We start from the raw sequence: 111,706 nt of genomic DNA, 5'->3' as shown, positions 1-111,706 counted from the left end.
TCATCCCCTTCTTATACACAGCGCTGATGATAGTTTTCCAGTTCAGTCTGTTGTCGAGATGCACTCCGAGGTATTTGTAATCCTCAACCACTGCGACATTCTCCCCCAGAATACACAGTGGTTGTGTGGTCATCCTGTTCCTTCTGAAATCAATTACCATCTCCTTGGTCTTGGCCACGTTAAGCAGCAGATGATTTCTACCAAACCATTCCAGCTGCATCACAAAATAAAGGTAACAGGTGACTGGATTTTAGATGATGCTACATGAAATGACAAATGTATGAGACACTACAACCAGTCTCAGTCAAAAATATTCAGGCAGGTCAAAGGGAAGATGGAAGGACAGCTCTGCAAAGCATAACAACATCAGCACCTTTTGAAATAACAGACAGTGGTCCTGACTAACGCTATGCGATAAAACGATAATGATATGTCTCGCGATAGACACCTAATCAATATCAATAAAAAATATGTTCCATAAAACATTTGATAATGTTTTTCTTCATCGGAAGAAACCAGAAGTTGTGAAGCAAGGTTGGTTGCATGAACAAAGGCACTCGCTCTCAGGTAATGGAGCAACAAAGGGAGTAATCACTGATCAGTGGGAGTGACACGCTAACACACCAATCATGTAACAGTATCAAGTTCGGTTGCGCCATCTCGTTGTCTCATGTTTATTCTTTGTGAGGAGTTAGGTGAGAAATAGAAAGTGAGTGCTGCAGCGAGTGAAGAAATCGATAAAACAGGGAAAGTCAGCTCACCAGTATGGCAGTTTTTTGGATTTTATAAGTCGGACCGTAGTCAGACTAATGTGGTCTGTAAATTATGCAAGACTGTCGTCCCCACCAAGACCGGTAATACCACAATCTTGTTTAACCACCTTAACCGCGTTTGGAGCACAGCCATATTCGCCAACATCCAACAACATCTGCAACCGCAGCATCACCGCACAAGCAGTAGACCACCATGCAGAGGTAATCTGCTTCAGTGCCTTATGACAAATCATCTAAAAGGCACAAAGACATAACGGAGGCAGTGGCATATCATATAGCCAAAGAAATGCTTTCGCTGAGCACTGTGGAGAAGACAGGTTATAAAAATCTCTTACACATGCTTTTTTTTTTTTTTTTTTTTTAAAAACACACTTGCAATAAAAATATAATTGAGTAGTTCATGTATGTTTAGAGTAAGAAGAGTGACTTAAGTTATTCATATGTGTAGGCTGGTTTTATAGTTCAGGCAATCTTACTGTACTGTCAATCATGTTTTTTTTTTTTTGTATGTTACAGATGTCAAGTCTACCTCAGTTTCTGCTATGTTTACAAAACACCTGCACATATCTGAAAACATTTTATTCACCAGAAGGTGAATCAGCTTGTGAACTTTCTGCACTAAACCTGCAGAAAAAAAGTTCTCAGGTTTCTCTCTGTTTAAATTTTTTACACTTTTATTTACATTTATTGTTTAAGTGTTTTCCATGGTTGTGTTGACATTTCCTTTCCTTTCTCCTGGTCCTTATTTTAAATAGGTCATAGAAAATATCAATAATATCTATCGATATCGACCGATATAAAGCACTTATATCGTGATACAGTTTTCAGCCATACCGCACAGCCCTAGTCCTGACCATAGATTATCTGTGTCATCCCAAGTCCAACTCAGCAGCATTTTTAAGAGAACTCTGCCAAGTATGTTTCCTATGCTGGAAGACACACAAAAGCCTAACTGGAAGAACTATTTGAACAAAGAGGTTCATGCATATACTCCACTGTCCATGGTCAACAGGATTTTCCCTTTTTTCCCTACTGATTGGGAGAGAGCCTACTTTGCCCATTGATCTGATGTTTCCCAGAGAACAAACAAGTCTCATGCAGGATATGCTGAGAAATGGCAAGGGTCAATGCAGGACGCTTATAACATTGCACAGGAGAACCTGAGAAAAGTTGGTTAAAGAGGATAAAAAGACTATAATCAGTATGGAGTTCTGTTCTTGAACCTGGAGACCATGAACCAATGTACTGAACATCGCTTATCTGCTTACTGGGAAAAAGAAACTACATGTGGCCAAAGGCAGAAGAGGAACAGACAGCCAAGTGTATGTTGTGAAACCTCTGGATGGAGAAGGTAGAGAGACAATCCTTCGCAAAAATCATCTGTTACCCTTGCCCTTGCCTTGTTGATGGACAGGATGCCAAGCACCAGAAACAAAGAAATGATCGCCATAAGAAAGAAAACTAGAATAGGCAAAAATCAAGAGCAAAGGTCCAAGTTGCCCTTGGCTCTAAGAGGTCAAGGAAGAAGAAGAAGAAAGAAGAAACTGTACTTTATTGATTACATATTACATGCACACTACATGCACACACCACGCTATGTTGAAATTAATTCTCCGCATTTGACCCATCTTGGTCTGTCGTTCCTCCATGACAGACCAGGTGCCAGCCGACAGCGGCCTATCCTTTTTCGGGTTAGGTGGTGATCTTCTTGCATGTTTTTAGTGGGGGTTATTTAAGGAGGAAACCCTGGGTGAACGGGGGGGACATGCAAACTCCACACAGAAAGGCCCCCTTTTTCCTTGAGCAGCAGGCACCGAAGGCATGGTGGAGGACACCGCCCACAGCAGGATTTGAACCGGGGACCTTCTAGCTGAGAGGCGACAGTGTTACCACTTGTGCCACCGCACTACCCAAAGAAGAAGAATATGCTGCGTAGATGCCTGAACACTCACCTCAACCTGCATGGCCCTGTCTTCAAGTCCATAGAAAAACAACATTCCAGAGTAGGAACTCTCTGCCACAAGATGGGAAGGATACTACTCAGGATAGAGGTCAAACCCCTGGTCTTTGAGGATGATGCAGTGCCGTCAGAGGACAACCGTGAATCTGAGAGGGCCAGATGCTTTACAAGGACATGTCAACCAAGATGTATCCTTACATTTGAGGAATTAGGGAAACCTGATGTTACATCCCTAAGTAGAGGTTTTGAGGAGATTGTTTGAGACTGAAATCATTATTATATATTCCTTGATTTTATAAAATCAGTGTGGCCAGATACATTTATTTGCTTTATATGAGTTAAAATCTATTTTTAGGTGTTTTAGCTCATTCACATTTTTATTATTACAAAGTTAAAATACTTACCTGAATGGCTACTTACTGTGAGGAAAGGAAAATTATTGTACTTACCCTTTAGGAAAGAAGTGTTTCCCCTTTAAGAGACCAGCAACAAGGTGCAGTGTGTCCTGAGGGAAAGTTGTGAGCTTGTGTTGAACTGGAGACTTTTTGTTATTAAAATGTTGCAAAAATGGAGATGCATGTGTTTTTGGCAGTTCATTTTTGTGGTGCAATACCAAAACTTAACCAAGTAGTTTTTTTTTTTTAACAAAAGTGAGATCATTTCACAATGTTAACCATGTATATACTATTGTTCTCAGCAAGCTTTATTTTGAAAGTCTAACTAGACATTTTGGAATTTCCCCTCGAGGGACGAATAAAGGAATATTGAATATTGAAATGAATTGCTAACCAGACATATTGACCATGCATATTTTTCGGAATTATTGCTAGGTTGATTCCAGAACCCTGCATGTTGAAAAAATGTTGTGAAAGGGTACTCAGTGCCTTAATCAGGGACACCAAGGGTTCCTCATGAAGCGTCCATACGTAGTGAGTTGGGAGTGAGCATATGTTGCTCCTGTGGAGCAGTAAATAACCTTTCCCCTCCTGCAGAAGTATGTCTGCCTGCTCAGGTAATGACGGTGATGAAGGTGTAGGACGAGGCAAGTAGTCCAGTCGAATGAATGGAAGCTAGCATCCAACTCTGAATCACTGTAATTCTCCATGTTTCATGATGACATGCCCACTTCAACATTCAAATCAAATTCCTCTGAGCACTGCAGTGTGACCAGCCTGCCTATCCTGTTTCACTTGCAAATGCATCACAAAACTCAAGATAGCTCTCAAAATCTTCACCTGGACTGTAAAACTTCCATTTAGTCGATGTCCCCAGGTGTTTACATGATAGAGGAGAATACTGTTGTAACCATTTGTCCCCCAAATGCCCTTCAATTTTGAATTTGCTTTCCAGTCCAGAAAAGCAAGAGTGACCTTACATTATTATAGAACCATTATGGTGCAATTACGCTCTAAATATTTTGGGAACCCATTTCTCTGGGCCCCCTGCAGTCTACTCAATGGTTAGATTGCATTACTTTTACAGTATGATAAGATGATATTCTGTGATGTAATTCCACTGTGCTAACTCAATCCTAACCTTCTTTACAGAAGCAGAGTCCAGAGCTCAGTGGAGTTGGGAAAGATTTTTATTTTACTCACTAATGACAAATAGCTGGTGGCAAAGTGCAGCAGATAAGGGCTTCAGGGTGGCGGGACTTATCTAATAGCAGCACTTCCAGGTAAGACTGGGCAAAGCCATTAAAGAATTAGACCAGCTCGGAAGTGAGATAAGAGTTCAATTTCTATGTTGTGATAATCATAATGACTGTGCATCTGCATATGATTAGTAATAATAGAAAAGGTGATTTAGGTGGTAAATAGGTGAGTAGATGTAGGTAGTCTAAATGTACCTGAAAACTGAAATTGAGCTTGCAGCTCACTGTCAGATAAGCTGACTGATATCAGTTTCATTTGTGCAGCCAAAACAGAAATCTATCCAGGATCTATTGAGCCGAGTTTAGCACAAAGACTCAAAGCAGGGGAAAACCGGCAGCCCAGTTCTATCCAATGTGAAAAAAACACTTTGTCTGCCAAGTCCAAAGCTGTCTTATTTATTGTATATGTTGCATCTTTTTGGCTCTCAAACTAGCCACCAGTCCACCCGAGAGTCACCTGGGTTTTGTTCAATGTTTGAACAGAGGCGACCCCATGTGGACATGATTTTTGCAATACAGTGCAATGAGCTGAGCCCAAAACCACAATGTCTCATTTTGTATTCTTATACATTTTAAAAACACCAACAGGAAACGATGCAACCTCGAATGTCAACATAAGTGCGACATCATGTCAATTAAATACACTGTATTTCATTTAACTTCATTTTGTGTTGAGATGTTTGCATCAGTCTCACCACCATCCAAAATTTCTTTATTGAAGCTCCAAGTATGGACTCTATTTTCTTTTGAGCACTGCAATGTGGGAAAATAGTGTCCATCAAGAACATAATCAAAAATCAAACTCATGCAATATATTTAGATACTTATCTAGTTTGAAGACACTATATCTCGTAGTAGATATTTATGGTCCCCAGAGGATAGACCCTGATGACTTCGATGATCTTTCCTGTAGAGCTACCAAAGTGTTTATTTGTGTGCAAGAAATGGGCTAATTGCCTTCATGCCTTCTACAGGATGAACTTTTTTAATTTGAAGTAGGGCAGACACTGTGTTTTTATCATATGTTGTGTTAACTCACACAACACATGTAAGCCTGCCTTTCTGCATGGCCAGAACCTGAAACTTTTATGCTTACACATTATGGATCAATTGACCAGTCACAATGGGGAGTTCATGCTGGACATAAGCACAAAACCTATTGGTTATATCCAGTGATAATTCTAATCAAGTTTATTCAAACAAGATGGCTGCATCTTCAATATGGGCAAAAAAAGAAAGGCAGCATTGCTTTGTAGACTTCCATTAGGAGCAGAAAGTAGAAGAAAAAAGCATAATATAGAACTGCAGATGTCTGAATGATGCACACAATATGGCTGTTCTGCAGTGAGGTTCAGTTTTATATCACAGCAGTTGGAACATGGAAAATACTGCTCCAATAATACTTAAACAAGCTCACTACAGTTTAGAACTCTGACAGCAGCAATGAGAGAAATCAGGCAGTGGAAGTGCTCAACCTGTAAGGCCAGTCAAAATGTTTGACCTGACAGAAATCCATCAGATTATTAGAAAAGCACATTGTTCAAACGGCATGTCAAATGACAAGCAACCCTAAAGTTTTTTGGGGGGTAATAAATTTGTGGCTAAATGTTAGGCCAGATCCTTCATGTCTGCCCGTCTTTGAGTGGTATGTGACCTTTCCTCTTGCAAAATGCCCAGTAACATGTAAATGACACTTAATGTGATCTATTTTGATAGATAATCAATAACCAAGATAGTGAAAGCACTGAACACACATGTTGCTGAAATACAATCCCAAGGTGTTTATTTTAAATCATATTTACATGTAGCACCCTTCCCTCCCCTCCCTCACATTTCAATCAAAAATTTGAAAAGGCCCAAAGGCAACATTATCCAGTGCTTCCAGCCATGCCGACATAAGTGAGTGATGAAACTAGTCAGTCCACTAGTCATCAGCCAGAACATTCAGTGACTGGGCACCTGGAAACAACCATTGACATGACTGTATGGCTCTTCAATGAATACTACAGGCATTGAGAAAACACCTTGTACAGAGTAAAGCACAAAAACACAAAACCAGGATATCATTCAAAGGTTCTGAAAGTATTTCCAACATCTGGACTAGTGCAGAGATGAAGCAGCTGTGTGAGGCTCAACATTTCTGAGTGAAAAACAGTGACAATTTAAATTCAGGTTGGGACCAATTTTGTTTTTTAAGGACTGACACCAATAATTCAACCCTAAAGCTGACAGCGACCCAGAGATATTATGGGACATCCAGTCCAAAGCCAGAGTATTGAAATTATTGTAAGCTCAGACATAGACCATGCAAACCGAGACTAAGCTGAAATTTATCGACTCCAAATGTAAGTACAGTCATATGTTGGTCTAAACACATTTTAAATCTATTTTTTTTATGTCCTGAGAGACAAGTGAGGAAAAAAAATGTAGTGATCAATTTTCTAATTGTGATCTAGATTCACTGCTCTCCTGTGCTTACGGGTTTTTTTGGCAGGTGATGGGAGAAGCGTGGCTTCTTTCTGGCACAAAGCTTTCTGCTAGAAAGCCTAACATGTAGTTCATCTTGTGAAAGGGTTTATTCAATTCACAAACCATGAACTTTCCTAATTCTAACCAGTTTTGGTGTGTAAACGTAACAAACCTTGACTGAAAATGAATTAAAAAACTGAAAATACTTGGTCAAAACCTTTTTTTCACCTGTTCATGAAACAGGAGACAAAACAATATAGATCAGAGTTTGAAAATGGATGAACAAAATTGTTTTTCCTTAGTTCCCTTAGGGCTTCAAAGAACATGTGAGCAAAAATAATAATAACTCTCTACAGCTAATATCTTACAAAATAAAAATCAGGGTGTCCATATTGTGACATTTGTGATTTTTTTGCTTTCTAGTGTTCACAGAAAACAGTATTTTCTGCCTATTGTATTGGTACTGCTACAACTAAACTGGCACAAGTTAAATGATGAAGTAAGGGCAACATTTTGGTGTAAAATATGAAGCATGTGAGGAAAAGCTACGTTTTCCTGACAAAAAAAGCACATTATTGTACAATCAAGTGGTCTATCATTCAACCACTTGCAAAGTATAAATGTAATGTGGAAGTAACAAAAGAATGTTTTGGTTGTCCAGACCATTTAAATAAAAACAAAACAACAACTTCAAAATGTAAACAAAGACAAGCTGATTTGGATCTAACAGACCTGAACAGAACTTTCCATTTTCGCTAAAAAGCTTGTTCACACGTTGTTTCTCTGCAGACCCACACTCTGATTTTGGCATTTTTCAACTTATATTTAGCTTTAGTCCTCCCTTAGTTCCACTTTCAGGGTATAGAAAAAACATACTGAAGCAGAGGAGACAACAAGTTGGTGAATCTGTATCTAAAGGATAAATCCTGGAGTTTCTGTATGGTGTGACTCACCAACTCCTGATGCTTTGGATTTGGACTAGTCTGAGGTAGGTGAACTGAAAAACATGGCTGCCATCTGGCATCTCATTTGCAGGCAAGAATAACTGTAAGTAATAAAAACAATTTGTCAGACTGAGGTCAACTTATTCAAATGAGATTTGAATAATGAGATTTGAGATATAAGTAGAAATCACATTTACACTAGCTGAAGCTACCACATGCACTGCCTGAAATGAAGTTTTTTATGATGTTGGGATGTCTGGGGCACTTGTACAATTTGTGGGCATATCATATTATATAAAAATCAGAAATAATTTGTACCAGTGATGGCTATGGTTTATATTAGTGATCACTTCTCCTTTGCTGAGATAATCCACCCCACCTCACAGGTGTGCCTTTGGCTGGCCACAATAAAAGGCCACTGAAATGTGCACTTTTATCACACAGCAAGATGCCACAGATGTTGAAAGTATCGAGGGAGCATGCAATTGGCATGCTGACTGGAGGAATGTCCACCGTGAATTGAATGTTCATTTCTCTACCATTAGCCATCTCCAAAGGCATTTCAGACAATTTGGCAGTACATCCAACCAGCCTCACAACCGCAGGCCACGAGTAACCACACCAGCCCAGGACCTCCACATCCAGCATGTTTGCTAATGTCAACGTTGTGGATCGAGTGGCCCATGGTGGCGATGGGGTTATGGTATGGGCAGGCGTATGTTATGGACAACGAACTAGGTGCATTTTATTGATGACATTTTGAATGCACAGAGATACTGTGATTAGGTCCTGAGGCCCATTGTTATGCCATTCATCCACGACCATCACCTCATGTTGCAGCATGATTATGCACGGCCCCATGTTGCAAGGATCTGTAAACAATTCCTGGAAGCTGAAAACATCCCAGTTCTCGCATGGCCAGCATACTCACTGGACATGTCACCCATTGGGCATGTTTGGGATGCTCTGGTTCGGCGTATACGACAGCGTGTTCCAGTTCCTGCCAATATCCAGCAACTTCGCCGAGCCATTGAAGAGGAGTGGACCAACATTCCACAGGCCACAATCAACAACCTGATCAACTCTATGCGAAGGAGATGTGTTGCAAATGGTGGTCACACCAGATACTGACTGGTTTTCTGACCCCCCCCAGACCCCCCAAATAAAGCAAAACTGCACATTCCAGAGTGGCCTTTTATTGTGGCCAGTCTAAGGCACACCTGTGCAATATTCATGCTGTCTAATCAGTATCTTGATATGCCACACCTGTGAGATGGGATGGATTATCTCAGCAAGGGAGAAGTGCTCACTAACACAGATTTAGACAGATTTGTGAACAATATTTAAGAGAAATGGATCTTTTGTGCATATAGAAAATGTTTTAGATCTTTGAGTTCAGCTCATGAAAAATGGGAGCATAAACAAAAGTGTTGCGTTTATATTTTTGTTGTGTACATGTGCTGAGGAAAGCTTTAAAGTGCATCTGAAAGCTAATGAGTGCACTTTGAGATCATTTGTGCAGGGTCAGGAATGAACTTTCACGCTGTACTGTGTAGATTTGGGATAGACTGAGGTAATGGCAGCTAAAATATGGTTATTATATAACAAGTAATAACAAAATTAAAAGTAGACTGGGCTGTTTTTTGTTGTCAGTTAGAGAAAACCAAAACCACATTATCAACTTGTTACAGACTTCTGGACCACAATCTAAACCCAAAGCATCAGTTACCCTTTAACCTTTAGAGTATTAACCTGCTGGCAGCAAACAGACAGTTCTGGACAAATCAACCAAAAACATTAGGCAACAAAAACATAAGACACAAACATGAAAGCACTTGATGTCTCTCTTTAACATGCTGACCAGACCTGACCTGGACAGGATAGCTGTGGACAAAAGAATACTGGCTGAATGAGGTCACATCCTTCCTGTAAACTGCAGCGAGCCAGACAGACAGGACAGGATTACTAGGATGATATACGACACTGTTAAGTGTATTCTGAAAACTTTGGTGACCAGTTCTTTCATCTCTAGCACTGGTTCATCCCTGCTGCCCCTGGCATTTCATATCATCCTATCTGTAGAAAAAGCAGCTGCATCAAAAAAAAAACAAAAAAACAACAACCCTAAAACATGAACATTTTCACACTGTTGCAGGAGTTGTTCAAAAATGCAGGCACAACAATTACAAAAAAGAATGAAATACTCCTTCATCCATCCAATTTCACTTGCCTCAAAATCAGACATAAAAAATTGAAAATGTAGACATTCATTTGGGGCTGCACGGTGGAACAGCAGGTAGTGCGCATGCCTCACAGCAAAAAGGTTGCCAGTTCGATTCCCGGGTCGGGCCTTTCTGTGTGAAGTTTGCATGTTCTTCCCGTGCATGCGTGGGTTTTCTCTGGGCACTCTGGCTTCCTCCCACAGACCAAAAACATGCTCATTAGGTTAAGTGGCGACTGTGAAATTGCCCCTAGGAATGGTTGTGAATGGTTGTGTGTTTGTGCCCTGCGATCGACTGGCGACCAGCCCAGGGTGTACCCTGCCTCTCGCCCGTTGACGGTTGGGATAGGCTCCAGCACCCCCCGCAACCCCCGAAAGGGATACGCGGTATAGAAAATGGATGGATGGATGGATGGATGGATGGATGGATGGATGGATGGATGGATGGATGGACATTCATTTGGACCAGTGACATATTTCTGGGTTTTGCTATAATTACAGCAGAGACAAAAACACAAACAAGCATACAGACATTAGCAGGAGCTAAAAATCAACAATAAAAAGTTCTTCAGTGTTTCAATGTGTGACTGTTTGTGTATGTTCACCCTACGAGCAACAGTAGCAGCAAGTCATAAGTTCTGTCGGGTAGATGCCCACAATGTGTTTGCAGAGAGGAGAAACAAGAAACCCTTATATTTGTGGTCCCAAGCTGCTTAATGCAGGAAGGAAATTGTAGATGCAACTTTGCATTGTTTTGGATTTGAAGCAATGCAGACCAATTATATGCATAATATGCTTCTCATATGCAGATTTTGATATTAAACCTATTTTGTATTATTGTTGAGATATTTCACTGATGGCCCTCTATTGAGGGCTGTACAGTCCCTGTACAACCGGAGCAGGAGCTTGGTCCGCATTGCCGGCAGTAAGTCGGACCTGTTCCCGGTGCATGTTGGACTCCGGCAGGGCTGCCCTTTGTCACCGGTTCTGTTCATCATTTTTATGGACAGAATTTCTAGGCGCAGGGGCCGGAGGGGGTTCAGTTCGGGAGCCGCCAGATTTCGTCTCTGCTTTTTGCAGATGATGTTGACCTTCAGCATGCACTGGGGCGGTTCGCAGCCGAGTGTGAAGCAGCTGGGATGAGAGTCAGCACCTCCAAGTCCGAGGCCATGGTTCTCGACCGGAAAAAGGTGGCTTGCTCCCTTCAGGTTGGGGGAGAGTTCCTGCCTCAAGTGGAGGACTTTAAGTATCTTGGGATCCTGTTCACGAGTGAGGGAAGGATGGAGCGTGAGATTGACAGGCGGATCGGTGCAGTGGCTGCAGTAATGCGGTCGCTGTACTGGTCTGTCGTGGTGAAGAAGGAGCTGAGCCGAAAGGCGAAGCTCTTGATTTACCGGTCAATCTACGTTCCTACCCTCACCTATGGTCATGAACTTTGGGTCATGACCGAAAGAACGAGGTCCCTGATACAAGCGGCTGAAATGAGTTTCCTCCGCAGGGTGGCGGGGCGCTCCTTTAGAGATAGGGTGAGGAGCTCTGTCACCTGGGAGGAGCTCAGAGTAGAGTCGCTGCTCCTCCACATCGAGAGGAGTCAGCTGAGGTGGCTCGGGCATCTTTATTGGATGCCCCCTGGACGCCTCCCTAGGGAGGTGTTCCAGGCATGTCCCACCGGGAGGAGACCCCAGGGAAGACCCAGGACACGCTGGGGTGACTATGTCACTCGGCTGGCCTGGGAACGCCCTGGGAACCCTCCGGAAGAGCTGGGGGAAGTGTCTAGGGAGAGGGAAGTCTGGGCGTCCCTGCTCAGACTGCTCCCCCCGACTTGGCCCCGGATAAGCAGGAGAAAATGGATGGATGGATATTTCACTGATGACTGTATATCATCCAGTATGTTGGGTTACTATTTGTGTTTGGTGCTGGTTCTGAATGCTGGTTTGATGCTGGGGGGGCATTTTTTGTTAGCTTGTTTGTGAAGTAAACTGTGTCATTTCTTACTGTTACTATGGTAACATATCTCCAAATATTCTTTGTAAATTTACGTTATTATTAGATCATATATTATAGTCATCATATCACTATGTTTAGAGGATCTTGCTTTTAGGAACTCAATTATTTAATAGGTTGTTTGCATATGACGTCATGTCACTGTTTTGTTGTGGCATGAACTGCAGATGGAGGGCTGGAAGTGATTTTCTACGCAGGAATCACTATAACACATACTCAAAATGCTGATGTTTTGCGTCATTTATGTTGCTCAGATCAATCAAACCTAGAAACCACAAGGAGCTTTCATTGACTACCAAATGTTATAAGGGTGAAAAAAAGCAAGAAATTGACTGAAAAATGCCCCAAAAAATGTCTTGTTAACTGTCTGTGGTCGGGAGGAGCCGAGTCGAGTTTTCGAGTGGAAATGGTGTAACATTACCTATTGTTTTAAATCTATGGTGATAGATTTAAAGTTACAGCTACAAGCAACATGACACACTTGTTAAATCGGCATCAACAGTTTCACATAAGACAGGTGAACGTAAATAATGGACCATGTCTTATTTAGCAATGATCCACGTCTTTAATGGTTTTTCACCGGAACTTTACGAGTAGTTAAGTTCGCAAACAACCGTAACGTAAACATCAACATTGAGCATTGCCACGCTGAAAGTTTGCTGCTCGTTAATCCACTGGACAATAAAAGCTGCCCACCCTTAAAACAACAAAATGACAGTCATCCCAGAGTACCTTGGTACAGAGGTCGTGGAATGAACCGCGAACATAAAGCTACATACTTTTGTATGCTGTCATTTGTTTTCTAGAGTAGAGCGGTCTGAATGAGCAGGCAGTTGTATTTACTGCAGCAAAACTTTCAGTTGAGTTGAAAAATCTCTCCGCTTCATGACGTAAGGGTCACATCCAACAGATGTTCTGATTTCTGTTTGCACCTCCCTCTCATAATTTCATCTAAACTAGCCTAGTAAGAACTTTCCTTCATCTCATCCATTGCAGTTTTCACTTACGGCCCTCAGTCTGAATTTAACGTCACCTGACTGCAAACAACCTATTACATCCATTGATTGATATGTAATGGATACTTTTCCTGAATTTCATGTTGTAAACACAGTAAATAATTTGATGAGCATATTTTGATGTCTTTCATGTTAGAGCTTGAGCTTCATAGGCTGAGTGTTACCTGATAAAGAGGTAATGTCAAAACCTTGTAGTCATATTCAATTAGTCAAGTTACTCTCGGTATAAAAAGACACCTATCACATAAGACTGTACTGTATGTACACTACTTATACACACATTGATTCTATGGATAATTTACAACTAAAGTCTGTACGTCTCACCAACTGTGGTTTGAAGGATGCGAGTATGAGACGTGTTAGCCACAGATGACGATGGTCCACATAAGGCTTGGTTTCACTGACACAAATACACAACCAGACAGGGCTGCCCTGCTCCACCACTCTTTTCAACATATCCAGACAAAAAAAGAAAAAAAGACCTTCTTTGTTTTTATCATTGAAAAACATGAAAACTGAAACCCCTCTGCTTTCCCACCCCTCCAATTCCTGCAATGCTACAACCTTCCCCGACCGCTGGAACCCACCTTGACTCACGCTGAGACACAGGAGAGCTTTAGTTTCAAGCCATTGAAAGTAAAAAGTCCACAGATTGGCTGAGATCACAGGCCTGACAACAACATAAGTGGGAGCAGAACCAAGGCAGTGAGGAGGTGGAGAGGGTGACAGCACAGTGTGGAGGAGGAATTGTTCTGTACCATCATACCAGTTCCTGTGAGTGGAAGAGAATGACAGTATTTAACAACTCAATTTTACAAGGTATGTCCTGAATGTGACATAAGTCTGATAGTCTGCAATTCATACTGTAAATCACTACACTCTCATGTCCAGTTCTTACATAATTATGGCTAGGTATTGAACACCTGTTTGGTACCTACTGATAAATATCTGCCTTAAAAACTGCCATGTAGCAAAATGAAGCAACAATTGGCCTGAGAGATGGTTAAATAGTTACAGACTTAAATCAAAAGTTTGCCAGTTTTGGACTGTTTGATTTGACCCTGCACATCTGCTTACGTTGGACGTAAAAACACTTAAAAAGAGAAAATGGGGTTCTGAAGGAATCTCAATATTCCTTCTCAATATTTCACAGAGGAATGAAAAAAGCATAATTCGAGCGCAGGTACCAAAACTCAGGTGTCATATAAACACTAGGAAAGAATAAAGTCAAAACATACCCAGCATTATACATGACTGTATTTGAAGTTTTTGGCTCAACTCTCCTGACTGCCCTATTATGTCTGCTGACTTACACTGTTGTTTTGAAGCTACAAGAAAACTCTAGGCTGCAGTCGGTGGACGTGCAAAATGATTTTTGTCCACATGGAAACTGTCCTGTACAGACATTACAATAAGGTCCCTCACAAGTACTGTGGAAGCAGAGGTGCTGGAAAAATGGGAATGCACCAGGGGAACAAAATGTATAGATGATTTGAAAAAAAAACCTCACGTGTTGGATTTACCCTTTTGACCTTTCCTTTATTTAAAAAAGACCTTCAATGTCTGACCATAAAAGCATATGTAACTCTCACAGTTCTGTATCTGATGGAGGTACTGCTGATATATTTGTGATAAGGTGGCCTTGGACATATGAAGAACTATTGGTGTGGGATGCAAACAAATGGCTAGAGTTAACACTTCCTACTCTCGAAAATGTATGCTGTATTTAAATACAGCTAAATTCACAATATTGTGGAATATTGAATTTATCACTTAAAGAAACAGTTTGCAGACAAACATCTGAAGATTAAAGATTCTATTCCAAATGATACTTGTCATCAGCTATTAAGGATAAATGTAATACAATTTAATACAGTTTGTTTGTGTTGGTGCCAAAGTAGAAGCTGTCTGTCTCTGGTAACATATGAAAATATGGGCCATCCTAGCCTGAGAGGAATGGGGTGCTGAAGGGGTAATGGATCATGTGGTTGTGGGTGCTGAAATACAGTAATTTCTGTCAGTGTTTCTGTATTCCCACAAGGATCAGTTCATTAAGCTCTACAAGTTGCTGGAAACAGATTTTCCCATCATCAGTGACAAATTCACTCTTGGTTTATTGCTGTCACTCAGAGAAAGCTTTGGTGTGTGTTAATAGGTGTCTCACCTGAGTCCCGGGACACAATAATCTCATGTGCTGGCCCGTCCCCGCCCTCTCCCCAGGACCGAATCTCCAACACAACATAACCATTGTCTTTTGGCAGTGGCAGGCTCACTGACGACTTTGCCTTGTCCAGAACCTTCAATGCTGTCTGGCCTTCATGTTTGTATAGAACCTGAAACACAGAACGCAGCAGGTCTACAGTCTTGTCCAGCATTAACTCAACATTACAATATAAAAGGCCTCTTTACAACTTGCATCAGATCAAAAAACATCCTTCTCAGAACCCTCAAAAATGTTGCACCGGCATGTTTCTCGAGTAACCCAGAATGGTCAAACCAAACACTAACTCTGAAAAGTCGCCATTTTCCCATTTTTAGTGGCCGGTGCAGGGGAAGGTGAGGTGAGGGATTTTCAATTGGTTGCAATGTGCATCATCCCTGCTAGATCGCCTGAAATCCTGCACACCAGTGGCGGTTCTATGGGCGGGGCCACAGGGGCATTAGCCCCATCTGAAATCTAATTGGCCCCCTGAAGTGCCCTTGTCCTGTCACTCATCTGTCGTTTTGTTAGACAATGACCATCAGATTATAGGTGAATGCAATTCAGAGCAGTATTGTCTGGATCTTGCCTCTGCGTTAAGTTGCTCACGTGGTACTGTGTGTGAGAAAGATGTTCTCAAACTGACAGTGTTGGTGATTTCTCTGATTAAAAAAAAGTAAGAACAGGTTATACTTATATAGATAAAAAGGGCATGTTTTTGAATACTAAATTGTGAAACATGTTTTTGAATACTATTTTATGTCCTTTGAAGTTGCTCACATCCTCAAATGTGAAATTGAAAATGAGTTTTACTGTCTACACTTTTTTAATTAAAATGTTTGAAAAAGGTATGACTGGGTGTGCTTAATCATAAATGTGACTGCATGCATTTTGGACAAATACTTGGGCCCTCTGTGAGAAATGTGGCCCCTTGATGGCCCCTTAATTAGAAAAATCCTAGATCCTCCACTGCTGCACACTGGACCCTGAAGTTGTCCGGATTCAAGTCAAGCCATAAGTCACCATAAGTTGGACATATTAAGTCCAAGTGCAAGTTGTTCAAGTCTCTGAATGCTAGATATTTAAGCTACACAGCATCTGAATAGCTTATCTTCCTGTGTAAATTGGATTTTACCATTTTGCTCCTTGATTTATTATTAGTAGACCTAATAATTAAATTAGCAGTGTGTGCAGTTATGCAAGGCTTTCCTGGCATTAAGGGGACCTGCATTTTGTCCCCATAAGGCAGGTGAGTCCCCACAATGTGACTGTGTAAATAGATTTTTGTCCCCACAACATGATAAATACGTCACACACACACACACACACACACACACACACACACACACACACACACACACACACACACACACACACACACACACACACACACACACACACACACACACACACACACACTGTTAGTCATACAGTACTCACTTTGTAGCCCAGTACAGCTGACTCATTGTGCATAGCCGTCACATGGTCCCACCTCACCGTTACCCATGAGCCATCAGTCCTCCATGACACGTTGCCTGGACGACGATTCGGAGCTGTAATGGAAACACACAAACACGCAAAAAGTGAAGAGGTAAAGTAAAAAGTAAAGTAAAAAAGTCAGATTGTGGGTGTGTGAGAAAAAACAAACAAGAAAAAAAAGTCCCCACTCAGTTGAAAGGGCACTCACATTTTCCCCATCAAGGTCATCTGAGCTTGGTCTTGGGAACTTTTGGAATTAAGAATCAGGCTCCTTGAACTTGGTGCAGTACCAAATGACTGGAGCTGCCTTTTAACATTAAAATCTCTGCTTCATAGGATGATTAGAATAATGTGTACATTATAAGTGATAAGAAAAGCATAAATTATAGAGAGCTTAGAAAACTATTCTAAAAAATATAATTCTGCTACTTTCAAAGCAAATATATAAATGTGTTCACCTATGCTAAGTGTGTGTGTATGTCTACATATATTGAGTTATGTCCTTTTTGCAAGGGTTGAGTGAGCGATTATAAATGGGTATATAACTGTATTATGCTCTAGCAAAGTTTAGAATATATTTTACCATGCAGCAAAGTAGACCATAGGGATGTGTTCTACTCATACATTTAATTTTAAGTAACAACCAATCCCTACACATATTACAATAATTCAGTGCAGACATATGTGGGGAATATTTTGACAGGTCTAAGTGTACATGCTGAGAGTGAATGCTGCTCTGAAGCAGAAATCATGTCTAATCTTGCTGTTGAGTACATTTACAGCCACAGGCCAGGGAAGTGTTAAGTACTACTCTCTTTCCTGAGTACTGAGAAGACCCATTGGCTGCTACAGCTGAGAGGGATAATCCATTTCTGCCAGGAGGAGGGGTGGAGAGGAGACTACATGGGTCATTTAATCTGGTTGTATTACTCAAAGGATCTTAAAGACAGGACATGCCTGAGGAGATGACTCCTGTTTGGGTGTGTTTGTGCATCTGTGTCTGTGGATGTGAAAACTAAATCATGACAAAACAACTGAAAATCAAAGTTTCAAAAAAGAGTAAAATAAAAAAATGAGGCATCCAGATGACCAAATGATCTTAGCTATATATGCCACTTAAACAACAGCCATCTGTAAACAGATTGCAATCCCCAGATGGATTTAACAATAGTTAAGCTTTTGAATTGGAGCTAAAATCACATAACTAACAGTCAGAAATTCTGTGGTTGGTCTGCTTTGCTTTCACTCTTACTGAACTGGACGTAACAGCCAGATACATGCACATCCTGTTGTTTTCGTTAAGTACTATCACGCATTCTCAAATGGTCCAATTCTTGCTCTCATTGTTGCTGAAGGCTGACTTCCAACCTAAAGCTTTAACTTTTTTATGACTCTGACTCTCACAAATTTCAGCTTGACTTTTGGCATACTGAGAAGTTTTGTCCTTACTAAACCTCCACATGTGTGACTGACTGTGTATGCATATTGAGTGCTGTGGACGTACGAGGTTTCCTGGTGGTGACGGTGGTGCGTGGCGAGGGTGGCCCGGTGCCAGCACTGTTGTATGCCAGAACAGCAACATGGTATCGTGTGCTGGGTCGAAGTCCAGACACTCTGGCTGTTGTTTCTAGTCCTGCGGTCCGCACTCGGTCTGCTGCCGCTTCCCGTTCATGCTGTCGCCAGTACCGGATCTGAGGACACACAGCATGTCAGAATTAGACATTTATAAACCTAGCCTGAAAAACTGCATATGAATCTTACGTGCCAGTTTATTAAGATCAAACACCCTGCTTCAGATTCATAAATCCCCTCATATTCACAGCAGCAGATGAACTAAACATGTTAATATTTTTCCATTTGGATTCTGTGCATCTGTGGTTGTAGTGGCTGTTGAATGATGTCATCCATCTTCATCAATAAGCGAAAATGAAACTGATGTATGCAGCTCCTCACCTCATAACCTCTGAGGATACCATTAGCGCTGAGCTGCTGGACAGGCTCCCATGAAACCTGGATCTCAAAGGCGGTCAGGGCCGTGGCATTGATGCTCGATGGTCCCACTGTGGGTTCTGTGAGGAGTCAGTGAGCTCAGGAGGTGAAATATTTCACAAACAGGATAAATCTGACAGCCATATTCATTTCTCTCTGTGAATTCTTAAGGGAGGTGACTGTGGTCAATCTACTGAAAGTTGTGGTTGACCTCTAGTGGTGGCAGCAAATACTACAGTTGCAGACAGTGAACATCTGTTTCAAACATGGCATTACAAATTTTGTATAGTTTACCATACTGCTAGCTGGGTCTTATGGAAACTGTCCATGCGATCAGTCCTTGTCTCTGTAGTTTTAATGGTTCTCATATTACTCTTAAGTAATTTAATGGCTTATGCTTGATATCTCTGTGCAGTCACTCTGGATATATGATCTACTCAACACAGTAAATCTAGAATGTGCAAAAGCAAGAATGAAGGAAGCTCAGTTGTTACAGTCGAGACCTTGCAGGTGAACAATTCAAGCTTCATATTGCAGAGGAACTGAAAAACATGGATATTTTTCCAAAGCGTCAAGGACAATAATGTACTTGTGATCTGCTTTATTTTGGTTTATTTTGACACTCTTAGGGTTAGGGTTAGGGTTCATACTCTTCCTGGAGGCCTCCTGTTGATGAACATCTTTACATGTCATTATATTCATATTGTCTGTTGCCCTTCTGTTTGTCATATGTTTTCTTTCTGATTCATAAAATACTTTTGACAAAAAAGAAACTTGCTGGGCAGTAATAGAGAACATTTAATAGAAATCAATTTGGCAGCCAACCCAAAGAGATGAACAAAGTCTGTTTCTTCCACAGTGACTCACCTTCCTCTGCAGAGTGGACCACAGCGATCTGGCTGAAAGGGCCTTCTCCTCTGCGGTTGTAGGCTCTGATCTTCACCTCAAAGGGACTATACGGTGTGACACTGTCGTTGTAGTAAACATATCGAGATGACTCCACATGAGGAATACGCACCACTGTCCAAGATGATGTGTCTTTCTTCCTGAATGCCAGGATGTAGCCAAAGCCATCTCCATTCTGGTATTCTCTGGCCATAGGCTGGAAGGTACAGCAGAAAATTAAGACATGGACCTCTACAAAGACAAATGGGCCCAACCCCTACTTTCTAAGAGACATCTGACACAACAGTATTGTGTGTGTGTGTGTGTGTGTGTGTGTGTGTGTGTGTGTGTGTGTGTGTGTGTGTGTGTGAGAGAGAGAGAGAGAGAGAGAGAGAGAGAGAGAGAGAGAGAGAGAGAGAGAGAGAGAATGCTCAGGGCAGTTGAGAGCTCTGTGACTGACCTCTTTCAAACTTGTCTTAAACCAATTGTCCGGTGCCCATATGAACACTGAAACAGGTTTTGCTTGCTGCCAACATTCTTTTTGTATTGTACATACTGGGCATTAAAGGGACTCTATTTTAATGTGCTTACAATGTAAGTGACTGGGGACAAAATCCACAGTCCTCATTCTGTGCAAAAATGTAGTTTGAGCTCAAGAGGATATCTTCCAAAGTTGCAGTCTCTTTAGCACAAGTTCCCCCCTTTGTATTTCTGAAAACAGTGGCTGGGGAAACACAAAGAAGGCATTTTGTAATAAAGCATTGTAACTTTGGAAGATATCCACTTGACCAGAGTGATTAGACTGCAGAAGCCACACATTACCTTCAGTTCAACTTCAACACACTTGTTTCCCACCATTTCCATGGAAGGTGCATTAAGCATGAGCAGGAGGAATGATTACAGCAGGGAAACATAATTTTAATAAGCAAACAATATAGACCTGTGAAGATTGTTTTAAGATAGAATAGAAGATAGAAATGTGAACCTAGGGACTCCAAGTGGAAGCATATAAAACAACAGTGGCAGACAGCAATACTTGACACTCAGACCTATGATCATGTGAAAATTCTACATGTAGATTACTCAAGTGATCTCAGTTTGGGTTGATGGACCACAGATGTGTTAACTGGGAGCATGAAGTTTAAAGTGTAGGATCCAGGATTTTGATCTATACTAGGGACTACAAGTCAGGATACCTGGCCTCTGCTGCTTCAAATTTGGCCATTTTTTTGTTCTCTTGCAAGACCTCCATTTTTAAGGACATGCAACCAGTAGAATGCCATTTTACGTCAATTAACAATAAACAACAGCTTTGTAACATTATAGCAGGGAATGACAGAGGAAGCCTAGAACTACTGCAGCACAAAAGCTGAGAAGAAGAGTCCATATAAATGTGATGGTAGAACAAAAACTGCAATGAATTACAGATTAGATTAAGGAAACTAGAGTTGTGAGGAAGGACTAACACTGAAATAGCTTCTTATTATGCTGTAGCACTGTATGTGTTACGATCCTGGCTTCTTGTCTCTCCCTGTGTGTCTCCTCTCCCTTATCCCTGTGTGTGTGTCTGTCTGTCTACCCCTGGATCCATGGCTGGGCTGCCCCTCACCTGCTGCCAGCTCCTCCCACTGCTACTCACCTGCAGCCACTCTCCCTCATCAGGGAGAGTATTTAAGACGTGGACTTCCTGCTCCTCGTTGCCGGATTATTCCTCGATCTCCTTGTCGATGTTTGGTCTTATGGTTCGTAAGTACATGTCTTTAGTCTCACTCTCTCAATCAGATTTACGTTTTTTGTTGTCCACTTTTTTCCAGTCTCTAAGTGAGCTGTGTTTTTCCTTTGTTTCAGTGCCTGCCTGCCGCTTCCACGCGTGCCTCGTGTCATACCCGCTTCGTCGGTGCTCCTTCTGTTTATCCACTCCTTTTGAGTGCGTCTTTTGAGTGAGTATAATCCGCTCGTTGAGCGTGTTTTCTGTTTTCCTTTTTATTAATAAATTTGTTTTGTTTCACACAACCTCTGTTTTCGGGTCTGCATCTCTGGGTCCTATTACAACAGGCTGTACAGCCCCTTAACAGTATGCTACATTTATATGTAAAACATACCATGCATACATGGAGCAGACACATGAACACAAACTGCTCTGAGTCACCCACTCACCGTCCAGGTAGCAATGAGTTCACTGCGATCTCCTCCTCCTCCTCCAAGTCCACTGGGGGCCACTGTGGGAGCTGAGGGCCAAATATACAAGCACAAGATGATATACATGACATAAAGCACACAAGTGGATCAGTCTAAAGAAGTGGAAACATGTCTGGCTGGAAAACATATTATCCATCCATCCATTTTCTATGCCGCTTATCCCTTTCGGGGTCACGGGGGGGCTGGAGCCTATCCCAGCTGTCAACAGGCGAGAGGCGGGGTACATCCTGGACCAGTCGCCAGTCGATCGCAGGGCAGAAAACATATTATACTTTCAAAAAATATTGTTCTCTCACCCACAAACCAAATCATTTTTTGATGTGAGACTAAAAGGATGTTTAAATGTGAAATACTGTGCAGAATGTGCAAGGAAAAATACTCCCATCAAGGAAGATACTGAATAGCTGCTACATCACTACTGTGTGTGTTTTGCTGAAATATTCCCCGGTTTGACACATACCGAATCATAGCCATGGACGATGCAGTGACCAAACTTTACAGGTCCCCCACAAAAATGAAGGGGGAGCTCAAAGATGGGAGTGGTCCAATTTATGGATTACATAAGTGATGTAATAATGTAGTAGTAGTAGTCATGGATCAGAATGTCAACATATTGACAGACATCATGGCTGGCGTGATCCAGTTATACAGTGCTTCCATGTATCCAGACATAGTGATGGATTCAAGGGCGAATATAAATGACTCCCTGTGACCACTTGCCATTGGTTTTCAAGGAGTGTTTGCAGCCAACTGAATGCAACCTGTGGCCCCACCTGCTTGCTGTGTGCGGATGGTGTGTGAGGGCATGCTGGGCTCTCCACTGCCCAGGATATTGCTGGCGATGACCTGGAATTCGTAATCCATCCAGGGCATCAGACCCATCACACGAGCTGACTCTGCATTCCCCTCGATGTTAACTGGGTCTGGTGTTCAGTGAGGAGACGTGTGTTTATTTACAATGAAAATTTGAAAAGAAAAGAAAAGAAAAGAAAAGAAAAGAAAAGAAAAGAAAAGAAAAGAAAAGAAAATGTCCATAACAAATTCTGGTGGCCAAAAATATTTTTTCAAAGTACTTATTTAGCCTGATGACATCAGTCATGAAAAGCTGTAACCAATGAATATTTGATTTTAATACTGGAAAAATTTCTTGGATGATTTAAAGATGATTAATTTTCTATTAATCTCAAAATTGTTTCAGTTATTCACACACACACACACACACACACACACACACACACACACACACACACACACACACACACACACACACACACACACACACACACACCTGTCCTCATCTTCTTCCACTCTGATGAGAGTGATGATTGCCCCATGATGACATATTTGCCAATGGGACTGTGGTTATCATAGCCACGACTCCACCTGAGCTCCACTGATGTCTCAGCGACATTCTTCACCAGTAAACCTCCAGGAGGACCTGGGGGGCCTGGACACAACACAAAAATGTGAGTGTGTGAACAAGTAAATTAAATTATTCATCAGCGTGTATCTATTAACTTAAGTCCATCCATCCATTTTCTTCCGCTTATCCGGGGTCGGGTTGTGGGGGGAGCAGTCTGAGCAGGGACACCCAGACTTCCCTCCCCCTGGACACTTCCTCCAGCTCTTTCGGGGGGATCCCAAGGCGTTCCCAGGCCAGCCGAGTGACATAGTCACCCCAGCGTGTGCTGGGTCTTCCCCCGGGCCTCCTCCCAGTGGGACATGCCTGGAACACCTCCCTAGGGAGGCGTCCAGGGGGCATCCAATAGAGATGCCCGAGCCACCTCAGCTGACTCCTCTTGATGTGGAGGAGCAGCGACTCTACTCTGAGCTCCTCCCAGGTGACAGAGCTCCTCACCCTATCTCTAAGGGAGCGCCCCGCCACCCTGCGGAGGAAACTCATTTCAGCTGCTTGTATCCGGGACCTCGTTCTTTCGGTCATGACCCAAAGTTCATGACCATAGGTGAGGGTAGGAACGTAGATTGACCGGTAAATCGAGAGCTTTGCCTTTCGGCTCAGCTCCTTCTTCACCACGACAGACCGGTACAGCGACCCCATTACTGCAGCCGCTGCACCGATCCGCCTGTCAATCTCACGTTCCATCCTTCCCTCACTCGTGAACAGGAACCCAAGATACTTAAAGTCCTCCACTTGAGGCAGGAACTCTCCCCCAACCTGAAGGGAGCAAGCCACCTTTTTCCGGTCAAGAACCATGGCCTCGGACTTGGAGGTGCTGACTCTCATCCCAGCTGCTTCACACTCGGCTGCAAACCGCCCCAGCGCATGCTGAAGGTCCTGGCTCGAGGTAGCCAACAAGACAACATCATCTGCGAAAAGCAGAGACGAAATCTGCCGGCCCCCGAACCGAACCCCCTCCGGCCCCTGGCTGCGCCTAGAAATTCTCTCCATAAAAATGATGAAGAGAACCGGTGACAAAGGGCAGCCCTGCCGGAGTCCAACATGCACCGGGAACAGGTCCGACTTACTACTGGCAATGCGGACCAAGCTCCTGCTCCGGTTGTACAGGGACTGTACAGCCCTCAACAGAGGGCCTCCAACCCCATACTCCCGGAGCACCTCCCACAGAATGACGCGAGGGACACGGTCGAATGCCTTCTCCAAGTCCACGAAGCACATGTGGACTGGTTGGGCAAACTCCCATGAACCCTCAAGCACCCTGTGGAGGGTATAGAGCTGGTCCAGTGTTCCACGGCCAGGACGAAAACCGCATTGTTCCTCCTGAATCCGAGGTTCGACTATCGGCCGGATTCTCCTCTCCAGTACCCTGGAATAGACTTTCCCAGGGAGGCTGAGGAGTGTGATCCTCCGATAGTTGGAACACACCCTCCGGTCCCCATTTTTAAAAAGAGGGACCACCACCCCAGTCTACCAGTCCAGAGGCATTGTCCCCGTCTGCCACGCGATGCTGCAGAGGCGTGTCAACCAAGACAGTCCTACAACATCCAGAGACTTGAGGTACTCAGGGCGGATCTCATCCACCCCCGGTGCTTTGCCACTGAGGAGCTTGCGAACTGCCTCAGTGACTTCAGCCCCGGTGATGAATGAATCGACCCCCAAGTCCCCAGTCTCTGCTTCCTCTACGGAGGACATGACAGAGGGATTGAGGAGATCCTCAAAGTATTCTTTCCACCGCCCGACAATATCCCCAGTCGAGGTCAACAGCTCCCCACCTCCACTGTAAACAGTGTTGACAGAAAGCTGCTTCCCCCTCCTGACGCACCGAACGGTTTGCCAGAAATTCCTCGAGGCCAACCGGTAGTCCTCCTCCATGGCCTCCTCGAACTCCTCCCAGACCCGAGTTTTTGCTTCTACAACTGCCCGAGCTGCCGCACGCTTGGCCTGCCGGTACCCATCAGCTGCCTCAGGAGTCCTATGAGCCAACCAGGCCCGATAGGACTCCTTCTTCAGCTTGACGGCATCCCTTACTTCCGATGTCCACCACCACCGGGTTCGGGGGTTGCCGCCACAACAGGCACCGCCGACGTTACGGCCACAGCTACGGACGGCTGCATCAACAATGGAAGTGGAGAACATGGTCCATTCGGACTCAATGTCTCCAACCTCCCTCGGGATCTGGTTGAAGCTCTCCCAGAGGTGGGAGTTGAAAACTTCCCTGACAGCGGGTTCCGCCAGACGTTCCCAACAGACCCTCACGGTACGTTTGGGTCTGCCAAGTCTGTCCCGCTTCTTCCCCTGCCAGCGAATCCAACTCACCACCAGGTGGTGATCAGTTGACAGCTCAGCCTCTCTCTTTACCTGAGTGTCCAAGACATACCGCCGAAGGTCAGATGATACGACTACAAAGTCGATCATTGACCTCCGGCCTAGGGTGTCCTGGTGCCACATGCACTGATGGACACCCTTATGCTTGAACATGGTGTTCGTTATGGACAAACTGTGACTAGCACAGAAATCCAATAACAGAACACCACTCGGGTTCAGATCGGGGAGGCCGTTCCTCCCAATCACACCCCTCCAGGTGTCACTGTCGCTGCCCACGTGAGCATTGAAGTCTCCCAGCAGAACAATGGAGTCCCCGGTTGGAGCACTTTCCAGTACCCCTCCCAGGGACTCCAAGAAGGCCGGGTACTCTACGCTACTGTTCGGCCCATAGGCCGAAACAATAGTGAGAGACCTATCCCCAACCCGAAGGCGCAGGGAAGCGACCCTCTTGCTCAGCGGGGAGAACTCCAACACATGGCGGCTGAGCTGGGGGGCTATAAGCAAGCCCACACGCACTCGCCGCCTCTCACCGCGGGCAACTCCAGAGTAGAAGAGAGTCCAGCCTCTCTCAAGGAGTTGGGTTCCAGAGCCCAGACTGTGCATGGAGGTGAGCCCGACTATCTCTAGCTGGTACCGCTCAACCTCCCGCACTAGCTCAGGCTCTTTCCCCCACAGTGAGGTGACATTCCATGTCCCCATCCTGGCGCACTTCTGTATGCCTCGGTTTACCAAAATACCAAGTGCACCGTGCGCCTGCCTGCGCTGCATGAAAATACCACTGTGCAGGGTGAAATATGAGCCCCATAGAGTCAATGTGTGCAGTAGTTGTGAGAAAATGACATGAGAACAGAGCGCTGATGCATCTTACCGCGAACAACTAGTTTAGCTGAAGCTGAGGCGCTATCCACCACAGTCTGAGCTGTGCATGTGTACATCCCTGCTTGACTCAGCTGAGCATTCACAATCAGTAGGTCACCAATGTTTTCCTTCTGAAAGGGAGGAGACAGAACAACAGAGAGAACAAAGCAATTGAGTCAAACACTGCAGCTGAACATTATACTACTAAACATAACTATGGTAGCTGAGGTGAATTACAGGAGCTTATTTTCAGCTAATAGCAGCATCCTATGACATCAACATTTATTAAACACTGAGACATAAAGGAGCAGGAATGGATAGCTCATTTGATTTAAGAGCTCATTACGTTTCACACTACCTGAGCCTTGTGCTCAAAGTTCAACTCCCTGTCCTCAAATGACCAAAGTTTCGTTAACATTTTGCATATAGTGGTGTGTGTGATCAATTTTATCTTCCTGTTCAGGAAAATGGGAAATCACTTGTCTTGTTTGGTAATGTCCCGCGTTGTCTAGAAGATAAATACAGGTGAAACCAGCCCCCTCGCAACCCCGAAAGGGATTGTCGGGTATAGAAAATGAATGAATGAATGAATGATGGAGTAAGACCAGTGGTGATAAGGGCAGCCTCAATCAGACTGTACTGTGTTTTGTTTGGACTTAGCAGGAAATCTAGAGCTGTTTACTACATGGAGCAACAACTCTTCACCACCAGAGCCTGAAGCTGAACTGAATCATCTGTGTCACAGAACAAATCAGTCGCTCTTTGTGCTTGAGCATGTTATAAAGCCATAGAAACAACCGTGATCCCATAACTTGGGTGGCTGATTACTGTGCTTCCTGAGCTATGAACTTTAAAAACAGTGCTTACATAATGGAATCAGCAGCAGACTGAGCTTACTTAGAATCAAAGACTAAAATGAAGTCAGTTAGAAGCAGCGCCTTTAAGCATCAGTCTGGTGATATAGTCCCAAAGTAACAATGAATATATCCTACTAACAAGTACTGTGCATATCTAAGGTTTGATTTATCTTATTCTTCTGTGCCATTTAGTTTGAAAAAATGGAAACATATATTGAAAATGATACTGTTTTTAAAGATTTATGTCTGCAGGAGGAACCAACCAACGGCCTTAAGACATTTACACTGAGGTGTTCTTCTGGTCTTTTAATGACACAATAAGAAAAACCATCCTTATCTTTATGCCACAGTTTTATGAGCTGTGATTGATAACTTAGCTTTAAGCAGTGACACCAAATCTTTGTACTAGACTGAACAAAACTTTCAAATCTAGAAAAATGTTTGCAGAGTTTGGTGGAAAAAGTAAAAGGTGAGTAGAAAAATAAAATCACAAGAAACCCACTGCTGATCCTCTTCAAGCCAGATAGAAAACCTTTGATCAAAGAAGGAGCAATGCTTTTGCAGTGTTTTCTGGAGAATTACTAAGACTAACAACACCTCAAAGCTCTGGTGGATTCAGCTAATGGTCAACCATGGTGTTATTTGTGGTTTGATGCTTTGAAGATTGGATGGAACTAATGAGAGTGCATTGCAGCACTATCAATGATGTCCCTCTTTCCCCTACACAGCCTCACAAAGCCACCAAATCATCCATCCATTTTTTTAACAAACACCCTGCAATGCTCAAAGATATACTGTGCAGGATGTTCCTACAAAACTGTACAAAAATGTATGGACTCATAAAAAAGTAAAGACTCACAGTCACCACTTATGATCCACTAGAGTGACAGTTGATATAATATGTGCAAGATACCTCATTACTCATTTTCCCGCAGGTAGTCAGGTAGACGATTATTGAGTTGCTGTTATGTAGGTTTGTGATTCTACAGTGGTACACTGGGCTATGTGTTCTGCCAGTGACAGGGGACGTACTTCTGGTGGCACTGAGCCGAGGCTAAGTTTGAATGTTGTTTGAATGTTGTTTTGTTCATATTTCATTATTCCTTGTTTATATTGTTTGGTTTGATATTTAATGTCCTTTTACTGATGCCCTCTATGTTTGCTATCCACTTTTTGCTGCCGTAATACCTGAAATTTCCCAAATGTGGGACTAATAAAGGTATATCTTATCTTATCTTATCTTATCTTATCTTATCTTATCTTATCTTATCTTATCTTATCTACAAACAGTAACCAACAGTTCCTGCATAGTACACCTTTCATCTCAGTGCAGTACCAATGTTTTGCAGGGTCTTCTACTGCCATGCATGCGTCACAGGACTCACCCCGTCTACCCGGTGGTACGGCCCAGCAGAGTCCTCCAAGTCCAGCAGAACCCCGTTGAGGGCCCAGGTAAAGGTCAGGTCCATGGTGGGATCGTGGGAGGCATGACACTGCAGCGTCACATTCTCCCCCTGATTAATGTCAGCGTTGGAAGGAGCCAGTGTGATCTTAGTGGCATCTGCATGGTTTGGGCAAAAAATGAAAGTTAGTGCCATGGCTGTGAATCGTCTTGACTCTACAAGAATTAAATGTCTTAGAGCATAAAAAGGAAGAAGAAAATCCTCAAAAATGAGAGAAAGCTGATGGTCCCGATAGGTGAGTGTAAACTACTGAGGGTGTTTTTCACACCCCACCCACAGACCTTTTGGCTTGTGAGGAAAAACATTATAATTTAGAATATTCAAAACAAAACCATTCCATTTAGTTGAGCAGGTTCCAGGTTCAAGGTATAGTGTATGCCGGCTCACTTGCATGACTCACTAGGACACATGATGGAAATGAGGCATCATTAATTTAATTTGTTTCACCATTGCTTTTTTTTTTTCTCAAAAAATGAATAATTTCTTTATATAGCGCATAATCAACTGACATTTATTGATTAAAATTCCTGAAGTTTTTTTTGAAACTGTGACTGCATCTTACACTCTTACAAATTATGTAGAAGTGACATACTTTCTAAATTACCTTTAACATAATTGTATTGCATTTTCTTTTTATTGATCTGACATTACAATTACAATTACAATTAGTCATTTGACAGACACTTTTATCCAAAGCAATGTACATATGAGAATTTCAAACATCACAAGCGAGGGTCTAGACAGGAGAGAACAACAGACAGTGCTACGAAGTAATGCAAAAAGTGCATTTAGTCGATCAAGAGTTTTTTTTATTCATTTATTTATTTATTTATTTATTTATTTATTTATTTTTTAATGAAACGAGGTGTTCAGGGCAGCACGGTGGAGCAAGCAGGTAGTGTGCGTGCCTCACAGCAAGAAGGTTGCCGGTTCGATCCCCGGACGGGGCCTTTCTGTGTGAAGTTTGCATGTTCTTCCCGTGCATGCGTGGGTTCTCCCCAGGTACTCCAGCTTCCTCCCACAGACCAAAAACATGCTCATTAGGTTGATTGGTGACTCTAAATTGCCCCTAGGTGTGAGTGTGAGTGTGAATGGTTGTCTGTCTTTGCATGTTGCCCTGCAATCGGCTGGTTTCGGGTGTACCCTGTACCGCCCGTTGAAGCTGGGATAGGCTCCAGCCCCCCCCCCCCCCCCCCCAACCCCAAAAGGGATAGGCGGTATAGAAAATGGATGGATGGATGGAAGGTGTTCAGTAAAGAGCTTGGTCTTAGTCTTTTTCTAAAGATTGAGAGGGACAATGGAGAACAAATGGAGTTTGGTAACTCTTTGGTAACTTGGTTCCGTCACCGGGGGACCACAGAGGAAAAGAATCTAGATGCACCATTCCTGGGCACAGCGTAGTGAGCAGGAGGGAGCATAAACCTAAATGAGGGAGTTCAGGTAGGTCGGAGTAGTTTTGGTGGCAATTTTGTAGGCAAGCATCAAGGACTTATACTTGATGTGGGCAGCAAATGGAAGCCAGTGGAGGGATATGAACAGTGGAATGACATGAGGTCGTTTGGCCTGCTGCGTTCTGTATCATCTGCAAAGGTTTTAACGAGCATGCTGGGTGCCCTGCCAGTAAGGAATTACAATAGTCAAGGCGCGATAGTACCAGCGCTTATACTAGGAGTTGTGTTGAATGCTTAGACAGGTAGGGTCTGATCTTCCTGATGTTGTACAGGGCAAATCGGCATGACCGAGCAACAGAGGCCACATGCTCTTTAAAAGTTAGTTGGTCATCAGTCATGATATCAAAGTTTCTGGCAGATTTTGCAGGAGTCAGCTGGATACTGATCTGTTGTTGTATAGAGGGACCGGCTGGGATGAAAGGAGCTCAGGTTTGACAGGTTAAGCTGAAGGTGACACTCCTTCATTCATGCTGAGATATCAGTGAGGCATGCCGATATCCGTGCCAAGATTGTGGGATTGTCTGGTGGGAACGAAAGGAGGAGCTGGGTATCATCAGCATATGACCGGTATGAGAAGCCATGTGAGCAGATGACTGCACCAAGTGCGGTGGTGTATATTGAGAAGAGAAGGGGTCCAAGCACTGACCCTTGAGGTACCCCTGTGGACAAGCAGCATATTCACCGATGGACTGTCTCTGCAATAAGCTAAGCTTTGTTATATAAACATAGAAAAAACAAAGAACACAAAAAATAAATTGATGTAGCATCTGTGATGTGACCCTTACAATTCTGAAGGTACCTTTAAAGTCTAGATTTAGATTCTACACTTGCCTCCATTGTGAAGTCAGAAAATCCAACTTTGCTCAAAGTTGAGAAAGCCTAAGTAGCTAAGGAGCAGCCACAGCTGACTGGGACGTTACAAGATTTAGTTTGTTGCTTTGCTTTGTTGTAGTTATCAGATCATAAGGTTTCAGTGTGTGTGTGTGTGTGTGTGTGTGTGTGTGTGTGTGTGTGTGTGTGTGTGTGTGTGTGTGTGTACCTCTGACAGACAGGTGTCCAGTGCTGTTGGCTTTTCCCAAGTAGTTTTCAGCAAAGCAGGTGTATTTCCCTTCGTCTGCCCTGCTGATGTTGTGGATCCACAAGATTCCATCTGGTGTAACTGTGACTCTAAGGGGACATGAGCATATAGAGGGTAAAGAGTGCCCATAGCTTGATGACTATAGTACTGCTATTCAACTCAACACAAATATGGGGATGGAGAAGATATTGGGGACAACTCCTAGGTGGTCCGATACAGCATCGAAAAACTGGAGCTTAAAATACTATCATGAAACATGGACATTAAATGCATGAAGATTTGTGGAAGTGCTGTATTGGATTGTCTTGTATTATATAGGTATTCCTGCTATTGTGTCCACCTTCTGTTTGTCAGCTCTCTTTATGTGTTGCAGCTGTGATAAAGTGTTATGAATTTGTGTCTGAAAGATGAAAGTTACTAATTCACTTTCCCAGCCAATGTTCCCAGCTGCTCAGCTAGTTTCAGCCTTAAGCTCACTGCTTCACCACTCAGACTGCTGCTGTACAAGTCATCAGTTTAGCTTTAACTCTCTTAGTTTCGCTGTTTTAACCATCATCCCCATCATTGTACTCTACAACCTAACTGATAAGATCAGATGACGTGGTGAAGCTGTGTGAAAAGAAACCATGTAGGTGATCAGAGCAAATCAACCACAATTTTGGAGTCAGTTCTGTGGAAATAAAAAAAAGAAGTCAAACATTTAAGTTATTGTTTTAAGTTATTTTTTTTTTTTAGAGCTACTTAACCAGTCACCTTTGACGTGTAGTGCTAGACTCAGTTGTGCTGTACTCAGTAACATTTAAATTAGGATGAAAATGCAGCATATGTGCAGTTCAAGTTTGGTATAAATGCTCTGACCTGAGTATGCAGAGAGAGAAAGTGGAGAGAATTTACAGGAGATTAGAATCTGCATCTACAGGCGGATGCCTGAAAAGGAGGTTGGGCTGATTAATAGCTGTATGAAACCAGACACAGTGTAATAATATGATGTTGCATGCAGTGAGAAGGGTAGCAGAGCAGAAGAGTGGCTGTTTACATATCACGCCTTGGATACACATGCCAGACGGTGGACAAAGTTCACCAACATGACAAGGGGCACCGAAGCTGTTCTGGAGGCTCTTGGAACAATGTCTTACTAACACTTTATGTTGGGTTTTCCTTTCATTTGTCAGCCATTCATAGCAGTACAACTTGCTTACTACCTGATCTAGCTGGCAGGCTTTCTGTGCACACATGCCATTTCACAGTGCAGTGCTCAGTTAGAATGCAGCTTTGTTTGTTATTTTTAGTCTGACTGCCAAATAATTGGCTTAGATATTTGGGCCTGGTCTGTTACATTTCATTTCATTTCATTTCATTTCATTTCATTTCATTTCATTTCATTTCAATTCAATTCAATTCAATTCAATTCAATTCAATTCAATTCAATTCAATTCAATTCAATTCAATTCAATTCAATTCAATTCAATTCAATTTGTATAGCGCCAAATCACAACAGAAGATGTCTCAGGACACTTTCCATATAGAGCTGGTACAGACCAAGCTCTTTTCAGCAATGACTTTGTAGTGTAAATTTTCAGAAGAGCTCTGAATGATAGACTACAAGTCTGTTTGGCTGCACACACAGTTTCCTGTACTTAGCGAGTACAGTTGATGATGAAGAGACTATCTGGCCTCCTAAATATTAAGCAGAGCTGATCGCATATTGATCACATATTGCATATTCAGTCCTAACTTTAAACAGTGGAAATATGTATTATAAATGCTTAATAATGACAGAGCAGCTACTCATCTTAGCTCAGTGGTGTGTAGCTTTAAACAGCAAACAGTTAACACCCACTATGCTGCTGAGCACAGAAAGACTGAATGTGACTGATGTGTTTGGACTAAAGGAGGATGGAATGGCACACTAGTCAATTTGACACTGTCACTCACACAGACTGATGATTGAAAGTAAATGGGTAACTGAGTAATTGCCTCTTAGTTCATCAGATATTTTGAACAAGTAGTGTAATCCTCACCTTTTTGAGAAGATCTTAAACAACTGACATTTAGCAGAAAGTGCTGAGATTACAGACAATGCTGAATTCACACAGAAGTCAACATAATATGAGGTGGACAAAGGAATGTAAAAACCTCTTGAATGTGAGACTTACTTTAACTCTCATATTTCCCATCCAATTTGTGCTTTGCCTAAACTTTGGAGTCTGTTCCTTTGAATCAATATGACACATATAAACACTGAGGTGGTTACAGGCTTTCCTGTAGCTGTGGCAGAATCTGATGCAATCAACAGTAATAAATCCTTCAATACATACACATGACACTGTGGGAAGTTGCTTTTGATCTCACCTCCAAGTAATAAGCATCTTGGCTTTTTATAAATCTTTCAACAGTTGACATAAGTTAAAAGTTAAAAGTAAAAGCTACATTTCCCAGGTTGTGCAGAAACTGAGAGCTTGCTCACCCTGCAGATGATGACATTTATTCTAGCATCGTTTGTTTATCTTCTTAATCTGAAATTGCAAGAGTGGGCAGGTGCGATTTTTATTGCTTGCCTGGGAACATCATGAGACAAGCAATGAACCCCTCTACCAGGAGGATGCAAAGTGCCTACTACTATCACGTAAATAACAGACACAGGTGACAAACAGTAATCTGTAACTCAGACAGAAACTTTCTCATTATAGTTTAATCACTGGTACCTGAAACAGTGAATGTGTGTGTATGTGTCTAGGTCATAATGATGACTTGTGCCTTCCCACCTGAGCTGAAGCTTGATTTGTATTAAGGAAGTGGTGTAAACTGTATGAATTGTTTATGAGACTATACCTACAAAGACTATTTCTTGCAACACTGCCTTTTTATTTGTACAGTGCATGAATTCAGACATGTTGGATTTTGGTCGTGGATTACAAAAATGGTATAGTACAATCGCAGATTAGAAGTAAATCGATGCAGTAGAAGCGTGAACTTGGTTTGTCTAGTAGAGATGTTTAAAGTCAATGTGCAGGATCAGTAGCTTGGCTGAGTTTTGTTCATTCCCTTCATTCCCTGTGCATTAGAATTATTGAACTGCACCAGCTCCACCTCTGAGTCTGCGTTTGGGTCTTACTCCTTGTTTTCCTGTACCCTGCATACAAAAGTGTAACAAAATATTTTCTTTCCTCTGAATTACTTCATTTTGGTTAGAATATCAAACATAGTTGACTTAAATTTGCCTGGTTCTCACTCAGAAGGCAGTTCTCCATTCTTCAGTTGCACAAATAACCCTCTCACCAAGCTCCTCAAGCTTCACTGTCACTCTCTTAGAGTTTGATATTGGAACATTAATTGAAAACAGCAATCAAAAATGTATGTCATAGGTGCTCGGTTATACTGACTGGTTACCAAAAGTCAATCCAAGCCTTCCAGCCGACCAGAATCCTCTATCGTCATGGTACAATTTTGTTTCAAAACAACTTGATCAGGCCATCCTCACAACGGGCATCCAGCCACAGAGATACTTGGCCTCATCCTACAGTATGTGATATACTGTGGAGCAGTCTGCATCCACAACTCCCTGTATGTGTATCCAGACATGCTTTTTATTTCATGCTGTATGTTACACTGTGCCTTAATTGTTGCTCTATTTCATTTATATTTATATTGTGTGTTCAATTTTTGCTTTGCAGAACAAGGAGTATCTGCACTCTGAAATCACTGCTCCCTTTCATTTTAGTGGAGATGTATCACCCAACTACGTACTTTCCTTGGGCAAATTCCCACAGGAAGGGAATGAGGGTAATAAATGTGGCAAAATGACCTGATCTGCAGAAATTGCATAACATTTTGTATGACAATCAAGTTGACTTAGTGCTACCTGCTGCTGTTAGTGAGCAGCTCCGTCCCACGGCTCCAGAACAGGCTGGGCTTTGGGGCAGCTCGAGGGCGACACTCGATCATGACCTGCCCGCCTCTTGCTGCTGGGATCAGTTTCTTTACTGGATTCAACCTGAAGTCTGGAGCTTGAACTGGAAGAACAGGAGGCAAGAAGGCGTCAGAATAACAGCACTGAGGGTAGAAAACGGGGTGGTTGATGGATAAGATGGACAGGGGAGGACAGAGAGGGTAGAGAATGGAGAAAGTTAAAGTATGGGAGATGGAGGAGATGGAGTGGTACAGTATTAATTTCTATTAACTCTTAATTTACATAAATGATATAGCTATAAAATCAGACTTTCATTGTAAATGTAATTTTGGAAATCAAAAATACATCTATTCAAAGTGAAAAACATTCTTAAGTGACAGTATGTTAAATCTTGGTTCATATAAGGGAAAAATTAAGACATCTACCTTGGACTCTGAGCTCAGCAGTAGAGTAGATGGTGCCATGTTTGTTCTCAGCCACACACTGGTACATCCCAGAGTCCTCCAGGGCCAGGTTACTGATCTTAAGACGAGGCCCGTTCACCTCTACCCGATCCTGTGTGGGGGGGATCAGTCAGAGGGAAAGGTAATGTGGAAGATGTTAAACCCAGCATACGTGTATAAAGTACGTCTGCAGTGGTGTATGGGAAATGTCACACTGCATTTGACTGAAGCTTCACACTGCTGTTGCAAACAAGAAATAATTTGTGTGTAATCACTCACTACATTTATAGCCAAATTTAATACATTATGGTGCGCAGAATTGTGTGGTATGATACAAGGCTCAGCAACTGAGCAACTTTGAGATGTTTTTCAGCAGCGTGTAAACCCTATTTTCGACTCCGCCGCCAGCACAGTGGTATTTTCGTGCAGCGCAGGCAGGCACACGGCGCACTTGGTATTTTGGTAAACCGAGGTGTACAGAGGTGCACCAGGATGGGCGTTGCGGTGCAGTAGGGGGGAGGTGTTGGCATAATGAGCTGGCGGATTTGGATTTTCGTTCTTTTTGGTCTGCGCTGGCGGTGCAAAAGTGCGCTGAAAGCTCACCACCCCAGACCTGGTCAACTCTGTGCACCAGCGGCGCACCACCGGGTAAGTGGATTTTCCTAAACCGGCAGAGTCGTGCACTCACGTCACCAATACCTCACAGGCAGGTTTCCACAGTGTCTGGCATTTCACTGCGATCAATATTTAGCAACAGCCACGACTGAATGCAACTATCTGAGTCAGCACATACAGTCTGACATAAATTTATATATTTTGATCTGTATCTCATCTGACCACATCGCAAGCGCATTCCGCACACGTAATGGTCACTCACCCTGATCGAATGTACAATGGTGAAACAGGGATGCAAACGAATCAATTAACGTTGCTGTGCCAACCAGAAACAGCCGTGGCATCCATCCATCCATCCATTTTCTATGCCGCTTATCCCTTTCGGGGTTGCGGGGGGGGCGGAGCCTATCTCGGCTGTCAACGGGCGGGAGGCGGGTTACACCCAGGACCGGTCGCTAGCTTATCACAGGGCACATACACACAACCATTCACACTCACACTCACACCTAGGGGCAATTTTAGAGTCACCAATTAACCTAATGAGCATGTTTTTGGTCTGTGGGAGGAAGCCGGAGTGCCCGGAGAGAACCCCTTGAACCACCGTGCAGCCGTGGCATCCTACAGAGCATATATATATATATATACTGCATCCATCTCAGAGCACTCGAGAGACAGAGAGAAACAGACACATGGAAAAAACATAAGCGATTGTTAACTTACAGTATATTGTTGTGCTGCTCTAATATATTTAGTTAGCCTTATACCAGACTGTATAAGAAGATACCTTTTATTGTGAAGTGTAAGGAAGTGGGAACATTTTTATTTTGGAGGAACAGAATGTTGTGAAGGTTCACTACAGGTGGTGTGTGACCGGCGAAAGTTCGCTAATAAAGGAGTTGTTGAGCAACAGTGAAAGTTTGTATTCTTATGGAGTAACATTGGTAGCAGAGGATGGTTAGCAACTACAGAGTGCCCCCGGGCTTTGACGAAGGAAAGCCGTATGAAAGCTGGAAGAATGAAGTTGCTATTTGGACCAGAGTCACGGAGCTCGACAAAGATAAGCAAGCGCTCGCAGTCATTTTGGCGCTGTCCGAGAGAGCGAGGGAAACAGGGATGGAAATACCAGCAGATGACTTAAATAAAGATACCGGTATGGACACTTTACTCGCCAAACTTGACAACTTGTTTCTTAAAGAAGAAAAAGACCGAGCATATGACGCTTATTCAAGCTTCGACCGGTTAACGAGAGATGGCAGTGTATCTATTGCGGACTACATCATAGACTTTGAACAGCGTTACTCTCGGATGCGCAAGTACAAGATGGAACTTCCTGATGCTGTTTTGGCTTTTAAACTGTTGGATACTGCATGTTTGGACACAAAAGACCGACAGTTAGCTCTCACAGCGTGCACAGATCTTACTTTTGCATCTATGAAGTCAGCACTGAAGAGGATATTTGGAGGAAATCCGGCCGCTGCATCCGGCATGGGAATTAATCAACAAACGGCATATATCACAAAGCAGAGAAGGCAGAGAGGCAAGTCATGGCCACAAAAGGATCAACAGAGAACACCGGTGCCGGGCACAAACCCACTGGACAGGTATGGCCGGAGATCAAAGTGTGCAGTGTGTCAGTCCACATTTCACTGGGCCAAGGACTGTCCACACAAAAGCGAGCAAGTCAAGTTTACTGAAGACAGTGCAAATGATCAAGTTGAGGAGTGTAATGTCACTCTGTACACAAAAGAGTCACCCACTGTATCAGAAATCTTTGTGACAGAGTGTTTTGGTTCAGCTGTTATTGACACTGCATGCACACGGACTGTGTGTGGACAACAGTGGCTGGATAGCTACATCTCTGAGCTAAGTGAGAAAGAATTAAATGAGGTAAAGAAAACAGAAACACACAGTCACAGACCCTTCAGGTTTTGAGATGGAAAAGTGATACATTCCACCAAAAAATTGAAAATTCCTGCAAAAATAGGAGAGACTGAATGTCACAGTGAAACTGATGTTGTCCCAGCCGACATTCCATTGCTTTTAAGTAAAGCCTCAATGAAAAGAGCAGGGACAGTACTAGATATGAAAAATGACAGAGCAGTGATGTTCAACAAACCTGTGAAACTTGACTTTACAAGCTCTGGCCACTACTGTGTGAACATTGTTAACTACAAAGACAAGAGAGTACAATGTGATGAACAGGTGTTGACAACTACAGGAAATGACACTTCATCAGAAAAGAAAGATGAGCATGAGAAAATGAACTGTGATGATGAAATCCTAACGATCTCAGAGCAAATGAACTCAGCGACAAAACAAAAAACCTTGCTGAAACTGCACAAACAGTTTGGTCATGCCTCTGCTGACAGGCTACAGCGGCTGTTAAAGAGCTCAGGAAACAATGATACAGACTGCCACAATATCCTGCAAAAAATTGTAAGTGAATGTGAAGTATGTCAAAGACACAGTAAGACTGCACCTAAGCCTGCTGTCGGCCTACCATTGGCATCAGAGTACAATGAGACCGTGGCTGTAGATCTGCATGAACTTAAGAGTAGGCTTAAAACTTTCCTTTTTGATAAAGCTTATAGTTAGGGCTGGCTCAGGCTTGTCCTGGACCAGCCCCTAGTTATGCTGCTGTAGGATTAGACTGTCGTGGGACATCCAAAGATACACCGAGCTCCTCTGTCCTACTGTCCCTCTCCATCCGCACGCTCTCATGTCCTACCACGGCGTGTTACTAACTTAGCTCCTTCCCCGGAGTCTCTGTGCTTTGTCGTCTTGCAGGTTCCCATGGACAGTGGCTGAATCTGGATTGTGGATTTCAGCTGCGTCTCCTGCCTTGGCCCTGCCTGACATCCACTGCAACTGCTACTGCTGTTATTACATCCACTGTCACTGTTACTGTGATTGCATGTCTGTCTGTCTGTCTGTCTGTCTGTCTGTCTGTCTGTCTGTCTGTCTGTCTGTCTGTCTGTCTCACTCTCCCTCTCTTGCTCTTCCTCTCTCACCCAACCGGCCGAGGCAGATGGCCGCCCACCCAGAGTCTGGTTCTGCTCGAGGTTTCTGCCTGTTAAAAGGAAGTTTTTCCTCGCCACTGTCGCCAAGTGCTTGCTCATGGGGGAATTGTTGGTTTCTTTGTAGATAAAAGAGCTTGGTCTGTACCAGCTCTATATGGAAAGTGTCCTGAGACAACTTCTGTTGTGATTTGGCGCTATACAAATAAAATTGAATTGAATTGAATTGAATTGAATGAACTTGTGCCAGGTGTGTGGTACCTCCACATTATTGATCAGTTCACACGGTTTAGTGCAGGCAGCATTCTGACTACAAAGAAGTCTTCTGAAATAGTGAAACACTTTGTTCATGACTGGATAAGTGTGCACAGCCCACCTCAGAAGCTGTTTAGTGACAATGGAGGAGAGTTTAACAATGATGAAGTGAGAGATATGGCAGAGAACTTCAACATAGAGGTTAAGACAACAGCTGCCTACAGCCCATGGAGTAATGGACTTCTGGAGCGACACAATCAAACGCTTAACGAGATCATGATGAAAGTGAAGGCAAGTAATGGTTGTGATTGGAGCACTGCTATGGACTGGGCCCTCATGGCAAAGAACACCATGAAAAATGTCCATGGCTACATTCCTCATCAGCTGGTTTTTGGACAAAATCCCAACTTGCCCTCTGTGCTCACTGATAAACCCCCAGCGTTAGAGGGCACAACAAAAAGTGAATGGGTGGCAAAACACATCTCTGCTTCACATGCATCAAGAAAGGCTTTCACAGAAGCAGAATGTTCAGAAAAAATACGTAGAGCACTGAGGAAACAAACACGCCATACAGATGAGAAATATGAAACTGGAGACAAGGTGTACTATAAGCGAGTGGACTGCCCTGAGTGGAAAGGACCAGGAGTTGTTATCAGTCAGGATAGTGTCGTCGTCTTCGTCAGACATGGAGGAACCTGCATTCGGGTACATCATCTCAGACTGAGAAAAGTGGATGCAGCAAACGTGGAGCAACATGCTGCAGAGAATGATGCTGGAAATGACACTGACTTTGAACAAAGACAAGAAATTGCTGATAATGACACGGAACACACTGTCTCTCAGGTGCAGCAGAAGTTCACACAAATAGACCCCACAGATATGACCACAAGGGAGCAACGTGAAGCAGAAAATCTCACAAATGACATAGAGCAAGGGACAGATGTCAATCTTAAGGCAGGACAAACTATGAAATACAAAGATAATGGTATTCTACACACTGCTAAGGTTCTAGGGCGTGCAGGAAAAGCTACAGGTAAATACAAACACTGGTACAATTTAAAGTGTATTGAACCTACTGATGTTGCAGGGACTACAGAGTCAGCTGATATGTCGAGAGTAGAGGATCTTCAGGTAGAAACCCCTGTTACTGAGGCTACTGCCCCTGATGTATGTGAGGACATACTTGTAATTGAAGATGTATCATTCGACAGTGCAAAATGCAAAGAGATAAAAAACTGGCGTGATAACAATGTGTTTGAGGAAGTTAAAGATGAGGGACAGAAGTGTATTTCCACTAGGTGGGTGTGTACCCTCAAAGAGTCTCCCACAGGGCCTGTACCCAAAGCTCGACTTGTGGCACGGGGTTTTGAGGAATTAAAAGTGTCAGAGCTACAAAAGGACTCTCCCACATGTGCCACTGAGTCTCTTCGGCTGCTTGTGGCAGTGATCTGTCAAAGACAGTGGACACTCAATTCTATGGACATTAAGTCAGCATTTCTCCAGGGAATGCAGCTATCACGTGACATTTATATCAGGCCACCACCTGAAGCTGAGAGCAAAGAGACATTGTGGAAACTTAACAAGTGTGTGTATGGTCTGGCTGATGCCTCCCTGTACTGGTACAACAGAGTAAAAGAAATAGTACTCGCTGCAGGAGGAAGAGTCTCTCAAGTTGATCCAGCAGTCTTCTATTGGCTAGATCAGGACTGTGCTGTTACTGGGGTTCTAGCCTGCCATGTGGATGACTTCGTATGGGGAGGCACACTAAGTTTCTCCTCAACAGTGATACCTCAGCTCAAATCTGCATTCCAAGTGGGACGTGAGGACGCCACTGTACAGACTATTCATGAAGTAAACAGAATAGTGTGTAAATTAAAGTGCAAGAAGGTAGTTCTGAACTTTCAACACTTGGGTAGTGATAGTGCCCTAAGGATGATCGTGTTCAGTGATGCTTCATTTGGAAATCTCCCAGATGGAGGCACTCAGGGAGGACACCTTATTATCCTGATGGGGGAAAATGGAAAGTTCTCACCTCTTGCTTGGCAGTCAAAGAGAGTAAAGAGGGTTGTTCGCAGTACACTTGCAGGGGAAACATTGGCAATGTCGGATGGAATTGACAATGCCATGTTTCTGTCCACACTCTTCTCTGAACTGACTGTTGGTAGTGTTGAACATCCGACAACAATAATCTGTGTCACAGACAATCATTCGCTGGTAGACGCACTGCAGTCTACAAAGTCAGTCACTGAAAAAAGACTGCGTCTGGAGATAAGCAGAATCAAAGAACTTATTCAAACCCAAAAGGTTGAGCGAGTCCTTTGGTACAGCACAAAAGAACAACTTGCAGACTGCCTTACCAAGAAGGGGGCCTCGGCTCTGCAACTACTCAAGGCACTAAATGATGGACAATGGGAACTTGGTTAAATTTACACATGCACAAACACTTGCAGTCACTTTTCCGTGAGTGGTATGTTGTGACTTACGTCATTATTGTTCTTATGCATTTGTGTTAATGTGTTAAAATGTGTATGTGTGTTCAAGAATAAGATAACAGAGCTCCAGTTGAGTACCAGGAGTAAAGTGCTTTCATTGTTTGGTTTATTTAAAAAAAAAAAAAGAGAGAGAGTGAGTTTGTTAACTTACAGTATATTGTTGTGCTGCTCTAGTATATTTAGTTAGCCTTATACCAGACTGTATAAGAAGATACCTTTTATTGTGAAGTGTAAGGAAGTGGGAACATTTTTATTTTGGAGGAACAGGATGTTGTGAAGGTTCACTACAGGTGGTGTGTGACCGGCGAAAGTTCGCTAATAAAGGAGTTGTTGAGCAACAGTAAAAGTTTGTATTCTTATGGAGTAACAGCGATGATCGTTGTCCGCTATTACCCACGTCATTTAATTCCAAATACAAATGTAATCAATGTTATCTACAAAGATGGAGTACATCATTGCTTTGAGGAGGACGAGGAGGAGGCCGAGGATTTACCATCTAAGGACCTCATATTTAGACATGAGTGACGTCAGTCTCCTCTTGGAGAAGTTTGTGCGTTGGGCAGTTTCCTGCGCGGGCTCAGTCATCCTCCAAACTTGCCATGCGCCTCGCCAGCGGCGTTTTTAAAGGTGAGGTGAGGAGCTGGTGTGATTGGAGAAGATTGGACTCAGCTGTGTCAAACCCACTCCACGCCTTCTCCCCTCCCTCTTTCCGAGTTGCGCCGCTGGGTGGGACTGAGATGAGAATAGGGAGGAGATGCGCCGGTGGCGCAGTGCACGAAAATTCCAAAGTCTGCGACACCATGCCCCATCGGCGAAGCGGACCTGACTTTGCACCATGTCTGCGCTGCGCCGGAGTCAAAATTATCTCAATTCAGCTCAATCACATGTAATGATTTCCCTCTAACACTGTAAGTTAGGATGACAAATGGCAGAAAAGTTAACATTCTCAGAGTTTAATTATTCCCTGTACTACTGACAAAAGGAAAGTTTTTCAGATTGGTACTATGGTACCCAATTATTCATAACAGGAAACACTCTATTATTCCTTGTACTTTACTGAAAAGTTGAGAAGAAGATGATGATTTCCTGTACGTATCCCCTCTAGTTTGACAAGAAATAGCACAAAACATGAGCTTTTGTCGGTTTACTGTTCTCTCATTTAAAGGAACTGTACTTTCTCTGGGTGGAAGTATTTTCATTGTGAAGATATTTGAAGTGAAATAGTAACAAGAACATCAGACATTAACACTATCTATTTTCCTGACCATTGGAAGAAGGGGAAGAAAACTGTACATCTTTGGAGTGTAATGGAAAGTAGAAAAAAAGAAGTGCTACCAGGACTCACTGCACGAAAAACCACATTTTCGACCCGTAAATCCCCGCGAATTTCGTTGATTTTCGGCAATTTACGGCAAGTTTACGGGGAACTTCGCCGGCTCGGAAACGAACCATCTGTCGGCGGGGGGCGTGGTTAATCGCGCTTCGCGAAGGTGCGAATAGCTCTAATTAGCACATGAATGCTACCGACGTTGATCTACTCAGACTGGCCTGCTGACTTCACAAACAACCATTGGATGATTCCACAGGCATTTTAAAAGGAAACCATCATGTGATTGGATAGCAACTCCAATCACATGAGTGAGTGATCATGTGATTGGATGACAACTCTGTTGCTATTGGTCATCTGTGCGCCACAAATAATAATAATAATAATAATAAATACAAATTAAATTAAATACTATATAATAAATTAATATATTAAAAAATGTTATATATATATATATATATATATATATATATATATATATATATATATATATATATATATATATATATATATATATATAAATGATATATATATTTTATTTGATTGATGATTCATTGATTTATTTGGTGATCCACCTTCTACACTACCACACAGTAGAACACAAAGAACACAGATGACAGAAACATTTTGAAAAAAAGTCTTTAATGAAATCGTGACACACACATTAACAACGATCAACCAAGTAAAATCAGTGACTACTGGGGAAAAAAAGCAAGGAAATGTGCAGAGGGGTTCATTGATAAGAGTCTCTGGGTTGGGCCATGCCGCTGGTCCATGGTGCATGAAAAAGAGTCGATGCGAAGCCTCTTGCGGTGTGTCGCCACATAGTTTGGGTCGCTCTCCAGCCGATCTTGCAGTGTCTGGCAGAGTTTGGAGAGCTAGGACACTCCTTCTTGCTTCCAGCAGCTGTAAATACAGGTGTTAATATAATATTAGTACTGCTAAGAAACAATAACACATGATAACATATGTGAGCATGTTTGTCAAAAACAATGCAGCCAATAAATAAAATTCAGCCCATTTTTACATTGTTGTGAAAATAAAGCGGCATTCATGGGACTCTTACCTGCTTCCTTCTTTGTCTGCTGCGAGCTGAAATCTTCACAGCTGCTGCCTGAACTGAAAGAGCTGGCTGGGCATACCTGAAGCTCCTCCACACCATCTCATAATATGTCTTACAGGCCGCTGGAAGAAAATACATATTGGTTTGAAATAATTAAGGCAGGCTTCAGTAAAAACAACAACAAGAAACAACAGAAAGGGTTTAAAAGACTGCTGTCCACACCATCCATGTCTGGACTCCCAGTTAAAGTCGCCATCAAATATGACGTCACCGTTTCGTTGTGGGGCGAGTTTAGTCTGTAAAACGCAAAAAGTACAAACAGGTCATGCAACGTTTACAATTACTTATATTCTGCAGAATATTTCCTGTGCATTTTATTAACTTACCAATGCTCAGGTTCATTTCGCCTGTCGTTTCCGTCACTATTGTGCAGACGGCGCACCTTTTCCTTTAAAATACAAAATACATTGTAATGTTAAATGTAACGTGAACGATTACCAAACGTTCGGAACGTAGTGCAATAAGAATAATAAAGGTTTGGCACCCTAAAAACTGCACAATGTGGTACTAAATGCTAACGTTACGTACGTAACTTACGCACCCGTCTCTTCGTCTCCGCAGCTGCAGTTCGGTCGGGCTGCTCCTCCAGAGCGAGCAGTCTGGCTTTTTTCACGGCCATTCTCCTCGCCAACTACGCGATCAGCTGCGTTAGCAGTCGAGACAATCCACTGAAGACACTCAGCAGTTTCTTCTCTAAATTGTTTGGACTTTCTGGATATGGTCGCTCCGCAGCCAGGCCGTCCACTCGTCGCAGAGGAGTGCCTTCTGGGATGAACTGAAGACGATGTCCGGCCATTGCATGAACAGTTAAAGTTTAGCAGGACCCGAAACGTAACTGTTGTAATCCAAGCTCGATTCGCGTTCACAGACGCGCCGAGGTCGTTTTCTGCCAACGTCATTGCGTCAGAGGAGGCGTCCAATCATATGCGAGGTCGCGCTCTCGGAATTTCTCGCGAGACCATTTTTGTTGCATAGAATGAAAAACATGCTGGGATTTTGTAAGGTACTTTGATTTTCTATTTTTGTACCTGAATATTTTATAAAACATGTAAACTTCTTTAAAGTGACATCATCGAAAATAAAAAAAAGAAAAGTTACTTTGGTGTATTCCCTTTTTATTCCTACTGAAAGAATCATCAGTGGACTGACCCTGCTGGAATTTTGCAAGCTAATCACACAAGCATTGTTCATCTGGTGTCGTGGTGGCAAAATGTGAAAAATTGTGACCAGTGTCCAAGAACTGCAGATGCTTTAATTTTCAGAATTTTGATTTAGCAATTTAAGTGGAAAATTAAAGACCTTTGAGAGTCAGGACACTTATCCTGTATGTAACCTATAAAATTATTTAAACACACTTTTAAATCCTCATGAAAAAAAAATCTTTGTATTCTGTAGGCACAGAACACACACACACACACACACACACACACACACACACACACACACACACACACACAAAATCCCAATTTGCATTTGTATAGCTTTGCAGCATATACATTTGCATTTTAACACCTCATGGTCACAGTGGCTGAGAGACAACTTCCACGGCAATTTACAGTGACGGAAATTGACGGAAATGTGACTTTTCATCCAGTGACTATTTCAACATAACTTTTTGTGTGGAGGTGTACTGTACAGTAAGACAGCATGCTGTCTGTGTTACCTGTGTGCTGAGTGGCTGTCCGTTACGTAGCCACCGTATGGAGGGTCGTGGTTTACCAGCAGCAATACAACTCCAGTGTAGCTCTGAACTGATCTCCACCTCTGAGTCGCTCATCACCTGCAACCAGTCCGGTTGAGCTGGAGGTTTGGAGAAGAAAGATGAGGGAAAAACAACAATAAATAACACATATAAAATGCACATGATAAGTAAATAACAGATTGACAGTGACTGATTAACAGAAACTCATTAAGGAAGTGAACCGAAGGTGCACTGATAGCACCTTCTCCAATATGGAATATTTTACATTACTGGCTGTCTAGCCTTCATTAGATGGAGCAGAGTGGAAATGGGGGGGGGGGTGGGGGGGGGGTATGACATGCAGCAAAGGACCGGGCTCCTGTGGTTATGGACACTGCCACACTACCAGGTGACCTACCAGGGCGCCCTGGTTCTAACAGCAGAACTCCTGATGCATTTTCACATCAGGTTCATCATTCCATGTTATTAAATAGCGAATTCTGCTGCCTGTTTCATCTGTCAGTGCACAAGTGACAGGGTGTGAAGCTGGGACTCTCATTTCATTTCATCTTAGTTGGCAGCATGCACTCAGTCTCTCTCTACATGTTTTACTCTGTTCAGAAAGTGATTAAAGACAGTAAGATTGCCATCATGAATAGGGATGTCCCAATCACGTTTTTTTGCCCCCGAGTCCGAGACCGAGTCCGAGTCATTTGATTTGAGGATCTGCCGATACCGAGTCCCGATCTGATACTTCTATAAAACATTATGAAACGAACTAAGAGCAAAGAATAAGATCCAGGATGTCCCTTATTTATGGCTCTTATATTAACATGTAACACTTATGCACAATTGTGCATGCATGCAGTGCAGTGTATTGTAAACTTCTATGAGGTAGCTTGAATTACAGTCTCAAGTCAGAACAGAACACAGAAATAAAATAAAATTTTCTTCACATTAGGAATAGCGCAACATTAAGTAAGGGATAATGCCCGACGAGGTGTCCATCAGAAATAAATGGATGATGTGGAGACTTGAACCGTCCAACGCAAGGCGTCTGACGCGAATGAATGGACTTCGCTTTCATTTCTGATAATGGACACCTCGAAGGGCAATATCCCGCTTATACCATGGTCACTTACGAAAGAAATAAATGTTAAATCAATTATTAATATGTTAATGTTGTTTTTTTCTGTTAAAATCATAAGTTTTTCACAAGAAGTGGCTGAGTGGACCATTTAATATCTGTCATTGTGATGTGTTGCCAAGGTAGCCGGCTCTGGCCACAGAACTTGCAGCTCGGTTGGCCGCAGCTGTTATATTAGGCCTAATCAGTGGAAGGAAGTGAGATGATTGCTTAACGTTATGTTACGTGATACAAAGTATCATTTCAGAGGGCAAGTGCACCTCTTACCGCTTGTGTGTGTCCTCCACTGTCTTGCCATTGTGATAAATAAACTGTGAAACAACGTATGTTAATGTAAGTTTCTGTTGCCACGGTTATCAACTAGCATTTGAGCCAGCGCAATTGTTCTCGTGATTCACAAATATTTCCACACAGCAGACATAGTAGCAGCATATCACGCACCTCAGCTTCAAAACAAACTGCTGCGTGCTGCCGTGTTCCGCACATGCGCTGTTCAGTGGCGTCTGTCACAGACACAGACCCGGCCTGTAAACGTTGGTAGTTAATAAATACTATTTTATTCTCATTTATTTTTAATCACTAGCCCATATATTGTAAATGTGATTAAAAATAACAATAAATATACATATGTATATATATTATTTATCCGATACCTGATCGGAACATAACGTCCGATCCGATCGAGTCTGCAGTCACGTGATCGGCCCCTGATTTCCGATCATGTGATCGGATCGGGACAACCCTAATCATGACTTTTATGTACAAATGACCAGGATGTATTTTCAGTCATGAGATCGATATGTTAAATTTCCATCAAACTGTGTCTATAAAAACATCACTGATTAACCTTATACAATATGTTCTTTTATCGTTTGTTTTTTTTACCTTGCACATTAATGCGTCCCTGGTATGTCTCACTTCCTTCTGAATTGTAGGCTTCACATTCGTAAACACCCTCGTCGTCAAAGGAGAGTTCTGGCAGGACGAGGGTGGGACCTCCAGCACTAGAGCCTGCCTTGGACGGCATCAAACCATCCACCTTCCTCCATCGCAGTTTTGGGATGGGACTATGAAACAAAAAATAGAGGAGTTAGATTTTAAGCAAAATAAAAAAGTAGGTTCAAAAAGAAACAGAGCACGATCCAGATGGTGAGAAAGTATAAAGTTAAAGAAGTTTGAGAGGAAGATAGACAAGTAAGAAGTGAAAACATAAAACGTGTTACTAAAGTTGAAAAAGCACAGCCTCTCAACCCCAAATAGCTTGCAGACACATTATGCAATGATTCAGAGCTGGAAACATACTTTCCATAGGCAAAGCACTCTAATTGAGCGGTATGTCCTGCAAGGGCGTACGTCTCTGCTGGGAAGCGCACTTTGATGCTGGGAGCTGACTTTCTGGGATTGGCTAAAATAAAACACAATTGTAAATATTCAGATTATTCAGATATTCAGAGACTGTACACATTTACTCTCATCTAAGAACAGGATGTGATATTTGCACAGCTACAGAGAGTGCATTAAAATAATAAACACATGCTATTTGCATACGCAGTACAATTGAAAAGTTTGGCCTGTCGTGATGTCAGCCTGCTTTTTGCTCCAATGTCTGTGGTCTGGTGCTGCTCCAGACCACCATCTACTTTGATAAATAGTTGCAAGATAGCCATGAAATTTGTGAATATCCATGATCCCCAGAGGAAGGTTATTACTGAACACATTAAGTTCCCCAGATGTTGAAGCATGTCCATTTTGAACATTACTAGGTCATAGCAAGACAATAACAATAGCTAAATTGCCATTAACTGTACTGTGACATTAACAAATGACTGTAGTGCAGTAACATTCATATCCTGGGTATCCAACTTCAAAAGTTGTTGAGCAATCACAGAACTGAGTACATACACAAAGTAAATACATGTATTTTTATAAATATATATGTATTACATATTTAACATGTAAACTCAGCAAAGTAAAGATTTGGAAGCAAACCTGAGGTCTAATATTGGAATCAGCATGAAACATTTGAACTCGGATAACCAAGCCTAATTAATAACCAGTGGGCTAAATTGTTTCTCTGTTATTTCTACTCAGTTACAAACTTGAGACAGGTTATCACTCATAACAGTGACATCACACCAGATCTTTTCAGATTTCCCTCTGCCCTGTGTTTACTCTTATCTAGTCATCAGTTACACAGAGCCAGAGTGTCTGCAGACCTCCATGGTAAGGCTACATGTGGCTGCTAGGTCAGTCACACAGGAGTAAAGTCTTCCTACCATCAGGCAGCACAGTGAGCTGGTTGGCTTTGCTGAAGGTGCTCTTGGTGCTGATATCCATGTTGATGGTGGTGAAGCAGAAGTAGTTGCCGGTGTCGTTTGGCTCTGCTTTGGCCACATACAAGTTCCCTGTTACCTGCGACACAAACCAGCGGCCGTCGTCCTTCTTGATGAAGTTGGGAAATTCATTGATTAACCAGCGGTAGGAGAGAGCTGGAGAGAGGAAATATTGGTGCAAATCACATCAATCGGTAATACGGTTGAAACATACTGTCTTGTACTTAATGCAGTCCTGCCACTGCTCAGATTTCAATATAACTGTCAGTAGAGTCACCCGTACTCCAAAACAGGTGAATTTAAAACATTTAAAAACATTTAGTTTAAAAGATATTTAAAACACTCTTAGCTGTTAGCCATATTTATGACCTGTATTCCACCTGCCAGCTGCAGGCTGTTGCAGGTTTTCTGACAGTTTGGTCTCAGTGAAAGAAAACTATGACAAAGTGAAAATATTTTCCAGGTGACAACATTTTCTATGGTACTTAACTGCTTCTTTCATCTTCCATTTGGTTTAAAATGTAAAATAACTAGCCTGAAAATGGCTTTCCAGGATACATGGGAACCCTTGAGTAGACTGGATACCTGGGTAATGTGGAGGGGGCTGGCAGGCCAGGAAAGTTCCTATGCCTTCATATGCTGTCTGAGGACTCCTGCTGTCCGGTGGGAAGTCATTGAGATCTGGACAAACAGCAACAGTGTAAAGCAGAAAGAGAAAGTAATGGAAAAAACATTACTATCACATGTAGATCAATACAGAAGCAATACCATAGACATACTACATGTATATTATTTTCTCCATAAAGATCTTTTAAAAGATCTAGATACTTATACATTACAAAATAAACAAATATGACATCCTACACAGTGTTGTTGAATTACTCATTCATTATCAGCTAAATTTCATTTTCAATCGATGAAAGTGACATTGTGTAAGTGACATTGTGCAGAGTTTCCAGTTGGTGCTGGTCCACCTGTTCTAAAAGATTTCAATGCCCTAAACAAATGTGAGAAATTGAGATATTATGCAAATGTAATCTGTGTTTATGGACCCTATTTCCCATGTTTTTGTAGCCAACTGACAAACGGGGACAACAATTTTTTAAAAATTGAAGTGCTGCAGCCAGCAGCCCTGAAACGGACTGCAATGTCATTCTTCCAGGCGTTTTCACACTGACAGGCTCAGAGAGTTATTCTAACTGTCTGACAACATTATGGAAAGGATCCCTACAGGGACAAACTTTTTTGTTAAAGAGTAAAGCGACAGGACATTTTCACATCTAACTCGGCAATTATTTCACCATTATGACCAGAGAGATTTAAACACAGTAGACTGAACAACTGATATGGATTTTCAGAATCAAATATTTTTAAGAATTCAATTAAATATTCAAATTTAAAATATCCGTTGACGGCTTGAACTCAAACAGGTGAAAGGGTTCAAAGGCCTTTTCTAACTCACAACCAAATTTGAGATTAGCTGCACGGCTGATGATGGTGCCACAGCGGTTGATAGCCAGACACTGATAAGAGCCTGTGTCTCGAACAGACTCAGGGCTGCTGATCACTAGGTTGCCAGCCACCAGGGTGTAGCGCAGGTCCAAACCCAGCGGGACCTCTGTGCCATTCACAAGCCATCTGTAAGTCAAAGAGCAGGGCGAAGTCATAAGAGCACAATAAGCATAACATCATAACTGACAATTGTTATGTAAACTAGCCTAAAAACCAAAGTCTCCCACCTTTGGTCTGAGTCTCAATCTGGCAGTTACAAGAGACATATTCAAAAACATGAATTACAAAGAATAAAGAACTATAAAAATTCTATTCTACATCAGACAGCTGTCAAACAACAATATACCAAGAGAGAAGACTGCAAAAGATTATAAAGAAAGCAACTATGTCTGCACTGTGTGTACTGCAAATATTCCCAAACTCCACAAAAATGCCTCACATGCACATCAACAGGAGTCCACATTTTCAAATATATCAAAGAATTACATAGCATGTAAAAATGTCCAGTAGCGGACGTTCCTAAACAATGACTGTGACTGTTCACATTACAGATGTATTTACACGGAAATACAGAAAAATTGAAAATGTACACTGTTCCATGAAATCAAAGAGAACTCTGAATACAGTATGTCATAGCCACGGCTGTTGGACATGTTGATCACAGTTGTCACCATTTACCTCAAACAGAACACTGTTTTCCAGTGGTCTTTTTTTTCTTGACATACAATTCCACATTGTTTGCACTGGAAATCACCAATTTGTCAGCAATTTGAGGGGAACTACAGCAGCAGACAAAGTTCCCAAATGTGACATTAGTTTTGGTCTCCATGTATTAAATCAGAATTTGGGGACAAGACTCTGAAGTACATAGGCCAGCACGTGTGTGTGTGTGTGTGTGTGTGTGTGTGTTACCCACCTGTAGGAAGCAGCTGGACTGGCTCTGGCCTGACAGCTGAGGGTCACCTTGCCTTCACTCAGGCCCTCTGGGTAAATTAAACTGCTTGGCTGTTCTTCAAACACTGGCCCGCTGTCATGACCCGACACACACACGTCTCCACCTGGAAACCACATTTTTAACAACTCACTAATCACACACCAAACCCTGTGCCAGAAATCCCCCAACGGTAAGGACCTCCACTTGTTTCCTGGACAATTCTGTCGTGTCCTCATACACAGCACTTCTATTAGCCATAACGCTTCCCGTCTCTTCTTTCCTATGTTTTCACCATAATTATCAAGTTTTTTTACTGCTTAACTTCGGTCTTTGATAAACTTGCACCCAATATTTGACAGTCTTCCCTTGTGCAGTTACCAGTTACTCTATGCTGCTATCAAATAAAGGTAGTAGGTACAGTAAATAAAAATCCATATTCCCGAACAAAATCCATATGCTACAGCTTTCAGACAGCAGTCAGCATCTAGTCTTTGGTTTCATTTATGTGTCTGAGTACAAGGAGGAGAAAACAGGCAAAATTTGTAAATTTTATGAATTTCATTCAACTTTTGATATCCTGAGAAGGTCAATAAGAGCTGCGAAAGATAAAAGTAGTAAAAGAGTCTAATTCCACAGTCACGGTGTGGGTGGCAAAATAATGTCAGTGACGTAAAAGGACGTGTCAGAAATATTACTGGGACTTTCCAAGGCCAAGTAACAAGGAGCGTTTAGCCTGAGTTGTATTTCTTTTGAAGGGGATGAGGATCCATCCATCACTACTGTACAGGCTACTCGCTCATTGCTCGATGAGCTGTATGTCTACTGTACACAATTATGACCCCATGCATTGAGGTCTAATGATGTCAGGATTACTAATCACAATGGCGTTTTGTCATTCCCCCCTGAAGTCCCTCCCAAACCACTTTACCTGTATTTGTTAAGCATCCAAACATCAGTTTCCCAATCTGTCTCAGTGTAAGATACACAAACATTCTGACTGGCACGTAACACTCAGTTCAGCTTCCAAACTAAGCATAGTACAATAACATATTTCCATTTATGTGAAGAAAAATTCTAAAACACACTTAAAAAAAATAAGCAAAATAAAATGTTTGTTGATTTGCTACTTCAACTTTGTACTAAACCAATGGGCTGATACTGCTCTGTATCTATACCATGTGTAAATAAGCAACTGTTTGCTAACATATTCACCATGACAGCTTCATTAAGCAATAATGTTGTATTTATAGCTTGCTGCCACAAGTGGCCAAAACAATCTACTGTATTAATGCAGCTTTAAGTAAAAGGTTTTAATACTTCTTTCAACCCTGAACATTTGTAACTCCAGAGCTGTGAATCATGTCATTGCTGCTTCAAACCTAATAGGCCATTTATGTCATTGTCATAAATTGTGTATGTGTGTATGTATTTTTTTCAATTATTCTTTCTTATACCTTTCTGGTGGTGCTGAAAGAGTGGTTGGCAGCACGTGACTGCTGTGTTTACACTGTAGTTCATAACACAGTTATTATTTAAAAAAAAAAGTTTCCATCAGGCTCTGTAACACCTTTTGTTTATCCATGAAACATCAACTTTTTCAGCCAGCTGGGACTGAATATTAAGGCATAGCACTTAACAAGTGTTCTCTGCATTTTGAGCACTCTTTGAGTTAATCTATGTAACCTTGCAGAAACTTAAGAGCCTGCACAGTGTTTGGTACAATGTGTATTGATTTTAACAGGCTGCCACAATTTGAAAGAAACTTCTTTCTCCCCTCAAACATTTCATCTGGCTTTTTGCCAGAGGGTAAAGGAATGGTTTTCAAATCCTTGGACATGTGCTATGAGTGTGTGCAGGGTGTTTTTTTTTTCCAGTGTGTGTACCACACACGCACTAAATTATCTGACACATCAGTGATTTACTGCCCTGCTGGCTGTCAGACACTGTTACCTCAATAGTGCAGATTGATGAATGCTGCATTTTGAGCTTTAGTTGTCTTCACTGAATCCATGTATCAGTTCATGTTGAGCAAATATTCAATCAAACAGTGTCGGCAGATGAAGACTTCATCATCTGCGTCTGGGTCTGTGAGCACGCATGTTATTCAGCTCATCACTGATGATAATGAACAACATTGTTTCAGCAGAGTGTACTATGAGCCAAGGGGGACTGGACATGTGTTACTGCACATTTCACCACACTAGCACAGCTTGTTAATTTCCATCCGATCAACATCTATCATTCATCATATTGGTGAATGTCAACACTCGGTGGAGAAAAAGGAAAAGGAACTTGGAGAAAATCGAATCCCCTCCACTCACTGTCTAAAACAACAATCATGAAATTTTAATCAGGCCCTAAAGGTTCCCATATGAAGTGCACCCACACACAAACACACACTTTTGTGAGTTAACTGTAATATAGCTATTCTGATAGGGATGGTGCAATAATTGAACTCTGCACTAGCCACAAATATTTTTTAGTAGTTTGGTAAACTATATTGAGGTTCAAAATATCAGTGAGCTAGGAGGAAATTTGGAAAATTCAGGGCACTACTGGCTGCTAAGCAAAATAAGAAAAGGTATTTTTAACTTATACTGCGGTGCATATCTATTACTAATTCTAATTCCATTTTATCGAATAAAATCTTTGTCAATATTATTTCATTTTTGATTTGTTACTGGGGCTGCACGGTGGCGCAGCAGGTGCCTCACAGCAAGAAGGTTGCCGGTTCGATCCCCGGGTCAGGCGGGGCCTTTCTGTATGAAGTTTGCATGTTCTTCCCGTGCACGCGTGGGTTCTCTCCGGGTACTCGGGCTTCCTCCCACAGACCAAAAACATGCTCATTAGGTTAATTGATGACTCTAAATTGTCCGTAGGTGTGAGTGTGAGTGTGAATGGTTGTTTGTCCTTACATGTGGCCCTGCAATCGGCTGGCGACCGCTTCAGGGTGTACCCTGCCTCTCGCCCATTGTAGCTGGGATAGGCTCCAGCCCCCCGCAACCCCGAAAGGGATAGGCGGTATAGATAATGGATGGATGGATGGATGGATTTGTTACTGTTTTTTTCCATTATTAAAAGAAAAACTAAAAAGGTCTTTGGGAATAAATGAAAAATGCTCCTCGTGTATGTGTTGGACTAACAGCTGAGCTGGCAGACAGCATAAGTGTCAGTAGCTATAGTGTAAAAAGCTAAGGATAGACAGTATTTCATTAGCACTGGTTGAAAAACAGAGGAAAAAGTTATGTGAAGTTCTGATTTCACTGTACACTGTAGACATGTGACAGGTCATGCCTTGTGCCCCAGTGGTGGACATTTGCTATGTTGAGAAGAAGAAGAAGAAGAAGAAGAAGAAGAAGAAGAAGAAGAAGAAGAAGATATCCCTTCATTGTCACAACACAACATGTAGAGTTACAGGGGGGAAACTGCACACGCCATGCTTAAGTGAAATTCTTTTAAACCCATCCCGGCAAGTCCTTCCTCCGTGTCAGACCAGGAGCGGTGGGCTGCCAGCCAACAGCGGCGCCTGGGGACCCAGTTCCTTTCGTCTCCATTGGTCAGGTGGTGATCTTCTTGCATGTTTTTAGTGGCCTTTTTATGGAGGATACCCCAGGTGAACACAGGGGACAACATGCAAACTCCACACAGAAAGGCCCTTTTTCCTTGAGCAGCAGGCACCGAAAGCATGGTGGAGGACACACGCCCACAGCCGGAATCGAACCCGGGACCTTCTAGCTGTGAGGCGACAGTGTTACCACTGTTTCACCGTGCCCCCAAGAGTCTGATGTCTGGTTGTTCAGTCTCACTGTTACTCAGTGATAGAACATTGAGAGTAAAAATAAAATTATTTGACTGACTATACACAAAGAATTCCTCTGTCTACGTAGAGAATCAATGTGATTCTGGCTGGAATATGCAGACTGGGAGCACGATCACAATAGAGTACCAGATGGGTCTTTCAACAGAACCAGATTTTTTTGTCATACTTTCACAAAACACGGTGTAGCTGTTTCATAGAGAGGTGAGAGGTGTTCACGTTCATTCCCAACTATACCCAAAACTCAAATTCCACCAGTCTGAAAACACACACTGACTTGCATTTTTGAGTGTGTTTGTAGAAAAGAAAAAAGTGGAACTTACTGACAGCCTCCTTCAGGGCCACTGAGCTGAGGAGCAGCAGACACAGCCTGAGCTCCATCATCTGGATCCAGCTGGACTGCAAGAGGATCACCAACAGATCAGGAGCAGATGGGGTCAAAGCCTGTTCACCTTATCTCACAGGAGGAAGAGGTGTCCAGTATGAGTCTATGTAGGAAAAAGAATAACAAGATGACCTACATGAATGATAGGTATGATAGGAAGGAGGAGGAAATGAATAAATCATGTATTGATTACTTTAAGAAATTTAACCACAGTCGACTTCCCACCCATCACTAAAATCATCTGCTCTAATTTATCAAGAAAAAAAATACAATGAACATTTTGACGAATTCCCAGTTTAAATTCAAAGTTCTGGTATCTGTACTCCCCCATCTTTGAAACATTACAGAAACAGTACATACAAATGCTCCCAAAACTTTCATATGCTTTTCCTTTTAGGCTGTTGGACATTTTAACTTATGCATGTTTCCTGATGGGAACCCTGTATGTATGCAGCAGTAATAATAAAATGACCTTTTTGAAAAGGGTGAAATACAACTTCAAGCTTGCTTCAAAAGGTTCTGTTAATAGAATTCTGCATTGAATTCTCTAACATTCTTATCTGTTTAAGCAAAGCATTATACATGATGCTAGTCTCTCTCTAAACAGTTAGGATGCTCTAGGAAAAGGCATTAATGTATGTGGTACCAGACAGTCAGAGGGCTGGATGGACTATCATATGGTGTTTTATTGCAGTTGAACATATTAGACCTGTAAAGAACTCCTTCAGAGTAAAAACAAACACAATTGTGTCACACATTTGTGATGGTACAGAGCTAAAGTTCCCAAATTCATTGATAACAATGACCCCAAAATAAATTAGCCCACAGACTCTTCATGCCCTGCAATCAGCTGGCGACCGGTTCAGGGTGTACCCCACCTCTCGCCCATTGTAGCTGGGATAGGCTCCAGCCCCCCGCAACCCCGAAAGGGATAGGCGGTATAGATAATGGATGGATGGATGGACTCTTCATGATTCCACCATACTGAAATTAAACCTGTAACATTTGTACTACTGTGTTCAATGCATGATAATGCAGTAAAAATACTTCTCATTTTGTTTTGGTGCACCTCCTCAGAGACCTTTGGTTGTCTATGATCCTCACTTGAGAGATTAAAGGAAACAAACCTGAGGCTTTTTGAACACCACAGTGGACACAACAGAATCCTTTTTGAATGCACCAAAAAAGAAAATATCTGCTGGACAATTCAAGGTCTGAAAGAAAATTCAACACAAACATTTATTACACTTGGTGCTGCAGCCCGCATTCAATTTGTGTGAGAGTCCTGCCTTGAGAGAATCGGACCGTTTTTCTTTTACAGGCAATCTAATATTTCCAAGGTTCATTGAAAACATAAATGTTTATTTACAGTGCACAGAAGTGGTTCTTCAGGTTTGCACCAAGACAATTCTTTTTGGAGAATTCTTTTAGAATTAGGCTCTGTAAGTTTCACTGGCATCGTTTCAGGAGTGACTACAATACAGAGGTCTTCACAGGTCCATGGGTCAGCAGATCAATGTGTCCTAGTAACCTGGGATTTGAGTTGAGCTGGTGCAAATGATTTTTAGTCACATCATCAGGTCCTGGTAGGGTCCCATGTCAATACATCTACTGCCCCAGTGGATCCAAGCCTACTCGCTATCAGATCCGATAACTGGTTCTCAGGACATGTATTGCTACCATTTTTGACTGCAGCTGCTAGTTATTTGGTGGTACATCTTACCATGCCACGTATTTTGGGTCAGGTATTTACATGCATGGGATTATTAAAGTTTTAATTGTTGTTGAATCCCTTTCGATTGAGGTTGTCTTTGTTTTTGAATACATTTTTGCATGTTGGTTTAATGTAGGTCTGTTTTCAAATTAGGTCCAAACTTTGGACCTGTTAAGGCTTTAATACATGTCATAGAGAAGCAGATCAAATTTTAGGCAATTGCTGGTTGACTGACATGGTCCTTCAGGGTTCCTTAGTCATTTATGACCCACTACACTAACCAAAAATCTGACAAAGAACACTACTTTCTCTGTTTGTCCAATTTTATCCACTTTTTACTGTTTGCTTAAAAACACACTGGGGCATACAAAGACTGAGGCTCTTTGCAAATATTTCAGAAATAACTGAATTAGCTGAATGAATGTGGAGACTAAAGGCTTCATTTTTGTTCTGACCTCGAAAGTGCACTGCAGCTCTCAATGGCTCCTGACAAAGCCCATAGTGTGCCTGTCCTCACATTTGATTTAGCCAGTATGCACTCCATGTTGCATGCATACTGGCTAAATCATGAAGTATTTCCTGGCTTAAGGTGTCATCAGACTGGACTTGGCAAAGAAACCTTCACATTTGTGTCATAGACAACAGGCAGCGATGAAAACTGTATGTTGCAGTGACAAAAGAATAAGGTGCTAGAGCTAGCATGACTACAGAGCTAACAATAGCATTCCACAAGTTCAAACTGCAACACTTTATTGTCTCCCGGTGGTCCCTCTCACTGCAGTCAAGCATCCCATCTATCATGTCTCCCACAATTTTTCCTCCTATTCATTAAGAAAACAAGTATAAACCCTGTTACAATCACTACCTTGTGAACAAAAGGTCACACTGTTTGGCCACTGATGAGTTCAGGACATTTTCAAGCACTCAGTCAGACAGAACTTTGTAGGAATTCTGTTCACAGCAAGAAGCAAACATATCGTACAAAGGCTGAATCCCATTTCACCCCTTGGCCCTCCCCCTTGGCCCTACCCCTCCGTTTTGCGCGTTCACGTGGAGGGGTAGGGGTGTCCCAATTCCCATTATGACGGAGGGGTAGGGGGAAGTGGTAGGGCTATGTACCCCTCCAAACGGAGATTTTTCCGAGGCACACTCCAAACGGAGGGGTACGACAGATTTCTCAGAATGCCTTGCAAGACCGGTATTTTCTCCATGAATGAAGTTTTAAAATGTATGAAAACCACTTTATTGTCTATTTTAACGTTGTTTCAATGTGTAGTGGTCATTTTCCTCGTAAAAAAACCCCCGAAAAAAATCGATAGTAGTCAAGGCTTCAGTTACGTGGTTACCGTTGCCAGGCTGAATGCCACTAGCGGTGCTCTGTGGGCAGCCCTGATGATAATCTACAGTGATAACGTTATCAATAATAACTTTGGCAACCTCGCTGCTGGTATTCAGTTACATTGATAGCGTTGTGGGATACAACATGCAGGAATGTCATACACAAATCGAATGTGACGGTAGCATTAGCTTGTTGCATCTGCCTACGTAAGAGGCAGCGTCGAAGGGGTGTCCCAATTCGGAGGGGTTGACTTTCGGCCCTACCCCTTGGCACTCCGTTTCAAGGGGCAAGGGACAAGGGGTAGGGCTAAGGGGTAGGGGTAGAAAAGAGAAATGGGATTCACCCAAAGTGTGGTGTGATTTTTGATGTGAGTGCACCTTCAGTCCAACTCAAACTGCCTGTGAAAAACATAGCTATTTAAACAAAATCCAACTAATAAAAAACTCAACTAAATTTTCACTTTACAGCATGACACGACTTAGTATGCTGTTATCACAACCTACACAAAGTCCATCTGCTGACGTAGAACAAAAGATGGAGCTGAATGCTCTGGGGAAAAGTTAGTACGTGGACCACTATTTCCAATGTCAAGAATGAACTTCGTGATCATCATACTTCATTACTCCTCTTTGGTAATATTCATGCATAGAAGAAAAGATTTCCAACAGAAAAACATGCTGAGAAGGAAGTATCATTGCCACATAATTCTGAATAAGTAGGTTCATTCAAGGGTGATTTGGATAAATCTGAGATTGTTAAGTCCCTACTGTTTCTTTTCTACCCAAAAGACCTTTGAGGGCCCCTTCTTTATCTCTCTGTATCTGACCAGGACATAACCCTGATTTATCGGCTTTAATTCACTTAATATAATGAAGGATTACAATTCTCTGTGCACCACAAGGCCTGGCTGAGTTCAGAGTCAAACACACACACACACACCACTGTCAGTCTGAACTCTCACATAAACTGCTCAGACTGAAGGGAAACTACAGAACTAGAAGAATAAAACAGAAAGAGGTTGACAGAGAAATCCTAAAATTCTATTGGAAATCTGATAGAGAAACCATGAGAATGGAAGAGAAAGAGCACACAGGAGGAAAAGTAAAAGCAGGAATGACAGATGGAGGTGAAAAGAGAGAGAGAGAGAGAGAGGGGTGATGAAAAAGGAAGAAAAGATCATTGTAAGACACTCTAAATGGCCCCTTGCTGTCCGTGCATCTCAGTAGTAGTAGTAGTAGTAGTAGTAGTAGTAGTAAATTCAGCTCAGTGTTTTTTACAGGCGGACAACACATTCCATATTTTGCTGCCCTCAAAGTGTGACACTGAATTAACACTTTGACCAACATCACCACTGCAGGCCTGTATGCTGAATTCTTATTGTAGGATGTCATGTACATTTGTTAACATGAGCTGGCAGTGACGTCATAAAAATGCATTTACAGTAACAAAACATCACATCACACATTTTGGCCACACTTTATGCGTACTAACTAACACACTAAAGCTACTGTGACCATCGTGCTTTGGTTTGGATTTGCCATAACTGGGATTTGAATGACAGGAGGTGGGCATGAAGTTCTCACCTAAAAATGGGTCATTTGTTTGTTTGTAATTTGTTTATGTTTATGTTTATGTGTATGTATGTATGTATATGTGTGTGTGTATGTGTGTGTGTGTGTGTGTGTGTGTGTGTGTGTGTATAAAACAAATAATACAACACATAAATAACACATGCCACTCCATTTATTAAGTTGTTACAGGGTAATAAGACAATAAGTTCTCCTTTTCAGCAGCAAAATCTTTCTGAAGAAGAAGAATAACCATTTCCAATTTCATGTCAAACTGTTTTTTCTCGAGGCTGTGAATATTTACTTCTGACAGCAGGCTGAATCTCTGAGGCCATCCTTGTGTTGTAACTGTAAACCTGCCCAGTGAGTGCCCTAGAACAAATATCCAAGGGGAGCACAGGCAGAGGGCCACCAAAGTACTGGCAAGAGCTAAGACGTGATCATGAAGCCTAATGTTACAGTCCTGTGGTTCATCAGCGAAGTGTTTGAAGTCCACTGCAGACTGGAGCCTGTGTTAACAGTCAGATAGGTGTGATATACGCTCAGCTGTGTGTAGCTGCTGTGGCTGCAGGGCCACTGTGAATGAAGTGGTGGACCCTTCCCCCTGCTGCCCCTTTGTAGAGCCTGCATCTGACTCCTGTCCTCCCAATGCCCACCTATCTGAAAGTAATAAAATACTTTGCCACCACCACTGCCTGGACCATGCTCGGTACCTTCAATGAATAATGCCAGTCTGTCCTTTCTAGCACCCTGTTAATTCATGAATTTTGAATGAATAGTGTTGGGGGGTTAGGGGTTAGGGGTTAGGGGTTAGGGTGTGGTGTCAAAAATATCACATTATTAACGCTTTAACACAAATCAGTTTTAACAGCGTCATTTTTTTTTATCGCGAGATTAACGCTCTTTGTAACCTAGTGAACTTGTAGTTTTTTATAAGCTGTGGCCACTGCTAGTAACATTACAAAACCTACAGGATCCGGTTGTAAATCGGAGACAAAACAATAGGCACGCCCCACGCATGTGTTTGGTCTTGCCTGCTTGCTAGCTGTAAAAGAGTAGGCTACCGGTTTGTGTGGATGTCAAGCACATAACGCCGAAATGGATGCAAACAAGATTTTGAATGGAAAGTTTAGTTTCAAAAAGTTGCCAGATGGTTCGACTGAGAAATCCAAAGTAATAATAATAATAATAATACATTTTATTTGAAAGCACCTTTCAGGACACCCAAGGTCGCTGTACAGAAAATATACAAACAAACAATGATATAAAATACAAGATAAAAAACAAGATACAATCAATAGGGACGGGGGACCGTGTGAAGAAGTTTATAGAGAGTAGGCAAGTCTGAATAGATGAGTTTTGAGTTTGGATTTGAAGATGGGCAGGGTGGCAGAGTTACGGAGGTCAGGTGGCAGTGAGTTCCAGAGTTGGGGAGCAGAGCGGCTGAAAGCTCTGCTCCCCATGGAGCTAAGACGGGCAGCGGGTACAGTGAGATGGAGGGAGGAGGAAGATCTGAGGACACGGGATGGAGTGAAAACGTGCAGGAGGTCGGAGAGGTAAGGAGGGGCGAGGTTATGGTGTACAGAAGGATTTTGTAAGTGATTCTTTGATTTACCGGGAGCCAGTGAATTTGCTGAAGGACAGGGGTGATGTGGTGTGATGAGGGGGTTTTGGTGATGATCCGGGCAGAAGAGTTCTGAACCAGCTGAAGTTTATGGAGGGACTTTTGAGGTAGGCCAAAGAGGAGAGAATTACAATAGTCAAGGCGGGAGGTGACAAGGCTATGGACAAGGGAGTGTGGAGTTTGGTTTGCAGGAGAGGTAGAGCTGGGTGTCGTCCGCGAAGCAGTGGAAATAAATGTTAAATTTACGGAAGATATGGCCGAGGGGGAGGAGGTGGGTTATGAAGAGGAGGGGCCCCAAGACAGAGCCCTGGGGCACACCTGTGGTGACTGGGGAGGGGTCGAGGAGAAAGACTTGAGTTGTATGAACTGAGTGTGGTCTGTGAGGTAGGAATGGAACCATTGAAGGGGGGTGTGGGTGATGCCAGTTGAGGAAAGTCTACTGAGGAGGATGGGGTGAGAGATGGTGTCAAAGGCTGCACTCAGGTCGAGGAGGATGAGGATGGAGAGTGAACCAGTGTCAGCTGCAGTGAGGAGATCATTGGTAATTTTGATAAGTGCAGTTTCTGTGCTGTGACGTGGACGGAAACCAGACTGGAAGGGTTCATACAAACTGTTCAGAGTGAGATGTGCGTGGAGTTGGGAGGAGACTATTTTTTCAAGAATTTTGGAGATGAAAGGTAAGTTGGAGATGGGGCGGAGATTATTGAAGTCGTTGGGATCTGAACCAGGTTTTTTCAGAATTGGCGTGACAGCAGCAGTTTTGAAGGCAGAGGGGACAATACCGGCGGACAGTGAAGAGTGGATAATGGCAGAGATGAGGGGAAGCAGAGAGGAGAGGCAGGATTTGACCAGGGTTGTGGGGATAGGGTCTAGCAGGCATGTGAAGGGCTTAGATTTGCGGATGAGGTTGGATATTTCAGAGGCAATGGGGAGTTGAAAGGAGGTAAAGGGTTGACTGTAGAGGAAGGGTTCAGGTGTGGAGAGAGAAGGAGGGTGGGAACAGAGGTGCTGGTGAATGGAGTTGATTTTATCATTAAAGAATAGCATCAAGGAGTTACAGGTGTCAATAGAGTAAAGGTGGGGGGGTAAGGAGTGGGGAGGCTGGAGGATCTTGTTGAGTAGTGAAAAAAGTGATTTGGTGTTTCCTTCGTTGGATGTGATGAGACCAGAGTAATAAGCAGATTTACTGTGTGCAATGGAGTCTTTGTAATGAAGAATGCGGGTTTTGTACATGTTTATGTGTATTGTGAGTCCAGTTTTTTTATAGAGCTGTTCCAGTTGGCGCCCTTTGGTTTTCATTGTCCGGAGTTCAGGAGTGTACCAGGGAGCAGATGATGAAAAGGAAACAGACTGAGTTTTCAGTGGGGCAAGAGAGTTGAGGATGTTGTTTAAACCATTGTTGTAGAGCGCTGTGAGATCATCAGGGTTGGAGAGAAAATCCAGGATTGAAATAATGTCAATTCTGGAGCAGAGAGTGTCAACATTAATGTCCTTTAAATTCCTGAATGAGATGAGACGTGGAGGTTTGACTGCAGAGAGGGAGAGTGCAGCACTGAATGTGAGGATCCCTTAGAAAGGGTTGTTGTAGGGCTTTTTTGTAACCAAGTATTTATTTTTTTGTCATCTGTTTGTTGACAGTGTTAAATTGTGTGAGATTTGATTCATTCAAATGTGAATGACTGCTCAAAGTGATAATGTTAGTGTGAACTATAACACTACACGTTGTTGTTTTCAATAAAAAAAACATTTGCACAAAGCAAGCCTATCCTCTTTTCCATGTTGAGAACAGTATTAAAATGATAATTCAAGGGTCATTTTGAATAGATAAAGATATAATGTGCAATTAATCAGGAGTTAACTATGACATTCATGAGATTAATCGCGATTAAATATTTAATATTTAATATTTATTAATTGATTGACAACACTAATATATATATATATATATATATATATATATTTTTTTTTTTTTTTTTCAATACATAAGCATGAGCACAGTGTGCCATTGGCCTACATTTAGTTTATTAAATGTCAGTTAACAACAAAGCAGAAATACAGCATCAGGAGTTTCTGAAGAGACAAATATATTAGGTGAAAAAGATCGATGAGGAGGACAATGATTTGGTTTTGAATTTGTTTGTGTATACATTAGTCTTCTTATATTAGTCTATTTTTATATTTGTTGGTTTCTTTGTAGATAAAAGAGCTTGGTCTGTACCAGCTCTATATGGAAAGTGTCCTGAGACAACTTCTGTTGTGATTTGGCGCTATACAAATAAAATTGAATTGAATTGAATTGAATTGAATTATATTCTAATTTAAAAATCATCATTAATTTTATATATAACTTAAACACAACATGTAGTTTTTGGTATCTCCTGCCGGCTCTAGAGCCTCTTTAAGAATAACAAAACACCCCCTTGAAAATCTTGTCTTTACTGACCTCCAGCTTTAACTTCTCAACTTGCTGTCGTGATGTGAATGTGTACTCTAGAATCAGGCCTAGAATTTTGTAATTTTAGAGAAGGCCACTTGGTCTGCAGCAGGGCAATTTTTTGAGGGCAAAAAGGGCACATTACAAAGCATCAAGGTCATAGGATAAAAAGGCAATTTTGATTTCACTTAAATAGACAAAACCATTTTTAGAAACATGAATGGCTTTTTAATCAACATTGCAAATAAAAAACCTATCAAAAGAATAATTAATTTTGAATGCACACGATTGGGAAAGGTTTGCGGTTTTGCACGTGTTGCACATGTCTGTTTCTGTAAATGGAGTCTAGGCTTTGTGAGAAAGGTATATTGGCTGTTTCTGCTTGAACAAAAAGGATCTTAGATAAAAAAAAGGTTTATCACTGTAGGGATCCCTCCCACAGTGCTGTCAGATACTTAGAATAACAACCTGAGCCTGTCAGTGGCAAAAACATGTAGTGGCCGTAGAGGCAAATGCCTGGAGGGATTACACTGCAGGCCGTTTTGCAGCTGCCAGCTGCTGCACTCTCAATTAATATTAGACCAAAAACTGGTGTCCCCATTAGTCACATGCACACAGCATGAGAAAATAGGAACACATATTAGAGCAGAACCTTTCCTATTTGTTTGAGACACTGAAATCTTCCAGTACACATGAACTAGCAGCAGAAACCCTGATGCACAGCGCAAAGTGACTCACTTCAGCAGGATCTATAATGAACCTGTTTACCTGGGGAGCGTGTTATAATTCCACTCAGTTCCTTCCTGCTCTCTGTGATCTCCAAACTGTGTTTTAATACAGCTAAATCCATGTACAATATGTTATGTGTCTGCTGTCAGACAATAAAATTAAAATCTATGAGAAGAATGAACAGATAGTAACTCAAAAATAGTTGTTTGTCATTCTCAAGCTTCTGTGATCAAATAAATAGAGACAAAATAAACAAAAATACAGGTTAATGACAGCAGTTGTGCTGTGCGATATACATATGTGCTATAACATTTCAAATCAGTCACATACAAAATACTAAAGCTCATCAAATTAAAATACAAAGCAATAAAATTTTCCTTTTTTTGCAAGGATATTAAAGAGGTTTTTTGTACTACGTGAAAAAAATGAGTTTGGTTAAGAAATCAGGTTCAAACAGTTTCTACTATTGATAATTCATGAGGTTGCAGCTGAGAAAAGCCTAATTACATCTCAGTATTGAAAATATATGATATGATATGATATGATATGATATGATATGATATGATATGATGGAAAAAGGAACACAAATAGAGGAAAATGTATAAATTAAGAATCTCAATCCTCAAACATCTATATCCTCCCTGCTAAGTATACACAACCTTAATTGTTTTCATCATTGTCACTTCACATATGAATTACACACACTCACACGCACATACACACACCTACTACCTAAGACAATTAGAATATCAGAGCAAATAGCAGAAAAAAAATAAGATACCCACAGAGACAGACAGACAGACAGACAGACAGACAGACAAACACACGCACACACACACACACACACACACACACACACACACACACACACACACACACACACACACACACACACACACACACAGCCCCTCCCTGTTGATTCAGATGTAGAGATGCTGAAAGTCAAAGACTCAACAAAGCACACTTTCACAGATAAATGTGTAAAAAGTTCATCGCTGTGGCATGCTGCATAGGCAGTCTGCATATTTCACTGTATGATCACCACTGTTACTATGATGGGATGCCTCTCAGTGGAGATGTGGCAAATTTCATTTGCTTTTTAACTTCTGCAGGCGATAAACATCAAGTTGAGAAGTGAACAACGGCAAAAGGATTATTGTGCTGTTTCATGTCATGGGCACAAAGTTGTGATCAGAATCTGTGACGAGACACTGTGAGGGATTTTCCATATAGCAGTAAAAACACATTAAAGGTGGTGAGACAGTGTGATCCTGTTTACTGCAGCTCTTTTTCTAACAGCTCAAAGTTGCTGCTCCTTCGTTTGCTGGCTGCATACAGGCTACACCACCTTATTGGTAACTCTTGCTGAGGTTATGTAGCCTGAAAGGACAAACTGCAGACAACAAAATCGATCGTACTGTCAACTATGTTTTAAGTTCATCAATATTCTTATTTTATTTACACTTCATTTTAAAGGTGATAGAATTGAACATTAATTGGAAAGTTAAGTGCCACAGTGCTCTTAGTACTTATTTGACATGACAGATAACTGTAGCCTTGGGTTTTGGTCCCTAGTTGAGTGTTGAATTTCACCCACTGATACATATTGATATACTGTACATGATCAGGCTTTAATTATACTGTACCCCCTTCAGTAACAATGTTTCCATTCTTCTGTTCACTTTTGATAAAAAGCAATGATGGGAAAGTTCATACTGTCTCATGACTGAATGTTCTTTCATTCACTGTGATAGTGAATGACATTTACGGGAAGCAGAGTGTTTGCAATAGCAGCATCATTGTTTGATGTTTATTGCTGAAAAGCTGAGCAATTCATCGACTTGCTTTCTGTGATCTTCACTCTCGACAATCTCTACCAGCATCAGAAAGCTGTGGGAGAAAACACCAGCAGCAAGAGGGCAGATGCCCCGGTCACTTTTTGAGGAAATGAGGTAAAAATAAAAGAATTGCTGTTAGTGTTGTTTCAGGTCATTGTGTAATGAGTAAAAAAGTGTTAATATTGGGAGACCAATGTCAGTGTCAGTGTTCTGGTAGAGAGTAAGAGTTGTAAATGGTGTATGAAGTGTGTTGCTTGTGTTTTGGATGTGAGAACTGTTGAGCTGCATGTTGGTAAAGAGAACTGTTTGAACAGTTTATAATAGGTGAACTGTGTTTTACCTGCAGTAACAAAAAAAAAAAAAAAAAGTCCAATATTCACTGGCTTTTATTTCTGTTTTTGGTTTCTCCCAATTCCTGAGGGTGGTTAAAGCAAAAGAGTGGTGAGAGTGAACCACAAGAGTAAAGTTGCAGCTGCACAACTAACCAATGAAGCTTCATAAAGCAGAGGGAAGACACGCATTCAGGTGATCACGACCAGAGAGCCTCTGTGCTCACAGATGTTTTAACATACAGCTTTATTTATATTTCAAAGAGGACAAATGTGTATTATTTGGTATCATTTTGGTATGCTCTAACACTTGTTTCTTGGTCACAGTTCCATTCTGTTCACAAAGTCACTTCACTGTAATCAAGCCAAGCAATGATAATGATGGTCAACTCACTCTGCAGATCTCATTAATTAAAATATTCCCATCTGTAGTTGGAGTTGCCTGTGTGGTAATGGACACATGGTGGCTGATGCTGGGCCCAGACTCCACATGATGGAGCTGTCTGGTGTCTGACTGCAGCTAATGTAGTTTTAGACAAAATGTTTTCTTGTTTGAATCACGAGATGCACCTTCTGGCAAACTCATGGAGCCTGACGTGCTGACGTGCTGACGTGCTGAGGTAAGCGTATCGTCTCACTTCCTGTTTCTGGTTGCTGCCTTACGAGTAGTGTGCGTTTGTCGCTCTTGTTCCTCTGAGTGTAATTTGCTCTGTGTTTTGTTACAGCGGCCTTTTATCCGCACTCTAGAGTAACATTAGTTCTGCTCAAGCACCCATAAGTCTGTTTATTTAGCGACCGTCAATTTTATTTGTCTACGCGCTTGTCTGCTCTGCTAGCTATACCAACTTAGCCTAGCAGCTAGCGATGGCTTCTCTCTGTCCCTCTCCAGCTCTCTCCTGCTTGGTGTGTCACATGTTTAGCTACTCCTCTGCCTCCTTTAGTGATACTGGTACGTGTAATAAATGTAGTTTATTTGGTGAGTTGGAGGCGAGGCTTAGTGAATTGGAAGCTCGGCTCCGCACCATGGAAACAAAACCATTAGCTATAGTTAGCCAGGCCCCCGTAGTCGGTGCGGACCGACCAAGTGCAGCTCCGGCTAGCCGTCCCTCGACAGCTCCCGAGCAGCCGGGAAACCAGGGAGGCTGGGTGACTATTCGAAGGAAGCATAGTCCCAAGCTGAAGCCCACGGGTCACTACCAACCGCTTCATGTTTCTAACAGGTTCTCCCCACTCGGTGACACACCCGCTGAGAAACCAACTCTGATTATTGGCAGCTCCATTTTGAGAAATGTGAAGTTAGCGACACCAGCGACCATAGTCAAATGCCTGCCGGGGGCCAGAGCGGGCGACGTCGAATCAAATTTGAAACTGCTGGCTAAGGATAAGCGTAAATACCGTAAGATTGTTATTCACGTCGGCGGTAATGACACCCGGTTACACCAATCGGAGGTCACTAAAATTAATGTGGAATCGGTGTGTACATATGCTAAAACGATGTCGGACTCCGTAGTTTTCTCTGGACCCCTGCCAAATCTGACCAGCGATGATATGTTTAGCCGCATGTCATCGTTCAATCACTGGCTGTCGAGGTGGTGTCCAGCAAACGGTGTGGGCTTCATTGATAATTGGCAGACTTTCTGGGGAAGACCTGGTCTGATTAGGAGAGACGGCATCCATCCCACTTTGGAGGGAGCAGCTCTCATCTCTAGAAATCTGACCGATTTTATTTATGAACCTAACCCCTGACAACTCAGAGTTGAGACCAGGAGGCAGAGCTGCAGTCCTACACGCTTCTCTGCGCCTCCATTAGAGCAGTTACCCACCCAACACTCCATAGAGACTGTTTCCGCCCCCCGACCACGTAAACTAAGTAAACCAAAAGTACAGAGAAGAGGAGTTAAACATAAGAATCTAATTAAAATTAGAACAACCTCTGCAATAGTACAACAAGATAGGAGAATTAAATGTGGACTCCTTAACATCAGATCTCTGTCCTCTAAAGCTGTTCTAGTAAATGAGTTAATATCAGACCATAATGTTGATTTATTTTGTCTGACTGAAACCTGGCTGTGTCCTGAAGAGTATGTGAGCCTAAATGAAGCTACTCCTCCGAGCCATATTAATACTCACATTCCTCGAGGCAGCAGCAGAGGAGGTGGAGTTGCAGCCATTTCTGACTCAAGCCTTTTGATCAACCCTAAACCTAAACTCGACTACAACTCATTTGAAAGCCTTGTTCTCACTCTTTCTCATGAGAAATGGAAAACAGTGCAGCCACTTTTATTTGTTGTAGTATACCGCTCTCCTGGTCCTTACTCCGAATTTATAGCTGAGTTCTCGGAGTTTCTATCAAGCTTAGTTCTTGAAGCAGATAAAGTAATTATTGTAGGTGACTTTAAAGTACATGTCGACGTTGATAATGACAGCCTTAGCACTGCGTTTATCTCAGTATTAGACTCAGTTGGCTTCCGCCAGAATGTACATGAACCGACTCACTGTTTTAACCACACCCTCGACCTTGTTCTGACATATGGCATTGAAATCGAAGACTTAATAGTCTCCTCACAGAATCCTCTTTTATCAGACCATCATTTAATAACTTTCGAATTCATATTACCAGACTACCAGCCAGTAGGCAAAAATTCTTATACCAGACTCCTGTCTGATAGTGCTGTAGCTAAATTTAAGGATATGATCCCATCAGTATTTAATTCAATGCCATGTCTCAATACAACAGAGGAGTCTTATGCTAACGTTAGTCCCTCCCAGATTGACTTCCTGGTTGATAGTGCTACAGGATCGTTGCGTATGACACTTGACTCTGTTGCTCCCCTAAAAAAGAAGAAAATTAAACATAGGAGGTTAGCTCCATGGTATACTCCTCAAACCCGCAAATTAAAGCAAACTTCACGGAAAATAGAAAGGAAATGGCGTTCTACCAATTTGGAAGAATTTCGGTCCGCCTGGCAAGACAGTCTTAAAATATACAGGAAAGCCCTCCGCAGTGCCAGGGCAGCCTATTACTCTGCACTAATAGAGGAAAATAAGAACAATCCCAGGTTTCTCTTCAGCACTGTAGCCAGGCTGACAGAGAGCCATAATTCTGTTGAACCATGTATTCCTTTAGCTCTGAACAGTAATGACTTCATGAGCTTCTTTAATGATAAAATTCTAACTATTAGAGACAGAATTCATCGACTCCTGCCGTTAACAGGTACTGTTTTGTCTTCAAACGCAGAAATCGTAGAAACTGTTACTCAGTCTGTCGCAGTTTTAGACTGTTTTACTCCTGTTGACCTTCACCAACTAATTTCAATAATTTCATCATCAAAATCATCTACCTGTATTTTAGATCCTATCCCGACTAAGCTGTTTAAAGAAGTATTACCTCTAATTGACTCTTCAGTTTTAGACATGATCAATCTCTCTTTATCAACAGGCTACGTACCACAGTCCTTTAAAGTAGCTGTGATAAAACCGCTACTGAAAAAGCCTACTCTTGATCCAGGGGTTTTAGCCAACTATAGACCGATATCCAACCTTCCCTTTCTCTCAAAAACTCTTGAGAAAGCAGTTGCCAATCAGCTGTGCGACTTTCTAAACAATAATAGTTTATTCGAGGATTTCCAGTCAGGATTTAGAGTGCATCATAGCACAGAGACAGCACTGGTTAAAGTTACAAATGACCTTCTAATTGCATCTGATAAAGGATTTGTCTCTGTACTAGTCTTACTGGATCTTAGTGCTGCATTTGACACCATTGACCATGGCATCCTATTGCAGACACTGGAACATTTCATTGGCATTAAGGGAACTGCGCTAAGCTGGTTTAAATCCTACTTGTCAGATCGCTCTCAGTTTGTACGCGTTAATGACGACTCCTCTGTGCTCACTAAAGTCAGCTATGGAGTTCCGCAGGGTTCTGTGCTTGGACCAATTCTATTCACCTTATATATGCTTCCTTTAGGTAAGATTATCAGGAAGCACTCAATAAATTTTCATTGCTATGCAGATGATACCCAGCTATATTTATCAATGAAACCGGAAGAAACCAGTCAGTTAACTAGACTACAAGCATGTCTTCATGACATAAAGACCTGGATGACCTGCAATTTTCTGATGCTAAACTCGGACAAAACTGAAGTTATAGTAGTAGGCCCTAAACATCTTAGAAGGTCACTTTCTGATGACATAGCAGTTATGGATGGCATTGCGCTGGCCTCCAGCACCACTGTAAAGAATCTGGGAGTTATCTTTGACCAAGACATGTCCTTTCACTCCCATGTAAATCAAATTTCAAGGACTGCCTTTTTTCACCTACGTAATATCGCAAAAATCAGGCATATTTTGTCTCAAAATGATGCAGAAAGTCCATGCATTCGTAACTTCCAGGCTGGATTATTGCAATTCTTTACTATCAGGCTGCCCAAATTCGCTGCTGAATATTCTCCAGTTGCTCCAGAACGCTGCAGCACGTGTTCTGACAAAAACCAGGAAGCGAGATCATATTTCTCCAATACTCGCCACTTTGCACTGGCTCCCTGTAAAGTTTAGAATAGAGTTTAAAATTCTCCTCCTTACTTACAAAGCCATAAATGGCCAGGCACCTTCTTATCTTAAAGAGCTCATAGTACCTTATTGCCCTACTCGAACACTGCGTTCCCAGAATGCAGGTCTACTTATGGTTCCTAAAGTCTCAAAAAGCAGAACAGGAATCAGAGCATTTAGCTATCAAGCTCCTCTCCTGTGGAACCATCTTCCAGTCTTTGTCCGGGAGGCAGACACTGTCTCTACATTTAAGAGTAAGCTTAAAACTTTCCTTTTTGATAAAGCTTATAGTTAGGGCTGGCTCAGGCTTGTCCTGGACCAGCCCCTAGTTATGCTGCTATAGGATTAGACTGTCGGGGGACATCCAAAGATACACCGAGCTCCTCCGTCCTTCTGTCCCTCTCCATCCGCACGCTCTCATGTCCTACCACAGCGTGTTACTAACTTAGCTCCTTCCCCGGGGTCTCTGTGCTTTGTCGTCTTGCAGGTTCCCATGGACAGTGGCTGAATCTGGATTGTGGATTTCAGCTGCATCTCCTGCCTTGGCCCTGCCTGACATCCACTGTCACTGTTACTGTGACTGCATGTCTGTCTCTCTGTCTCTGTCTCTGTCTCTGTCTCTCTCTCTGACTGCTTTTCTGTCTGTCTGTCTGTCTTGTCTGTCTGTCTGTCTGTCTGTCTGTCTGTCTGTCTGTCTGTCTGTCTGTCTCCTCTCCCTCTCTTGCTCTTCCTCTCTCACCCAACCGGTCGAGGCAGATGGCCGCCCACCCAGAGTCTGGTTCTGCTCGAGGTTTCTGCCTGTTAAAAGGAAGTTTTTCCTCGCCACTGTCGCCAAGTGCTTGCTCATGGGGGAATTGTTGGTTTCTTTGTAGATAAAAGAGCTTGGTCTGTACCAGCTCTATATGGAAAGTGTCCTGAGACAACTTCTGTTGTGATTTGGCGCTATACAAATAAAATTGAATTGAATTGAATTGAATTGAATTGAATCGTGTTGTTTCTGCATCATTTGTGCATCAGAACCATTTAATGTTTTCTGTTGATGTGATTTTCAGACAACCTTCCCTTAAAATTACAACCAAACTGCCTTCCTACTTCTGATGTACTTACTTCAGATTTAAGATTAATTCCTAGTCATGCAGTCTGTTATTTTGCCCACCATGACCAGCATCTACTGGTATTTGGCTGATTTGGAGTCTTTGTAAGATCTAGAAAGTGTGTATGTGCATGTTAATTCCCTCTTCAGATCTTTTATGTATATATAGATAGGGCTGGGTGATAAAAGGATAATGACATGTCTCGTGACAGACACGTAATCAAGATCTCTAAAAAAATGCGTTAGATAAAACATTCGATAATTAGTTTCTTCGTCGGAAGAAACAGCTGCGAAGCGCGGTTGGTTGCATGAACAAAGGCACTCGCTCTCTGGTAACCGAGCAACGTAGGGCGTAATCGCTGAGCAGTGGGAGTGACACGCTAACACGCCAATCATGTAACAGTATCATGTTCGATTGCGCCATCTCGTTGTCTCGTGTTTGATACTCCGCGAGGAGTGAGATGAGAAATAGAAAGTGAGTCCTGCAGTGAGCAAAACAATTGTCTATAAAACAGGGAAAGTCAGCTCGCCAGCATGGAGTTTTTTGGATTTTATAAGTCGGACCGTAGTCAGACCAATGTGGTCTGTAACTTATGCAAGACTGTCGTCCCCACCAAGACCGGTAATACCATGAACTTGTTTAACCACCTTAGCCGCGCTTACTCTTTGGAGCGTAGCCGTATTTGCCAACGTCCACCAACCGCAGCACCACCGCACAAGCAGCAGACCACCATGCAGAGGTATTCTGCTTCAGTGCCTGATGACAAATCATCTAAAAGGCACGGAGACATAACGGAGGCAGTGGCATATCATATCATAAAGACATGCTTCCGCTGAGCACTGAGGAGAAGCCAGGTTATAAACATCTCTTACGCGTGCTTTTTTTTTTTCTTGTTAACACACTTGCGATAAAAATCTTATTGAATAGTTCATGTATGTTTAGAGTAAGAAGAGTGACAAAAGTTATTCATATGTCTAGGCTGGTTTTATAGTTCAGTCAGTCTTTCTGTGTATGTTTGTTTGTTTGTATGTTACAGATGTCAAGTTCACCTCAGTTTCTGCTATGTTTACAAAACACTGCATATATCTGAAAACATTTTATTCACCAGAAGGTGAATCAGCTTGTGAACTTCCTGCACTAAACCTGCAGAAAAAAGTTCTCAGGTTTCTCTCTGTTTACATTTTTACACTTTTATTTACATTTATTATTTGAGTGTTTTCCATGGTTGTGTTGACATTTCCTTTCCTTTCTGCCTTGATAGCTGAGGGGATTATAATCAGAGGAAGGTTAAATTTAAAATATAAAGTACAGTAAAGTAAAGTTCTTTGACTTGTTTTCAGAAAAACCAAGGTCCTCTCTGTTTCAAACGAGTATTCATAAATATCAGCTGGCTGGTACACTGCATGCGGCATGAGCTATGGGTTCAACTAGCAGACTCTATCATGCTGCATGGTCTGCTTTTTTTGTATTTTAAAACATTTATACCTTATTTGTGAGTAAGATTAATCTTATCAGGGCCACATCACTCTTCTCATTTATATAATGACCCTTCTTGCTGTTGGTTTAACCTGCCAATCATTTTAGCTTATTTTCTTGCTTGCTTTGAAAGAGGCTGTTTTGCATTTAAAGCCTCCTAAAATCACTTGACTGTAATATCTCAGTCTGCTTTGTGCAGTTACATGGCACTGAGCCATTCTTCTTTGAGTTACACTAATGTATTATTGATGGATGCTTAGTCAAGAGAGTGCTGTGTATCCGTACAGTGTTGTTTAACCTTAGTCTGCCCTTTAGCACCTACTGACCATGCCCTTCTGATAAATACATCTCAAACAGTGGGGTGTTATGTTTGTAGAGTGGTTCTATATTTCTATTATTTGTCAGATAGGAAGACATAATGTGTCAGTTGATGAGTTTATCATTAGAGTCAGTGATCCTGTGGAATACTTCAAGGTACTCCTGAAGTTGTTCTATTCTAGAGCTGAGTATGAATAAGACTGGATGCAACAAAAGGTTCACTATGCTTCTGATAAACCAGGCAAAAGTTTTTCACCTATTCTCAATGGTTACACCCGGGCATAAAGACGGGCAAAATGCAATGAATTGTGCAAATAATAGTACAACTAGAAGGGCACTCAGACCTCTGCCAAGGCCAACAGTCCACTCTTCTATGAGATGCAAATCTGCCAAAGCAAACTTCGTGATCAGTATTATTGCTTGTTCTTGAGGAGTATAAAGCTCACCCCTTTTTCCTTCATACCTCTGGTGAAGTTAATTGCAGACGATTTCAATTTGAACGCGAATAAGATTATACTTAGTTGCATGATATGTGTGTATTTACACTTCCATAGACAAAAGTCAAAAATAATTTGTGGTTTGGATCTGTGCCAGAGTGTAAAGGATTCGTCCTGGGCCATGCTACACCATTCCACCAATTTTGTGAAAATCGGGCCAGTAGTTTTTCCATAATCCTGCTGACAGACAAACAAACCAGACCAAAAACATAACCTCCTTGGTGGAAGTAATGAGCACAAATGAAAATTTCAGTCTCAAACAAGAACTGTGTGAAAAAAGAAAAAAGTTTCTCAGAGAGATGTTCTACTTTATTGTGCAAGTATAAACTTGACTGACAATCGATTTAAGATTTAAATCTTTACATTTTTAGATTTGATGATGACAGTGCATGCCTGCCATACCTGCTAACAGCCCTGTGCATCAAACAAGTTGATTGGTTGATTCAATTTCCTGGTGTGAAGCAAGTTTGAAGCACAAAAGAAAAAAAAAATCTGTTCAAATATGAAAGAAACAGCCACAGAAATGTCTGGGACCAGCACTTGTGCATGTTGTGCAAAATGTTACAATTAGTCATTCAAAACGAATGAACAGCTAATGCCTTTAAAGCTGCACTGGGATTTAACAAATTAAAAAGGAGGCAGTTCTCTGAGCCGACAACAAAATGCACCCTGTTGTGATTTACTAGCAACAAGGCACCAAAAAATGTGAAAAACATAAATATAGACATTCAAGCACATCATGCAGCTAATTAGGACTCCAGCATAACAGAGCACACCATGTACCTGCCACCACTTCAAGCAAGTTAGCATTAAATGAGTGACCACATTAAGGGAAAAACACAATTACTGCAACATTAATGAATGGAAAAAATGAGCATTCATACTGAGACATGCTGAACTGTTCACTAAGTACCAATATAAAACTGGAGGAAGCAGTGTATAATATGGAGTTTGAGCCAGTACCTTCACAGCCAACTGGGGGGAAAAATAAAAATCAAGGCTGCCTGAAGCACCATGAACCAGCTATTAGCTTCACATCCACTAACAAGTGGAGTACGGTGCCTGAGAGCAGGATGACTTCATGCACACTGTGGCTGACTTCATCAGGACACAGAGAAACACATCTATTATCTGTGTATGTGACTGATCATTAGGGAACAATAGTGGGTCTATCAGTCCCTTCCAACACTTCTGGCCCTGTTAAACAGAGAACCATTTGCTGAAGTGCTAACCACACATACAACACGGACACACACACATACAAAGAGTACTATACAATTGCAGCAGCATGCATGGAACCCACTCAAATCACAGTCACTTGGCATGAGGTTTCTTGACCTTGCTATTTCAGCACATAAAGGGCTCACATAAAGGGTCACATTGATGAAAATTGAAAAATTTGTTTGTAGTCAGTCCCCTCACCAAGACAATACAAGTTCAATCAAGTTTGTCACATGTAATCATATGAGGTACAATCAAAGTGAACTGTATTTTGGTGGTGATTACAGGTCCAAAGTTTTGGACCCAATCCAAACTTAGACAACCTACTTGAAACTGTGCAAACATACATTAGGACTCAAATCTAGATTTGAAAGGGACTGAATATAATCTGGACCTGACATCTGAAACAATTAGTCAATTAATTAGTTGTTTGATTGACAGAAAATACATTTAATAATGTATAATAATCTTTAATAATGATGTAATCTTTTCAGTCATTTTCAAGTAAAAATACCAAACACTCAACAGTTCCCACTCCTCCATTGGGATAATTTGCTTTTTCTTTACATAAATACAAAATGGATATCCCTGGGTTTTGAAGAAACAGTGCCTTTGAAGATGTCCTCTTGGGCTCTGAGATTGAGATTTCTTCAGAATCATCAAGCACACACCCTACTTCACTTTCTCCTTCTTTCTCCACCTTGTTTTTCTACTTTCAGCACCTGTGTGTGTGTGTGTGTGTGTGTGTGTCTGTGTCTGTGTCTGTGTGTGCTGATGTGTTACTCACGTTTGAGGGAGAAAGATCTGTTTACACAGTCACATGTGGGGACTCACAGTCTCACGTGGGGACAATATACAGGTCCCCAAAAGTTAAATCATTAAATTTTAGGGTGCAAACTTCACACTCACACTCACAGCTAGGGGCAATTTTAGAGTCGCCAATTAACCTAATGAGCATGTTTTTGGTCTGTGGGAGGAAGCCGGAGCACCCGGAGAGAACCCACGCATGCTCGGGAAGAACATGTAAACTTCACACAGAAAGGCCCCGCCCGGGGATCGAACTGACAACATTCTTGCTGTGAGGCACACACACTACCTGCTGCGCCACCGTGCAGCAAAAGTGAACATATTGTAGCCAAAGGTATTCAATGATTACACTGTCAATAAACATGATTCAAGTCAAATTATTTTTTCCCAAGTCTATAGCTAGCTAATGTTAACTAGTAAAGAAAAGGCAGCAAAATATCCTTTAACTCATGATTCACTGTGACGGTTTCTTTATTTGTGATGCATTTGAAAGGAAGCGTTACAAAGCCAGCGTGGCCAGCCTCTGCTGCCTCCACAATGCCTGCAGGAAAGGAAAGCTTGCTGTGCATTTTCGTAGCCTAGCTGATGAGATGAGCTTGATCTCTGCATGAGCTGCAAGCTTTCCTCAGAAAGGATGTTTGAAGTGTACTGTATTAATGTCACACTAATTACAACCCACTACATCCAAGGCATCGCCTAATACTGCTTAGCTAGATGTCTGGCCGACTGCCGTCACTTAACATGTTCAAGATGATGAAAGTATTCATGCAGTCAGTCTAACTCTTGATCATGTGGTCAGTTACAGTTGACTAGCCTATGTAAACTTGCCACCATAGGAACAGCTATGGTTAGGCTAAAAAACCTTCAAGAAAGCAACAACTTAACTGTGCATGTGCACACAAGCCTGCATGCCATTACTGTGCTCTATTACTAGGGCTGGGCGATATGAGTGAAAACTCTATTGCAATATAAGTGTTTTATATTGGTCAATATTGATAATTATTGATATTTTTTATGACCTATTTAAAATGGGGACCAGGAGAAAAATACATTCAATTTAAACATTTTTATTATAAATTGAACCTTCCTCTGATTATAATCCCCTCAGTTATCAAGGCAGAAAGGAAAGGAAACCATGGAAAACACTCAAATAATAAATGTAAAAAAAAGTGTAAAAATGTAAACAGAGAGAAACCTAAGAACTTTTTTTCTGCAGGTTTAGTGCAGGAAGTTCACAAGCTGATTCACCTTCTGGTGAATAAAATGTTTTCAAATATGTGCAGTGTTTTGGAAACACAGCAGAAACTGAGGTAGACTTGACATCTGTAACATACAAACAAACAAACAAACATGATAGACAGTACAGTAACACTGACTGAACTATAAAACCAGCCTAGACATATGAACAACTTTAGTCACTCTTCTTACTCTAAACATACATAAACTATTCAACTTTATTTTTATTGCGAGTGTGTTTAATAAAAAAAAAAGCACGTGTAAGAGATGTTTATAACCTGGCTTCTCCACAGTGCTCAGTGAGGCGTGTCTTTAGCGATATGATATGCCGCTGCCTCCGTTATGTCTTCGTGCCTTTTAGATGATTTGTCATCAGGCACTGAAGCACATACCTCTGCATGGTGGTCAGCTGCTTGTGCGGTGGTGCTGCGGTTGGTGGACGTTGGCGAATACGGCTGCGCTCCAAAGAGTGAGCGCGACTAAGGTGGTTAAATAAGTTTGTGGTATTACCGGTCTTGGTGGGGACGACAGTCTTGCATAAGTTACAAACCACACTGGTCTGACTACGGTCCGACTTATAAAATCCAAAAAACTCCATACTGGCGAGCTGACTTTCCCTGTTCTATCGACAATTTCTTCGCTCGCTGCAGCGCTCACTTTCTATTTCTCATCTCACTCCTCGCGGAGCAACAAACACGTGACAACGACACAGCGCAACCGAACTTGATAATGTTACATGATTGCCGTGTTAGCGTGTCTCTCTCACTGATTAGCGATTACTACCTATGTTGCTCAGTTACCTGAGAGCGAGTGCCTTTGTTCATGCAACCAACCTTGCTTCGCAACTTCAGGTTTCTTCCGACGAAGAAAAAAAATTATCGAATGCTTTATCGAACGCATTTTATATTGATATTGATAACGTGTCTATCGCGAGACATATCGCTATCGTTCTATCGGCCCAGCCCTATCTATTACTTAAACAAATAGCATTAGACCAGTCACACAGCATTTATAGCCAAGTTATGCTCTCACCAAGTGAAGATCCCAATACAGTACAAAGCAGTCAAACTGGCCTCCGCTGTTATACCAGCTGCTATAACAAAAAAAATCAAAATCAGCTAATATAGCTCATAGATGGTCAGCAATTGGTATTGGAAGCAAAAAAAAATTATCAGGGCATCCCTAACTGACACTGTACCATATCACTACACAGGGGCTATAATTCACAGCCCCAACAACTGCCAACTACTTATCTGTAATACTGCTAGCGATGACCCTACTTATCTCTGTGCCCCCATGTCACCCAGTAGGGAACCAGCCATCACTAAAATAGATAAGTTCCCCACCCACCCTTTCCATCTGGAGGCACCGAGTCTCTCCTGAGGCCCCAACCCAGACACCATGACCTCTGTCTGCCGCTGCAGTCCCCGTGGAGAACCAGCCCTGGTAATGTCCCTGCTCATCTGTCACACTGCACACAACAACTACCAAGAGAGATGGAGTGAGACAATGACAGGCAGGGACAGAAAGGTGAGAGCTGGGCTACACTGATGTATGAGGCACATATTAGCCTTTCACAGTAATTGTGATCCTAAATCCATCAAGTTTAGCCAAGCATGATGGACATGTCTACACTCTTTGCTCTATTTTAGCTTCCATAGATCTAAAAGGACAGAGAAACACAAAAATAGACAAAATAGATTAATAATAGCATCAGTCCAGACTGAACTGGCCTCATCTGAATTCATTATTTATAAATTAAAGAAAATAGCCATTCATGTTCCTTTGCACTGATTGCTGTCAATCCCTGTTGAAAAGAGAGAAATCACTGTCAACATGCTTTCACAGAAAGGTGACGAACATAGTCCATTAAAAACCCAGATGGAAATTTTTGGCTGCGTCCAGTTTGTGACAGGATGTGGGACAGTTTTGAAACACCCGGTCAGTCAGAGGAATTTCAGAGACAACTGGCAGTAACAGCTGTGGGTTAACATTTGTCAGTCTTTGTGTGGATGCTTTCTGTCCAGTGTTCAAACTGTGGAGGTTGTCACTGAAAACTTGCACACACCCATGTAGGTACTGTGCCGTTTTGTCTCAATCTAGCTCAGTGCCCATGTGGCTCTGTGTCTGGTTCCCAGAGTGTAGGCGGCTATATTTACATTAAGTGGAGTTATTAAAGATTTCAGGTCAGACAGTATTGGTGCTCAGTGAGACAGACATTCTCTGTGATTGTACAAACAGCAAATGCTAAGAATCTAAACTGCAGGGCTTTTTTTATTATGCCATAGAATAATCATTTTGGAGAATGATTGGAGAATGTGTTTTCATGCACTGTGGTAAACTGGTTGCTGTAAACATGCTTAAAAATGCAGCAAGACAGTAACCGACCCCCGACCTTATTTTGAAAGCATGTTTTCCTTATTGCAACTGTTCTGACAGAAGTCTCTTGACTTTATTAGTTTGTGTGTGTGTGTGTGTGTGTGTGTGTGTGTGTGTGTGTGTGTGTGTGTGTGTGTGTGTGTTTGTTTGCTTGTTATGGTGTTGGAACAGACTACAGAAGCAGGCAGACAGACAGCTCTTCCTTAACACGACAGAGTATGAATTAAGTCAAATGTTTGGCAGTAAAAAGGGATGTATGACTTCTGGGGGCCTCTTAGTGGCTGTTTCAGTTTTAGTCAGACTTTTATCCAACCTTTCTGTATCAACAGTATTGTGTTATGCACATGCGCACTTACAAAAAGCTGATTAGAAACCCAGTTATATGTACATAACAGAGAAGCAAATTAACATTAATTATTGACTTGGCCAACCTGCACAATGAAACTCTTGACTGCTGTGTGCTTCATTTTTTTCTGCTAAGAGGACACACCACATTCTGTGTTTTGCTGTTCAAAAAACCAAAGAGTGGTGAGTTTTTAAAGGATTTAGCTCATTTAGCTGACACCTGCTGGTGAAAAACTATTGCTTCACAGAGCATAAAAAATACGTAGTTCAATTGACTGATGTAAAGCCAACATTAAGTCAGAGAACGCACAGCAAGGAAATAAACTAGACAATTTCCCCTGGGGATTTTGAAAGGGCCACGGGGGCTACTGCCGGAGTGTGTACATTATGACCATGCTAACAGCGGCTAAGCTAACATTAGCATGTCAAGTAACACATTAAAAAGATCTCAAACACCATTAGAATGCATTTAAGAATCATTTTACCATTAGTTAGTATGTTAGTATTAGCATGCTAATCATTAGCACATTAGCACAACAACCTGATATCAAAAGTCAAACCTGTATGCACCAACAAGTTCAGAGGACCTCATTTTAGCATAGCCGCTGTTAGCATTGTGGCTAATGCTAACATTAGCATGTCAAATGACACATTAAAAAGATCTCAAAAAACATTAGAATGCATTTAAGAATCATTTTTACGGTACGTTATCATGTTAGCATTAGCATACTAATCATTAGCATATTAGCACATTAACCTGACATCAAAAGTCAAACCTGTATGCACCAACAAGTTCATAGGTCCTCATGTTAGCATTCCGCTGTTAGCATTGTGGCTAATTTTAACAGGCCAAAATCACTCATTACATGACTAACATTTCAAACTCACCAGTAATAGTAAGTAAAATAAGTGGCTCGTTATCAAGCCACTGTAGAGCTTGATGACAAGCTGATCATTTGAATCAGCTACATAGCAGCAGCTGAAGCTACATATATGTGTTTGTGTGTGTGTGGGAGAGGAGTGCTCAGAGAAGTACTGAGGCTCAGAGGTTGCCACGGCAACTTGAGGTGATTGCCATTGATGATAGGGGTCCCCCAGGCATACAGACAGGGGCAGACAGAAACATGAGGAAAAATAGCCATTTTCTATGGGGTAAGGTTACTGTCAAAAGTTTTGTGCGTGCGCATAAAAATCGTGCACGTATTAAAAATGTGTGCGTGTTAGTCTGTAGATGTGCATAGATAAAAAATTTGTAAACTCTTGTTTAAGTCAAATCATGCATAGATTATGCAGTGTATAAATTATCTGTGAGAATGCAACTCGTACACTTACAACTTACAAATACGGATTGCAGTTTACGGACGTACACTTCCTTCAGAATGAATACGAATCTGACAAGCGTGAAGTAACTGTCAAAACTACGTCACGAAGTCACAGGCATTATGTATCGAGTGGAAGATAACATCAATTCTACAAACTGCGCATGCGTGAAAGATGGCGGCGAGGGATTTGGAGCAAAGTCAAGTACGTAATTTCAATTTGTTTTAATATAATTTTCTTACTACATTGGTCTCGGGAACTGACTCAAAGTGTACATCTGTCTTATATTGGTGAGGGTAACAACCCAGACGACGTGTTTTAGACCAGCTGGGTCATGGTTAACCTAGTTTAGCAGTGTTTCCTCGATGTACACTCTCTTCAGGCTCTCTTCCACTCTGACCAATGACATTACCTACTCTGACATGAACATTCCGTGCAATACACACCCATTGAAAGCTAAAAATTTCTCCCAAAATGATCATGGTCATTGAACAGTTATTAATCCAAAACTATATGACCTATCAAAACGTGGAAAAACACACCAATACACAAGACTTGTGTCTACAGTTTAAAGTTTAAATGGAGTCTCAAGGTGACAGTATGCCGGAGCAGTAGGCAGTAGAAAAAGTCCAATGATCTGTCAGTTTTTTGACCTTCTCTCATTCATTCTTTATGGGAAATTTATTTATAAATTTAAGAAAAGTAATAGCATGTCGATCCCAATCAAGATGCACGTTTTGATAGATGATTCGCCTGGGTGCTCTTAAAGCTGTAGGACAAGTAGCAAATCGAAATTTGACACAGAAGAGGAATAATAAGAAGAAAAAACATGCAGGATAACAATAGCACTCGGGACTCAGTGCAATTGCCCCATGGCCCTAATGATAGGCTGCATGATACTACAGAGACATAAAGCCCCAACACAAAAAAAATGTGGGCAAGTACTGAGAGCTGCTTGTGAAAGAGATTCACCAACATTGTGCTGATAACAGCCAATCTGCACTGTCGCTGGAAATACATTTTCCCCACAAGATCGAGCATCACGTTGTGTTTCTTGGAAGTATGCTATGACTTTAATAAGAGGAAAAAGACAGAAATGGATAGTGAAGTTATTTTATCCCCCCAGGACTGAACCTGTTCCATACTAAGGCTCATATTACCCTGACTGTGTGGAAAACTGAGACACAAGACCAGCTTTCTGCGTGTCAGGATTCTAAAACTGCGATCACAAAATGCATTGATTTCAGCCAACAACTGGTAACCTTGAATTTATTGTATATTGGAGTAATTAAGAAAGACTTATTTTACCATTCAAGCTGAAAATGTGAAATGTGGCTCATTGTTAAATAACACAGAGTATTCCATTCATATTCTTTTTCTTCAACTTTCTCAGCTTATATCAGTTATATATGAACTCTTAAATCTAGCCAGTATGAACTTTTGTAATAATGCACACTCACACACACATGCACTAGAGCAGTGGTTCCCAACCTTTTTTCCTTGAAGCCCCCCTTGCCTGTGTCCAAGACAAGCCAGGCCCCCCCGCCCCAACTCCTACCTGCATACATGCACTAAAAGAATAAAGTGATTAATTGCAAACTTTTATTTGCAAAAATAAACAGCAGTTGTAGGTTTTTGTTCTTATCCAATTGGGTGTGTTATTGGGATTTTATAAATTTAATGTGCACAAATATAATTTTGGTAACCTCACAACCTCAGCGCAGATTAAATTGTGCGCACCTCCTGTGATCTCTGGCATCACCCAGTGGGGGGCGCAGACCCCAGGTTGGGAACCACTGCGCTAGAACATTCTAACACACAAAGGCATTTTGGGTACACAACGTTAACTCATGTTAACCCTGTTGTTAGAAGACGTTATCATTGATAATTAACATTAGCTGTCAGTCTTCTCGCTTATGACATAACCAGCTGTTTGTCGTCAAAAACAATGTAGAGTGTATGTACCGTTATATCTAGGTAACTAATGTTAGCTAATTATCTTACATTAATATTACCAGTGGCTCCGACAACTTAACTATTTTCAGCATATGAGGAGCAATTTGACTCATCATGTAATGTAACCATGTAACCAAGCTGAAAATATTACAGCGATAGGCAGTGAGTACGGTGAATGGGGGCAGATTTACCCATGACTCCTTTTAACAACAGTTGTTCTTGCTTCCAGTGTCAAGCATTAACTGTGAGAGAGACTTCTCCACAATCAGCAGGGCAAGGACATGACAGTATAACTTAAGTTGCTGAGATGTGCCTCAATCATTTAAACCATCACAAATCATCTTCACAACTAAAAAAGCGACTAATTATCTCCAGCCAGCTTCCCCCACCACGCTATGGTGACGTCATCACCAGCCGGCTTCGCCAGCTGCACCTGTGGCTGAAGGGGTACTGCCTGACAAGAAACATCCCGTATGTGGACAATTTTATAGCATTTTTAAACAGGCCTTGTCTTTTTTTTTGCCTTTGTCCTTAGCAGCCGTCCTATTCTTTGCATAACGGTCTACAGACCACCCCAATATTCATCCTCTTTTATCAGCGAATTCTCTGAATTCTTATCAATCATTCACACCACCTACAACAGGATTTTAATAGCTGGTGATTTTAATCTACACATTGACAACAACTCGGACCCATTATCTAGAGAATTTTAAACCTCTTAAACTGTCTGGATTTTAAACAGCACGTTACGCAGCCGACCCACAACAGGGGGCACACCCTGGACTTGGTCATAACTTATGGCCTGTCCGTGGGTGTGTCCTCTGTTGTGGATCTGGCTGTGTCCGATCACTTCTGTGTGTTTTTTAACATCACCAGTGAGAATAATGAGGAAACGCTACCCGCTCCTGAAGTGGCTGCAAATTTTCTCCAGATTTTACAGAGCACTCCTGCAGATATTTTACCAGCACCCTGTGATTTTATCGTTGACAATTTTAACAGTAATCTGAAGTCAACGCTGGACTCAGTGGCTCCTCTTTTAACAAAAACAATTAAGAAAAAACCTACACCTCCGTGAACAAATGAAGAAATTAAGCAACTGAAAAGAAACTGCAGGAGTGCTGAGAGGAAACTGAGAAAATCAAAACAGTCCATTATGAAGTTTTACATCATCACCTCAAAACTTACAATAACACTATTAAACAGGCAAGAATTTCTCACTTCAAAAAACTAATCTCTGACCACAAAAACAATCCCAAATTTCTTTTCTCCACAATTGATCTTTTAATAAGCAGTAATTTTAACAGATCTCATAAGACAAAAACAAATGTGTGAAGACTTTGCAGACCTCTTCAGGTGCAAAATTGATAACATCAGATCCAGTCTTTTATCTCAACAGGTTTTAACTACCAATACATCTGGATCACAGGTTTTACCTGAGGAAACACTGGAAAGTTTTGCCCTGGTTGATGCGAGGACACTTGGACGAGTTTTCTCCCAGGTAAACCCTACAACCTGCCTTTTTGATCCAATTCCCACAAAGTTTTTGGATTTGGACTCTATGGATTCTTTGAGGAACAGCTGTTATACATGGTGAATTGCTCTCTTCAGATGGGTGTCTTCCCTGCCTCCTTTAAAACGGCGGTGGTGAAGCACCTTCTGAAGAAGAGCAATTTAGACACCAATTTTCTTAATAATTACCAATCTGTATCCAACTTACCTTTTTTGAGTAAAATTTTAGAAATACTGGTTTTTAACCAAGTAAACGATTTTTGAAACAAAAAGAACATTTTAGAAAGGTATCAGTCTGGTTTTAGGGTGAACCACAGTACCGAGACAGCCCTATTAAAGATTTTAAATGATATCAGGTACAACTTAGATAAACACAAGCTCACAGTCTTGGTACTACTGGATCTAACCGCCGCCTTCGATACAGTGGACCATCACATTTTATTAAACAGACTGAGGCACCTGGTTGGCCTCTCAGGTACTGCTTTTAACTGGTTTGTCTCATACCTCACTGACCGACACTTCTTTGTAAGTTGGGATGCATGTTCCTCAGGAACCCATGAGATCAAGTGTGGGGTTCCCCAGGGGTCAATTTTAGGTCCAACTCTTTTTAATCTTTACATGCTTCCCCTTGGGGACGTCATCAGGAGGCACGGCATCAGCTTCCATAGTTATGCTAATGATACGCAACTGTACATTGGCGTGTCTCCTGATGACATAGGGCCAATTGATGCCCTTTTTAACTGCATTTTAGACATTAAGTCATGGATGGCAGAAAATTTCTTTCAGCTCAATCAGGACAAATCAGAGGTCTTAGTCATTGGTCCTGAAGGCAAGAGAGAGAAACTTTTACCAAAACTAAAAGATCTTAAACCAACACATTCTGTAAAAAATCTGGGCTGGATTTTTGAGTCTGAGCTTACTTTTATTCCACATATCAAAAACATAACAAAGATAGGTTTTTACCATTTTAAGAATATAGCCAGAGTCCACCCGTTTCTCTCTCAGGCCGGCGTGGAGGTGCTGATGCATGTTTTATCTCTTGTCGCTTAGATTACTGTAATGCCCTGCTCTCTGGTCTTCCCAAAAAGAGTATCTCAAATTTTAAATTACTACAGAATTCAGCCACAGGAGTACTGACGAGGACCAGAGGGCGAGAGCACATTTCACCAGTTTTAAAATCGCTGCATTGGCTCCCCGTGCATTTCAGGATAGATTTTATGGTTCTTTCATTAGTTTTCAAATTTCTTAACGGTCTCGGGCCTTCTTATTTATCTGACCTACTTTTATCCTATCAACCCTCGGGGACCCTGAGGTCCTCCAGCACTGGCCTCTTAACCATACCAAAAGTAAGAACTAAAACACACGGGGAGGCGGCTTTTAATTATTATGGTCCCCGATTGTGGAACAGCCTGCCGAAGAACCTCAGGGCCACAGAGACCGTTGATGTTTTTAAAAAGCGGCTCAAGACCCACCTTTTTAATCAGGCTTTCAATTGATTTGTTTGATTTATCTCATTCCTTTAATCAGGCTTCTTATAGGCTTATAGGCTAATGACATCTTTATTTACTATTTATTTCATTTACTCATTTTATTTCATTCAATGTTTATGTCTTGGTCCCATGGTTTTTAGCTGCGGCGTTTCCTCATGGGGGCCCCTGGTTTTTAGCTGCGGCATTTCCTCATGGGGGCCCCCCACACTGGGAGTTGCTCTTGGTCTACTGATGGGGGCGCTGCTGAGGGGACGGCTCTGGTCTGGATAGCTGTGAGTCTCTATATGTCTATATATGTCTATGTATTTATGGGGGCAGGAGGGCTGGGTTTTCTTTTTCTTTTTTGCTATTTTTAGCCTCTGTGAGGCACTTTGTGTTGCTTTTAAGTATGAAAAATGCCATATAAGTAAAGTTTGATTTGATTTGATTTGATTTGATTTGATTTGATTTGATTTGATTTGATTTGAAAAGAAGAGTAGTAAGAGTGCTTCAAATGCACCTGTTATTTACATTCATTTGACTTCTTGAACTTACCTTCTCTTTCAGGTCAAATCAGACCTTCAAACAGGCTGCAAGGAGAGCACCTGGCTGACTGCCTGAGGATCTCCATCAATCAACCCCAAGGAATTCAACTACAAAAGGGCACTAGAACTGTGTTTCTCAGAGCCCAGGAAAATGAAATGCCTAAATGCAGGGTGCAAAGTTTGCCAATTACAATGTAAGGGGAGTTGATTAATACCGTGTCCTCTACCCATAAAGGATAACAACTCTGTATTGAAGGCCTCCAAGTATGAAATATGGACGCTTTGAGCCATTAAACAATGTCCTGCAATTATCCATCAAGTTCTACAGTTTGGTTCGGCCCCCCAAAAAATGTTCAAAATGGGTATATTTTTGGCTAAAAGCTTTGAATTGTTTTACTCCACAGTTGAACTCCTTGTTTTCTAAAAAAAACACACAGATTTTGCCTCAGTTCTTTGACAGCATAGTTGAGTCTGTGTTTTAACCATTTGTGAACTGTGTTGAACTATGTCTCATTCACCATACATTGTGGGTGTGACTTTTCTTCCATCATTTATAAGACTTTATTGATCCCACCAGGGAAATTAAGCACACAGCAACCTTCCCATACAGGGAGTTAGTGCGCATGCGCCAACCCGCGCGTGCAGCCTGTTGCAGTCGCTCCTGTTTCTTTTCTTAGTTTTTTACAATTCTTTTGCTCTATTCTTTATTATTAATATATTGCAACGTAAGGACTGTTATTTGAAGCTGTGCCCTCTCCAAACATGCTGGCTGAGAGAGTTCTGGTTTGTTTTTTCACTTTGAATTTACTACTCTCACTGGGGCACAGCACCGATGTGCAGCGCATTGTTTACGCCAGAGATCAGCTGATCGCGCTGAGGCTGGTCGGCTTGTTGGCTAGAACAACAGAGATCCCCGCTGAAATCTGGAGAAAAACACACAGAGGATGCAGGGGAGGACGGAAACAGCAAATTTCATTTCAAATTTCAAAAACAACAATTTCACGCAGTATGTGAGCTGTCCAACAAGAGAGGAGAGAACCCTGGACTTGTTGTATGCTAACGTCAAGGATGCATACAGCTGTTCCCCCCTCCCCCCTCTGGGCAGGTCAGATCACAACCTTGTGCTCCTCACTCCCTGTTATGTGCCTCTGGTGAAAAGTCAGCCTGCGACCACAAGGACAGTGAGGAGATGGTCAGAGGAGACATATCAGACACTGCAGGGCTGTTTTGAGGTGACAGACTGGCAGGCACTCTGTGAGCTGCATGGGGAGGACATTGATTGATCACCTTCTGTGTGGACTCCACTGTCCCATCCAAGACTGTCCATTGTTATCCAAACAACAAGCCGTGGGTGACAAAGGACATCAAAGACATCCTCAATCAGAAGAAGAGGGCCTTCAGGCGGGTAACAGGGAGGAGGTGAGAACGATACAGAAGGAACTAAAAGTGAGAATCAGGGAGGCTAAGGAGAAATACAGGAGGAAGCTGGAGTGGAAACTCCAGCAAAACAACTTGAGAGAGGTCTGGAGTGGTATGAGGACCATTACTGGCTTAGGGACAGGCAGCAGAGGAGTTGAAGGCAGTATTGACAAGGCAAACGAGCTGAATTTGTTTTTTAATAGACTCGACACTGCAGGCCTGGCTCATGCTGCCTCTGACTCCGCTGCTGTCTGTACCGGACGACCATCATCAACCACTCCCCTCTCCTCCCCTCCTTCTCCTTCTCCCCCTCCTCCTTCTCCTCCTTCTCACACCCCCCATCTTCCTGTGTGAGCCCTCTTCACACCTCCTCAGACTGCCAGACTATCCTTACTCACCAACTTGAGGATTACACCACACCTCCCCTACCTGTCACCTCCACAGTGTGCTTCACTGCAAACCAGGTGAGAAGACAGCTGATGAGACTCCACTCCAACAAAGCTCCAGGCCCTGATGGTGTCAGCCCCAGGGTGCTCAAAGCCTGTGCCCCCCAGCTGTGTGGAGTTATTCAACATGTCTTCAATATGAGCCTAAGTCTCCAGAGGGTCCCCATGCTGTGGAAGACGTCGTGCCTCGTTCCTGTGCCAAAGACATCACGGCCCAGGGACTCAAAGGATTACAGACCTGTGGCACTGACCTCCCACAGTCATTATGAAGACTCTGGAGAGACTCGTCCTGCAACAGCTCCGGCCCCTGGTCAAGCCACTGATGGACCCCCTCCAGTTCGCCTATCAGCCCCGACTTAGAGTTGAGGACGCCATCATCTACCTGCTCAACCGTGTCTACGCCCACCTGGACAAGCCGGCGAACACTGTGAGAGTCATGTTTTTTGACTTCTCCAGTGCATTCAACACCATTCGTCTGGCTCTACTGGGTGACAAGCTGACAGCGATGCAGGTGGACGCCCCCCTGGTGTCCTGGATTGTGGAATACCTGACTGGCAGACCACAGTATGTGCGCCTGCAACACTGTGTGTCAGACAGAGTGGTCAGCAACACTGGGGCCCCACAGGGGACTGTTCTCTCTCCCTTCCTCTTCACTCTCTACACCACGGACTTCAGCTATTGCACAGAGACCTGCCATCTTCAGAAGTTTTCTGATGACTCTGTTGGATGTATCTGATGACTCTGTTGGATGTATCAGCAAGAGCGATGAGGATGAGTGCAGGGCTGCTGTGGACAACTTTGTCACGTGGTGTGAGCAGAACCATCTGCGGCTAAACGTGGCAAAGACTAAGGAACTGGTAGTGGACCTGAGGAGAACCAAGACACCTGTGACCCCTGTTTCCATCCAGGGGGTCGTTGTGGACATAGTGGAGGATTATAAGTACCTGGGGGTTCATATTGACAATAATCTGGACTGGGCTAAGAACACTGACGCTCTCTACAGGAAGGGCCAGAGTCGTCTCTATTTCCTGAGGCGACTGAGGTCTTTCAACATCTGCTGGACTATGCTCAGGATTTTTTATGAGTCTGTGGGGGCAAGTGCAATTCTCTATGCTGTTGCGTGCTGGGGCAGCAGGCTGAGGATGGCAGACGCCAACAGACTCAACAATCTGATCCGCAAGGCCAGTGACATTGTGAGGATGGAGTGTGACTCTCTGACGGTGGTGTCAGAGAGGAGGATGCTGAATAAGCTAAGGACTATCACGGACAATGTCTCACATCCACTTCATGATGTGCTGGCCAGGCACAGGAGTACGTTCAGTAAGAGAATAATGTAGGAATTAGATGACTTACTAATCCTGGGAATCAGTCTATGAATTGTAAAACTCTTTATGGCCCTTTGTCACTGAGGGGAGAAAGAGGATCAAAGGACAATTCAGTGAGGGACACAGGATAGAGGGGGAAGGTTAAGGTGCGATTCACTGTACCTGAGGAGTTTATGGTATAGTATAAACCCTAAAGAAACAGGATGAGTGAACTCCCCCAAATGGTCGTTGTCTTTGAAGGAAGGTTTATGATTACCAGGTGTGTGTGTGATAACCATCTGTCCTTTTGTTGAAAAGTATAAAAGCCAAGACATTGTGGAGATCTGGAGAGAACACTCTGCATGAGTCTTCCCTCCATGCTGCATGTATTAAAGAGACCTGATTCATCACACCGAGTCTGTAATTCTTCAGAGAATTAGCAACTCTCAACAAGCAACACGGAGAATTTCCCTGACACTAATACCACCAAAACTCAGGACTGAACGATACAGGAAATCATTCCTGCCTGTGGCCATTAACCTGTACAACTCTTCCCTCTGAATGGCCCTTGAACTTCACTATCACTGTCTGGTCTGTTCTGTTGAATATTTTACAATTTCACTTTGCACATCTGATTCCATTTTGCACATTTTTTGCACATCCAATATACACAGTATATTACTTATTTTTATTACTGTACATTTCATTGTGTTGCATATTTTGTGTTGTATATTTCTTAATTTGTGTTGTATATTTCTTATTTACATATATCTTTAGTTTTAATATTCTGTTTCTTAATATTGCCTTTATATATATATATTTATTCCTTCTTGTTCTTTCTCTCTTTTTATTCTAATCTGTAATTCTGTTTTGTGTGGAGCACTGTACAAAAAAACAATTTCCCCTCAGGGATCAATAAAGGAATTCTGATTCTGATTCTGATTCTGAGTTGAACCCGGGCCGTCTGGGTGAAAATCAGGAATCCTAACCGCTAGACCATATGGCACCTTCATACATGCAAAACTAGGTTTTCAGGTAGCCTCTTAATTTTGCTATTCAAGTGCATTTTTGGAGCTGCGGAGCTGCTAGCACTGGGCATTGTAAAATTGTTCCATATTGTTTGATATAATTGTTTGATATCTTTTGAGCAGATCTCACCACCCTCTGCAACACCTTCTTGCCAGCTGCGGTTTGGTTCCCGTACCCAACAGTGATGGAGAACGTCAGGACACTCTCCACCACACACCGGTAGAATGAGGTTAAAACTTCAGGGGTGAGGTCAGCCTGTCTCAGCCTCCTCAAAAAGTGATGGGCCTTCCTTATGATGCCAGCTGTGTTTGTGGCCCATGTGAGGTCATTGGAAATATGCAGGCCCAGATATTTTAGTGTGGACACTATCTCCACAGCTGTACCTCCAATAAAGAGGGGAGGGGGAGTGTGGCCTCTGCTTCTGAAGTCCACCACCATTTCTTTAGTCTCCCCCACATTTATGTTGAGATTGTTAGCTCTGCACCATTCTGTAAGATCTTTTACTTCCTGCCTGTACATCGACTCATCATTCTTGGAGATCAGTCCAACCACGGCTGTGTCATCGGCAAACTTCACCTACCTACTACCTTGCAGAGCGATCATATGTGTAGAGTGTGTACAAGAGGGGGCTGAGGACACAGCCCTGTGGGGAGCCGGTGTTCAGTGTGATGGTGGAGGATGAGATGTCATGGAGCTTGACACACTGTGGCCTGTTCGTCAAAAAGTCCAGGACCCAGTTACAAAGAGATGGATTTAATCCCAACATCAGCGGTTTACTGACTAAAATCTGTGGAATGATGGTGTTGAAGGCAGAGCTAAAGTCCAGGAAGAGCACAGTGGCACTTTACATTAATTCTCCTCAATCCCAGGTTCAGCCTAAGGTTCCTAGCATACAACTTGCTAGCCTTCAGCAAGCCAGCTTCCAACATGATCGCCTCCAGCCTTCATTCTGGCCTGCTAGCATGTAGTCTGCTAACTTCCAGACAACTAGCCTTCAGTCATTTCACCAGTCAGCTGGTGCAGAACAAGTCTGTTCCCTGTCTCATCTTGTCCTGGAGCCACCCTCTCAGAAGCCCTCCAAAATGACGACACCGACAGACTACACAGTACGCACACACCCACAGCAATGAGCACTAGCTGCCAGATCAGGTAGCTGATTCAGACTGAAACACTGATTTATTGGTTTGTGACGGCTATTTTTTTTTTTCAGAGTTGTTTATAGTATATGTATTAATTGAAAGTAGCAGACTTCTCATCACTGTTCCTCTCCACAGCGCTCTCTCATGGACTTGTCGTCTAGCAGTAGTCAGGCAGTGAGTGCTGATGTGCTTTGGAGGGAGGAATGAGGGGAGGGGAGGGGGTTTTCATTTATAGACTTTCAAAATCTATCTCACTCTTCTTGGTTTCTCAAACTCCACCTTGAATGCTTAAGGAATATTTCAGGGCCAAAAGCCAAATCTCCAGAGAGTTTACGCCTAAAGCTGCCGTTTAAAGTGCTATGTTACATACAGTAGCTGATCGCTGCCATTCTAGTCAGTGCATGAGTGCATTTCCACCATCTCCATTTCAGAAGCCTCCAGAGGTGTATGTTCTGCTCTGAAGAGAATACGCGCTGAGTCTATTTCTGACACGCATCAATCTGCACAGAGAAAATGGAGTGAGACACAAAGTCAGACACAGGAACGGTGTCGAGAATCAAAAATAAACGCAAATCAAACAGAAAAATAAAGAAACCATTTAACTACGAAGCCAACTTACCCATAGTACAAGCACGAAAATCAAGAGAAAATGGCCAAATAAACACGATCCGAGCAAGTCAACAAAGCTCGGCAGGCGAAATGCTCCACTTCTAAAACTTGACAGAACTGGTGATTATAGACGTGTGGAGGACGGAGCAAATACACATCGCATATGTGATGTCACGGATACGTGCCCAGTGAAGCTCTCGGGTTAGGTCATCATTCTGACAATTTTGTAAAAAATAAAACCACACAATATTTCAAACATTGAAAATTATTTTGTAGAAAAGATAAACACCAGCAATTTCAAGAGTTACAAAATATTCAATATTAAATACATTTTTTAAAATGTATGAAACAATCATATGACTAACATGTGTAAAATGTAAAAATGAAGCAACTATTGAAAGTCAAAACATTACTATGACATTTCATCATTTGTTTTCATACAAGTGGCAAACTCCTCCAGCTGGGCACTGCAACAGATGAGCTGGGAAGACTTACAGGACCTTTCATTTCCGGCAATTTATTGTGAGCAGGATGGCACTACATTTTTATTAACAGCACCACACTTGAAAGTCTAGCCCTTTATTCCCAGTGGTTTAGCTGTGCAGCGTTAGCTTACCTAAAATGATCAGTGTGATAGCTCCACAGCGCTATCCTGCTATTAGCAGTCTGCAGCATGTCCGCCTGCACAGCGCTTCACTGAGTTTTAATTTGGACTCAGGCTGTTGGAAGGCTTCTATCTACAGCCTCAACCTTTCCCAGACACCAGACGTCCTCCAGCAAGTCATCCCAGACACTGAGACACACACACACACACACACACACACACACACACACACACACACACACACACACACACACACGCCTGCATGACATGAGTGTTTATATAACTAAACTAAGATATTTAAAACAAGAAACTATAGACAAACCCACTGGCCATGCACACTGCATCTACACACACTGGATATGCATTGCACACACACAGCATGGCTTATAGTGTGCTGGTTCCTACACTCAGCTCCAATCAGGTGATGATGTCAGTACATCACGGAGGTATGACCGCAGACTGGATAGTGTTCATTTCTGCATATTAAGTGTATTTGACTTTATGTGCACTGAGAAGGAGTTCTGTGCTTAGCCTCCAGTCAGAATGAGGGAGAGTAAAACAGCAGGACGTTCATCAGCCTCAGTACTGCTGAGGACATGTCCATCATAACAAGTTTCTTGTCTCTTCTCTTCTTGGTCTTGAAAAACTACACTGAGTGACAACAGTTTGTTGGGTGTTTGCTGTCTTTGTTTTGAGGGCATTTTGTAGCAGCAGCATACATACAGGTTCTTTAAAGGTTGTGATGAGGCTTAGAGTTTCAGATATATCCACATTTCCTCAACTAATCTGTGATTCTCCTTCAGTTGATTTGTTACAATGGCCGGATGAAAACTGAATTTCTATTTGAATCTTTAAAATCAAATGGCATCAAATTTTAATACATAAGTAAATCTGTACTTACTGTGATATATTTATATAAGCATACAAAGTAGATACAAGTTACTATACTGTAGATTTTAGATCATATTATCCAGGCCATCTCCTTCATTTCTCCACCATGCCTTTGAACACCGCCCATGTTGATTAGGTTAAATGAGAGAGTGTGATCATTCTAGACAACCAACACAACTCACCACATGACACATGACGAAAACTGGTATGAACTGTCAATGTGTGAACTGCTATCTCTGCTTCTTCTAAGGACTTCTGATTTGATTGTTATCGTCAGTGCCCTCTCAGTTAGAGTTGGAAAATGTATGAAAGCCATCTGTGCAATATGCAAAAGCATAATAGACAATGCAAAAAAAAAAGCTGTGGAATTTGACTGTGGAATTTCAAGTTACAGCAGTTGCCATTTCTGTTACAGATGCACTCTCAGATCTGCTATCAGGGTGATTCTTCCTTCCTGTCAGCTCCATATTTCCACATCTATCTGACAGTTTGGAGAAGCTGAAAGGTTCAGCAGTGAAGGCAGGGTTCTGTAGATCATATCTTTGTGAGATGGAGGGATTGGCCTCTTTGGCCTCACCCCTTATTACAGAATAAAGGGCCGTTGAGCAAGCTGGGCACACTGACACGAATCTTCTCTGACTGAGAAAGGTTTGAGTGAAGGCTTTAGTGCTCCATTCCAGCTCAAAGCATGTCTTATGAACCGTAGATGGAGTCTGGTCCATTCAACTGGTGGATCAATAGCAGCCTTGAAATGGAGACGTGGAGCAGCGGAGCAGCAGACAGTATAGCTGTAAGAGTGTGGGACTGAGGGGATAAAAGGAGATACAGCAGATAGCACTCATTCACAGGCTGAGAGCCATTGTAGTAGCTCATATTTCTTTTGCAAGGCCACTGTCTCATGATCACAACTGTGTTATCATCTCAAGATAACATGGTACTTCTATTTTTTAACCAGGACAGTCTCCTCAGTTTAATTTGCTTCTGTTGAGTTTGAAGTGTGTTCCATAATGACAAAATAATTTCTGGTGGCTTTGGCAAGAGCAATGTAGCATCAGTTTCTGGTCAAACAATAAAGATGCTGCTCTTCAAGAAAAAGCTATTTGTGTAGGGATCCTTTCCATAACATTGTCAGAAACTTCTAGTAACAATCTGAGTGTGTCAGAGGCAAAAACAAATACTTCTCGTGGACGTGCATTGATGACACAAAAATATCTGATGGGTTACGTTCACGGGTACCGGCTGCAGCGCTCTCACTTAATACTGGACCAATTTCAAACACTGCTGTCCCCATTAATCACTCAGACACAAAACATGAGAAAATAGGATCCATAAACACAGATAATATTTGACAAGAATTTCTCTCAATTGTCACAGACAATATAGGAGCCAATTTTGGCTAATTAAAGATATTTCTGTATCTGCATACATGCATATGAAGACATGTTTAAGGCAATGTAGAAACAGTGCTGCAATTACATAGTCTGTCCACCAGAGAGGACTGACAGTTTTTCCACTGTAAAATGTCCCATTGTGTACAAACCGTATGTTTGTCACAGCTCTTTAAAAAATACACTTAAAGGACCCTCAAAATGCCATGTGGTCACATTAAATTAAATAAGTCAATATATGGTTATAAGATTTTTGAACTGTCAAAATTCAATGAAAAGAATGGAAACGAGCAGTTCTTCTGGTGCTTTGGAAGCACTTAGAAGTTCTTCTGGTGTGGTGGCCACATTCTATGAAGGCATATTTTTCCCTCTTTAATTCAAATATCAGCATCCTTAATATTGGCTGCAAAAATCAAATATCAGGGTTTTCCCTGCCTATCGAACTCAAAAGCAGGTCAATTTGGTTTTATTGGCCATCACTAATTTTTGAGGAAACTGTTTATTTACTTTTATCAGTAACTGCTTTGATGCATTTAAATACCAAGCATGCTGATGGTATGTGTAGAAATCTAGTGTGGAGGAAAATGTCACTCACAATTTCTCCAAGATCAAGGTACTCAATGAATTGGCATCATCTGTTAACCAAACGAGCATAAGTTTATAATGAAAGCTTAGTTGGCTTAAGTTACAGAAGCAGTAGATATTACTGGATATTGACCTCAGTAGCCTATTTTTTGAATGTCAGTACTTAATAGGTCAGTAGAAAGCAGAAATTCACTGCATTGAAGTCAGTTTTAAGTTGGGTATTTGATAGACAGCCCTGGAGTGACAATTAAGCAGCATCTTCTTACTCAGGTTCACCCAGTGTTGGCAGTCAGAGGACAGTCAGCTCTTCATCAAACCCTCACTCGTTACCACAGGGGTTTCACTTAGGGACCAAACCCAATGTCACTGTCTATACCTGTCAGTAGACTTGCCCATATTAAGATTATGATTTAAAAAGTACACTAAATGTATATCATGTACAAACTATTTTGATTAGTAATGTGTATTTAATTTACTGTATATACTCAAAATAATGGTTATTTTTTGTCGCATGACCGAACTGTATAACCACACAGGACAAATTGGACATACTTATTTATTTTGGATTTTAGTGCTTCTTCTATTTTCAGTATTTGTTTTTCATTAGCTTCTGAGTCATGTGACTGTCCTGTTGTCATCTGTTCACTGGTCACATTGGAAAGCTCTTTTCCTTCATTGTTCTTCTCTTCTCTTTTTTCATCAGACTCTGTGCCCTCTTGTCCTTTTTTGCCCTTTTCTTTGTCTGCCCTCAAGTTGGTAAACAAAAAGTGAAATCCTGATTTCTTGACTTCAGCGCACAGCACAAACTGCATATGCTGCACATGTTCTACAGCCTTTGGCACCTTTGTCTCAAAAAGCCTGAACACTGGTCATGATCTCATCATATCAGGATGATGTCAGAACATTCTTATCATGGAGTTTTCATCAAGTCATGACTCTCAGCGTCAGAGGCATCCCAGAAGAGAACAGAACAAAAGTCAGGAGAGCCTCAGAGGAAAAGCATGAACGTCTACACTGTTAACATTACAAACACCCTTTGGTACAATGAAATAGTTTTATTTTGAAACACCAATAAATCTAATCATGATCTCAAGACCAACAACCACAACTGCTTTCAGCCTCTGTGCACTGCTTCAATCATTAGCAAACATCTGGTCCATCCAGTCATTGTAATTTTAGCCCAGTGATGGTCATCTTTACAATCATCACGGTTATTTACCCACTCTACATACTGCTTCATTACATATGAAGAAAACACTACATGAGTACTAGGGTTGGGCAGTAATCCGGTAATAAGGTATCATGTGGTATCTAAAAATAGCAACGGTATCAGTTTCATTACCGTCATTAAAAAAACATGCTGTGCATATAGGTCTATAGCGGTCTAACATAATTGTAGCATCGTCATAACAAAAATGAAGTCCACTCCGTTCAATGTATCTGGTTGAATTTTTACTCGAGGAAAAGGTAACAAAGTGCATGCTAAGAATGAACCCAAGCAGTCGTACAGATGTTTTAACACAGGTATGTCCAGGCGCTTCGCCACACAGTGAGGAGGCAGACATCTTCGTGATCATCAGACTCTCTGCTTTCATATGATACCGGGCTTTTGTAGTTTGCGTGAAGTGGTGAAATCAGCAGATGCCGTACCTTTGACTTACATGCGCATATATTTTTGTTGGGTATGAATTATGTTTCGTTTGGGTGGCAATGCTTGGTAGAGGCTTTCAACTGAGTTTCTCCCCTTCATTCTGGTATGCTAAAAGTTAGGACTGGTGCTTCTTAGCGTGAGCATTGACCGTCTGAACTGCGCGCATGCCACACTGCCCTGCAAAGTGATTTTTAATTAGTCACAGTAATACCGTATACCCTGGGGAAAGTTTGACGGTATCAAAATTTGGATACCGCCCAACTCTAATGAGTACCAGTCTAACTCCTGACTTTGCTGTGTTGTACATGAATAAACAACTGCTCACTATCCGAGGCCAATAAAGGTCTTAATGTGCAGAGAAATCTGCTGGGGCCATTACCTCCAATAGAGCACGGAATACTCTGATTTCAGTGTCACAAACATGAGAACGTAGACATGTAGAGACTTGACGTCACATTATCTGAACTTTACAGCATAAAGGTAGCACTGAACATGTGAACAGGACATGTCTGGAGTTGTCTTTGAGTTTCCACCTGCTTTCAGTCTTTGTGCTCAGCTGAACATGCCACTGAGTGGTCTCTGTACTGGATGCAGACCAAGTGACTGATCTGACTGTGAATAAGATGGAAAATGTGTTTTTCTCAAAATACATCTGGCCTTTGAAGTCACTTTCTTGGTATCAATAGAGTGTTGTAAGAACATTTACTATCTATCTTTAAGTGTGATCTTGCAGCTAATATTTTGCTAGTATTTGTCATTTCAGGTTTCTTTACAACAACATTTGGTCACAAGTAAACTGCCTACTGGTTAGATGTGTCCATGTAAATATGACCAGTAACAATCACCTTTCTTTTCTGCAACTCAACATCCTGCAGCCTTATGATTACCTCAACTTTATATTATGTCACAGTGTTTAACAGCCACACTCTGCCAAACTCTGAATTGCAGCACTAAGCTCATTTGCACATCTTTTCTAGCTTTGCGTCTTTATTTTTGTGTTTTTATAGTGAGTACATGACTGACTTTTTTTCTGGGATCTTTAGAGTCTCTGACAAGTCAGCTGCTGCAAAATGAGTTTGTGATGTCTCACTTATCTGATCAATGAAATCTAAACTATGAATAATTTAGTTCAGGTTAGCTGCATGTGCATACAGTGGGTGTAGTATGGGAATGTGAATATGACTGAATCTGTGTGGGAATGATTTCTAGGAGGTCTAAAATAATAAAACAATTGAACGGTTTTCCTTTGAGTCTAACCTGGATAACCTGCTTCTTTCTAGCAGCCCTCAGCAGCTGAAACAGGAAACACTCCACTGATACCAGTTAAAGGCAACAACGTGGCAATCAGTAAAGTGAATCAAACTATTGTGTATCTACCAAATACCGGAATATAAACACAAATCTATTTAAGTTAGATTAAACCAAATAGTAATTAGACTGAAGTATTGTGAAACTGCCTCATACAAGAGTTACTGTCCTCTTTAGACTTGGCAGCTCAAATCATTTCATTGACTTAGTATCAGAACGTAAAGCTGGTAAAGCCCATTTGTACCTATAGTTTACACACACTACAGTACAGTCTACATACATGAACGTACATGATGCACTTCACAAAATTAAGCATAGACCAAGCACTGCCACATTTTCAAATTTTTGAAATGACTGATTCAAAGAATAGAAAGCAGCATCCTGATAACCTGCCATCATTATTGTGGACCTCTGAGAGAGAGTGGCAGCGAGCAGTAGAGAGTTAAAGATTCACTTTAAATATTCCGGTTGGCTGGCTAAAGTTCCTCTGAGGGGCGAATCCTCAGATATAATGAGAGAACTGGCCGTGGTGTCACTTTCCATTTCTAATACTACCACAGAACGACATCAATAAGAGAGTATGGAAATGAAATATAGACCTAATACATTTTCTCATTAAAACTAACAAAAATGCTGGGAACACTGGTCATGATATCATAAGCATTAATCTGACATCCTATGTGCATATGTATATAATATATTGCTAACAAAAACATGTAAGAGATTACAAAAAATACCAGATTGGATTGACAGGTTGTATGTATGCTAAAGACATCCTAACTATCAGAGATTAGAGCTATGCAACTGTTATAATATCATAGCCTACTCAAAGTGTGTGGTGCACTCTAAGTAGAAGAAAACAGTGTATGAGGAGAGCACACAGCTTGCATTACCACAGCGTCCACACCAACATGTTACATGATTACTGAACAAGATGATGCTTTACCTCCAACCTCTTCATGTCTCACAACTCCAAACAGACTCATTCAAGTTCATATTATTTATTATCACAGTACTGACTATAGATGTCTACTATGACTATAAATAAAAACTTGTGACTCCAGTCATAATTATCCCAGCATCAAAAGACAGGAATACTGAATTATCAGCCGCTCACCTCATCACTCATCCTCCAAATCTCAACTATAAACTGAATTAAATCAAAGTGATGTATTCTCAGTAATGTTTTTGTGGTCCTTCAGTCCAGGACCTCCACACAACCCCTCAAAGAACCTCCATGGGCCCCTTCTCTCAAACGGATTCATCTCCTGAACCCGAGCCCCCGCTGAGTGTACAAGCTGCAAACCCTCCTGTGCCAGACCAGCACAGTGTCCTCAAAGCTTCCAGCGTCAACGCATCTTAAAACCAGCAGAACGTCTGACAGCAAACTGCTGAGAGGATCAGCTGTGACTGTCAGCGAGTGGACCTCCGCGAAACACTGCGTGCATCGAGCAGCACCTTCTCCAGCGCAATGAAATGTCGCATACACGCACGCACGTACGCACACACACACACACACACACACACACACACACACACACACACACACACACACACACACACACACACACACACACACACACGACCGAAGCCTTCAATATGTTGAAATGTACCGTCAGTTTAAGGAAAGGCTGAGTTACTCACTCATCTACACAGGCTGCACACCACAGGTCCTAAGTCATGTTAAGAGGCCGAAAGGCAAGGCGACAATAAAGAGGCACATTTAATGGGAGGTTTGGCATTACACGAGAGAAAAACACGTTTAGTAACGTTAGCTGTTGGTATTCTGAGGATGTTCGCGGTCCATTGAGCTACTGCGTCAAAAACACTAATAAGCAGGATCCCCGTTCGACGGTGAGCCCGGAGAAACAGCCGAAAGCAGCTTCCACAACATCCCGAAAACCCGCAGCTGCCCTTTTCCTTTTATGACGCCAAAAGAGAGGAAGAAATGTAATTTATAACAAAGATAAAGGTGTTTGGTTAGAGGTGGGGGTTTGTTTACCTGGCTGGGATGCAGGCAGAAGCGATGCGGAGCAGGGATGGTGCGCAGGAGGCGCCTTGATGCTGCTCGCCTCGTCGGTGGAACCTGCGCCGTGTTTCAGACGGTGGAAGCAGCCGCGACTCCTTCACAGATCTCTCTCTCTCTCTCTCTCTCTCTCTCTCTCTCTCTCTGTCTGTCTGTCTGTCTCTCTCTCGTCTCTTCAGTTTCTTCCTCTCTTCCTCATCCCCGCTTTCTTTCGGCCGCCTTATGCTCCCCTTCGCCAGTTTCAAGTCCGCGAAAATACGGCAAAAGTACTTCCGGTATCCATTTTACACAATGTAGACACAACAGCTGGTCAGTCTATCAATTTGCCCTGGCGCATCCAGCCAGAATATCCTCTGTTGTTATGTTAGTATTGTATTAGTATTTTTAAAGCTATGTTAATCAGTATTTTTATATTTTCAAAGTTTATTTTAAGTTAAATTGAATTCTTTCATTACTGTGAAAAGACTGCTGTTAATTGAAACCCCACAGAGAATTATCAGACATGTCGGAAGAGGAATCTCACTGTTCTTATTAGTCCTGTTTCGAGCAGCAGCAGCAGCCAGCCATTTTCAGTTACTCCTGAAAAAAACAGCACCATATGGCAAAAAGACAATTACTACCTTCAGCTGGTGAAGACAGTTCGAAATTGAGTGTTTAAAGAAGACGCACACAACACAGTTCTAGCACAGAAGCACAGAAATGTTGGCCAATGTCTACTTTTTTGTTAACATGTCTAGTAGGTAAATCTTGAGAGGGTGATGGCCAAATATGTCAGCAGTGTGTGCCTGTCATTTTATTTTGAAGGTTGTCTTTACCTAGTGACCAAAAGTGGATTAATGCAGCTTTTAGGAGCAATGTTAGTATATCACAATTATAATATGCATTTTTAATGTGAAAGCTTATGTGTCTGTCAGCAGTTCTTACGATCAATGAGCCACAGCCCAATCAGACCCACCAAGTGAGTCCCACGAGCCGCTGGACTAAATGCTGATGTCACTGATTGAGGTGGGACCAGGGCCACATTCTTTGTCTAAGAATTACCGAGTTATCCAGAATAGAATGCTGAGAATATGATATGAGTCTGGATGTTTTGGGTCTTTGAAACTGGCTGTTGTCAGAGCAAGTCCTTAATACTCATACTGTGGGCTCATACCTGCAAAGGGCCGGCTCATTGACGCTTTGTTTTGGTGGTTTCAGTGGTGTCATAGTCTGAGGATTGCACCTGACAGGACATGTGACGTCTTGCACCCTAATTTTTCTTTTCATGTTGTGGTGCTTTGTACTGGGAGCATGTCTTCAGGATCCTACCCAATTACAAATTGTCATTAAATTTACTACATTATGGACAAACAATTTTTATAATGAACTCAAGATCCTGTCCGATGCCATGAAGAATTGGACTCTTTCTTTAACAATTATGTGCATGTATAACTTTTTTCAGTGTTAAGATGCCGTATGAGCGACAGCTGAGCACATGCAGGGAGGCTGGATACTATAAATTAAAGAAGGCAATGGGACTAGGCCAGCACAGCGTCAAACTACAACCTTTTATTTTGAAGGCAATATCGAATAACTTCCGGTAATTTCCTCCCTCTCCCAGCGAGCTTGACGCAGCATCTCGTTGTCAGATGCAAGTAGCGGAGAGCTTGGATCTCCTTTTGTTGTGGGCGCTTGGCTTCCTGCAAGTAGAACACAGAGGCGGCAGGTGCTGCTCCCTGTGTCTCTCCACACCCCTGAAAAAAATGAGACTGCCATCTGTTGGATTAATATAAACATCTTTGATGTGTTTAACACAATTGTTTCATGTTCTGAAACAAAATCTAACAGTATAGTGTAGAAACTACATGATATGCAAAGCACATTAACATGTTCAGCTCATGTTGGGATAAAGTGAGTCAATCACGTGTCAGTATTAATTATCTCGCGAAATTCCGCGCAATATAATACATGCGCATTGTGCGCAATGTATGAATAAATTTAGTGAAATTGTGTGTTAATAGCACAATGGTAGCCAGTTTTACACAACATCTTATATTTCAGTGAAGAGGAGTAGACTTCATATTTACGTGTGTTTATTCTTGTCACACTGAACAAACTCATCAGAACAATGACAACAGCAATAGTATATAAACCCCACCCCTGAGTCAATCAGTTCATTGATAACTTCTGTGTGAATGACAGGCATCTCCAAAGGGGCTTGTTTTATGCACCTTCAAAGCTGCAACACCAGTGAACTTGGTAGGACGCGGGAAACGTGTTGGTAATATCGAGAGAACGCTGAATGAGTTTGTGTGAAATTATGAGTTAACAGCACTGTGCCAGTCAGTTAATGGCAGGATTTAGCCCGTGGGCAATGTGTTGTGTACCAATGGCAGTTACTAAGTTAAAATGCCAGTTAAAGGCAACAACGCTGACAACGTTAATTGGCATTATTGATACAGGTGCTGGTCATAAAATTAGAATATCATGGAAAAGTTGATTTTTTTCAGTAATTTCATTCAAAAAGTGAAGCTTGTATAATGTATACATTCATTTCACACAGACTGACATATTTCAAGTATTTACTTCTTTCAATATTGATGATTATACCAACTACAACTAATGAAAACCCCCAATTGAGTATCTCAGAAAATTAGAATATTGTGGAAAAGGTCAATATTGAAGATATCTGGTGCCATACTCTAATCAGCTAATTAACTCAAAACACCTGCAAAGGCCTTTAAATGGTCTCTCAGTCTAGTTCTGTAAGCTACACAATCATGGGGAAGACTGCTGACCTGACAGTTGTCCAAAAAATGATCATTGACACCTTGCACAAGGAGGGCAAGTCCCCAAAAGGCCATTGCTAAAGAGGCTGGATGTTCACAGAGCTCTGTGTCCAAGCACATTAGTAGAAAGGCAAAGGGAATGAAAAGATGTGGTAGAAAAAAGTGTACAAGCAATAGGGATAACCGCACTCTGGAGAGGATAGTGAGACAAAACCCATTCAAAACTGCAGGGGAGATTCACAAAGAGTGGACTGCAGCTGGAGTCAGTGCTTCAAGAACCACCAGTCACAGACTTATACAAGACATGGGTTTCAGCTGTCGCATTCCTTGTGTCAAGCCACTCTTGAACAAGAGACAGCGTCAGAAGCGTCTCACCTGGGCTAAAGACAAAAAGGACTGGACTGCTGCTGAGTGGTCCAAAGTCATGTTCTCGGATGAAAGTAAATTTTGCATGTCCTTTGGTAATCAAGGTCCCAGAGTCTGGAGGAACAGAGGAGAGGCACAGAATCCACGTTGCCTGAGGTCGAGTGTCAAGTTTCCACAGTCAGTGATGGTTTGGGGTGCCATGTCATCTGCTGGTGTTGGTCCACTGTGTTTCCTTAGGTCCAAGGTCAATGCAGCTGTCTATCAGGAAGTTTTGGAGCACTTCATGCTTCCTGCTGCTGACCAACTTTATGGAGATGCAGATTTCATTTTTCAACAGGACTTGGCACCTGCTCACAGTGCCAAAGCTACCAGTACCTGATTTAAGGACCATGGTATCCCTGTTCTTGATTGGCCAGCAAACTCCCCTGACCTTAACCCCATAGAAAATCTATGGGGTATTGTGAAGAGGAAGATGCGAGATGCCAGACTCAACAACGCAGAAGAGCTGAAGGCCCCCATCAAAGCAACCTGGGCTCTCATAACACCTGAGCAGTGCCACAGCCTGATTGACTCCATGCCATGCCGCATTGCTGCAGTAATTCAGGCAAAAGGAGCCCCAACTAAGTATTGAGTGTTGTACATGCTCATACTTTTCATGTTTATACTTTTCAGTTGGACAACATTTTTAGAATTTGTCAATCAGTCTTCAGTGATATTCTAGTTTTCTGAGATACTGAAATTTGGATTTTCATTAGTTGTTAGTTTAAAATCATCAAAATTAAAGAACTAAAAATTTGAAATATATCAGTCTGTGTGTAATGAATGGATATAATATACAAGTTTCACTTTTTTAATGGAATTACTGAAATAAATCAACTTTTCCATGATATTCAAATTTTATGACCAGCACCTGTACAGTCTGTGCGGTTGACATAGCATTAGTTTTAGTCAAGTTAGTAGTACAGTGCTTGGGGGAGGAGTGGAAGATTAGCATGACTTTATCGGGCTTGTGTGGTCAAACGTAGGCTATCGATGTTATGATCCTGCCTTCCTGTCTCTCCCAGTGTGTCTCCTCTCCCTTTTTCCCTGTGTCTGTGTCTGTCTGTCTACCCCTGGAGTCGTGGCTGGTTAGCCCCTCACCTGCTGCCAGCTCCTCCCACAGCAACTCACCTGCATTCACTCTCCCTTCATGTGGGAGAGTATAAAAGACATGGACCTGCTTCTCCTCGTTGCCAGATTATTCCTTATTCCATGGTCTATGTCTGGTTGTTTGGTCAGTAAGTACGAGTCTCCTTGTTTTCTCTCTTTGTTAAGAAAAGTCTTTGTTTTTTGGTCCACCGTTTTTTTCCAGCCATTTATTGTGCTGTGTTTTCTTTTGTTTCAGTGTCTCCTGCCGCTTCCACGCGTGCCTTGTGTCGAACCCGCTCCGTCGGTGCTCCTTTTGTTTGTTCCACTCCGTTTGAGTGCGCCTTTTGTTTCTTCGTCATCCACTCCTTTTGAGTGCGCCTTTTGTTTGTTATTTATCCGCTCGTTGAGCGCGTTTTCTGTTCATCGTTTGTTACTAAATCGTTCTTGTTTTTTTCCACACAATTCCTGCCTCTGGTTTCTGCATCTCTGGGTCCTATTACTTGGCGGCTGCAAGCCTAACAATCAAGTTATTTCTCTCGTGTTGAAACCTGCCTTCTTGTGTTTTTAGTGTTACGCTGTGGTCACACAAGACTGTAAATCATGGTCTCATTTTGACGCATAAATGTTTGAGAAGTTACTACGATATGTGTGACGGACTCTGGAAGCAGGACTCAGATGCAGAGGTGGTAATCACAGTTTATTAGAAAAAGTAACAACAAAAGAAGTAAACAACTGAGGGAGCCGATATAACAGGAAACGGAGAGGGCAGTCTCTGCTGGAGGACACTCGACAGCTTCTAATGAAAAAACATGAAACTCCGTTAAGGGAAAGCACACAGGCAAAAAGTCCAAAAACAAGTAGCTGGAGAGAACTCGACAGCCTCCACAAAAAACCAAAATCTCCACTCGGAGAAAAACTCACAGGCAGGATGAAACTCAGGTGCTGGCAAGAACTCGACAGTCACAGGTATGGAAACAAAAGCTCCGCTGGGGGAAAAAAGCACACAGGCATACAAAAGAACCACAAGTGCTGGAGAACCACTCAACAGACACTTTAGAACAAAAATCTCCATAACGGGTTAGCTCACAGGCAGAAAACAAAACTCACAAAATCACACAGCGTGCACGAAAGCAAGACGGCTGGAGAACACAAGGAAGGAACCAGGAGATCGGCACTGAGGCGAGAAACACAAGCATAAGCAATGTGACCATCTGGCACCAGAGTGTGGGAGAAGCATGCTTAAGAAGGAGAGTCCTGATTAGCGGAGATTAGTGACAGGTGTGTCAGGTAGCTGCGCAACCCCAGCAAAGATCAGCCCTGCCCTGGCTCATACTTGGCCATAGTTCTTTATTATATATCAGTTTTGCTTTGTGAGTGACAGTTTTGAGTCGTAGAAGTATTTGTATTTTCATGTTGTTGCTTTTGTTGCTTCTGCAGATTGCCTTCAGAAGTTCCTAACATCAGTGCCTCCTCTGTGGCTCAAGCTCTGTGGTGAGTGTGTATCTTTCCTCTAAATAACAGAATCAAGTGTCTTAATGCAGTTATATTTAGAAGAAAATAAACCATATACTAATGCAGTTATTTGTGTGTGTTTGGTGCAGCTCACCATCAGCCTCACACTCTGAAATTCTGTGGTGAGTATAAAGGTTATATAAATGTATATTGAAGAGATCAGTGGTGTCATTTACATTTTCAGATGCAGAAATATATTTTTGCTGCTTTTCTCTAAAAAAAAATGGAATCAGCCATCAAAAAACATAATTTCCTCACACTGTACACATCTAGTATAGATTATTTGCATTTAGTGAAATACAGTTTTGCACTGTAAAAGTGTTTGTTCTGTTTTTTTTTGTTTTTTTTTTGTTTTTTTTTTTCTGCAGACTGACAGGCAAACTCAGTCTGCAAATCATATGGAGTCAGCTCTTTCACTGTGGACTCCAATCTTTGTGGTGAAAATATGACTTTTATTTGGAACCCATTCAGTATAATGCACCCCCGTACACCATCACCACCCACTACAACTTCAGTAATAAACATTAAGTAGAATTATCACTTTTTATCACTCTGTTATCTGATTGTCTATTGTGTGATGTGTCATACCTTTTAAATTGCTGTTCATAAGCAGTTGCAGGAGCGTCATTAGACTTCATCTTTATCCCTACTGTTACTTATACCTGCCCCCTTTTATCATTGATGTTTCAGAATTTTTTGACAGCTTGCCTCGCACTTTTGAATCAAACACTGATTTGGTTTGGAATTAATGTCTCATTAGACATCAATTCTTCTTTGTTTCCACTTCTCTTTTGCAGTGAATGGTGCCATAAGTGTTGCAGAATGTTGCTATGAATGTGGCAATGTAAGGCCTGCCCCTCAGTTTTACCAAGTAGGTCCCAAATATTAAAGCATCATCGGCTGAAACATAGATATTATGGGAAAAATAATCGCTTTCCATGTGTATATGCAAGCTGCCTGTGCAATTTTAGAACATGGAATGCGCTGATCATCATCAATCAGAGAACTATATTTAGTTGCCATTTATGTCCTTGTGAGAGTCTTGTCTCTGAAAGGGAGTACTGGGTTCACATTAATGCGCACCTGAAGAAAAATGAGGTTGTAACTTGTATGTTCTTAGATTGCAACTTTCAAACATCAACAAATATCCTTGGAACTTTTAAATCCCACAAGAGCAGAAAACATAATTCTTATTCATCAACAGATTTTAAACCGAAATTGTAACGACAACCACCTTTGTTTCGCCAGAATCCACAATAAATACTTCTGATGATGACATTGGTGAGGGATACTCTGATGCTCAACCAGATAGCAGTGTTGATGCCCCAAAAGATCTTCCAGATGTAATTCAGCACAAATTGGCAGCAGCTTTGTTAAAATTAGAACATTTTTCCCATGTACCAAGCACAGCAATTAATGATTTTATGCTAGAACTTCACCACTTAACTGGTTGTCTCTCAAGATCCCACACTGATGGCATTCTAGTTGACATTTTTCAAAAGCACAAGCTCCAGGTTGACAGAGCTATCATAGAGGAAATAACCTCTTCTCTATCCAAAGGGAATCCTATAAATAAAGCCATAGAGAAGGGTGGTCCTTTGAGTTCTGCATATCAATGGAAGCAATATTACAAGGCAAACTTTAATATTGTTGAACCGCTTGAATATATTTTGGATGCTAAAGAGAACAAAACCTTGCAGTATGTCCCCATTCTTGAATCCCTAAAAGTGTTGTTGAGCAGGAAAGATGTTGTGGACAAGATAGTTTGTAATCACGCAACACAAAGAGAAACAGGGACCGCAAAAGAAATTGTGTACAAGTCATTTAGGGATGGTCTGCATTGTAAACAAAACAGTTTGTTGTCAGGGCAAGACTTAAGTATATCTATTGGTTTGTATGTTGATGACTTTGAGGTCTGTAACCCTCTTGGCACCTCCCGTAAAACCCACAAACTTTGTGCTGTGTATTGGGTGCTGTGTAACCTACCCCCGGGCTCTCATTCTTCTTTGTCCTCCATTTACTTGGCCATTTTGTGTAAAACAGATGATGTTAAGTCCTATGGCTATGACAAGGTTTTAGAGCCCTTAATACGCGATCTCAGGTCTTTGGAAGTGATGGAATTTTTGTCCCACAACTGGGCACATTACTTAAAGGTACAGTGCAGACTATTGCTGCAGACAATTTAGGAGCTCATGGAATAGTGGGCTTTGTTGAGAGCTTTACAGGCCACTATTTTTGTCGTTTTTGTTTGGCAACAGCTTCAGACATTGTGTCAAAGTTAGGTCAGGAACTTTCACCCTCAGAACAAAAGAAATACATGAAACTCATGTCAGCAGCCCTCGATATTTGCAGTAGCTGTTTTGGAGTTAAAAAAAAGCTTGTCCTTTTACTGGAGCACTTTCTCATTTTCACGTTGTCAGTGGCTACCCTCCTGACATTGCCCACAATCTCTTTGAAGGTATTGTGCCTGTTGAAAGAGCACATTGTCTAGAGTTGGGCGGTATCCAAATTTTGATACCGTCAAACTTTCCCCACATTTTCCTGGGTATACGGTATTACTGTGACTAATTAAAAATCACTTTGCAGGGCAGCGTGACATGCGTGCAGTTCAAACGGTCAATGCTCAAGCAAAGAAGCACCAGTCCTAACTTGTAGCATACCAGAATGACGGGAAGAAACTCAGTTAAAAGCGTCTACCAAGCATTGTCACTAGGGCTGGGCAATATGGCTGAAAACTCTATTGCGATATAAGTGTTTTCTATTGGTCGATATCGACAATTATTGATATTTTTTATGACCTATTAAAAATAAGGACCAGGAGAAAAATACATTCAATTTAAACATTTTTATTTTAAATTTAACCTTCCTCTGATTATAATCCCCTCAGCTATCAAGGCAGAAAAGAAAGGAAATGTCAACACAACCATGGAAAACACTCAAATAATAAATGTAAAAAAAAGTATAAAAATGTTAACAGAGAGAAACCTGAGAACTTTTTTTCT

At 42.0% G+C, this 111,706-nt stretch overlaps 1 protein-coding gene across 1 annotated transcript; it reads right to left on the bottom strand.

The window, feature by feature from the left end:
• Nucleotides 1–11,969: 11,969 nt before the first annotated feature.
• cntn2 (contactin 2) lies at nucleotides 11,970–103,029 on the bottom strand. The gene is made up of 23 exons (XM_070958910.1): nucleotides 102,907–103,029; nucleotides 56,175–56,339; nucleotides 52,017–52,158; nucleotides 51,051–51,226; nucleotides 50,174–50,269; nucleotides 49,532–49,744; nucleotides 48,558–48,660; nucleotides 48,141–48,322; nucleotides 46,091–46,227; nucleotides 35,581–35,710; nucleotides 35,108–35,258; nucleotides 31,207–31,334; nucleotides 28,639–28,814; nucleotides 26,407–26,527; nucleotides 23,082–23,240; nucleotides 22,567–22,716; nucleotides 21,752–21,822; nucleotides 19,577–19,811; nucleotides 18,674–18,789; nucleotides 18,225–18,411; nucleotides 16,682–16,794; nucleotides 15,206–15,374; nucleotides 11,970–13,813 (listed from the first exon to the last, which is right to left on the bottom strand). Exons 2-23 carry the CDS (start codon nucleotides 56,233–56,235, stop codon nucleotides 13,704–13,706), a joined length of 3,126 nt encoding a protein of 1,041 aa, XP_070815011.1. The 5' UTR covers nucleotides 56,236–56,339; nucleotides 102,907–103,029; the 3' UTR covers nucleotides 11,970–13,703.
• Nucleotides 103,030–111,706: the final 8,677 nt, after the last annotated feature.

This window comes from Chaetodon trifascialis, chromosome 3 (assembly GCF_039877785.1).
Source record: "Chaetodon trifascialis isolate fChaTrf1 chromosome 3, fChaTrf1.hap1, whole genome shotgun sequence".
Classification (NCBI taxonomy): domain Eukaryota; kingdom Metazoa; phylum Chordata; class Actinopteri; order Chaetodontiformes; family Chaetodontidae; genus Chaetodon; species Chaetodon trifascialis.
The sequence above is the reverse complement of the archived record's forward strand: the minus strand, read 5'-3'. Positions and strand labels throughout refer to the sequence as shown.

Bases quoted from the DNA above. Each gene is read 5' to 3' on its own strand.
- cntn2 (XM_070958910.1), bottom strand. From the start codon at position 56,235: ATGATGGAGCTCAGGCTGTGTCTGCTGCTCCTCAGCTCAGTGGCCCTG. The intron at 23,241-26,406 runs GTAAGATGCATC...TGTTGTGTCCAG, and splicing joins AGCTAAACTAGTTGTTCGCG to GCCCCCCAGGTCCTCCTGGA. The intron at 19,812-21,751 runs GTGAGTGGGTGA...TGTACCTTCCAG, and splicing joins AACTCATTGCTACCTGGACG to CCTATGGCCAGAGAATACCA.